Here is a 142,003-nt window from a genome sequence, read left to right as displayed (position 1 = left end):
ATGTCAAGCACAATATTTCCCTCTGAAACGTATTGAAGTATGAAACATAGCATGGCATTAAACTGGAATACTCAAGTTAAGTAAGATTACCCTTCAAATTGTTCCTAAGTACAGTATTTGAGTGCCATACTTAGTTAGGCTACTTTCTAATACTACCTGTCAGTTTCATTCATTCATTCATCTTCTAACCGCTTCATCCTCTTGAGGGTCGCGGGGGGCTGGAGCCTATCCCAGCTGACATCGGGCGAGAGGCAGGGTACACCCTGGACACGTCGCCAGACTATTGCAGGGCTGACACATAGAGACAAACAACCATTAACGCTCACATTCATACCTATGGACAATTTAGAGTTACCAATTAACCTAGTCCCCAATCTGCATGTCTTTGGACTGTGGGAGGAAGCCGGAGTGCCCGGAGAGAACCCACGGTGACACGGGGAGAACATGCAAACTCCACACAGAAGGGCTCCCACGCCCGGGATTGAACTGGCAACCCTCTTGCTGTGAGGCGAGAGTGCTAACCACCACACCACCGTGCCGCCCCTACCTGTCAGTTTGTTTTCCTTAAATATATATTTACATATATGTATATATATATATATATATATATATATATATACAGAAGCACCACCGAGAATTTTCCCTTCCCACCAAAGGCCTTTCAGCTGCCAGCCTGCCAGTCAGTTTCCAGCTATTTACCAGTCAAGTCCCAGCCACTGGGAGTCTCCCCGCCTCCTCCTGTGTCCCAACAGGGTGTATCGAGATTCCACTGTGAACACCTCAGTTAATTTAATTGCAGTGTTACATACATCCTTAGTTGAACCCATATGATGTAATTTCCTAAATTTGCTGATGTAACAGGCACAAACCTCACATACAGATACAATACAGACACAGCTACAAGCTCCAAATTCAGATGCAGAGCTATATACAAACCTCCTGCTCTTTCTATGAAAGATGCTATGAAACTTTAATTATCCCCGCAGGAAAAATGGGACGCTGCAGCAAATGAGAGACAGAACAAAAGAACAGAAGTTCAGCAAACTGGGCGTATTGTCACACTTTGTTACTCTACAGCTTTGTGAGAAATAGGCTCATTGCTGGGCAACTAGGAATGACTCATATTTCTTGCATTAACTACTTGCACATGTAGCTATATACAGAAATGTTGGTGGATATTTTCTTTTACTTTTATTTTAGTATTTTGTTTCTAATTACAGCAAGGTTAAAAGTTCACCAGACAGCAAAAACCGCCACACTATTACATCATTACTGTTGAGTCTTACAAGTCTTGTTATCTTTCAAGAAAAAAAAATCTGCTGGTGTATCTCTGGATCAGTTTTGGAGTTTCGGCCAGAAGTTTTTCAATTACCACTCATAACAATGCCTCGTCAACTGAAACTCTGTCTTGTGGTATTCCCCAGATTCTGTCCTGGGCCCAATTCTGCTTGCGTTGCACATGCTTCCTCTCAGGCACATCAGTAATATTAAAGATATTTTCTGTCAATGCTATGCAGACGATATTCAATTATACATCTACAAAACCGGCTATTCTACAAATTAAGAATAATTTTCTACAGCTTAATGCTGACAAAATGTTAGTAGTTTTTTTCTGCTCCAGATGGCTTTGTTTAAAAGGCAATAGATAGTCTTAGTGTTTTTATGGACCAGCCTGTGACTCTTGACCAGCATCAAAGTTATTTGGTTCACTCCTGGTTCTAGCTGAGGAACATTGCTAAAGTCAAGCCTATTGTGTCCCTAGCTGGGATGGAGATGATAATTCATGCGTTTATTTCCCCGTGACTATTTCAGTTTCATTTTGGGGCCTTTCCAAAGCAGCTCTGTTTTAATTCCAGAAAATGTTAAGAACATTTTAACATGCATTTTGATCCAGATGTTTTTCTTTTATTTAAATATGTATGATTCTCATCTCAGATTTATAAAGAAACAATATCTAAAAAGTTATGTCAAAACTTTCTACCAATATACACTGACTAATTGACAAGTCTGTAAAATATCCAGCACACTCTCAAACAAGGAAACAAATGAAACACATGCAGGGTGAGATTGTATAGAGAGAGCAGAAAAACAAGAAAGGTGTGACAGCTTATTAACTTAACCTGTGAGGTGAACTTCTGCCATGGCAGAAGCAGAAACAAGTCAAACGAGAAGTTGTCAGCCTTGAGGGTGCAACATGACTCCCACAAAAGCTTGTGCAGCTCGATAGCAGGAAGGTGATTAATGTAAAGTTTCCTTTGTTTGAAACGACATCCAGTACGAACATTATGTACTTCCTGTTAGGAGTTTTCTTCTCCACCACACCAAATGAGGCAATGCCTAAGCTGCAGTTAGAAAGCAGGGGAGAAGTGTGAGAGATGAAACTTTAATAAAAGTTTAATGAGACCTGAGGGGGAAACTGGGTCACTGCAGTAGAATATGAGTCAACAAAGAGAACTCACATTCAAGCTTCAGCAGCTTCATTACACTAACAGAAAACTTCAGTTTTTAATTCTCTTATGTAACAATAGACACATTTAACCTGCTGAAAAATATTTCCAAAGAGCAGAGTTATTATTCTTACTATATACACAAAAATGTAGACACAATAAAACATGAAAAAACATAAATACATAAAACACAAGGTGAAACATAACACATGGCAGCAATATGACAACACAATAGCAAAAGGAAAAAAACAAACCAAAAAAAAAATAAAAGTAGGCTAAATTTATTTAAAAACTGAAGGTCATTTTCTCTAGATGTCTTTGTCAGTATTTAAATGACTATTTCCAATGTGAAACAGACTCTAACTACGCAATGAAATATAGTCAATAAAAACTGGTTGCTTTTCACCCAAAAATAGTCCAGTGTTAACCTTGACCTCTAAACATTAGTCTTCTTACGATGCTCCAGGACACCACCGTTGACGTCACCAATGACATCAATGAATCCATGGAGTCTGTGGTGGATCTAATTTGTAAAACAACAGCAGCAACTGCCCCCAAAACTACAGATAAATCATTCCAAAAATAGAATTACCAGAACCATCAAGGCTGCAATTAGTCTGGAAATATGGACACTTATAAAGCAGCAGCCTACAATGTAAGAAGAGGCAAAAAATGAGGAAGTTGAAGGAGCTGACAGGATCGCATTTCACTGGAGTTGTGCCTTGTATAATTTCATTTGACAAATAAATGGTTAATTGATTGATTGTAAAAAAAGGTATCTTGATAATACAGTAAATTATGTATGTATACCTACAAAAAGTAACGCCCAGAGTTTGTACATAACCAGCCAGTAATTCATATGTAGCCCACATAATCAGGAAGGCTATAGTATAAAGGAAGTAGTATAAAGAGTGAAAGTCAGTGTAAGAAGGCATGTTGGGATGGCAGATGGTCAAACAAACACAGAACTTTCCCCCAGGAGACCGGGGTTTGGGATTTTGTGAAACCAAGTGAACTTTAAATTATTATAAGGTAGGTCATCACCATGCTTCTTTTCCTAAACCAACTTGGTCTCACTCCAAAGTCGTCAAAATCCGGCGCTTAGAGAGTGACTTCTGGAGTCAGAAACCAACGAAACCCCTTGATGTTTGTTATGATTTCCCAAAGCTTAGTTAACATTTCTCACCTGTGTGTTGGATGTATGGGCTCCAGCAGATTGACCCGACTGACCGGACGCCATCATCGCAAGCGAAGTGGACAGTACGCTGCGTTCACAATGCTATGTGGAAATCGGACATATCAGCACTTAAAATGTGGCTGTTGAACTGCAAAATCTGGCATAATTTATCGCTCTTATACCGCAATTGGTGCTCAATACTGTCTAAAACAGATTTCTAAATGAAAGTTTGTCACTGGCATCAGTTTTTACACTGCCAGTCACATGAATATGGTGTATATAAGGGTTGAGTCAGAATTTTTTTAGTTCCTACGTTCCCTGAAGGCACTGTCACTCATGATTCCACACCCCTCTCAGTTGATGCCACGCCCCCCACGCCACATCAGGGTCAAAAGTCTGAAACTAAAAAAAAAAGATTTGAAACTGAAAAAAAAAAAGATCTGAAAGTGAAAAAAAGATTTGAAAGTGAAAAAAATAAGATTTGAAACTGTAAAAAATAAGATCTGATTCTGAAAAGATAAAACATGCAACTGAAAAAAATAAGACCTTAAATGTCAAAATATATATGGAAGTGAAAAGTGAAAATAAATTATTCATTCAAAAGAATTACCAAAGTGAATCAAAATTATATTTAACCTGAAAAAAAACGTTTCATACACTCATTTTTATTTTGAATACATTGTTGTATTTTTCAAAATTCAAGATCAACACATGAATTTTCAGTTTCAAATTTTATTTTTTCAAGTACAAAACTTTTGACCCTAATGTAGCTCCATATTAACATAAAATATGCAACGTGATGACCCAGTTCACAGGTGCTAATTTATTAGATGTAACTATAGTATGAGAATACATTGACAGTATACAGCGCCCTCTTTTCTTAGCCCTATGGGCCCGAACGACGCATTGTGCGTCCAAATTCACACCTGTTTTTCTCTATTGATTTTCTCCGCGACTGTGTGTCATAGCGAGAAGCCACGCATATCACGTGAAACAGCGAAATTGTAGCTTTCCGACAAGACCAAGACCACTTGTCGGTAGTCCAATGTTTTCATAGCGAAAAAAAATGATAAAGTTACACTAAAATCATGAATAACAGAGCTTTCATACAGCTTTGCACACACATTACTGTTGGATGGATTTCTCGCGAATGCAGGCTCGCACAGAAATGCCACACATATCACATGAAAGCGCAGGAGCAGAGCTTTCCAGGGATACCACACACATCATTGTACTGTCATCCCATCATGCTATGAATACAGATTGATTGTCTACAAAATAAAAACCTGATGAATTTCTTTACAATCCATTATACAGATCTTATCAGTCACTTCATATAGTGAGGAATATCGTATCTTACCACGTCTTAGGCTTGTATGTGTTTCTCCCTGTCTATCCACATTTGTAGTCCGGCTTTCAAGATGCAAATATCTCCATATTGTCCAGTTGACACTCCATCAAACTTTGTATGACAAGACCAGCCACTTCACCTTTGCGCACCCAGACAACTGCAGCCTAATTATGCATGCATGACAGGGCTGTAGTCACCATATACATTGAGGGGGACATGTGCCCCCCCCCCATGCCCAAAATGCCCCCTCAATATATAACTGAAACTGAAAAACAATAACAAACTTTGTTTACTGCACTGCAAACAGAGTGACATCATTGCACTTGGTTGACTATTTTTGTATTATCTTAGATGTAAATATTGCATGTTTCTTTCAGATAAAACACATTTTTGACTTGTGAATGAGTCAATGGGATTTCTTGCAATAATGAAAAAATACTGGCAATCATTTTCCGCCTGGCACAAACCACATGTTTTGGACAGCTGTGAAGTGACAGAATGTCCCAGCATCATGGTTCTTATATTGCCAGATTCCAGAGAGTCTCCCCTCTTCATATATGGCAGAATATGTCTTCTTCCAACTTGCTATGGTGAGATACATGTAGAAATGTAAGAATTTAGTCACACAGATTTGTTTTTTTCATTGATATAAAAATTAATATAAAATACAGGCACATAGAAGGACATGAAATGAATCATAAAAATGAATCATGAAATCTGGTTAGCCCTGATTGACCTGAAAAAAAAAAAACAAGATATAGCATGTGTATCTATCCTTTATAATGACTGTGATATGAGCTAAAAAGTAAAGGCAGTAAAAATACCCCAAAAACGCCTAGGGCCCATAGGGTTAGATTCTCTACATGAGCAAAAGTTCCCCCATAAAAACCCTTTAACATAATGCTATGCCTGCTGAATAAACCAACATCAAAATATGAGAATTTGGGATTACAATAATATAGATAGATGGCAAACATATCTGAAGAATATGAGAATAAAAAAAAAACCATAGACAGAAAAGGAATAGTAAGTGATAATACTGAATTATCACTGTAAGTGCTCTATCGTAGGCAACTGGCTTCTTCAGTTCTAAATGACTGGTACAGAGTTAGGCTGGGTGAATTATCACCCAGCTCTACATGTTCAGTGAACTGCAGTTATTTATATAGAAGACATATGTGATGCATCAACTGCCAAACTTCATCACAAACCTATGGTGAGAATTGACGACAGTCTGTCCCATGACCTATGATCACTCCTATCCCACAGTCACATGGCTCCACCAACCAACTCTGCCACACACATACGCATACAGTCACCAAAATGTGGCTGATTTAAAATAAAACCACATATGATGGCTGATCTGTGACTCCAGAGCTAAGGTTAACTTAAATGAGGAACAACAAAGGAAAAGAGAAACAAAGGGAGGGGGGTAAGAGGAAAGAAGGGAAAGGGTAGAAGGGTAAAGGAGAAGGCATTGATGACAACAGACAATAAAAAAGGAAGAAGCTAAAAGAGAGGAGGTCATTGAAGGACTTGATGATGGAAAGGCTGGGGCAGAATAGATTAAAGGAATGAAGGGAGGTAGGGAGGGAAAAAGGGAATGCTTATTGATGGTATTTTATAAGATAAAAACATAAGTCAGGCAGCCACAGCATCTCCAAGAAAACCACACTTGTATACGTTTCCTTGATCAGTTTCCAACACAAGCTGAGTTAATGCTGCTACTGCAGGAAGTTTTAACTCACCAGTCCTGTACACTTGACGTCTGTGTTGACCATTACACAGTTATAACACACCAAATTGACATCATAGAACTAGTGGCTGGCAACAAGGGCCGACTGTTGCATTGCCTCATGTTGCCTATGTCTCAGCCAAATCTTGCATTGAATACAGCGCAAAGGCTACAGCCAAGGGCCAACAAACAAGTACGCTCTGTGCCTGCATGAGAGGATATAACTCTCCATATCAGCTGGCAGTAGTCTGTATTCATCATGTAGAAAGGGAAACTGAAAGACCAACAGGTGTTGGGAATAGAATGATTTTATGTGTTTTACTATAAGTTGTGTTTCACTATATAAGTTTTAGATGTGTGAACAATGAGAATACTGAGATAATTTCAGCTGATCTGAATGTGTTTGCTTTGCAGAAGTGGAGAAGTACAGGAGAGGAAGAGACATGACGTCTGAGGAGCACATACTGCAATGCTTAGATAATTAGTTTCATATACGGTAAAAAGAATAGAAAGTGATGAACAGATAGTAAGGTACAGCACGTGTAGGGAGTTGTGTTGTTCTCTTGTCTTTCAAAACAGGAACCACGCCCCCACCGCCAGCGGGAAGGAGTCAGATTAACACGAGGCAGGGGCGTGGTGTGGTGAAGGAGGAAGTGGAACTGCCAATGAGAAGAGGACAACGCCTTGCGTGCACAATGACACTCTGTTACGCTCAAATATACTGGGTCAGGGAAAGGACAGGAGGTCAGACTTCGTGAACTGACACACCTTTGTTGTTCGTCAGGGACGTGAAGTTGAGACCCAGAGCTCTGTAATTTTATTCCTTTACTGCTTAATAAACTACATTAACTGAGACCGAATATCTTCTCCTATTGCTTCATTAAAGAACCCGCAGGACTGAGCTCACACATAGCACATTGGAGAGTAGGATGAGACTCTTAGTCCAACACAGGGCAGACTCAAAACAATAGTTAGCCAATTAGCATGTTAACAACACAACCAGATACTGAAAGAGCAAAGGTTATTAGCATGTGCTAATGACCAGCAACAAAACAATTACAAATTTCTGCTGAAGAACTCAATGGCTAAAAATATGAACTATATATATGAATATGAATTAACTCAACAATTTCAAAAAAGCTGTCAAGGGCAAACAAGTGCAAAGAGTGCAGGACACACCAGAAGAACTAGGGCCACAGACGCTCATTCGGCCAGCCTTTAGCTGTCTGGACCCTTACACTTCTCTGAGCTTAATCTGTCAGTAATATTTGTTAATACAGAGTCACATGATCATTGCCTGGTACAGTAGTGCAGTTGTGTGTGACAAACGTGGATTATGAAATTAAAGCAGGATATGGGTCTGGTAATTGATCTTTGTCTCACTGATATGAGCGAGAAACAATTGTGGCGTGGAAATCAGAAAAATAATCATTTACATTTCTAAAACACAGCAGCTTGGTGTAAAGTTGATCTGTGGTACTGTAAATGGGTTGAAAGCAGATTTAAAACTATTATCTGTAACTGACCTTTTGCCTGCATGATGACATCATCATTACTAACAAACAGGCTGGTATCAGACACACAGAGCTGCTGTATCAGCTGGCTTTCAACCACACTGCGCTGAGCTGTGAATTAAGTATCATGAAAAACACACTTTACTGTGACTGTTCAGGTGCAGTGGGAAAATCAAACAATAGGACCAGTTTGAGCAGTGAAGCGGTGCAAAGGTAAAAGCACTTGAGTCACATTGTTTATTGTCCTCTGTGACCTTCAGCTCACATTAGTCAGTACAGTATGGCTCCTTTGACACAGTCCTCTTCCATCAAACTGTTACACTAAGCGGTGGTTTTAAGTTTTAAAAACCCACTAATGACACCTACGCAGCCACAACCATCCACTGTGTTAGGTTCAGGAACAGGATAATCAACTTTAACATAAAAAGCGTCTTCTGTTTTTTTTTTTTCTTTCAGGCAGCAGGATTTATTCAGGCTACTGCATGAAAAAAAGCCTTGAGGCAGCACAAATTATTTTTCAAGAGAGAGAGAAACAAAGAAATTCATCACAAAGAACAAACGCGTGCTGTGAGCAGAGATATGGAAAGTTACAGTATGTTATAGAGTTCATGTGATACAATAGTCCAGTGGCGGTACATTATTAATGAAACTTTTAATAACTGTGGTTAGCATCATGGATAGATTAGTGAACAGGCGTACTGGTGCAGGACCAGGAGCCTCGGGACCACAACCTCTGTATCAGCAGACTGTAAAAGATTTTTTGTTGGAAAGTTAATAAGGTTGACTACAAAGACACACAAAGCAACCGCAGAGATACAAAAATGAACACAAAAGGTCAAAATCACCACAAAGAGATGTAAAACCACTACAAAGATAAACAAAATCACTACAAAAAGACACAAAAAACACAGAGACATTAAATGATGAAGGGACACGAAATAACAACCACAAAGAGACAATGGACATAAAGAGACACAAAGTGACCACAGATATACAAAAAGAAGACAAAGGATCAAAAATGACTACAATGAGACATAAAACAACCACAGAGAGACACAAATTACCACAGAAACATGAGATGAGAGACATAAAGTGATTGGAAATACACACAAAACTGCAGAGACATAAAACAACCACAAAGAGACACGAAGTGACTACGGAGACACAAAACAACTACAAAGAGACACAAACAACTTCACAGGGACACTAAATGACTACAAAGAGACACAAAACAACCAGTAATAGACATGAACAACCACAAAGTCACACAGAACAACCACACCGAGACACAAAACAACCACAAAGTGAAGCAAATGACCCGTTTTTTAATCAGGCTGTCTTGTAACAAGTAGCACCTTTTTTATTAACAGTATTTCACCAACAGCACATTAAAAAGTTTCCAAACATGTCCCTTCAAGAGTCACATACAGAAGACTTTATCTAAATGCAGCCTGGTGTCAAACTGAACATGTCTTCATATTTAAGTTGTGAATTATCTCCAAAGAGAGTCAGGGACAAGTCCACAAACTTATCAAGGTCAACGTTCACAAAATCCTGTTTCTCATGCCGTGTCACGTGAAGCTGCTGACTTCATTAGTTTACAACCCTCAGCTCTTTTTAAACACTGAATCATCACTCTGTTTCAGGTCTAATTATGATGAATCATAATCACATCAATCTAGTGTGATCACTATCTCTGCCCTCTGTTGCTGTGAATGTCACAGACTGTGGATAAAACCTGGGTGAAACAATGAATCTGTGCCCTCTTTAAACCAGTCTGGTCCCTGACTGAATTATCATTCAAAGTAACTCAAAGGGGACTTTATAGAGACAGCTGTCAGTCCATGTTTAAAATGAAAGTAGAAGAAGAATATTCTATACATAGGAGGTGCAAAGTACAAGCGAGGATGTAGCTTAATAAAGAAAGTGCAATGTAGGCTACAGGTAACTTCAAATTGCTACAAGTAAACAGTGCCACAGTGAGTCTAGAGCCAAATTTGACATGATAGGTAAACTTTACTGTTTTATTACGGCTAGTGGTGTGGGGCCAGGGTGTGAAACACAATACCAAACCAGACAACAACAGTGAGACAACAAAAACAATCATAGCCTGTGATAAGAGCATAAAACACTACAAGACAACAGAAACAATTTTAACATAAGCAGTAGGCTATAAAGAAAATCTGAGGCCATATCAGATGTTGGTTGGTACAGCAGTGTCAGAAAGCTTCTTATGATGCTGTCAAATGAGTGAACTTTTGAAAGTAACAGAGGACTTTTATTCTATGTATATATATATATATAAATTTGATTTTAATTTGATGCTGAAAAGCCTCAAACTGGTGCTTAAAATTCACCAGACTGCAGGAAAGTAGGCTAAGCTGATGTTTGTACATTTTCTGGCAGAGGACCACCTCACCCTCAGTCTCATATCCAAAATTTTTAACTCCTTAAAGTGCTCAGAAAAATAAGAATTTGATTATCTATAATTAACAACTGGCGGGTGGCACGGTGGTGTGGTGGTTAGCCTAATTTGCAATTACGTAAAACATAAATATATAGTTGTTGAAGGTTAATTTTACATCCAGATTGATCAAATGGCTGTAACTGTTTCATCACAATTGTAAATTAATAAAATAACTTTGCAGCTTATATGGAGGTTTATTTCAATAAGGCAATAAAAATAATAATTTAATACATTATATCCTGAGGTTTTCATCATCATCATCGTCATCATCATCAGCAGCAGCAGCAGTTTACGGTATTTTCTATAAAGCATTATCGGCCCATAAAGCTCCAGTGTTCTCGGCTGTATTCTGTAATACGGTCCGTCATCAGCTCGTCTTGCAGCTCTGGTTCAGCAGCACATAGAATTACCGGAATGCGATGATTCACTTAGATCGAAAGTGCAAATGATCCCGCTTGGCTGCCGTAACCCTTAAAAACCCGTTTACCACATTAATATGTACAGTAAGAGCTGCGTTAGCCATCATCCACCCCTCCATCCATCCATCGACCTATCCATCCGCCGTGTTCACACCCCGCCCCGCTTCTCATCAGTGGCGTGATGCCGCGAGGAGGGAGGAGGAGGAGGAGGAGGAGGAGAGGGGGGTTTCCCGGATCCCCCGTGATAAAGACGAAGAAGTGAAAGAAGAAGAAGAGGAGGAAGAGCTTCCCGGAAAGGATGACGTAATCTGGATCCGGACGGAATAAAGTAGAAAAAAGAGGAGAGGGCAACAAACTTCAAAATACAAGGTAGACATGAAAAGAAAAGAAAGAAGAGATTAATAAAAGAAAAAGGTGATATAAAAATAATCATGAGCGTCGAGTGTTATGGTATTGATATTTTGTTTATGTTTCTCCCCCAGATTATTAAAATATGATCAAATAAAATTACTATACCAAATTACTTTTTTTTAGCTTTTTATTTGCATTATATTCACAGCTGCAGTAGCAGTTTACCTGATTTATAACACTATAATAATAATAATAGGCTAGTAATTATTTTTATATATCAATGAATGTTAACCATTTTATACATAAATATTACAGAATGTTAGGTAATTATAATAATAACAATGATAATAATAATAGAGCATTTCGAAATTATTTTATATTTATTTTCAATATTGCATTTGATTAATTTAGAAAAGAATGAATGTATTTTTGATATATTGCAGCATAAGTTTAGCAATTACAGCAACAGAATTAGAACTAATTCTGATTCTCATGTCGATGTTTTGATTTTATATTTTTTCCTAAGGCAGCAGAGGCGTACACAAAAAGCTCCTTTGTCCTCCTCCTCCTCCTCCTCCTCATTTTTTATTCTCAGCAGGAGCAGATTACGTCACCCTCGCCCTTTCCGGGAAATAATGCCTCTCATCCTCCCAGTGGCTTTACCGGGCAACCAGCAGGGGACCGGGAAAAGGCACCGGCAATATAGGAAGCCTCCTCATCCTCCACCTCTTTTTTCAGTAATAACACTTACCATCATCACCACAAGCACTTTTATTTTATCGGAACATTTCAAAGCTGCACTTTCTTCAACAGTATCAGAACAACAAACCCTTTGTCCTTAATCAGGAAAATCTGGGGGTGGAGAAGTAGATTATTAAATAGACCGCTACAGCACCCTGCAAACACTTGCACTACAAAATCAATTCGTTTTTTGAGCTTTTACTGTCTTATATATGTTGAACTTTATCTACAAACATCAGCATTCGTGACTGTTTTTCCCCCATGTGTAAGTGTTGCTTTGACTGTAGGTCATCAACATGATAGTCATTCTATAAAAACAGAGAGGCAAAACTTAACAAATGTGGCATCTACTTGAGTCAACTAACCAAAATGTGACTCTCTCCAGATTAAAAATAGCTCTTCTTTTGTTACTCAACTTTAACTCCATCTACTGTGGGAGTGAAACAGTTTTCTGTGTGTGTTTGGACACAAACTCAACATAAAAGAATAACTTTAATTTCAAGCATCTGAGAGTCATCAACAGAAATTTGCCACAGTACAAACTTCGCCAACAAGAGAGGTGTGTTCTCAAACATATTGATTTAATGATTGACTAGGGACTGTGTTTAACAGCAGCAAAACTATATCAAAACATCGGTTTACAAACTCTCACAAAACTGGTGCAGTATAACGTAAGTTTCATTTATCTAGTCATATGCTCAGCACTTCCCAAACACATGCATTTTGCTAAAAAAAAAAAAAAAAAACCCAACTTACTGTAATCTGAATTTAAAGAGATCATAGACAAGCTTCGCTTTCATTTCCATTTTAAATAGTAAAGTTATGTGAAAAAGCATGTGTTTGGGAAGTGCTGAGCATATGACTGGATAAATGAAACTTTTTCTGCACGAGTTTTGTGAGAGTTTGTAAACTGATGTTTTGAAACAGTTTTGCTGTTGTTTAAGGTGGTCCCCAATCAATCAGTGAATCATTATGTTTGCCGTATGAAAGCATGCAAGAAAAGCCAAGTTTTCTTCAGGAATTTTAAGTTAACACAGCACAACTAATTGATTTACAAATGGTCATTTCATGGTTGAAGTATTCCTTTAATGTAAGATGTGTGTAATACACTTTATATGTAACCCCCTGACATGTAACATGAGCTGAAAAATGTTCTGAGAAAGCAACGTGTTAGCTGATGTAGCTGATTTAAATGCGTAAATAGAAATTTTATTTACATAAATAGGCTGCTGATATTTAATCTGGATATAAATATATCGCTGAAAAGTCTCATGGATAAAAAAGCTGCATCTACTACAGAATATAAGCTTCTCATCTCCAATAAATCATTTATTATTTTTGTATAAAGACTTAAGATGACACTGAATAACATAGTACAGTGTGGTGTACCCAGTTTTCTTTTAAAAAATGAGGTCAGTCATATCGACACAATCCCTGATTTAGATTTTAAATCATATGCGTGCTGTCTCTAATTACCAAAGGAAAGTGGATACATTTGGAAAGAAGTTGAACAAACAAGCACATGCACGCACTGCTTCCAAACTGGGTAGTGAGTCCAAAAAAGGGCATAAAAATTTGGACAACAAAGTTACAGTATCAACTACTGGATTTGATATTGCATCATAAACATTTATTGTTTCTTTTTCTTTTCACTTTCTCTTCCACTGAGTCCAGATTCTCTTTATGAGAAACTCCCTGATATCCTGATTCCTATCCCTCATAGTGAAACTTTCAGCTCCGCTCAACCAACATCTGCGACTGAGACACTCTGCAGACCTGGAAGTGAAATGAAAGGTTGACAGCAGGTGAAAGTGAGAGTTTGGTGGTTAACTGATGTGAAATCTTGTGTGTGGGCATCATGCTGTAGTATCAGTTTGAATTTAATGTGTTTAATTGAGACTAAGGTTCAGAACTGATATGAATCAATACAACATGATTTATTGTGCTAAAGGAAACACAACTTTGAAAGGTCAAAGAACCATTGAGACAACAGCGGATGATGAAATACTCAAATTTCTGTAATTATTAACAGTTAGTTTGTTGTTTGTTTCTTAGAAGCAGCTACAGAAATACGTTATTTTGCTTCCTACAGATTACACATCATTTATTATTTACTAGAAATTAGGCAACATAGACTCGATGTAACTTGAAAACAGTTATAAAAAGAAAATCTATCATCAAAAACGTTCTCATTTAATAGAGAGTTTAATAGATCTTTCTATGCTTACTTTTGGCAATTAAACTCTACTTGTACCAGTTACAGTCTGTGTTTTAGCCACATATTTTCACTTCATTTAACAAAATGACTTCATGTGTGAAATGTGGATGTCACAGTCTTGATCCCGACATAAATCATGTAAAACGACTACAACCATCTGTTTTTTAAACATAGCAAACAAACACAGAAGTTTGGCGGGTGTGACTTGGGCGTGAACACACACAGGGCTCAGTATGAAACCCTTCAAATATAAAAATAGAGAATGTGATATTCAGCCGGCGGGTTAGTGCTCCGATCATGTGGTATTAATAGTCAACGGGGTCAGCAATGACTTCAGGTTGCAGCATCAATCTGTTACCACACTGACCTCCTAAACTTTTCAACGCCTGTCTGGCTGCTGAGAGAGACAGACGGAGTGTGTTTCTGTACATGTTTCATCCTTCGGAATTTTCTTGATTGTCCATCCCTCTAAAAATAAAATACAACTAAGCGTGTCAGCTTTAATTGGACACAGCTTCACACACACTTTAAAAGATGATTCATGGGGTTAGCGGTTGATGCTTAAAATAAATAGGTTTTTCAGCATAAAAAAATATGCTTGTTACACTGAAGTGTTTTAGTAAGTTGGCAACTTATTCTAAGAAGATGGTCAAAACTGGAAACATTTTTGACATTTTTGAGTAGGATGGAATTAAAATAAATAACTTAGAATATCTTTGAAAAATAAGATATGATCACCACAATTTTCGGATAAATATTAAGTTGATTCAACTTAATTAAGCTTTTTAAGGTCAAAGCAATTCATGTTGGTTGTTTTCAAATGATAAGGTTTGTCAGATTATTAAAGATTAATGGGACTGACTCAGTAAGGCCAAAGTTGAAACTACTCATAAAGATGCATACAAATTGTTACCTTAACTTTTTTAAGTTGAACCGGTGGATTCTTTTTTATAGTGCAGACATCATCTTTTAAAAGGTGCCTAGAACTGAAATTTGGATTATGTTTAAATGTAAAAACTCCTGGTTCAAACATAAATAAGTTAGTATCGGGGCTGGCTTAAAATTTTAAGTTGACTGAATTTGAGAGGACAAGTTGAATTATTACAAAATGAATTCAATTTGTCTTCTCAAATTCAGTCAACTTAAAATTTTAAGCCAGCCTGGAAACTAACTTTTATTTTATTTTTACATTTGCACATAATCCAAATTTCAGCTCTAGGCACATTTTAAAAGATGATGTCTGCACTATAAAAAGAATCCACTGGTTCCACTGAATTTGAGAAGACAAGTTTAATTAATTTTGTAATAACTCAACTGGTCTTCTTAAATTCAGTCAACTTAAAATTTTAAGGCAGGCCTGACACTAACTTTTTTAAGTTAAAACAAATAGTTTATTTTTGTGAAATGATAATTATTACAGACAGCCATGTCGCCTGAGGAGCTGGTCATATATCAACATTTCTAACAATGTAATTTTGGACAAAAATCAATTAATTTCAATGGAAACACAACAATCTGTGGATTTACGCACAAAAAGGAGCACATGTGTTGAGTTCAGTCACATTTAGCTTTCCTTTTCTCTTTTACAGCTACTGACAGACAGAATTACTTTGCAGATTAAGATTTTTTAAACATAGCATATGATAAATTTAGAAAATATGGAACTATGCTTTGGTTAAACTATCCAACAATATAAAGTAGTTAAATGTGCTACACCAGCTGTAACTTCAAAATGCTGCTTATGTGTAAAAGCATCAGTAATAATAGATAGATAGATAGATAGATAGATAGATAGATAGATAAATCTAAAATCTAAAATCTATTCCAAAAAATAAACATGACTGACAATGCTTGGCACAGCAGTTGGTTTTCACATGAATCAAAACCAGAACTGAAAACATAAAGTAGCTTTGACTGAAGCTCAGACACACAAAACCTGCACTTCATGGTGTGTATTATATGATTCTATTGCTATCTAGAATTCCAAAGTGTCTTCTTATCTTTTGTATGACGTTAATTCTGAATAACTAGGTTTAAGTATGTACCTTAGGCAACAATAAATCTGAGACTGTTTCTACTTGCTTTTCCAGAGAGCAGGTATTTCATGTTTGCATAACTCAACCTATATCCTCCATGTCCCAGATTTCGTCTTATCTCCAAACCCTCAACCCTTTAACCTCAAGCTGAATTTGTTTAGTCAGCAACAGGTGAACCTGGGTGTTTTTTTCAAAGGTTTCCACTGTAAGGCCTGCTGTATTCCTCAGCAGGGAAACACTGTTTGGTCAATTATTAACTGTTTTATGGCTTTTACTGTTGGTAGGTATGCACCATGACATCCCAGTTACACAAACACACCCGAACACATAGACTGTGAAGGCTTTCTGAGTGGAAAGTCACCATGGTGGTGTTTTCAGCACCCTGTCGAGGCATCCCTGAAAACAATGCATGACCTAGGGTGAATGAACATACACACACACACACATGCACACGCGCGCGTGCGCACACACACACACACACACACACACACACACAAACACTGGTGGGAGAGGTGGACATTTCTAGATCTGTCATGGCAATCATACCACAAAGTCATATTTCCTGTTGTACAGTTAATTTCGGGTAAGGCCGTGAATCCTCATGATACCAACATATACAGAGTGTATTCTGACATTTCACAAATTTCAAAACTCCTTAAGCAATGCTGCTTCTGAGAAAGACTGGATACAGAGAAAGTGAAAGTTTAAATAGACAGAAGAAACTGGAAGTTTCTAAATTACAACAGTCCAAGGCTTTGAGCTGGAAATGGCAGGAAATGAGTGATGAGGAAGGAAGAGAAAGAAAGAGGTGAATACAAAAGAGGAAAGAGCTCTGTATGACCTACATCTACTACTACACTTACTACTTATGATACAACCAGTGGTCTTACTTCATGTTCTCAAAGGTCATTCTCTGCTTAAAATCTGTCTTCAGAGAATCAACACTCCCTCTGTGAGCTGGAAAAGTGTTCATATAAAGTTTATAGGTGCTTCCTTTTACAAAGAATAAAATATAGAAGGGGTGGTCACAGCTTCTGAGCATATTTTAGTTGAACACAATATGTTTGTTGTAATATACTAAGCATATTTGGATGAACTGCAGAGAAGACCATCACAGTGCTGGAATGCTTTGAGAAATGCTGGGATTTTTTTTCCCCCTCAGTGTGAAACCCAACCTGTTCTCTTTCCCAGGTCGTCAAATACCAATGCTTTGTCACGCCCCTGTCTGATAGTGACACACAGGGCACCCGTTGGCGTATCTATGTAACGCACAACTGAAACACATTGTGACACATAGTTAATGTAGTCAAACGCTCATGGTTAGGTTTAGGCAACAAAACTACTGGGTTAGGTTTACCAGAAAGATGTTCTGGATTAAGATAAGTTTGTTACATAATGTTAACATTACATTAATATGTCACATGAGTGACATCAGTGCACGACGACAGTACGTAACCATGACATGATGCTAAAACACTTATTCTTATTTACACACAGGACACAAACTGTGGTCTCCTGGGTGAAAGTCCAGTTTTATTTGACCCATCCACCTCCTGCTGCTCCATGTGGACATTCTCACTCTTTATACTATGTCAGTTGCTCTTAGTGTCAAGTATTGCCACAGGAACCTGGTCTTACTCTGAAGTCCTTGAAATCTGGCGCTTGGGCAGTGACTTGCGGTGTCAGAAACCAATGAAAAAAGGCGTCCTATAATGTCGGCATGATACGCGACTGATTGCAGTTATCATTTAACGGCACCCAACAGTGTAAGGGGGAAACGCGGTGGGACAAGGACAAAAGTTAAGGCAGTAAAAGATAAAGGGGTGGATGGGAGGGGTGGTGGATGGATCCAATAAACTGGGACTTTCACCCAAGAGAGCAGTGTCTGCTTCTGTCTGATTCTGAAGCCAAACCCTGTTCTTTTTTCCTAAACCCAACCATGTGTGTTTGTTGTGTTTGAGATTGTGTGTAAATGTTAAATTTCCTGTGAAAACGGGAGTGTATCTCGAAAGAAGAGGACTTGACCCCGAATCCCAGAACGTCAGCAACCAATGCACCTAGGGTACCCTGCACATCATATATGGACATGGAAAGTCCATGACCAAAACGTCAATATGTGACGAGGTCGGAATGAGAATGTGTTGGCCTCATATGGGTTTACATTGGAGTTCGCTGACAGCTCAGTGCGTCTCATAAAGACGCTAAAGGGTGACTTTGGTGTCGATATCACATGCTGAGGGGTGTCAACAGTAGTTCCTGACACAGTCCAAGCTCTCTGATAAAAAAAAAACTGTCCAAAAACCTAAACAGAGAGGAAGGGAAATGAAAAAATCCATAGGTGAGGAATTATTTCTCCTGCTACCAGCACATCTACTAGTTATTATACTGATTATACCTTAATGTGATTACTAGTGAAGCAACTACTGTGTACCAACTTCTAGTACCACTACTCCGACTGGTAATATGATAATGATATGATAATAATGCCACTATTAACAAAACCACTACTACTCGTGTACACTTACTACCACTATAAAAAGAACTACCACTTCCATTGCCACAAATATAGTTTAAGTATAGAATAAGTTCAATGTATTGAAAATCAAACTCCACTTCTGTAAAACAGACTCTCCTACCATATCTACTAGTAACTGCTAACTGCATTAGCATCTTTCTTAAAGCTACTACCGCTGCCTTTTTCTAATTGTAATGATAATAGTGTATTTTTAGGGTAGAAACCCTCTCTTAGCTCCTCCCAGGAAATCCCCGTCTGCCTCAGTAGGTGAGTAAACAAGATCAACCGATTAAGACCAATTAAGACACAGAGGAGTAGTAGGTTACAGCAAAGCCATTTGACTGCTACAAAATGTTTTCACAAGCAGCTTGTGTTCAGTGAATTCAGCTTTGGAAGAAAACATGTAAAATTATATTGTCTTTACCTACCGACCAGCTGATCCTCAGGATAGTTTCACTTCTAGGGAAGGGTCACTTCATTTTAACAACAACAAACTGATCAATTCGCTTCTCAAAATCAGCTGAAGGAAGGAATACAGCCCATCACACTTCATCTGCCCTGGCTCTCTGTCTAACCTCATAGCTATATACCCTGGCTGATGAGATGTAAGCACAGAATAAATAACCACCGTGTGTCACTCAGCTTGAACAGCGTTATTCACTCGTTAGTGAGGAATGACTGGAATGGAAATCCATGTCAGTGTCAAAACAGGGAGAGGGGACGGAGAGCAAGGGGAGGACGGAGAGGACTTAGTTTATACTCATTTGTAGTGATTTAATGTGCTTTATTCAGCTTTATGAATGTTCTTCATATGATTAGGAACTTAAGTGTGAGGGTGTGGGGGAGAGGAGGAAAGAGAGGAGGAAGAAATACTGAGATAAAGTGAGAGAAAGGGAGAGAAGGGATGAGAAGGAAAGGAAAGACTGACAGAGAGGAGAGAGGGAAGGGACTAAAAGAAGGAAACAATGAGAAAGGAGGAAGACTGGGACAAGGAAAGAATAAGTAACAATGAAGGAGGAGAAAAAATAATTTGGAAAGGGGGATAGGTATGGACATGAGAGGACGACTGAAGAGGGGATGAAATGAAAGAAAAAAATAGGATGAGGGAAAGAGAGAAAGTGGCATGATGAAGGGATGGAGAGAAGTATAGGCAAAAGTTAGAAAAAAGAGTGAGGAAGAAGAGACAGAGGGGATGGGTGTATGGGGAGAAAAAAGAGGTGGGAAAAGGGAAGGAAAGAAAAGAGGAAGAAGGAAAGAGGGATGATAGAAATGAAGTATGAGAGGAAAGAAAAACTACAAAATGGGAAAGGGAGAGAAAGAGGTGAGATAATGATGAAGAGATGGGTAGGAAGAGGAGGTGAGAAAAAAGTGAAAAAAAAAGGAGTTGGGAAAAGGGGGAGGAAATAACGGGAAAGGAAAGGAAAGGAAAGGAAAGGAAAGGAAAGGAAAGGAAGAGAGCAGGAAGAGGAGGAAAAGAAGGAGATGAACAGAGACAAAAGAGAACAGGAAGAAAAGGAGGAAGAAAAGAGAGAGGAGATCAAAGGATAGAAAGAAGTAAAGAGAAGGAAAGAAGGAGGGAAGGAGCATAGGCAAAGAGAAAAAAAGACAAGAGGAAAAGAGGGATGGATGGAAGACGGAGGAAAAAAGAGTATGAAAAGAAAGTAAACACAAACATAATGATGGAGTGATCTACCTAGGAAAGGAGGAAAAGAGAGGAGAGGAAAGAGTGAGGAAGAGGAAAAGACCGGGAGGAGATGGAGGAAGAGAGCACGGAGGGGAGGAGGAGGGGGGGGGGTCTGTCCTGTTATGGCAGAGCAGCTCGGGGTTGCTCGATTGCATCATCGCAGGATAAGCCTTCTATAAATAGGATGACGTCACCCCCCACTGCTCTCCCTCCACCCTCCCCTCCGCGCTCACTAGTAGCATTCCTTATTGCGTCACGAGGCCCCACCCCCGTTTAGTCTGCTTATAAACGGGTGATGCAATGTATCGGCCACAGGCGCAACTCAAAGCAGCGACAGAGAGCGAAACAGAAGGAGTGAAGCTAACTATACGAGATTATATTCTCCGGTTCATCTGACCCCAGTCACTCACAGCTTTTACAGGTAGGTCGGACTCTTGTTTCCGGGGGGGAAGGTTTGTTGGGGAGGACGGACGGTGCTGTCTTCGGTCCGTGTTGGAGCGCTGTTGTCCCGGTCAGTGTAGCGGAGAAGTGCCGCTGCTGTCCCGGGACACTTTACCAGAACTTTTTAACTTGTTTTCATCCGTCAGATTAAATGAAATGTAAAGGATAAAAGCGTTTTGACACAAATTTAAGCAGTGATTTTTGATTTTAAAGTTTATCTTTTTTTTTATTTATAACACTTTGAGAGATTTTACTTCCTCTGCTCGATCTTCGTAATGCATTATAATAACTTAGAAAATATATTTGCAAGATCCAATTAGGGTTTTCTCGGCATGTCCGATTTGTAGATTTTGTGAGTTAAAGTGAAGTATGTTTATGTTATTATTATTTTTACTTTTGAGCTAATGCAAAAGATTTAGAGGTTTAGTTGAATGAAAAACAACTGTATTTATTCTCGGACACATTATAGCCCACATATATAGGACAAAATTGGAGAAATATTATGGCAATAAAATAACTAAATGAAAAATTAAGTAACAACAACAAAAGACAAAACAAACAAACTGTGTATCACTTGCAATGTTATATTCATTTAAAAAAATCAACACAATAACTCTCTAATGACTATGACACACTGTGGAAATATTATATAGTATAACTTTTATTTTATACACTTTATGTGCTTGTATCAATGTGTTTGTTTTGGTTTCACAGAGCTGACATTAACATCATAATCATCATAATCATCTTATCAAGCTGCCAGTCATAACTTGCCATGAGTCACTCTTCTGTTTGGATAACAAACATTCGTACCTGTGAATGACTCTTTTTAATTATTTATGGCGTTTTTCCAAATTATTTGTTGAACTTCAGGTGGCTCTCCACAAAAGCATATTTGACTCAGTGGCCATAAATTGTTCCTCCTCATTCTTTATGTTGCCTTAGATAACATGTAATCTTGGGATTTAAACACATCCTACAGCTTTTGTTTGTCTTTCATAATTGTGCAATGTTTGATATCTGTATCATTATTACTCAGCAAAAAACTTATCTGTGGTTCTTAATAATAAGTTTAAAGTGACTTTTACATGCTATACTACAACAATAACTTATTGTGTGTTTGTTCTACTTAATATTGGGATAAACTGGCTGTGCTGGGTTTGTTACTCCTTTATGTTATCACTTTAATATCTTTATAGGCACTTATCATATTTTGTATTGAGCCTAGAGAAAATTTGATATTATAAATTATATATTTGTTAATTGTAGTATTTGTATTTTTTTATGTGTCTTGAGCAAAGTCTCTGACTCTGACTGACATGATAATAATCAGTTGACTCTTGTGTTCCCAGAATGATGCTGCAGCACTCGGGTCCCTCGCTGGCCGATATCAGCTGCTCCGCCCTGGTGCCCTGCCTCTCCCCGCCGGGCACACTCACCCTGGACGACTTCACCAATTTCACACCCATCGTGAAAGAGGAGCTGCGTCTGGCCATCCAGACCAAGCGGCTCTCAAACGGGCTCAGCGTTGACATGAGCTCCGATGGCGCCAGCTCCAGCTCGGACCGAGCCTCAGAGCACCAGGCAAGTGGATCTGGAGTCAAGAGAGAGGTGAGGCAGAGGGAAAACTACAGCATAGTCATCTGTTGTTTTGACACTGACTGTGTGTTTTACAAACAAGAGATCAAATATTGACGGTCTATATTATCTCTCTGGTTCTCAGTTAACACCTCAGGAGCACGAGAGGAGGAAGAGGAGGAGAGAGAGGAACAAAATTGCTGCTGCCAAGTGCCGCAACAAAAAGAAGGAGAAGACAGAGTCTCTGCAGCAGGTACTTTTCAACTTCTATTCTTAAAGTTTTTTGAGAGGTTTTTTTTCCATAGAAAAACTTATGTACTTATTGACTTATAACTTATTTTACTTATTTTGTTAAGCATTTTTCACACAACAAAAATAACTCTTAAATTGCATCGAAGAAGAAGCTTTGAAAGATATCTGAAGACTATGTCCAATTGGAGTTATGTTGTAAATAAAAACAGTTTTTAACTTTATGTTGTTGCGTCAAGAGTCAGCTCTTAAAATCTTTTTAATGTAAAATCAGCAAACTAAAATTTTGCTCATGTAGAATTTATCTGTTGTTAAAGAAGTTAAGCTTTTTCTACCCTGAGCACTTGGTTGCTCCTGTTCAGAGATGACTCTGTATTTTGCCCATGCTGTGAAGTTTGTGGTGATTTTCAACATTTTTAGACAGTCCAAACCACACAAAAACGTTAACGCTGTAAAAGTACAGCATGAACAATCTCCTCCCTCTCTCTTCTTCAGGAGTCAGAGAAACTAGAGAGTGTCAACGCTGACCTGAAGGCTCAGATCGAGGAGCTGAAACAGCAGAAGCAGCAGCTGGTCTACATGCTCAACCTGCACCGGCCGACTTGCATCGTCCGAGCCCAGAACGGCCAAACCCCTGAGGATGAGAGGAACCTCTTCATCCAACACATCAAGGAGAGCACCTTACAACTCCACAACCTCACCTCCTCCACCTCAGCCACCTCCACTTCCTTGTCCACATCCATCTCCACAATAGCACCTCTAGAAGGCGGACTTTTGACCCTTGATCACATTCACTGTCCCAGTCACCTCTGAGCGACCATGTGTTTATGCCACTTTTCTAAGACTTGCAATGCTTCCATCCTGCTGCCATCGATGTAGCACAGACTGTTCGAGAGGCAGGTGGAGCTGCCACATAGACTTACGACCTGAGAATGACAGTGACATATAATAAACACCATTCGGATGTCTCATGCACCGTCTATAAAGCTGCTATAGAGAGAGAGAGAGTGGCATAAAGTGACCTCAGCACCTCCCACTCCCTGAAACCGTAGCTGCTGATTGGACAGGAAGTGACACACAATGGACAGCACCTTGCCATGCATTATGTATTTCACTTTATTTTTTAAACATTACAACCAGTCAGGGCCAAGGACAGATGCCAAAGCACTAAAAAACAAAACAAAAACTTTTTTTTTTTTAAATTTACTGGTATTGCGAATAGGTGAAAGTCTCATTTAGTGTCCGATTTTTGTACCAAAGTGTGTATTCAGGGTGATTGAGGCACATATTTTAACTGTTTGCCCACAGAGAAAGAAGACGCAGATCAACTGTGTGAGTGTGTTTGAGCTGCAAGCCACAGGCTTTGAAAAAGACATTATTTGTGCTTATTGTATGAAAAATGGTATATTTATTTAGTAACTACTGTATTACATGCCATTGTCGTTTCAACCCTGTCTGCTTATCCTTTACATAACATGAACTACTAAATTTGCTGCTACTACTAACCACTCAGGACCTATGTTGGCTGTAGAAGGGTTTTTTTTGGCTTAATTTTAAAAAAAAGTCAGGTTGTTTGCTATCAGGGTAGCAGTAGCAGTTACAAAAGGGAAATGTATTTTGCAGGCAGGGTTATAATTCTGCACTTAATGGAAACGTGTAGTAAAAAATTACATTATCATCATATATGCAGACGATACTTTACTTTTCTCAACAGTTTGAATTACGCTGACGAGCAAAATTGTCCCCAAAAATGATAATACTGTATAATTTCACAAGTACACTTTATTTATCACTGCGTTCCCTCTTAAAGTAAACAAATCTAGTGTTGCTTTTTACATCTTCTGTGACGATAAAGCTTCGCAAGTACGATTGTTATTTTTCAGTCATGTTTTCTACCTGAAATCTTGTATATTGTATCGACTGCGTATTAACTCTGTGCTACTGTATGTCAACACCGGATGCCTCCTTTGGTCTTGACAGTGCAAAACAAAACAAAAAAGATTGTTATTTTCTAAAAATGTATTTTTTATTAATAAGATTTGGTTTGGAAGTTGTGTTCACTAGATATCATTAGCTAGGTATCAGAAGTGTTGCATCAGCTTTCGGCTGGTCCTTTAACGCGCCTGACTCTGAAGTTATGCAAGATGATGTGATATTATACTGTGTGTTATGAACTTGATCAGTATCCAGGCTTCAACTCACTGCCAAATATTTCCCTCTCTGTGGCCCATTGGCTTTAGAGTGAAATTATCCCTCAAGAGAAATGTGGTTTATTGCACAAACAGAAACTGAGGGAGTGTAATGAATGAGAGTTAAGGGGCTATTTTCTTGTCAATTACTAATCATAGCATCAATCTGCAGTGCCCATCAATAGCCAAACATCTGCGAGCAAGACACTGAAAACCTCTTCTCCCTCAGTCATTGGAGTTCACCTTACAGCTAACACGTCAAAAGGCAACTCTGCTTATCAGTATTTGAATACTTCTCAGTAAGTAAACATTTAACATCATTGTAGCAAAAAAAGAGTTTAAGATCACTTTAAAAGTTTTGTCGCTACTGGGATATATTTTCAGTTCATAACAGAAGAGTAATAATCTATGTATGAACAGCACATTACTGTCATGGTGAGGACTGAAGTTTTACATTTATGTTTGCATGGTAGAAAGTTTATATTGTTAGTATTGTGTGTGTTAACTTAAGAGTCACACAGTTAAAGGGACGCAGGCGTTCATAGTGTGTATGTTGTTTTTGTGGTTGTTCATTGTCCTGTCGCTAGTCATGGCTAGATAGCTAATAAGCACTGAGTTCCATGTGTATGTATTCTATTGTGCCTACTTCTACTGGAGGCCCTGTTTTTCTCTGTAGCTGCTCGACTGTCGGAGCATTATAGCCTAAAAGAATAAACTGTAGGCTGTCAGGTACAACTGCACTGCTACTACCAATGTGTACTTCCATCTTTGTGATCTGTCAACTTTTGTTTTTGATACTTTGTTAATTAAAAATAAGTATTGCAAATGTAACTGTTCATGGTGTCATTTTTTTGGAAAAAGTCTGGTAATACTTTGGTTTTAAAGGATCCTATCCCTTTGATAGCGATCACATCCAGACCCCCATTTCATCATTTCATGAGTGTGTGTGTCCCCCAATGTTGAAAAAAAAATCAATGCCCAAGGTTATATGAATCCATTAAAAATTAATGCACCTTTTTATGGGCCACTCCCCCACCCCCATAGACATAAAAAGTTAATATGCTGTTCTATGGCTCTTGACCAATCTTTCTACAGAATCCATAAGCCATTTCGAAGTTATGTGCCACACCCACTGCTAAACTAAAACTAAACTAAAATAAAAAGTAATAGACAAAAAAACAACAAAAAAAGTTTTGTCTTGAGATGACAGGCTTAAATTATTTCAGGTCAGGACATCAACACTGCAATTTCTTGTACAAACACAAAGGAAAAGATATCAGGAAAACCACAGTGTTTCCTTGAAGTACACAAGAACAGCATTCCAAGATAAGCACAGGGAACTTGCTGTCAGAAAAAAATACCTTTAAATTAGAATTTTGTGCGTCATCCCCTCAGACATGCCTTTTTTCTTCCGCAAGGAGAACACCTTGTAACATAAACATGAGTTCACCTACAAACTTCCTGGCTCAGAGCAACAGCTGAAGAGAGACACGACTGGACATGCCCACTGTTCAGAGAGAGATAAGGAGAGAGTGAGACAGACAGAAAAACAGGGAGGGAGGGAGGGTATGACTTAATGTTTGTTATCTAGGAAATACTGTTCAAATCACAACAAACCCATCGGCCCAGACCACCACTGGGTGCACATTCTGAATATTTAACCACTTTTCAGTTTGTAAAGGGTTAGCTTTTACAAAACTCTACCATATCATTAACCAAATTTGGTAAAAATTTGAATTAAACAGAGATGTGTTTAAAGCAGGCTGTTTGTATGTATACCTGTGAAAAGTAATGCACCACAATTCATATATAACGCACATAATTAGGAAAGCTGCAATCACGTCACCAATGTGCTGACAGGAGTAAAGAAGGAAGTAGTATAAAGACTGAATGTCAGTGTAAGCAGGCAGGTTGGGGTGTTGGATAGGTCAAACAAACACAGGACCTTCCCCTCAGACAAGAGTATGCAACCTGCGGCTCCAGAGCCATGCAGCTCTTTAGCCCTTCTCCAGTGGCTCCCTAGCACTGTTAAGCTATGTTTATAAATTCATTTTATGCTAATATAATCTTGTGTCGCTTAATTTGTGAAGTTTCTATGGTTGTGTATGACGGAGGATTTTGTTTTTGCCACTTGATGTCAGGAGAGGAAAGATCACCTCCAAAGATATCCACAGTCCTCTTTATATCTACACAATGCAGACATCACTAGAGTCCACTGGTTACAATCATACAAATTGCTGTATTGTTATATGGTGCAAAATCTGATAAGGTGTGTGCAAATTTTCCATTTGCCTTCTTTGCCTTGCTCAGGAAGATGCTTCATCTTTTCATGTCTTGGGTCAACATCACTGTAGTCTTTGTCAAAGTTAGACATCATTTGAATCACTCATTGCAGTTGAACAATCATCTCTGACGTGGTTTTGCCACAACTGGCAATTTGCTAATATTTAATGTGAAAATTACGTCACTTCCTGTGTGGCAACTCCGGTTTAAACACACTCTATTGGCACTGTCACGTTGCAAGCTGCTACCCAGGGAAATGTGCCTGAACAGCAACACATAAGCAGTGAGTACATCCACATCAAAGATTCAAGCCTAAACATCTTCCAGAATTCCATCAATCAGATGACAAATATATTTGAACTAAAATAAGTTATAGACTTCAGCATAAACTCCTCACCAACATGCTAGATAGGTGGAGTTCACAAAGCACCGGGTTTCAACAATCACACTTAAGTTGTTGAAAGTCAGTTTAATGGATGTTTTTATGATGTGACACTAATTATGCAATTACATAACCAGCTAATTGGCCTGAAGCGGTACACCCCACCCTTTAAGCTCACCACCATTAAAGAAGCACTGGGAATGACCTGATTTAGGTTTGCCGGTTTCTGCTTAAAAGTATCATCATCATCTCACATGGGTTTCGCTGGAACACAAAGGTGATGGCAGGAAATACCGAAACACGTCAGCGCCATTTGACTTTGTATCCATGTTTCTGTAGTATTTCTATTTAATTCATGGTTGACTCTCCCTGGATAGCAAATCATCCTTAGTTTGTTCTCCAACTTATGAAGTCATTTTGTTTAATGTTGAGTCCTAAGGCTAATTTCTTTTCATTAAAGCATAAAAGAAAAGAACAAAGTTCAACAAGTTCATTTTCATAAGACTACGCTGTGGGTAAGATCAACAACTACCAAGCCACAGTATGAGAACATGGGCGGTGCTCTGTTTGCTGGAGGGAAATGTTTCAACCTGCCTTAATATTGTTTGATACACAAGTGGTATGTTAATTACAACATATCCAGGAATCACATCCCCCCTTCTGCTCTCCTCTGGTTTCTTCCTCTACCTGTTTTGAGACCATCCTTAAAAATGTTGGCTTCGCAAATGTGACATTTGTAGCAGGCCTTTATATTACATTTTAGTATATTCATCAAAAATAATGGTTGTGGTTTTGGCTAAAGCTAACCATTAATGAAGAAACAAGACTACCTGTTATAATATTGTTATCTATACTGATATTTTTTCTTGTAATAGGCTCAACTTACTCTTTACTTTGAGAATATGGAGGAGAAAACACGATTATGAAAAAGTAGATAATATTTCGTCTGGTTATGGCATGCTTTCAGGGGTGAGCAAAGGTTCAGCTGTCTTTTCTGCAGGCTTTAATTAAATAGTTTGATGTCAATGCCGGGAGCTGAAACGTTGGTGGCATGAACAGGATCTGACATGAAGGTGTTTGTAATGTAAATTAGCCTTTTTTTTCCTTCATGATGAGAAATCCTGCTGAAACACAACTCATTAGATCTTTATTCCAAGATTATTTTTATAATAATGGCCCCTTCCCTACTCCCCCCACTAGCATTACCACTTCCAGCAACCTCAGAGCACACCTATCTTTGAACTTGGCCCTCATTTCGATCTGAACAAATCTCAACAAATACATTTAACAACAATAGTAAAAAAGACCAACGATAAGACTTAAAACAGAGGCAACTTATGACGAGGCACCATTAAGTAAAAGCCAAGCAAAAAACATATGACGTAAGGTTTCTTTTAAAAGTGTCTACTAAGATGGAGTCCCTCAGATGCTCAGACAGATTGTTCCATAGACTTGGCTGCAGTAGCTTAACGCTCCCTCTCCATGGATTTTTGTGGAAATTAGTAGGACGACCAGCGTGCCAGCAGTAGAAGATCTGAGGGACCTGCTATAGGTACATATCTAAAAGGCATGTCTGAGAGATAAGCTGGTGCCAGGCCATTCAGAGATTTAAAAACTAATAAGAGAATCTTAAAATCTATCTAAGAAAACGGATAGGCAGCCAATGCCATGACTTTAACATAGGAGTTAAATGTGCTTTCTTTGTGGTCTTTCTGGCTGCTGCATTCTGAACAAGTTGTAGGCGGCCAACAGCTTTTTTTAAGAAGACCAAACAGGAGGACAATACAGTTGTCAGGCTAAAGGTGCTGACACACCAAACCGACATTAAAGAATTAGCGGTGATGAAAGCCAACTGTTGCGTCTACATTGCCTCACGTCACCCTGTGTCAGTTGCATTTGAACACACTACAAAGACTACATCAGACGGCCAAGTAGCACGTATGTTCTGCGCCTGCGTGAAAGGAATTACACAAAAAGGGAAAACGGAAGTCCGAGGAATGCATGAGATAAACAAAGGAGTGTCAGCCGTGGGGTTTCCTATCTGTGCAGCCGAGCACCGCAGCACCTCCACAGACTATTACATCCAGAAGGTCCTGGTGTTTCCTCCGCAGGCTCCACTTCACTCAGCTTCACTCAGCTGCCCGACAAACCTGCTGCTTCTTCCCACTTTAACCTGAATAACAAACTGGGGCTCGGTGCTCTGGTTTGATCCAAACGGAGAGCTGGGGCTAGTTGGGAAGCTAGCAGAGGCTAAGTGGCTGTGCTTCCCTATGGTCATGCTGCCACTATTCAGGTTAAAGTGAGTCAGTGAGTGATCTCTCTCACCGACAAGCTCCGCTGCCGATTCAACATGCTCAATCGTCCGAAAAGCCGCTGACGCCGATGCCGATGCCGATGCCGAAGTGTCGACGGTGTGGAACACACCACAAAAACTAGGCTGACAGACGCTCACCGACGGCCCGACTTTGGTCAACTTGGTGTGTCAGGGCCTTAAGTGGTTATAAAGGCATGGTTTTTCAGTGTCAGCCTGAGAGAGAAACTGTCTAACATTAGCAATATTTCCAAGGTGTTAAAATGACAGTTTCGTGATGTTTCTAATGTATGATTCAAAACTGAGGTCAGATTCCAAAATAACCTCAAGGTTTTTGACCTGGTCCTTGGTATAAGGAGTTAATAACTAAGGGTGTAGAGACTGTTGCAGCCTCATGGCTTCTGCCCTGAATATTAAATCTGTCTTGTCTTCATTTAAGTTTTGTGACATACATTCATGTCATATAAACATTTCACTAACCTATTAGTGGGGCTAAAATCATCAAGGGATACTGAAATGTATAATTGGGTGTCATCAGCGTAGCTATGCAACTCAGTTTTATGCTTTTGGTGATGTTGCCAAGTGGAAGCATATAGAGACTAAAAAGGAGCAGACCTAAAATAGAGCCTTGAAGCAATGCTCAGGGTGTGTCTGTTTTCTTTGAGGAGTAGTCACCCAGGGAAACAAAGAACTCCTGAGAGACAAACACAGTTTTCAAGTCTGCACAGTAGGATTTCATGGTTAATAGAATCAAAGGCTGCACTAAGAGCAAGGGGTAGTAGGACTGAAAGCTTGTTTGAACCAGTGTTAATTCTTAGATCATCCACCAATTTCACCAAAATAGTCTCCGTACTGTAATAGGCACAGAAACCTGACTAAAAAGTCTTGAAAATATTGTTTTTTTAACAACAACAACTTTGACTGCATTGCAATCTTAATATTACTGCAACAATTAGTTAGCTAATGTCATTTTGGACACAGAGTTAAAGAGGGCAACCACCAACTGAACCTAAATCATTTATCATCCACCAGGACAAGAACAGTCAGAAGTACACAACGCAGTCATTCGACAAATGCACAAAAATCCCACAAAAATGCTAGTATAGAAACAAAGAGAGCTTATGAGGTTTTATGTTTGAGCAGCCAGAGAGCTCACTGTGGCTTGTCGCTTTATTGGAGGAATACCTGTTGTTGCTCCCGCCCAATCCACCAGCCTTTTATTTCCAGCTTAGTTTTATTAGTTGCTTGTTTTCATTTGTAGCCAATCATGCTGACTTTTCTTTAGCTATTTTGTCAATGCTAGCAATATCATTCGTGTCACAGTGTAGCTTGGTTAGAGCCCATAGAGGTGAATTTCCTTGGCTCCATGTTGCCATAGCTTTGTTAAGCAGTCTGCACTTTACATTGCATATGTATGTTGCTTAGCAATCATACTGCTAAATGTCACTGAGGCACTACAGTGCGTTTTTTGTCCCTAAAGATGTAGTATATGATATATGTAGTAGGGTTTTTGTTAAAAAACTTTTAGCTGTTTTACAGTCACTGTAAACCACGGCCCCTCTTGGCTTGTTGCTTAGGTATTTCTCTTTGAGATGTAGTTGAGTAGAAATAGAAAGTGGCATGAAAGAAAATACTCAAGTAAAGTGACTTAGAGTACCTTAAATTTGTACTTAAGTACAGTAGCCACTAAAGTAAGTACCCTGGTACATTCCACTATTGATTCTAATTTCTACCAAACAATTTTACACAAACAATGGTCTCATCACAGAACTGCATCATTAAATGTTGTACTTAGTTTAAGTACAGCGTACATGTTTTAAGCTCTTTGTAGAGAAGTACAGTTGGTTCTCATTTAAGTGGAAGCAGAAGTGGAAAGTTTCATCACACTGACATGGTACAGTACGGTTTATTCTCACAGTCACCTCAAGGTCACAGCAAAGGTCACTGCAAGTTGCTCTCTAACCAGGCTTCATTCCAGGAAGTGTTCACAGTTTTCACCACTAACTGTAATTACACTGATTACACACCAGGATGTTTCTAGCTGGTTTTGTCATTGTTTCACTGACTGTGTAGTGAAACCTGAAGTTCTGTGGGCTGTGGTCCTCCAGACCAACGGTTGTTCATCCCACATGGGATATTGGCCAATATGGGGCCAAAGTACACACACACACACACACACACACACACACACACACACACACACACAGGGGAGGAGGGAGGAAAGATGCTTTGTCATTGAGGGAGAAACTGATGCAACTCAGTCACAAGCAGAGGCAAGGTGACTGATGCAACGTTGGTGTCATAATCTTTGACCAGCAACATCCTGTGTGCTGGGGTCAAAGATCACAGCTGAACACACAAGCACATTGATTTGGAAGTAGTAATTACCAGTTCATCATCATCCAAAGTCACCAAGTATAATAAAGTCATTCGACATTCATGTGCATGACACAACAGAAGTGCTCACTCACATACTGACACATTAACAGTACAAGGAACATCGGCGCCTGCTTAAGGAAGTTACACTAAATAGAAAGCACTAAATAAATGATCCGTAGGCATGGTGTATTTTTGCTTACAATTACACAAACTTCTGAGCTGAACAACTATCATGTGATGACAGCAATATTCATCCCTTTATTTAGCACTTTTCAAATCAAAGTGTCTTTAAATATACTAGGAAGTAAAACAGGCAAAGTCACAGATAAATACTGGGAGAAATATAACAAGGAAGGACAACTATTTGATCAAACAAAGGCTATAATAATCTGTAAAACAATTGGAAATAGCATCTGTGAAAGCAACACCTAAGAGGAAGTTAATTTTGCTCAGCATTTTAAGTTGGAACAACTCGAGGAAATACAGCTACATTTTTTAAGACAGTTTTATAGATTTGTTTTTAAGTAAGATTAACTTGTCAGATTTAACAGTGAAGGAAGAACAAATAAGTAAAAACAGGAGCGATAGAAAAACACAACAAAGACAACAAGGACAAGGAAGCAAACCCTATTATGGGTTCCTGGGTACAACAGGCAGTAAAAGGGACTCTGATGGGGGAAAACCGATCATCTGAAGTTTTCACAGTTGGCTGGTGTCTGAGGGTTGGGTTTGCATTTCTGACACCTTCTCATCGACCGTCTCATATTTAAAAGGAACGGTATGAATCTGTGCAATTGGTAAAAAGTTATGCTTTGAGTCAGAGTAGTGTATTTTATTTCAAAGAGGACAGTCATGCAGTATTGGTGAGACACCTTCCAAGCAAATGATAAAATGAATTTGGTCAATAGTCAGTGTGTGAAATCCACAATGTGATGCAACACAGCTCGCCAGCTCCTGTTTTTGCTTTAGTGGTGACACTGTAATAAACTCTGGTGCTGTGAGGCAATTTTTATATTCCTTCACTGGTGCTTCACATTAAATGCCTGTCTCCAGCAAACCACTTGTAAACTTTTATTGTGAAGGAACACCAGGAAATACAGCTTGAGTCACCAAGATAAGAGACCAGTGCTAAGATGATTGTATAATCACTTAAAGGTCTGGAGATGAAAGATAGTAGATTTCTAGGTTTTTGAGACTCCAAAGAGAGAATTTAGAGCAGGCTATCACTTTATGCTTAAAGGTGCAGTGTGCAGGATTTTGGTTGAATATTTATTCATTTTCCATAACTGCTTATCCTGTTGGGGGTCGCGGGGGGGTTGGAGCCAGCTGTCATTGCGCAAGAGGCAGGGTACACCCTGGACAGGTCACCAGACTATCACAGAGCTGACACATAGAAACAGACAACCATTCACACTCACATTCACACCTACAGGCCATTTAAGGTCACCAATTAACCTCTTTGGACTGTGGGAGGAAGCCGGAGTACCCGAAGGAAACCCTCGCTGACACGAGGAGAACATGCAGACTCCCCACAGAGGGGCTCCCCCACCCAGGGTTCGAACCAGGAACCCTCTTGCTATGAGGCAACAATGCTAACCACTGCATCGCCATGCCGCATGCACCACTGTTCCTTAGAATGAGCCATTTGCAGAGTGGCTTGTCATTCACAAAGTCATTCACAAAGTGAGTTTCTACAGTAACCCAGAGAGGACAAACATATGACTGGCACTAGCTTTGTAGTATCACATCGGCCACCATAGTTCTCCTGGCCAACACATTCTCACTCCAACCTCCTGATATATTGACATTTAGTCATGGACTTACCATGTCCAGATATGACGTGCAAGTCACCCTGGGTGTGTTGGTTGTTGACGTTCTGGGATGCTGTGTCAAGCTCTGCCTGTTACATACATTGTCTTCTTCTTCTTTTACACTTGTGTTTTCACAGGAAATTTAGATTAAGTAAGCAGAGTAAGGCACAGTTGGCTTTGCACGTGAGATTCAGTCACTTGCAATCTGCAGCCTCAGCAGCTAGATGCCACTAAATCCTACACACTAGACCTTTGACCTATTAAAAATCCACCCAGCTGCTTAAAGGAGATGCCCTCTGTCTACATGCTGAAACAGTATAAAACCCTGCTAAGCCTCAGAAACTGCCCACATAAAAAAACAATCATGATAAAACTTAAACTTTGGAAAAAATTTACTCTTGAGGAACCTTTTTTTCCAGGAAGGCAGTTTTGATGGATAGTGGATGGTTTATATTCATTGATATGATGTAATGGCATATTTCAACAATGAGGGGATAGAGCCAAAGACACTGACATATTTCCAATGAATGTGTGGGCCACTGCACCCATGACCATTCCAAGGAAGTGGGTCACAGTGTCCAAGGAAGTTAAGTTCTCACATGAGTAATGGTATCTTATTAGGTGGGGAGGGAAATATAGGCATCGAGCTGCTTTAAGAGGAAGAAAAGTATTAAACCAGATGGGAAAAGTGTCATCCAGGGTTCTTAATTTCTGGATTTTTATATGAAATGAGTCTGGGAGAATTTAGGTAGCATCTGATGGAGGGATTTTCTTTCTCATTCCTGTATGTCCAAACCAACATGATCATTGGTGACTGTCTAGTTCTTTTCAGCCTGTCTACAGCTGTGTATCCTTTAGAGTCTGTCACCAAATCTGCTAAAAATTATAGACTATTTATATTTGAACCCCGTTAAAGGGGTTTTTTTTGGGGAGTTTTTCCTTATCCGCTGTGAGGGTCTTAAGGACAGAGGGATGTCGTATGCTGTAAAGCCCTGTGAGGCAAATTGTGATTTGTGATATTGGGCTTTATAAATAAAATTGAATTGAATTGAATTGAATTGAACTAAACCCCAGATTTTGTTGAAATCATTAAAATACCACAGGCATTTGAAACACAGATTGAAAACTCTTTCATTGCTACAAACCAGAACTCCTTGTTCTAGTGTCAGATCGCACTAAGGTGGTTACATGACAGCTGCAATAACCAGACTATTAGGGAGTAAAGTACAATATCAACTGCCAGAGGTTTGAAAGAGAAACTAAAAAATTAAACTTTTACAGTGGTAGTGTGTGTGTGTTGTTTTCCACTTGCCCCCTGGTTCCTCTTATCTGATCGTAGATGAGTTCTGGCAGCAGCATAGCACCACATTCTGAGTCCTATACATGAGTAGTCTCTGTGAGCCCTCTGCCTTTCCTGTCTAGATCTGTTTCTCTATTGCACCTTTTGAAATTTGTTTGAGGTAGAGAGCTTTCTGTTTAATACAAAGTTTACTCTTTCAACCTATTTGTTGAGCTAATTTAATTAAATTTTGGCGCTAATTTCTAAGAAATAAAAAATTGCAAACACACCAAACTTTTCATTCAGAGCTTTTTGAGGGCCCCCCCCTCCCACTAGGGCCCTGGGTAATCAGTCTGTCTTTTCACCCTCTATGACGCCTCTGTGTTCTGAAAAGAGGAAGAAGAAGAAGTGGCTCAGTCCATCATCCCACGGATCGCTTAGCCAATCATCAACAAGCTGTTTGCAGTCGTTACAGCTGCAGACTGTAACGTTTCAAATTTCAGAAAACATTCACGTGCCATGTGGCGTAATTGCGGAGGCTGCAGTGACAGTCATAATCCCGTACAGGTTTCCCACTTGCAGACATTGCCAACTGTGTTTGTTGCAATGCACAATCGAGCTGTAAATTATCTTGCAAAGATTGTACAAACTACAAAGTTAAAATTACAACTCACAGATCTCATATTATTTGTCCTACGTAAACTGACATTGCAGGATTTGTGGATTGTTGTTCATTAGTTCATTTTTTGCAATGATTCCTTAATTCTTTTATGCTCTTACTTCCACATAGTTAAAAAGGCCAGTTTAGGATGACATTTGGCATGAGGAGGATCCATGCTCAAATCTATCAAAAGACCAACATTTGTAAAGATAATGACTTGCATGGAAACAATCAGTAAGGGATTTTTTTACATGTTCAGTCAGTATGTAAGCTATGTAACATCAGACTGGAGAACAAAAACACACATTCAAAAGCATTTGTAACCATTTACTGTAAATGTAATAAAGTAAATATATGATGCATATCACAAAGCTTTCCATGCCTCATAAAAGCCTCTAACTCTTAAATGGAACTTTCCTTAGTATTGAAGTGCTGATGAAATCAGTGATGAAATATATTGGCACTGCTGTGTTACTCTTCCAGAGAAATCATTACAAATCCACCCCACTATTCAGTGGAAGTCTGTATTTGTCTAGAGGGTGGGAGGTGTGTATGTGCTGGTGTGAATTTCGTGTGCATCCCTGTTTTTCTCTGTTTGCTTGTGTGTGTTGCTGTGTAGGGTCATGACACCTGTGACATTTTTTTGGCCCTTAAATGTACTGGAGGGCACACTCAAAAGCAAAAGTGACACTATTATGCACCTATTTTTCAGGGCTGCTCTCTAAGATAAACAAAGGAACAACCAATTACAGCTTGCAGATATCTTTCGATTCTTTCATAAATATCAGTTGATGGAGGAGAAGTGGATCATTTTAGTGCTACATTTTAGGGCTACTCGCTTTGAATCTGTCTTACTGACAATAACACACACTTCATAAACAGGGCCTGAAATAAGACCAGCTCTGAACTTGGGATTTCTGGTAAGCAGGAGGGGAGGGGGGAAGAATGGATACAGCATAGTATTGCAATATTTTGTGTGTCAATATTGTATCAATACAAGGACACCGAGTATTGATCATTCACTATATTCATCATTCATCTTTGCAAAAACACATTTTAATACAACTTTTGGTAGTAGAATAAACTAATTGCTTTTTCAGTTCACTAGATGGTGCAGATATTTTTTTCCTGGTGAGGTCAGCAGAGGTCTCAGTAAGCGGCACCATAACAAGAAATCAGAAACACACAGTCGCCCTTTAAATGAAAAGTCTGGACTTCTTTTGGATTTTTTAACACGGAAGGAAAGAAGGATTTAGATATGACACGTGATTTACAAGCAGTGTCATATGAGAATTAAATACTTCAGGAATACTACGAACATGAGGGCTCACCTCACACTTTACCATCCAGAGATATCATTAGTGGCTGATGGCCAAGCTAATGCTAAACCCGCTCCGCTGAAAAATCAACACTGGACACACTTAGCTTGACAAAACTACCATCCAACTCTGAGAGAGCTAAGAAAATAACACAGTCCATCACCTACTTCATGTACAAAGATCTGCGTGCATACAGCATTGTTGATAGCAAACGCTTTTGTTACATACTAAAAACACGCTGTCGGTATGAGACAACGTTTGCAACGTTGCTGTTCAGTTAGCATTAGCAATTTGCATGTGAAGTGTTTCACTCACTCGCTTAATTTGGCCTCGCAGAGGGTGTTAAATCTGCCAACAATTCAGTTTGTCAGGTGTATGCAGCATTTATGACAGGTTTTATGATGGTGTTGGTCTGTCTGTCTGCTTTGCATCACTTTTTGCTCCAATAAAAATGAATAAAGTCAGATGAACAGACTGAAAACTTTATCCTATAAGGTAAAATTGATTTATTTTCCTATGGGGAAATAATTTGCAGTTGGGAAAAAAGGTAATAAATTGCAATATACTATTTTGCAATACTTAGCACATCGCAGTAATTTTATATCGTGACCTCAGTATCATGATAATATTGTATCGCGAGTCATCTGGCAATTCCCATCCCTAGTAAGCAGGTTATAGTCACCTAGCAACTTCAAACACAGCCTGCCTCCATGCCCTTGACAGTGAGTACAAAGGTAGCACCCAGCACCTGATCTTACCTTTTCCAGGCATTAAAAGACCTGGTATGTGTCCCAGGCCTAAATACTGATAAGCCTCAAAGATTTTCAGATTGCTCCTTGCTTTACTGTTGGTAGCAATATAATTAATTTTGTTTTGAAAAGGGACGACACAGTGCACAGATTTTCCATAGAGCCTTGCCCACTTTCTTTTGGTGCCCATGTTAACCACTTGGGCTGGTCACAAAGGACTTGCCATGACACTGAACTCCCTGGCTGGTTCTTGATCTGCATGGATAGTTTTGGCATCTATTTCTTTTTTGAGTGAATCTTGCAAGAAAACACACAAATAATCTACACACAGAAAAATGTTGGCTCTTCAATGATTCTTTGGTGTGGGTTGAAGTGCTGTCTGCCACACGAAAAACTTTATAAGCCCCTGTTTGGATCTATTTTGACCTTACTCAGACCATCACTGCTGTCTTGACCTTGAATGATGTCATTAAGGCAGATTTAATTAGGGCAGACATCTCTGCCTGGAAACATTAGGAAACAGCTTACTAACCTGCAGTTTGTGCCAGCACAAGCGTTTCACTCTGAATCCCCAGGGTGTGTTGGAAAAGGCTGAATAGTCTTGGCATAAGAGAATTGTGTTCAGCGCATGATCAGCAGGGCCATGGTTGCCAGGTCTAAACCGAAGGGATACTAGCCTCTGCACCAATCCTCTTGGGCTCGTCAAGGCAACAGGCAGGCAACAGGATGCAGGGTTCTGGGCCTCTGGTGGTGGTACCAAACAACCATCAGAACATTGGCGAAGGTTTAAAGGGAAATTTCGGTTTATTTCAACCCGTCTCCTATCGTCCTAAATTTGTTTCAAGTCACTAGTGACATAGAAATAATAGCTAGCATGTTAGCCATTAGCCTAGATACAGCCAGGACGTATAGTAGCGTCAGACCTGTTAAAACGTAATTGAACGGGCATCCTTTCAAGTGCAAAGTTAGTCCACTAAACAAGCTTTTTTCCACAAAGACCACCTCATATTGTTAGCATAAATGTCAGAGAACATATAGAAAACGACATGTAAACGTGTTGTCTTACCTTACAGGTGTGGTGCCATGTTTGTTGTTTACCATTTAGCTAAGGCTGCAACCGGTCCTATTCCTTGCAACAGAGGCATTCCTCTTCTGTGGGCATTGGGGCACAGCATTCACAGGTAACAGTACACCACCAGTCTCCAGAGCTATGCAGCCTTCCAGCAGCCATTCCTCCTCTGTCGTCCTCTACCTGTTGTGCCTCTCTCTCTCTCCACCTCTGTTCTTCAATTTCACGAAGCTCTTCATCAGTGTATTCTGGCTCAAATAAATACAGAACGGAAATTGAAGAATGGAGGAGGAGGAGAGAGAGAGAGAGAGAGGTACAACAGGTCGAGGACGACAGAGGAGGAATGGCTGCTGGAAGGCTTTAGCATGCTAACTATTATTTCTATGTCACTAGTGACTTGAAACAAATTTAGGACGATAGGAGACGGGTTGAAATAAACCGAAATTTCCCTTTAAGCCCTGTACCTCTGCTAGAGCTGCACCCTGGAGAAAGCGCCAACCCAGAGTTTCAGGACCTCAGGGGGGTGCCACTTAGGGTTTGGAGGGCAGCCACCAGAACTCTGGTGGACTGAATTCAGTTTTGGTCGAGCCTTCTTTCTCCGGAGTCTGTATGACCATGGTCAGGGACCCAGTCCAGATCTTAAGCCTTCTGTAGAAGAAAGAAATTATGAAAGTAGGTCCCGAAAATCAGCTTGCTGGCTACTCCATGTATTTCCTTGTACCACAAAATGATCTTCAAGGTTTACACCCATGGAGGGACAGAGTGCCTTTGCTCCAAGGAGTCTCTCATTTCACCAAGAAAGACAGTGGTAACCACACATGCCTTCCTGACAGGTCAGGGGGCACTCTGGGAGGGCAGAATGGCATGGTGTATGGAGACTCTCTTGGGGCATTGAACACATCAGTATCTTGGCATTGAGAGTAGTTGACCTTGCTCTGAAGGCTGTCCCTCCCCCCATTCAGGGCAGGCATGTCTTGGTAAGGACAGACAGTTACTCTAGCCTGGTTCCAGACCATAGACCCCGCCCACTCAACTGAGTAGGCTTGCATCTCTGCTCTGGCATACTTCAATGAATTTGCGATTTATCTCGTCCAAACAATGGACGGCCCAATGAACGCCGGGGGTCTAGCGATTAGCCAATCAGCGCCACGCTGATGTCAAGCTGTACGCCGGTGGGTAACTGGTGAGGATAGCAACAATGGCGACCGCTACAGATCCTACAGACCACATTAACGATGCTATCGAGGTATTTTGTCACTACTCGCGTTAATGGAGGACCAAATTAAGGAAGCTGCTAAACTGGATTTAACGGCGATGCAGCTGGGCGTGCACGACGACGGAGACATTTTAAACGGGCAATGCTCGCTTGTTTTTGGCACCCCCGAGGCATGGATACTAATGACGTCAGATTCTGGGTGAGTTGTTGATCTCTACTGATTGGTTAGGGAAAAAATCAAATTCCCTCCCCCTTGTAAATCGCCTTCAATGGAAGCCATGTCAGACTGAAGGTTCTGGGAGCTTCAGTCTGACAATCAGGCTACAGTTACTCCACTGTGTATCACATAAACCATCAAGGAGGCACCAGGTCCGTGTGTTGCCTCCAAATGGCACAGAAACACTTGTTTTGGGCCTTTCAGCATCTGGCTTTGCTCAGTGCAGTTTATATTCCAGGGACAGGTCACAGAAGCAGTGGCCCTCTTATGGACCCCTGGGTTTAGATGCATGGTCTCAAAAGTGGTTGGAAGGGTTGTTGTACACTTTTTCTCCGTTTCTTCTGATTCCCCAGGTACTCAACAGGATTGTCCTGGGCCATTGCAAGGCACTATTAGTAACTCCCCTGTGACCAAGGAGGCATTGGTTTCCAATGCTCCTTCGCTTGGCTCACAGTCAACTTTGGTCCAGGCCAGTCAGGGTGGACCTTCAGAGGCAGGAAGATCCAGCCACTTGCACCAACAAGCTACTCCTCCACTTTTTTTCAGTCACTGTTGGACTCAGAAAGAGCGACTAGCACTATCAAGGTGTACATTGCAGCTATATCTTTCTTTCATGAGGCAGTGGGGAGGCGTTACAGTAGCGAGTCATCCCTTAGTGTCTTAGTTTATTAAAGGAACATATGCCTCCGGACAGGGAGGGCGGTCAGAGCTCCATCCTGGGATCTCACTTTTGTGCTAAGATCCCTGACTCAAGCTCCTTATGAACATATAGAGCAGTCCAACAAAACACCTTTCTTCTCAGCTTTATGTTTTGACAAGAGAGTGAGTGAGTTGCATATTCTGTCTGTTAGAGATAAATGTCTGAGAGAGGAGGCTGATAACACAGGCTTGTCTCTGGCCAAATGGTAAATCAAGTGGTTGAGATCGGTGCATTTCAACTTGATCTGGCTCTCCTGCAGGTTGCTTACTTTGTGTCCAGTGAGGGCACTGAGGGCTTATTATGCACACACTCAGTCTCTAAAATGCTCTCACTCTGAGGTATTTGTCTATTTCAATCACATTAAATTGGAGCTCCCTGTGTTTAAGCAATGTTTATATTATTGGATTGTTAAATACTATCTCGCAGGAAGAGCCTCCCAGTCCAAGCTGACTTCTAGCATGACACCTGTTATATCGCAGTGCTTCCGCATCCAGTGAGAGCATGGCGTTACTATCGCAGAAGCTAATTCAGTTAAAGGAATAATGGGAAGTCACTGTTAATTCACCAGGGCTAGGAATGAGGGGACCATGCATTCATGAGAAGACATTTCTAATGAATGTTTCTGCAGAAGTTGTTCATACTAAATGGCATTCAACGCAGGTTGTCATTGTGGTTGAATAAAAATATGTAAATATAAATCAACAGTGACACATACCAGGAAGTGTTAACTTTTAACAGCCTCCTTTTCATATCAAAAAGATCACTGCATTTATGTAGTGTGTACAAGCGGACATTTGTTCTAAAAAAAAAAAAAAAAAAAAAAAAAAAAGTTAAGCTTTGCTCAAAAACTACCACATTGTAATGCAACATCAACTGGTAACACACATACACACAAGTGCACATTTAGCTACCATCGAGGACACAGAGGGTTTGTGGGCTTTAGCAACCTGCTGAAATGTTAAATTCTCCGATTATTAAGCTTAGCTAGTTTTCAGCCAATAATGTAACAAGTATGTGCTTTAGAATTTCTTCTGCATAATTTTATTGCTGGTATTGTTTGGAAATAAAATAGCCAAAAAGTAGAATTCTAACAACCTGAAGCAACATGGGCGCACCACCCACAGTACTCTGTGTGAATGCAGCCTAACTAGAGGAAATGATGTAATGTCCACTCCTCACTCTACCTGAGAAAAACGACCAAGAACTGAATCAGGACTTCACCAGAAGTCTGTGAATATTTATGTGTGTGTCGTGTCCTAGTGACAAATGCTGCACATGTGGAGGACAACATGTATCTGTGTGTCTTGGCATATGATGATGGTGGTTGTGGCAGGTGTGTATATGTGAATATGTGTCTTCCCGCGTGTTGCGTCATAACTGTTTTTGTGGACAGTAGAATGGATCATGTATCCATACAGGCTTGCTGCAATATTCCTCAGAACCGCTCTAAGTGACTAACTACTTCCTGCCCCAGCAGCATTCCTGGGTTAGTAGACAACCGGTGTTGTCATGAAGGTGGTGATTTCGAAGCTCATTTTGAAACTGATCTGAGCTCAGTTTCACAGTGACTGCACCGTCAGTCTGGGGCGTTGAATGAGTGAAACCACAAACTAATTCCAAACATTCAGAGTTTGTTTTAACTGGATCTGAGTACAAGGCGGGTGGAGTTGGAGAAACACACATACATGTTTTGTTTTGCTTTTGTTTTTTTATCTTCAGTGTTTTGACAAGCCCTACTAATTTGGTGCTCAATAAGGTGAAAAATAGTCATCATGAAAAGCAGTTTAAAATGCCCTTGGTGAGATGGAAATTAAGCTCTGTCAATCAGCTCTCCTCTTGCCTATTATCTTTTTTTAATGTCTTCCAAGAATTCATAAAAAGGCATTTGAAGAATGATGGTCAGTCCAGTTTTCCAGACGTCTGCATCAGACAAACGGTTCAGTTCAACTGCAGTCAGTTGCGTCAGTATTTTCTAAATCGAGATTAACTTTTCATTCACCTTGGCGTGGAAGAGGAAGGAAAAATGAAAGAGAATGCCTGAGCAGATTACATTTGATGCGAATGCTGTCAAATTAGGGAACTATTACTTCTAGTGAGCTTCCTCCAGCGTAACCAAACCACAGCTCTCTATGCTGATGATGCAGGTGAGATGGTTTATGGATCTGTTCTGACACATCTGTGACTTCAAAATGACCTCAAGAGCATCAGTAAAATGAGGTCATATCCCAGAAGACCTTTTTTTTGGCAACATGCTTGGTGATGTTGGGGAACATGTCCACAGAATAACAGGAAACTTATGACACTTTTTTTTTTTTTCAGTTTTCATACATCATTTACCACAATGCTGACTTTTGTGGAAACATCTCAACTTCCTGTGGGTTATATATATATATATATATATATATATATATATATATATATATTTAAAAAATCCAACATAAAAAAATCAAATGTATACATGAACATTATAATATACATAATTTTTTCTTGAGTGTAATGTGTCATATTTCATTTTTCAGTTTTTTAAAAATAACAATTTCAAACACTAATAACTGCATGAAATTCAATGTTACTCATGACACCAATTATTGTTATAAATAAAAAATCCCTTTAACTGGTGCAGATTTGATGGTTTATTGCATGATGAAAAATTTATTCATGACTTATTTTCCAAAAAGTCATCGAGTCTGCAGATATTAATGTCACTAAGTCATTCACTTATTAAACTCTAAAGTGACAACAGCTCCATCTTACAAACATATGTTTTGCGGCGAGCAGAATCCACATCCACAAGTTTTTATTTTACATTCAAGAACGTTCACAGTTGTCATATAGATGCCACTTACTTTACGTCAGATAAAATTTCATGGAAATGTGTGTACAATGAGACAAAAGGCATCTGGAATATTTCCATTTTCTAAAAAAAAGTTTGGGGGTTTAAATATATTTTCTCCCAGAGAGAAAGACCAAAGACCTTTAATGTGGATTAAATTAAGTATTGGATCAAACAGATACAGTTAAGGGACTTTACACTTACTTTAAACCAATTCTTAAAGGCTCATTGCTGATCTATAAAGCATAACTCTATAAATTATTGTATTAATATAGAACTTATTCACAGTTTGTAGCCCCTTTATTCAGGATTCACTGTCAGGAAGCAGTAGGACTATATGTACCACTTCCTATCAGTGGAAATGAAAATGGTTGGTCGAAACTCTTGAGCACAACTAGCATAACACTGCTGTTTTTCTTTTGGAAATGTACGTATAAAATCAATAAATGATAAACTACACATTTCTATACATTGCTTTATTATCACAGTTAAATAAAGTGGTTTTCTGTAGGGCTTCAGTTGTACATTTTCCCTCTGGGAGGGCTGAAAATCTCATGTGGCATCACCAAACAATTTAGGTTCAATTCATTTTCCAGTACACTTATCAATTATTATTTCAACCTGAATAAATGGTGCTTAATAAGCTATATTTTATCATTCAACACAAGGATAAGTTAACTTTGCCAGTCTCAATTATATAAACTGATTAACAATGTTAATAATTACTTTTTTGTGATGATGTGTGATTTTATTACTTTAACTGAGTCTAACTGAATACACTGTAAATCATTTTACTCTTTTGTAAACCTGTAACTGTATTTACATTATGGACATGAGCTGCTGCATTAAAAAATTTTAACCACCAGAGGGCGCTCCTCACTGTGAACACCCCATACCTGTTGAGTCCCCACTTGAGCGCTGATCACGTTCAACAGCGCTCTCTGGTGGTATACTGGTGCATTACACAATAGCTGGCTTCAGACAAGTTGCACTGGAACATTATTCCTTGGCTCAGGCTGCAAGCTGGATGTGGTGGAGGAGGCAAAGGAGCAGTGCATGATGGGACAGAAGGGCTCATGGGTCCTGAGAGTCTCAGTCAGCAGGCGCTGCTCTTCAGACAGAGAATCCACCTGAGGACGAGTCAACAAGCTGATCTTTACTTCATCACTGGGATTATTGTGAATATTTGATCTCCACCAGTTCAGTTTGTTTTCAAATGCTGTTTTAATGGACTTCTATGTCCTACACAAACCACTCTGAATTAAAGGAGATCATCATTGTTCATAGATGAATGTACACTCCTGCAGTAGTCACAGGTGACAGCAGAAGAACACTAACAAGACACAGTGAGGTGTGATCTAATCCCAGCAGGGAGAAATGATGACCAGGATGAATGCACTCTGTAAATAGCCTACCTCTCTCCTCAGCTTCCTGTTCTTCTGCTCCAGTAGCTCACAGGCCTGGAGGAAAGGAGAGGAGAGGAGAGGAGAGGAGAGGAGAGGAAAAGAAAAGGAAAAGAGATAAACATAAAGAGGCTTAAATTGAAGTTAAAATTAAAGTTAATAATAATAAAGTGAAAGTTAATAATGCATGGCAACAAAAAAGTAGGGAGGTTGGCCTGTCAGGTGTGAAGCCAGTTTTGTGAGGTATTTTGTTATAAAAAAAAAAAAAGATCCAGTATGGTGCACCATATATGTTACACAGCTAGCGTGCTACCAATGTTAGCTAGCTGAACATGCTGTCAAACCTGTCACTTCAAAAAAATAAAACTGTAAAACTTTCATTTTTATGCTAACTTCCTGTGGCACGGTGCATGTGGTCTGTCCACAATCTGCCACAAGAGTTACGTTTTTTCAATGTACTCCAGGCAAAAACCAGAAGTAGGGGTTTCGCCAACACATCAGAGATCGCAGAGGTTCTCACAAGACTGAACGGACTTCTGGTTGACTTACGTACGGACACAGAGCCATGTAAAAATGAGGCGCTATCCTGACCTTAAAGGGGGATTCCTGAATTTTGCACAGTATAATTATGTTACCTGCATTCTTGGAACCCATCTGCTATCAGTCTGATGATGATTTGGCCTCTGTGGGCAACAGCTAACATTTCAAGGGGGTTCTAGCGTAGTCAGCGGATATCCAGGCTGAGACTTTATCTTCCATGTGCCAGTTATTGTTTACCCTCCGATTAGCAACTTGAGATGCTATACACACAGTCATGATGCTCTATAAATAGATATCAAGCTAATAAAAAGCTAAACCGTCAAAACATGCTAGCCGATGGGTTCAGACACTGCATTTTAGCCAATGCTTTCTGCCTCCTTTGCTCTCCACATGGACTGTTGACCTGCATCCAACCAAAGCTCGCTCAAATATGATTGGTCAATAATACTCAGACTACAGATGGAAACCAGAACACTTCGGATACCAAATCTTGTCCCATTGCCTACAGATTCAGCTTTCATATGCAGATATTGATTTATAAAAAATATATTACTAGTAATGGGGGACAGTGAAAAAAATGTATAATGTTGCCTTGGCTCTGCAGAAATTCTTTGTTTGAGGAAATAATCCTTGATAATGCCATCTGTGGGTCATCTCATACTACGGAGTTTAGACTAAGCTCGACCAAAATTTAGACCTTGAAATCAAGATATATATCTTTTAAAAAAAATATATAAAGAAACACCACAAAACATCAGTTTTATTTTTGAGTACTCCAGGTTCATGGACGCGTATTACTAATGAAGCACTACGCTTAACCCTGAGTCTAAGGACTCAAGCAGCCATTTGAAGCAGTGAGGAACAGAAAAAATGGCCTCAGTCTCAAGGTAGGCAACTGGTCCTCCTCTCAAAGGTGGAAGTACAAGAGCATGTACAGACAGACAGACAGACGGACAGACCTCATGCAGAATGTCAGCTCTCTGTATTTGTCTCTTCCGGCTTTTTTGGGCGGCAACTCTGTTCTTCTCCCTCCTCTTCAGCCTCTTGCCTTCATCCTCTGGACCCTGAGACACACACACACACACACATTTACTTAGGTGACATTTGGTGACATTGATTTCCTAGAGACTTACGGTAACCCTAACCTCAACCACCTAACAACAGCTTTTTCCCAACTGAGAACACAACTTTTGCCCCTAGTTCAACAAGCCATCCCCAATAAACTGAATCTAGTGTGTGTCCTTGAAGGTAACTTAGGTCATAGCCACACACACACACATACACACACACTATATATATATATATACATATATATATATATATATATATATATATCTGATAAATATTTTTGAAGTTTTGTTTGCTTTGTTGCAAGAATTCCAATTTAATCTTCATTCGGCTGCAATCAATTAAATCTGAGCCCTCACAGACAATAATTTGTCAACACCTTCCTCTTTCTCTCTCTCTCTCTCTCTCTCACACATACACACACACACACACACACACACACACAAAACAAACTGGATCCTGAGCACTGTGCTGAGAGAGATAACTAAAAGATGCTGGTTTGAACCCTGATGTTTGCTATAGCTTTACAACATCGACCTTTAACCCCCCTGTAGGATAAGTAGCAGGTTGCACCAGATTTAAAAAATGCTTTTCCCTGTCATAAAACATTAAAGACACAATAACACAGCATCAGTGTGATCTTACCTCACATCCTTCACAGAGGTTATTCTTGCTGTTCTTCTGATGAGAATTGCAGGAAGACTCACAGTGTGACATCACAGATTTTTTTTTTTTTTTTTAGAAAGGGTGCATTAAAATAAGAAAAACAGGAGGATATCCTGCACACTCACTCTGCCAGAAAATGAAGTGTTATTTGTGGACTGGGCATCGAGTCCAAGGACGTTTAAAACAAACCACGCAGAAAACAGGCTGTAGTTTCACTTCAGCTTTCTTTTCACTTTTCAATTTCGCTGCCGTTTTAGAAGTAGTGGCGAGGGCTGTTCACATAAGTCATATGACTCGGGGTGCCACAGTTAACTGGAGTACAGTATTTAATGGATTGACCCACATCTTTGATCCATGTTGCAGTGGGTGACATGTTGTGCCATGTCACATACACTGCCATGCTGCTGGAAATACACAGCAGAGCACTGAATGTGTTTTAATCCACAGCTAAAAATAGTCTCACAAAAATGTACTATTTCCTCCTGTTTGTGTCACATCCTCAGTAGGAACCAGTGGGCTGCAGACTGGGTAGACAGGTTGACAAATAGAGGCGGACTAACATGTTTTTTTTTAATGGAATTTGTTGACAAAAAGGAAAACATAGAATAAAGCCAGCTTAATCCTTTACAGAGGGCACAGAACAGATGGAGTGGATTAAAAAAAATGCATTCATTTACAGGTTTTTAGAGTTACCTTTAAATGACAAATATGAACCAACAGGATAGATTTAAATGTTTAAAAACGTAAAGTCTCTGGAAATGTATTTTTATACATTATGAACAGCAACAAAAAAGGAGTCAGTGACCTTTTTAGGACTTTATCCGATTCAGTTTAATCCTAAAAACTACATTTATTTCATTTTTTTTTTCATGAATTCAGGTGATGTGGCAAAATGCTCTGCAAAATCTTCACTTAAAAAAAACTTACAATCAAGACATCTTCTAAACCAGACAAGATTAACGTGGTTTGTGAATGTAAATATGGCAGTTACAACTTATTGTCATACATTGGTGCATGTAATAAGAAAATTTGTTGGTACTCTGTCCAGCAGTATAGTTAAAAAGGGGCCTGCAGCACACCAAAGACAAGCTTTGCGAGTGAAAGGGCAACGAGTATCGTGTTTGCTTCATTAGGCATGTTCACAGTCCAGTCCAGGGACCAATCATGGCCCACAACTTGTCTTTCAAAATATACTTTACATGGCCCACCACCCAATACTTGTCAAACAGGCGAGATCCCTTTGCATTTTTCTTTTCACCTCATGATGTCCGGACTACTGAGTGGTTTTCAGACACACACTAAGTAGGAATTACACAGGTGGAACTAAAGCGTTTTCACAAACAATGGCACACAACAACAGAAATTTCATGGCCACAGCAAAGAAGCAAAAAGTCGACAGCGAGGGCTGCCGAGTGGTGGTGGTGGTGAAAGGTTGAATACTTTTTCACTTGAAGATGAAACAGTTGCATTTATCTCATTTGTGTGTGTGTTTTTAATATGTGATGTGAGAAGCAGCTGGCCCTTAGGTAGTTTCACATTATCAGCTGTCAGTCACTCAAACTATCAAACTAGGCAGCGCTGATCAAATATAAATCAAGATTCTGTTGCTGCGTTGCCTTTTTCATGCTTATTTGCCTATTTCAGAAACATAATTTAGTGCACTGTTTAGCTGTACATTGAGAAAACTTGTGATTAGGCCACCATGTCGGAAACATGTGAGCCGAAACCAAGCAACGCGCAATGGCCAGACCCAATTTCTCATTTTACAGCTAAACAGTACACTAAAATGTGTGTCTGGAAACATCTGAAGCGAGAAACAGGCAATGCAGCAACAGAATTTTGATTCATATTTTATCAGTGCTGCCTGAGTTAACAAGCAGTGACTGACAGCTGCGTTAGAGACTCCTCGGCTCTGATTGGCTGTTTTTGGTAGTAGATTCTAGCAAATGCCATTAGAAGCAGGAGGAAGAGGAGGAGGGAAGTGATTTTTTTTTTACAGGCTGTCTGTCTCATGAGCTTCTTTCAGAATAAAGTGAAAGTTTCAGCAAATATGACAAAAGCTATTTTCATAGACAAATAAACATGTTAAAGGATTTTTCTTTGTTATTATAGTAATGTCTCAGCATAAATATTATGTACATGTCTAAATGTGAGACATGGAACCTTTACTGTGCATGTTGGAGAAAATCTTTCGCTATGTTTAAAATGAATAAACCTCAAGAGTCATTTTTAAATCCTGCTTTCTATTCTTTAAAAAAGGCTGAAAAACAACACACACATAACATCAAAACATCTCTGCTGTTCTGTGGTTATGGTAGCAGGAAGTGTCACTCAGGCTTGCCCTCTCCCACGGGTTTCTTACTGAGGGGCCCATAGCAGCTTGCGGCAGCTGCTTCCTCTACGGCTCTCTTGATTGGCTGCCTGTTCCTCGTGGCTCCGTTCACAGGAGGCAGGAGGGCATCCGATTGGCCGTTGAAACCAAACACTTCTCGGTGGATCTCCAGGGTGGCGTGGCTCGGTTTCATGTTGAGGATCTCACAGAGGCCTTCGGCTTGTTTCTGCAGAGTGTTGATTGACTAAAGAAAAAAAAAACATACACATGTCAATAATGCATCTATATATCCATCTATAAAACTGGTTTGGTGTGTTCAGGTGTGTGTGTTACCTTTATGACCTGGATAGCCTGTTTCACCATGCCAGGAGCTGCTGCTGACAAATTGCTCATGATGCTCTCTGGTGAAACACACAAACAAAAACAGCATAGTTACAGTGGGTCAACTAACTAGCTGTGTCTGGTTTAGTTTGTCTGTCTGCTGTCAACACCTCACTTAAGGTCTTCCTCTCTGCCTCCAAAGTGACTGTCAATACAGTAATAGATTTCCTCTGGGGGGTGCTGACCCCCACTAACACCCACAAGGACTTCCAAAGGCTTTCAAGCATAGACTTATAGAGAAGTAGCTCTCAAACTAAAAATGTCTGTGTGCATGTGTATGACTGATTAGAGGTGACAACCTTGATCAGGGTCTTTGACCACCTCTTGAGGTTTGACTGCGTGCTCATACAGCTTCTGAAAAACAAACACAGATGATGTCAGAAAAGAGGACACAAAACACATCAGCTCTGGATGCTGCTGATGCTTCAACTGTTGTTTTCTCTTGAGGCACTTCCATGTTTTTCACCTTGATCAAATGGACTTCCTATGAAGGATAATTAAGTTAAACCTGTACTGATTTGAGTTTTGCTGCCTTTTACCTTATTATCAACACACAGTATATGTAAAGTTGATCCCAACAGTGATGTCAGTCTGAACAGCAATCTGTGAAATGATGGATAACTGTTTATTACTTCCATTGTATGTTTTTAAGATGAGACTGTGGTCTATTGTCTCTGTAAAGTGCACTTTTCCTCCCACTCAGCTGGGCTTTTTCCTGAAACTGAGCTGTCAGTGTGTTTCAGGTCCCACAACTTCCACGCACTTCTATGACACCTCCTCTTGCGTATCTGGTGTGCTTGTGATTTTCTCCTCCCCTTGCAGGGAGTGGGCTAGCAGTGCAGGTCGCTCCTGAGCCAACTCACCTAGGCTGATGAGCTGGCAAGCCTAGGCTGCCTCAGTCTCTCTCAGCTCTCACATAGTCTCCTGGTTTGTTTGCTTGGTTTTGTCAACTTCTTTTAGCATATAACATCTTCATACCCTATTTTCCACTAACCCTGATACTCACACACACCCCTGATGTTACAGATTGTTCATCTTATTCATTTGTTTTTCTACTGCAACACAGATTGAATTGATTTAAAGGAAGTATTGCATCTCATTTCTCAACGGGGTCCCACACCCACCATGAGTTTACGCTCAGCTTTGAGGGAGTGGACCACATGCGGCAGGATCTGTTTTGGGTATGTACGGCGCCTCCTGGTGGTCTCAACAATGGTGTCATCCAGCAGGCTTTCCAGATCAGCAGCCTCGTCTTCTGCTGAATGTGTGAGAGGAGAAATAAACACATGTAATTTATCAAATAGAGGTTTATTTTAGATAACATGAATTTAGGAAACTCTTGTTCCCAGTTAAGTATGTAATGTAAAATTAGAATTTAAAGTGGCATTAGTAAATCACCTTCAACATCAGGTGCCTCCTCCCAAGGCTGTCCGTTCACCAACACATTGTCTTGAACCGCCGCCTCAAAGTTCTGCACAGATACAAATACTTTCACTACTGAAGACAGCTTTAACAAACAGTACAGCCATCAGCAGTTCACCAGAAACAAAGTGTCCGTAATACAGCTGCAATACATTATAAACTGTATCTTACTTAATGCAAATTTTTCAGGCTGCAACTACGGCATTATTTATCATTGTTAATTAATCTGCTGATAATTAATTTTTAATTAATATTTGGATGATAAAATGTCAGAAAATAGCAAAATCCCTGTTTTATAAAGCTCAAAGTGATGCCATCAAATGTTGTGTTTTGTCTGACCAAGAGTTCAAAACTCAAAAGTACTGGATTTAAGAAATATTTGCAGTTTTGCTTAAGATGTTTGTTTATTATTATTATTATTATTATTATTATTATTTACTGTCCAATATCTGTACACTGTGAAACATCATACAGAAATCTGATGAAAACAACTACTCATATGTCATTAACTTGAAGTAAATTTTCATTTTATTAATTTAAAATGTCGAGTTTTCATTTTTAAAACTGCTCAGCATTTCTTGAAATGGTGAGTTCACAACAGAAACACATAACATTTAACCGTTGTGTGTTTACCCAACGAGCTGGCCAGCCTACATTAAAAAGTAAGGTTTTATTTCATTTAAATAAATAGCAGCCCTCTATACATTTAAGCCGAAATTACCACTTGATCTCAACAAATCTTAAAGTGGTATTAAATAGTGTTTTGTTCATGTGAGTATTAACGTTGTCAGCAAAGCAGATATTAAATAGAACATTTTCGGCTGGGATTTGGTGTGGTATTCTCTAAGTCACAGAGACAATTCTGAGCCCTTGTGCTGACAGAAGTCTTTATGAAACAACGCTCAGCGGTCTGTTTTGTCTTGACAGAGACAGTTTGATACTCCATGAATTGTCTAAATGTAAGGTTGTTAGTAACATTAAGGTGTAAACATTCAGTCAGACTCACCGCCAGCAGCTCCTGCAGTAAAACTCGCTTCGTCTCTTCCGCGACGTCCTCCTGCCCGTGAAGAGCCGTCTTTAAAATGTCTTTGTATTTGTTAATCTGCTCTATGACTTGTTTCTTCGACGTTACTTGAACTCTGTACTCCTGGTTTGTTTCATCACTGGGTACGAGTTCACTCTCTGCGGGCTCCATCTTTACCGCCAACTTTGTTTATATTTTTTTGACGCAAACCGGAAGTGAGTATAACATCCTGGTCCGTCTGCTAATATTTACCCCCCCCGGAACAACACTCCTAGCGTCGCAGGAGAGTTCTGCCTCGCTGCTAAAACTATGTTTACGAAGACAAAATGGATAAATATCGCAGTTTTTCGATATAGTTTGTGCTCTTAGCTCTTATTATTATTATTTTTTTAATGGAGTATGGCTTCGTCGACTGTCACTGTCATATATCAGCCAGTGAGTTTGAAGAGGTGAGCACCAAGTTAACTGTCCAACATTAACATTACATTTAAAAGTATTTGGGCCTCTATAAATCCATCGCAGACTACAAATACATTGAGTATAAGTGTTACAAATATTCATATTTCAAAATTAAAGCTTCTTGTACGCCACAACATTTATAACACCTACTGTTGTCTGTCACAGTATCATTACAGTTATTTGCTTCTTTTTTCTCAACTTAATTCATTAAATATGTAGTTTTTGTTATTTTTATCATTGCTTTGCCACTGTGCAAACATTTTTTTGTCTTTGCAGGATCTGGAGGATGTGATCCAGAGGACCACTCAGGTAAGCTATTAATTCATCTGCACAAGACAACAGAAATTTATCACAAACACCATACTGCAGTGCTGGACTGAGCAATACGGCTGAAATCAACACAGTTATATTTCATGGTTGTTCACTTATGTGCAACAGACTGTGTAACAAGATCTTAATATCCTGATAGTACCATGATGGATATGAAGCCATGCTGACCCATTGATCTATGAAAGAAAAGAAGATGAGCAGTGTGTGTGTGTGTGTGTGTGTGTGTGTGCGCGCGCGCGCACGTGTGATCGCAGGCCGGGGTAAGGACTCTGGTTGCAGTTACAGAAGAAGTCAGGGAGTTTGACAGAGTTCTCCAGCTGCAGGAAAGGTCTGTATGTCTTCACTGTTATGTAATCTGTCCTATAGTGTCTCATAACCTTAAATTATATAGTGTGCTTTATAGGGAAGGGACAAAGGACTGATGCAGTAAAAGCATAAAACCCAGAAAACTATAACTTAAGCAGAAATTCACATTTTGATAATACGGTTGGGAAGTTTTAAAACTATTATATAAAATCAGGGGGAAGAAATGCAAACTACAGATTTGTGCAGATAACATGAGTTTAAAACAGCAAGGACCTCATGACAATATGTCAGACTGGTGCATAGTAAAAAAAGAAAGTCAAGCTAACAGTATCCCGAACAAAAAACATATCCATGTTCAGATCTTTTACGAGAGCAAAACATTAAAGGAAGACAGCGAAAAACACAAAACCTCAGCATGAAAATAAATCACATAAAAGAAACAAGCAACAAACTTAGAACGAGTAGCAAATTACATCAAACAGTGATTTAACAGTCTTTCAGTAACAGGACGTGTGTTCAGTGGTCAAATAGTCTTAAGTCCTGTTTTTATAATTTTCCCTGCTCATTAAATACAACATAATCTAATTATTAAATTAAGGAATAAATGAAAGGGAATACAATATTTCCTCTGCTAAATCTGTGTTTAAGGAAAATTTCACAAACAAAAAGAGGATATTCAGGTATAATGCTGCCCTACAAAGGCTAACTGCAGTTATGCTGTAATAGAGAAAATGGTTTCAAAGTTTTTTGACTGTCCATCCAAACGTATTGTAGGTAGAAAAGTGTAAATGCATTTATTAAATAGGTATTCATAAATAATTTTTAATGCATAAAAACAATGATCAGTGATTTGACCTATGACCCCAACAATGCACTAAAATTTCAGTTACTGCATCCTGCATTTCTATCACCTTTAACAGCTACATAGGTAATGCAAAGGCAAAGAACATAATTACAACTTCAGTGTTTTACCTTTTTTAGTATGAGGAAAACTGTTCTCATTTCTCACCAGCTTCGGTTCGTATTTGTTTCATTTATAGATGTGTGTTTTAAAAGCAGTAACAGAAAGATGTACCTAAATTAAGCTTATTTGACATAATCATCATCATCATCGTTGTCATATCACTGATCTTGCTGTGGTCATTGTCAGGTTATTTTGTTGTTGGCGTCATCCTCATACACACGTTCACCATTAGCTGTAATATGCTCACCGCCATTGTAGTGACTAGCCTATACATTAGCCGCTACTGGTTGCTAATTGGTTGAATTGTTTGGATGTGTACTCAGAGAATTACTCCCAATCTTAACCAGTGCTGTCGACCATCATTCGTTTATTTTCTCTCAATAGTCCAGAATGTCCATATAACTTCCAGTACCTTTAAACACAAACTTCACTTAACAACAGCCATGTAATTTTACTCCGAGCACAAAACTGTTTGCCTCCTTACATCAGCAACACCTGTGCTTACTGGGAGGAGCTTAAATACCATGGCTTGTCTCAGCCTGTGATATAAGCCACCTAGTGGTGTGGTGGGATAATACATTTCACTGGCCCAGTAGGAGCCCAAAACCCCAGGAACCCAAGGCAGAGCACAGTGACTAAATTTACTGCTATTTGCGTTGGGGTTTGGTTGGATTTTGTAGTTGCTACATGTTTTACACCCTATTTTCTCTGGAAGAGAACAAGATTGAACCAGGAAATTTTGTCAGTTCAGTCATAACTCAATTTTGACCAAAATTATAGTTACTCTGGTGTGCATGCAATTGTTTTTCTTGGTTTGTCTAACTCCCTCATAGACACACAAACATTTATACATTGTATACATTTAAACTACAGAAATTCTAAAAGCTAATTGTATATTTTGCATATTAACTCACAATTAACTGTAGTAACTGCACCTATTGGATAAATATAGGCAAAAGTATTTAGTATTACTGAAAGAAAATATTAAAGTACAGTGCCTGAAGCTCCGAACTGTACAATCAGTAAGTGTAGAACTTTTGTAAATGTACTTGCTCACTGAAGTCACAGGTGCACAATGTATAGGATAAAAATGTTTCCATTGTCTCGCAGCGCTGCTCCCAGCTGGATCACACTCTATTTATTATTCAGGGTGTTACTGTCGGATTCTTTTCTCACAGTTATCCAGATCTGGTGGCTCCATGTTTCGGCCTTCATCCACTGCAGGGTGGCGGGGGCCCCGAGCAGCGCAGTGTGAGGCCTCAGGTAATAAAACAGTCTGCGCCTCATCTATCTTTTGATTGTGTTACTCAACAGATTCAGAGAGTAACTGTACCCAGGCTGGTCAGTGGTGTCCCAGCTGGGGAAAACAGGAGGTGAGGGAGTTCAGAGTGTGAGACAGAGGGAGGGAGGGAGGGAGTGTTTCTGAGGCCTCTGGAGGAGATAAAGGTGTATTTGTTGTTTTATTAAGCTATTACTGAAAGTACAAAAATATGTATATTTCTCATAGTAGCTTTGATTTAACATTTTAAAGTATGGGCTTTGATGTTGTTGAAATAGGGAGTTGTTTCTCAAATCTGGTCCTGTTTTGAGTTTTAAGTTTCATCTTCTACATTGAATAATCCAGCAGCAAAACTTGGCAGCCTACATTTAATCATTTCCAATATCTTGATAGTGTGTTGAAGCAGGTCAGCTGAGCCAGGATTAACTCTAGTGTTCTGATTGATGGAGCTACTGACAGGGTACACTTATACAGGCCTACTATAGAAGCACAAAGTAGAGATAAGCTCACAAAAAATCGCCATAATTTTTTATTTTCACTGTGATTTTTACGTCTACATGCAGCCTAAAGTTATTATGTTTTACTGCTGCAAGAAAAAGCTGTTCAGTCTTCACCAGTTCCCAGAATGAAAAGAAAAATGTGGAAAAAATCCAATCAATCTGCTTTAGAGTTTCTAAAAAGTGCCCAAAACAAAACTAATTTATACAAGAGAGAGAAATAAAATGTAATTAAGATGCAAATGGCCTTTTTTAAAAGTAGGTTTAATACATTCACATTTGTTTATTTCTAGAAAATGACTGAAGATAAGTAAGAATTCTTTCTGTCTGTAGCTGCACAGCCATTTTCTATAATACACTTTCCACATAGGACAGACAGCCTGTCACATGTAAGAGGTTAAACAGCTGCTGTAGGATTAAAACACAAAAGAATCTTGTGGTTCTTAATGAAGATTTATATCCCACAGGACCTGGATGCTGCCCTGCTGCAGTTCTACAAACACAAAGAACGCATCGTCGCTATCGGAGAGGTAGACTGCACACAAACTCTCGTTGGACCTTTATACTGAACTCTTCTTACTTATTCCCATTTCTACAACCGGCTTGATACAACATACTTGACACACTGTGATACAATGCATGCTTAGCCCCTTACTGTCACCTTAACCTAATCCTTCTTATCTTGATTCAAGTCTTAACTGTCAAACAGTCCTTCAGAGGAGTGAGGACAGGACAAAATGTCCTCAGTCTCAAGGTCTAACACTCAAATTGTTCCTCACAAGGATACCAGGTCAAGTGCAAACTCACACACATAATACACACCACCATTTCACACACATTGTTGCTTCTGTTGTATTCCAAGCGAAATCTAAGGTTCGTCCTATTTACTGGAGTAGTGAACAACATTTGCATTGCATAAGAATCTTATGGGATGGTAATAATTATTCCAGATGTTGATCAAACTGGAAGGCGTTACCAGGGTAACTGAGTTATGGCCTGTGAAAAACTTAATATAACTTATTAAAGAATGGACTTATTTTTTTTCTTAGGTGTATGACCATGGTATAAGCAGAATAATGTCCTTAGAAGTGTCCGTAATAAGTGACTGTCACCTTACCTAGTACACACACACACACACACACACACACACACACACACACAGCTGCCTTTAATGTGACTTCTACTGAAGTAAAGCAGATTAAACTAGTTAAAACTCTCATGTCAACTCCCACCCTTTCTCATGCACTTACACAATCACACACACACGCACACACACACACACACACACACACACACTTCATCCTGCGATAGTCTCTCATGCTGCCTGTTGAGGAATGTGTGTGTTTGTCAGAGCAGATTTCAGGCATCACAGGGCTAAGTCAACAGTCCCAGAGTCCCGTTTCCATAACTGTTATTTTTATGGATCGTGTTGGCACAGCGAGTCCCCCTCCTTGCTGCACTGAACACATTGTAGTTCATCCACGAGTCTATAACCACTTTTCTACATGTGTTTTTACCTCAGCTGAATTTTTCTTCTCTGCAGCAGAGCGGTCGACATGAGAAACTTAAGTCACAAAAATAAGAGTCTAGGCTTGACAGATTTTGTGACAGATTTGCCTTTTGAAATGGACTTGACTTAAGCGCTGTGAGAACTCACTCACCTGAGACTTGATACTCTGAATGACTTGGTTTGACTTGAGACTTAAAAGCAAAAGTTTGGACTTGTAAAACTTTTAACTTATAATTAAATATTAATAATTAAAAAAAAGACAGTTAAGTGTCTCCGACTGCACTGGACAGGAACGTTTGAGCACTTTGTCATTTAAATAAAACAAGAACAATGATGCGACCCTGACAGTGTTGCTAAGGGCTCTTGGAATATGATAATTAATGTTGTTGTCTACTCGTTTCCAGATTGGCTTAGACTTCACGCCATGGTGTGCTCCCACTCAGGAAGACAGAGACGACCAGATGAAGGTCTTCATTAAACAGCTCAACATTGCCAAGGAGCTGGACCTACCTGTGTGAGCACAGTAGAATAGAGACACTAATATTATACTAAGGAATAGTATGGTCTTTGTGTGTGTAATTGAATATCTGTATTTTCTGTAGTAGGACTTTGATTTATCCGCATGACTCCCTACATGTTTGTACATTTACTTTCTCCAGTATTGGAGAGCAGCAGCACCCAAAGTCATCACCACACTTAGCACACAGAGGAGGTTCAGTCCTGCCTTGCAGCTGTACTGTGGTCTCTGTACAGGCTCAGTCAGCAGGTTGAATATAGACTACAGCTGCATCTTTTCACCTCTATTTTACTGATTGTCCTGCAGCTGAATCAGGAAGGCTGGTTTGACTGCATTTGAACCTGATTTGCATAGAAGCATCTGATAAGAAAAAGTGCTTCCACCACTCAGCAAACTTTGTGCCATGATAATGATTATACAAGCGCTGAGTGATGACAGGTCATGATTGACAGGAAAATCAATGGGTGGAAAAGCAATATAATAACAATATATTCAAAATTCCCCCCCCCCCCCCAAAATAACAAATCACAGGGATTAATAAACGACAGCAGTGACCATGTCCTTTTTTGCTTCCTGTTTCTGCACAGAAACGTCCACTCACGATCAGCTGCTAAGGTCACCATAGCAACCATGAGAGAGCAAGGTGGGTGTCTCGTTTCATTGTGTCTTTTTGTATATTCATATGGCTGCTAAAACAGACATTTGGACATCATGAGTTCCTGATTTTCCGTCAGCTGTCAGTCGAGCTCTGCTTCATAACTTTGCGGGGAAGCCGTGGGTAGCTCTGGAAGGTGTGAAGGCGGGTTTCCTCTTCTCCTTCCCACCTGCTGTCTGCAGGAACCACCAGGTAGGTGTGGATTCACACCTCTCATTGGTTTGATCATTTTGGAAAGAAAGCAGATTAATTGTTTTACAAGCCAAAGAAGTAGGCATTTTGAGCCCTGTGGTCCGTTATTAATGCTGCACTAAGATATATTTTATGATTAACATTTATGGTTACATACAGTACAGGCCAAAAGTTTGGACACACCTTCTCATTCAATGCGTTTTCTTTATTTTCATGACTATTTACATTGTAGATTCTCACTGAAGGCATCAAAACTATGAATGAACACATGTGGAGTTATGTACTTAACAAAAAAAAGGTGAAATAACTGAAAACATGTTTTATATTCTAGTTTCTTCAAAATAGCCACCCTTTGCTCTGATTACTGCTTTGCACACTCTTGGCATTCTCTCCATGAGCTTCAAGAGGTAGTCACCTGAAATGGTTTTCCAACAGTCTTGAAGGAGTTCCCAGAGGTGTTTAGCACTTGTTGGCCCCTTTGCCTTAACTCTGCGGTCCAGCTCACCCCAAACCATCTCGATTGGGTTCAGGTCCGGTGACTGTGGAGGCCAGGTCATCTACCGCAGCACTCCATCACTCTCCTTCTTGGTCAAATAGCCCTTACACAGCCTGGAGGTGTGTTTGGGGTCATTGTCCTGTTGAAAAATAAATGATCGTCCAACTAAACGCAAACCGGATGGGATGGCATGTCGCTGCAGGATGCTGTGGTAGCCATGCTGGTTCAGTGTGCCTTCAATTTTGAATAAATCCCCAACAGTGTCACCAGCAAAACACCCCCACACCATCACACCTCCTCCTCCATGCTTCACAGTGGGAACCAGGCATGTGGAATCCATCCGTTCACCTTTTCTGCGTCTCACAAAGACACGGCAGTTGGAACCAAAGATCTCAAATTTGGACTCATCAGACCAAAGCACAGATTTCCACTGGTCTAATGTCCATTCCTTGTGTTTCTTGGCCCAAACAAATCTCTTCTGCTTGTTGCCTCTCCTTAGCAGTGGTTTCCTAGCAGCTATTTGACCATGAAGGCCTGATTCGCACAGTCTCCTCTTAACAGTTGTTCTAGAGATGGGTCTGCTGCTAGAACTCTGTGTGGCATTCATCTGGTCTCTGATCTGAGCTGCTGTTAACTTGCGATTTCTGAGGCTGGTGACTCGGATGAACTTATCCTCAGAAGCAGAGGTGACTCTTGGTCTTCCTTTCCTGGGTCGGTCCTCATGTGTGCCAGTTTCGTTGTAGCGCTTGATGGTTTTTGCGACTCCACTTGGGGACACATTTAAAGTTTTTGCAATTTTCCGGACTGACTGACCTTCATTTCTTAAAGTAATGATGGCCACTCGTTTTTCTTTAGTTAGCTGATTGGTTCTTGCCATAATATGAATTTTAACAGTTGTCCAATAGGGCTGTCGGCTGTGTATTAACCTGACTTCTGCACAACACAACTGATGGTCCCAACCCCATTGATAAAGCAAGAAATTCCACTAATTAACCCTGATAAGGCACACCTGTGAAGTGGAAACCATTTCAGGTGACTACCTCTTGAAGCTCATGGAGAGAATGCCAAGAGTGTGCAAAGCAGTAATCAGAGCAAAGGGTGGCTATTTTGAAGAAACTAGAATATAAAACATGTTTTCAGTTATTTCACCTTTTTTTGTTAAGTACATAACTCCACATGTGTTCATTCATAGTTTTGATGCCTTCAGTGAGAATCTACAATGTAAATAGTCATGAAAATAAAGAAAATGCATTGAATGAGAAGGTGTGTCCAAACTTTTGGCCTGTACTGTAGTTAGGTTAAGCCTTCAGGGATTATACTGTATGTTAATGCCAAAAATGACTGAAGTTAATATGTGTATATGTAACCAAATATGTGCATACATCATCATCAAAATGATCTTTGGTCTCACACGAATGATCAGCTGCTGCATGTGTGCAATAGAAACATCTCCGTCTGCATTTCTGTTAAATCCATAAAACTTAAAGTGAACTTTGGCTCATCTGCAGTCATATAAAATGTACAGATGCAGTAGAGTATGTTCTCAAAGGAAAAAAAATCACTACCAACTTGTGTGACAGCTTTTAGCCTTGGTCACTAAAGGAAATGGATGATAGTTTCTCTTAAGGTAACAGTCGGATCAGCAGAAGGTCTAAAAGAGGCCTCGAGGTCAGGCTACTTGACCGTTGTTATGAATGCACTCCATCTATCCTCTCCCAGTTGTGGCGGGGGGAGTACAGCTGCCCAGATAAGGGTGCTTAGCCGGCTCTGTTGCCATAGCTCCCAAGGTTAAAGGGAAGGGAGATTGCCCTGTGCCCCACGCACAACAGACAAGAGCCTCTTTTTAGATATGTGCATTTTTTAAGAGACAGTAGAGGTGATTTAGAGCGAGCCAGGTGAGTGTGTTTGTTGTAGAAACTTCACGTAGCCACAGATTGGGACAGATAACTTTATTAGGGAACGTGGAGCAGCTCACAAGGGAACACTGTTTGGGTTAAATACAAGAACTGGGCAAGGACACCCTTAGAATCTGTGGACGGCATACACAGTGTTACACTCTGTGTGTTGAGCTGGGATTCTCCTCGGTCGAGTCTTCATTACATACTGTGTGTGATCCATCAAAGTCTCCCAAGGTCTTCTTCAGCTATTAAAGCATCAGCTCTGAATTCCTTCAACAATTGAGGGTGCTAGTTTTATCACTTGGATGGAGAATGGAAGTAGAAGAGTGATTATTGGAGAAGTATTAGCAATACTAGTAAGTAGTGATGATTAGAGTAGTGATTAAAAGTTTTAAACAGAAGTGTTAGTTGCAGTATAAGCAGTACTATTTGTGGTAGCAGCACTAGTATTTGTACACTACCACGTTTAAACACTTCATACGTATCATATAAGTGTTTCTGAAGTGATGTGGTTGTGATTAGATGTATAAGACCTAACTTTGTCATCAGGAGAAGGAGGAGATGGTGGATGGCGTGACACCAAAGTGAGACAGCTGCCAAGCTCTAGACCACTGTTTGAGACAAACAAATAAAACTGGGTGTCTTTAGCGAGACATCAGTGGCATTTACAGCCATGATTGTGGTGCTAAATCTGGGTATTTTAAGCCAAAACATGAGCATCTCCTAACCATAATCAAGTGATTTTTGTGCCTAAACATAACAACACATTAACTGCAGCATTGTTGAAATGTAATGAAGTGTAAAGTTTCAACATACCGCTACATGTTTGCAGAAACGTACAATGCCAACATTTATTCTGGCTGTTGGGTTGCAGTATTAGTAGCGATAATAATTGCAGTAGCATAGCATATTTTTCTTTGGCAGCATGTTGGCTGTAGTGGAAGATAGAGGGTAAATCTGCAGTACTGACTTCAGCTGCATCAGGTCATTATAATAAGTGACACATTTTAATACTACAGAGAGACAAACTGATCAAGCAGATCCCACTGGAACACATCTGTCTCGAAACTGACTCTCCTGCGCTGGGGCTCGACAAGCATGTAAGTTTAAAATGATCAAAACTTATCATGTTTAAATAAATGTAGAATGTGGAAACAGTTTTATTTTCTTGTCTTTCTGTGTCTCAGGTGAGAAACGAGCCCTGCAACATCACTCTGTCCTGCCAGTACATCGCTGATATCAAAGGTCTGTCACCAGAAACTGTTCAGCTCGTCACTGCGCAAAATGCACACAGACTTTTCCCCAAGGCGCTAATGCATGGACAGGTTTCTGAAAAGCAAAGTTTGAGCTGAAGGTGGCGCCAGAGGCAACTTTAATTAGAAAAGATTCATGCTCTGTTTGGATAGGTTAGCATTGTATCACTATAGGCTGTTGGACTCAGCGGCGTCCTGAGCTTAATGCTAACTTTAGCATGCTAACAATTAGTTTTAGCACTCATTTACAATGTTGCTAATGATAGCATGTTAGCATACCATATTAGCATTTAGCTTAATGTACAGCAGGGCCTGACAGGGATTTAGTCATTAGTTTTTGAGGTATTTCATGAAACAAACTGTTGCACATAATGGACGTTTGACCTGCTAGGGGATCAAAGTAAAACAATAATATTAATAATAATAAGTCATCAGTAATTCATCCTGATTAAGGATGGTTGCTACTCTAATACAGGTTGAGATATTTCACTCTGGACCAGTTTTCTGGACTAACAGACAGACATTAAATCAAGTTTCATACAGGCTGTTTTTTTTTAAAGACAGGTGGAAACAAACACACTTGTCATCAAACATGAGTTATACGAATACTACACCTGATTATATTATTGTATTATGGTGTATTGTGTTAGAAGAAATAAAACACTGGAAGTCAATGTAAGGTCCCATTTATACTTGTTGTATTAGTGTGTGAGGTCTCGTCAGGCTGTATCCGTCTACACCAGGTGTGATTCATCTGAAAGAGAAGAAAAGAGACATTACAGAAAGTTCAAATAGTTTTGTTGTTTAACATTTCTGTGAGATTAATATAACATAAACCACCCTGACCAAAATAATCAGAAATAATTTCATTCTGTTGAGTGAAAACAAAAGTCACCCCGCAGGGCATGGTCAGGCTGACTGCTTATACATTTGGCTTTATGAACTATGCTTCTTCCATAATGAACTCTTTAAGCTGGACTCCAGTAATCTTGGAGCAGACCTTGATAATGCTGTTGAGACTGTTTTTATCTTTCACTGACAGCCCATTGAACCAACATACAAATGAAAATGTTTCTATAAAAGAATGATAAAAGTTACTTAAAATAACTTTAAAAACACAACAAGAGTTGAGCATCATCAGCAAATGGATTCTTTGTTGTCCTCTCTTAACGATTGATTCAGTATTTGCGTCAAATTTAAGCTGATTGTCAAAAAAATGATGGCTTGGGACATGTGACCATTTCAAGTTTAGTAATAAATCTTCCATCTTCCATTATTATTGACTTACACTAAGCTGCATGCAGGAGCTGTTTTAAAACAGCTGAATTCTTAATGTCCTTGTAACGTTCTGGTTCAAGAAAAGGAATTTGTTATAGTCCAGCTCGCCTACAGGGTGAGGGTACTAATGATTTACGTTTTACAGAAACTAACTTTCAAAACTCATTTTTTCTGAACTAATTAAAAAAATACATCATTCTACAAAGAAGCATAAATATCACAGCATGGCTTTGAGTTCTGTCATGAAAAATGCCTGAAATCATGGGTGGATTATGAGACAATGGGCCGCCGGGTACAAATATGCAAAAGGACCCACCACCTCTCCTACACAGAAGCAAGCCACACAGATTTGTGTCTCTTGAAGGTGTATTTGTATCTTGTTGGTCATTTAATGTCTCTTTGTAGTTCCTTTGCATCTGGTTGTGGTTGTTTTGTGTCTCTTTGAAGTACATTTGGGTCTCTTTGAAGTCAAGGTGTGAATCTTTGAGGTCATTTAGTGTCTCTCTAGGGTATATTTGTTGTATTTTGTTTGCTTTGTGTCTCTTTGTTGTTCCTTTGTATCTGTTTGCCAACTTTTTTGCCCTTTGAAGTCATTTTGTTCTTAAAAGGTTGTTGTTTTGTGTCTCTTTGTGGTCATTTCATGTCTCTTTGAGGTCGGTAGGCCTTAATTTGAATTTCCAAATGACCAAGGGGGGCCCTGACACTTTGGCCAATGGGCCTGTGCCAGGTATGCCCATCCAGTAATGTTCAATCACTGGAAATATAGATAATATAAAAATTAAAAAATACCATGATGAACTCAAGACCACCCGCCCTGCAGGTAGGCTATTAATTATGGATTTAATTAAAGTAGCCTAATTGACACACTTTGCGAGGAACCACACACACTGTAGCTTCCTATGCAGACATTAGCTCTACAGGAGTCCGTAAAATCTCCAAACAAGCTTTCTTACAGCTCTCCTCGTAGTGCCTCCTCTCTGGAAGCTTGACGGGCGGCGGTCGCTCGCTGCAGGCCGCACTGCGCTGCGGTCCGGCGGTCAGAGCGGTGAGAAGGACTGGGCTGGTCCGCAGGTGACTCCGGTAATGTCTCCTCTCGGTCCTCTCCCAGGACTGCCGGGGGTTCATCTCCACCTGACACCACGTCTCCCTCCGCAGGTTCAGCTCCAGCAGAGTCCGCTCTGCACACTCGGACATTATGTTTTTAGGGGGCGTTTTTCCTGCTGTAAATTATCCAAAGTGTAGTCAGTTTCTGATGCTGCCGTTTCCATGGCAACGGGAAACTTGAAGAAGCGTGTCTGCGCGTCCCAAAGATCTTTTATGTTTGGAAAGAGGAGTTACTCTGAGGAAAGTTTAAAGTACAGCCTGGAGTTTATTACTGCCTTTGTCTTTTCTTTAAATCATTTGGAGCTTTGACACTGTTAATTTTTATTTCAGCATTTTTGCCATCTTTTGGTTACCGTTTGCTCTTCTTAAAGTTATTGAGAAAGAAAGGTGAAAAAAAGCTATGACTGTTTTTCCTTTTAAAATACAGACTGAATATACCCAAAATCATACTGCAATGTCTCATATGCCATAGATGTTTTAACACAAAATATCTCCTTACAGCCTACTCTTTGAAAACAACATTACTAACTCTGTTGACATAGCCTATCCATTAATGTGGTATCTTTTAGTATAAAAGAAACGTTTTCCTGCAGGAAAGTGGTTGTCATGTGATAATGTGTGTAGTAGCCTATTAATGGCCAATATGGCAGGATTCATCACGCTATTAGAGTAAATTAGTTTTTTCCTCTTGGTACCTGAAAACAGTGACAGAGTGAGACCTCACTTCACACATTCATCTTTTCTAATACCACAGTAACACTGGAGTCAGAGGTTATGTGTTACCTGATCTTCCTGAGAACACCTACATACAACAGAGGGTCAGGTGCAAACAGTAATATTTGTTGTAGCCTCAGTGGAACAGGACTGTACAGATCATTTTGTTTCCTTTCTAACAAATATCTGTCATTTAATGCTATTTAAATATTTATACCAGCCTTTTATTGTGGTCTTTGATGTCCTACTTTGGGCTTTCCATTCAGATGTTAACAGTCATTTATAGAATTTTTCTCAAGAAATCTCAGACTATGAAACACAATGGAAAATTGTGTTCAATTTTAAAATGTCAACATTTAGTGGCATAGAAATTGTGCACCATAAATCAGAGAGTATAGCTTCAAAGAGGAAATTAAATTATATTAGACTTTTTTACCTTTATTGACAGGACAGAGGGTGAAATGGGGAGACAGAGAGAGAGTGGGGACTGACATGCAGCAAAGGGCCGTAAGCCGGATTCAAACCCGCAGCCGCTGCAGCGAGGCAGTGCCTCTGTAAATGGGGCGCTAGCACTATCCACTATGCTACCGACGCCCCTGACTTCCAGTGTTTTAACTTCTTACAGTACCTTGCTGCAGTGATGTAGAAGTGCTTTCCGGGGTGTTAGTACACTGTGACATCACCATGTGGTGTGGCTGTGGGTGAAACAAGTGATTTCAGGTATAAAATGTAAGTGTCTGCTTTATCATGGTTAACTGACCCTGACCTTATACACTGCCAGGCTTGTGAGAGGAGCTCCAGGCTGTCTTCAGGAAGATTATGAGACATTATGAGACAACATTCAACAAGATAGGCAGCAAAATGTAAAGTTGCTCTTTAATGTTAGATTAGACCGTGGCTGCCAGCATTTTAATGTCAAAAATCACCATATTTAAGTCACAGGTTTCACTTTTTTGCTCACATATTGACAAAACAGCAACATTTCTGTATAATAAGCATGCATTTCTTGTGAGATCAGACTTCTACCTGCAGCTTGTACCCGCTGCACTGGAGTGCCACTGGGTCAAACGATGATTAGGATTAGAGCAGATAACAGCCTGAGCACATGGTCAAGCTAATTGGGGTATGAGGACCGAGCAGCGACGTCACAGTCCTTAATGGCAGGGAGCACACGGGCTTAGATTTGTCATTACTTTATGTATTTGCTTCGTTACTTATTTAATTATTTTGCATTTACATTTTAGCGTATAGTTGATCATGTTTTCAAGAATAAAAAGCGTTGAATGCCATGAGCTTAAACTGAGGTGAAACACATATTTAACATGTACAAGCAGGCCTCAAATAGAAAAGGACATATTCATAGAATGTCTATTAACTTTTAAATAATAGTTTAATATTGCTAAATAATAATATTTCAACTCAACTCAAATTTATTTTTAAAGCACATTTAAAAACAACTCATGTTGACCAAAGTGCTATACAAAAGAGACACAACAAACACAGGCACACATCAGGGAGAACCACATCAGCGAGACTCAAATGCTAATGAATAAATGTAGGTTTTGAGCCTGGACATAAATGAGTTAATGGTGGGGGCAGATCTGATTGGGAAGGGGGATGCTGTTCCATAGTTTGGGGGCAGACACAGCAAAGGCACAATCACCCCTGAGCTTATGTCTGGAGCGTGGGACAGCCAGGGGCCCCAGGTCAGCTGACCTGAGAGACCTGGGGGTAGAATAGGGAGTTAGAAGGTCTGATGTAGGATGGAGCTAGGCCATTAAGGGCCTTGTACACAAACAGGAGAACCTTAAAGTCAATTCTGAACTTTACTCGCAGCCAGTTACTAATTATGTTTATTTTCAGTTCTTATTTTTTATTAGTGCAAGACAGTAATATAGGCTAACATTAATATCACAAAGTACGAAGAAGACAATTTAAAAATATAATTAAATTATCAATATTTACCTCTTGTAATATATACACACACACGCAACATATATTGAATTATTTAAATTAGAAAAATCAAAATGGAAAATAATCAAGAAAAAAATAAAACAAAAATAACAAAATAAAATAATATCAGGATTATAATTGGCCTATTTTTTTATGTATTCATTTATTTGTTAGACCCTATTTTATTAATTTATTATTATAATAGGCCAACATGCTGTAATAAGCTGCAAGGCTACAACTTATATTTTACCTTACTAGCTGTTGCATCATAGCATCCCAACTTCCACATGGACACCGGTTACCATTTACTTCTACACCCTGGTAGTAACTTACCAGATACTACAGGCTCGTGCTGCTCTTCTATTGGCTCATCAGCATCGGAAGGCCTCGTGTCAGCGTCGGCTGAACAAAGGATAGAAGGACGTAAAGAGGCAACCAGAGAGACGCACAAGTTGGGTAGGCAGGCAGCATGCTGGTAGAGAGAGACCGGGGAGGAGACAGAATATCCGGATGTTTTAAATAAGTAAACATTTGTCGTGTTAGAGGAGGTTGTTTTACTTTGTATCCAGTCTCAGTGAGGGTCATGTTATAGCATTTGATGTGTTTTAAAGCGTCGTAGCGGTAGTGACAAGTAACCCGAATGAGGAAACCACTCTGTTTCGCGTGTCCTCGCTTCCTGCCTCGCTCCTAGGTGTGAATTCGGCTCAGCAGCGGCGGAAAAGGACAGAAAACATCGCACAGACATCATGGTTGCCGGCGAGCTCGTGCAGGAGCATCTGCGCGCGGACACTGGCGCACCTGACGACATCACGGTCGCCAGGAAGACTCCCGAGCTGGACGGAGCAGCCGAGAGATGCGCGGATCCGGCAGAGGAAGCGGCGCTGACGGGCGGGGCAGGGGACACAGACTCTAATCGGGCGCTGGAGCAGGAGCAGGAGCAGGAGAAGGAGGCGCAGCCGGATGAGAGAGAGGCGATGCTGCCCAACGGAGGAGGCGGAGGAGGAGAGGCGGGGGAGAAGGAAGGGAAGACGCTAGAGACGAGACTGTATTGGCGCCGGTTCGCCGTACTGACAGTCTTCAGCTTGTACTCTCTGGTGAACGCCTTCCAGTGGATCCAGTACAGCATCATCACCAACGTGTTCACCCAGTACTACGGGGTGACTAACGACAAGGTAGACTGGCTCTCCATCGTCTACATGGTCGCCTACGTGCCGCTCATCTTCCCGGCCACATGGCTGCTGGACCGGAAAGGCTTGCGGCTCACGGCCCTGTTGGGAGCCGGCCTCAACTGCGCCGGCGCCTGGCTCAAGTGCGCCAGCGTGAGCCCCGAGCTGTTCGGAGTCACCGTCATCGCGCAGGTCATCTGCTCCGTGGCGCAGGTGTTCATCCTCGGCCTGCCGTCCCGCGTCGCCTCGGTGTGGTTCGGACCCCGGGAGGTTTCCACCGCGTGTGCCACGGCAGTGCTGGGGAACCAGGTCACTTAATAGACATTATTATTATTATATTTTACGATGTGTTTCAAAGACAGACATTGAGTGGGATATATAACATATAATAGAGCAGAGTGGAGGAGATTAGAGACAGATAGAGTGATGGAAGTGTTGGAGGGGAAGTGAAGATAGATGGAGCCACCAGACAATCCTCAAGTTACTCAAGTACAGTTACTCTAGTACAATTTGAGGTACTTGTAGCCTTCTCTGAATATTTCCAGTTTATGTTTTTACTGTGCCATTCTGCACAATGTGTACTTTTACTCTTTACACTTAAAGTCTTTTTTGTTACTAATACTTTTGTGCTTTTACCTAATTAATGACAGTGTATTTACACAGTGGTATTGCTACTTTTATTTAAGAAAATTATCTCAGTACTCCTTCCACCGCTGCCAGCCGAACAGAGTAGAATAGAAAGGAGTCATGGAGGATACAGAGAAAATTTGGAGCCAGTAGAGCAGAAGAGAGTGGGAAATAATAACTGAGTAGCACAAGGATGTTGTTACCAAACCCTCAATTCAAACGTATAATATGATAACACACTGTATAACAACAAGTTTGTAAAGAAATATCTCTTTCTCTGTATGTGTTTCTCTGTTGCTCATCTCTAGTTGGGAACAGCCATAGGTTTCCTGTTGCCTCCAGTTTTGGTTCCCACCACGCCTGACAACATTGAGCTGACGGGTCACAACATCAGCATCATGTTCTACGGCACCGCCACTGTCTCCACGGTCCTCTTCCTCCTAACGGTTATAGGTACACACCACAAACACATGTGTCACACACATGCTGTATTGCATATATTCACTATGCACCGCCATCTGCTCCGGTCGCAGGGGATTTATGGTTCGGTTACCTCCAAGTCATGTGAGGTGACTACAGAAATGCCTCTGTACATCAGAACAGAGGTGTGTGTTTGTGTGTGTTCTTGCCCATCTGAGGACCAGATAAGAATATCCCAGAAGTCTTCCACTGTGGGGACATTTTGCTGCTCCGCAGATCTGTAAATGAGCAGTTCAGGATTAAGACTTGAGTTAAGGATTAAGATTAGAATAGGATTATGTTAAGGCCTATTGCTAAGGGTTACAGTTTTATGTATATCAACAGTGCCTTGTGCTGTAGTGAAGAAAAGGGTGGAGTCAGTGGTTGGTGGAGACAGTAAAACAGTCATGAGACATTGTTTTAAACCCACCCCATTACCCTCAGGCTTTAAGGAAACATGAGACATCATGGCTGTGGTTTCAACCCGCCAGTCACATGCAAAGACATTCTCTAATTAATTCTCTATTTAAATTCATCACAAGGAGTTTCAGTCACTTCATCACTGATCACTGTATTTCACAGTGATAGTGTGACTTTGACTATAATAAAAGTAGACGTCACGTTTAATGGGTGATTCTTTTTAAGCAAATTTTGTGTCCTTTTATTTTCATACTGATCGGTCTCATCAGATAGATGCTTGATCTGCAAAATAAGTTCAGAACTGATGCCGCTGATACCGAACCATACTGTAGGATAGACTTGAAGCTGCTCCTTCAACCGCATACATAAGCATTCAGTGATAACCTATTAATTTGACTGCAAGTACATCAAAATCAGGCTTTAGAGAAAGTGTCCAATGTTTGTGTAAGTGTTGTTATTTTACATTTAAGGCGCCTGGTGGAGTTTCCACATGCTTGAAATCTAAATACACATATAGATGATTGCTGCTTTCTTATATTGTGGTATTTGTATTTATGTGTTAATCTCTCTGATTGACAATTAAGAGGCCCGCCCAAACTGTCTCTCTGTGTTCTACAGTCATAAAGGACCGGCCTCCTCTCCCTCCCAGTCACGCCCAGGCTGTCCTCCCAGACTCTCCTCCTGACGATTACTCCTACAAACAGTCCATCTTGAACCTAATAAAGAATAAAGCATTTGTGCTCTTGCTCATCAGCTACGGTAAGTGTGAAATACCACCAGATAAATGGAAACATTTGAATGTTTTTCCATTCATTTTTTAGAGCACTTTGTGGACTCTTGGATCTAGAGTGTAAGTTTCTGTTACTACAAGCAGTCTCAATTCCTGGAGTACCATCAGCACATGAGAAAACTATAGTTAGAACGTCAAGGACCTGCAGTTATTGAGTCCTGACCTGCTTGAAAGCTCCTGGAAGAGTAATCAATCAACACAATAGATGTAGTAGGCATCACTACTTATACAGGTACCACTGCTGGCCGCCATTTACCTTTACTCCCACTATTACCACTTGCTACTATCAATTGTTTATAGTCTGGAGTTCTTAACCTTATCTGTTAAATTTCAGACCCTTAGAGCCTATTCGAAAACACTGATAACTAAAGGTCCCTGTATAATGAGTTTCAAGACCAGCAGGTCCTTTAAACCAGTAGTTTCCAACTGGTCCAGCTACAGGGTCCAGAATTCTGCTTAGTGATTAGTTCAACGTCCGTACAGTTTAATACATTAGGTGTCATACTTGCAGTTGGCCAAGTTGTTGAGCTAGCTATCCATCAGTTGATCATTTTACAGCAGGAAATTGCACTTTACAGCAGGAAATTGCACTTCAAAGTAAGTGTGCTGAAAATTTACTGTACCTTTAAATGAAGTGTGTTTTTTATAAACTTGGCACGTTCCTGAGTCGCTTGTGGTCCATTCAGAGTGGACCCGTGACCCACTGTTGGGCCGCGGGCCTGCAACCCACCAGTTGGGAACCACTACTTTAAACCAACTGAGGAATCTTTATAGAAATAAAAACTTCTGTGGCTTTCTCTCCACAAACTGAGCATTTCCCCTGGAGGATGACGAGAGCCACTTGCATTTCTTCTGCACTCTCATGTTTCTATCTATCTATCTATCTATCTATCCATCTATCTATCTATAGATATAGATTTTATAGTTGTATGCTAACAAATGAACACTCTAGTAGCATTAATGTATGTGTCCTTGTAAGAAAACCCTCACCTACTAGTAAAGCCCGTGGCTGTTGTTAAGAATTATATCTGAAAACATTAAAACCAAACATGTTCATCAAATTAATTTCTAAGCCTAATGGATAGACTCTTTGTTTCTGTTTGATTGCAGGAATAATGACTGGTTGCTTCTACTCTGTCTCAACACTTCTCAACCAGATGATCATGGCCTGCTACGAGGTAAAAAAAAAAAACAAAAACCCACAAACAGCTGGTAGTCAATGAGGAAATGAAAACAAGCTGTTTAATCTCATGATCCTTCTTGCACTCAAACCTATCTATTTCAGCTGGGTTTTAAGGGAGGGCCCTCTTTACACCTATTATGTTATTTATATCTATGATTGGGGTGCTTAAAAAACAGCTTGTCACAGCTACTCAGTGACAAGTTGATCAATTTCAAAATGGAATTTTGGACTTATGATTCCACACCCCTTCCTTTGGGGAGTGGGTCAAAATGGGGGTAAAAACATCACAGAACAAAACCAAAGACAATTCCTTAAAGGTTGTGACTTGGAGAACAACATATGTTTCACTCACATCCTGATATAGAGATTTTAACCACAGGGTGACAATTTATATTTAATTTGCTGGGTAGGCGTGTTTGCCATGCTCCAGATAGCCCAGAAACTCATTTTGGGGGCAATCTTGTCATAATCGCTTAAGAATTTGGTCATTTACAAAATGGAACCTCAAGGCACCTATTCAAGACCCCTTTCCTTTGGGAGACGGACCAAAAACACATTTCCAGCCCATACCATTATCGATAGGGGGCAAGTCGAACTATCTGTGTCAGTTTTCGCAAATATTCTCTTTGTCCATTTGATAACTTTTCCACCTCAGCTGCACTTAAACCATTTTGCACCATTTAGCTTTTTAATCTGGTCTTCCCATTCATGTTGAAAATGTACATAAAACAGGTGGATGGAAACTGGGTGGTGGATGGAAAAACAGAGAGAAAAGAACAAAGAAACCTCTGATGGCTTTGATAAGACATGAGCTTATTGTCTGAGTTCATTAGCTGTGTTCACGCATGCCTGCTGCCCACCATAACACTGTCAGTGTGCGTGCACGCATTCAGACACACACGCGCAGGAGAAGCAAAACGTTGGAGAGAATGACCAATTCACTCACTCTAAAACACTTCTTTCTTTCTTTCTTTCTTTCTCTCTTTCACACACACACGCACCCTAACTAATGGAGAGGCTGACGCTCATTCAGTTTCTGCTTATCATAGCAATGCACACTATCCCTGTCACACACATGCAGGCACACACATTCACACACAAACCGAGAGATGGTCACCCTTGCATGAACTTATAAAACTCTCTGAGCTGAACTGTCAGATGACAGACCTCTCCCACCAGAAACCCTGTAAATCCCTGACTCCCCCCATTTAAGAGCCCACACCCATACTGTATACATGCACTTATAGAACATGTGACTGATAGTTCATCTGTAAGAGGAACCTTTATGCCTCTGTTCAGATTTGATGAGGTTAAAGGAGCACAAAAGCCTCTTAAGTCAGCTGTGTGTTTCTTCTCAGGCTATACTAACATATCCTATCTATTCTCTCATCGTCTCCTCTCCTTCTCTTATCTTCTCTCATTTTCTCTCCTTGCTTCCTCTCTTTAGAACCAGGAGTTGAATGCTGGGAGAATTGGTTTGACTCTGGTTGTTGCTGGAATGGTCGGCTCCATCCTCTGTGGTCTGTGGCTGGACTACACAAAGACATACAAGTAGGCAACACAAGCACACACTTTCCCCACCTGTTCATTGTAAGCTAACTTCTCACTGAATTTACAAAAACATCATGTTATACGTAGTCATTTTTTTTGTGAATAGTCAGGAAAAAGAGTTAGTGGCTCTAAAAAAAACCAGGCTCAGGTATTACATGGCAGGAAGTATGTTGAAACTCCTTACACTCCTGGCTGAAGGCCACAGATATTCGGAGATAAGGTTTGGCTCACAGTTAGCATTCCAGTTCATCCCAGAAGTTGAGGTCAAGGTCAGGGCTCCTTGCAGGCCAGTGAGGTTCTTCTACACCAGAGTGGCAAAAACATTTCTTTATGTAGCTGGCTTTGTGCACAGGTAGCATTGTCACTATGACAAATGGAAGGGTCCTCCCCAAACTGCTGCCACAAATTTGAAAGCAGGCATTGTCTAGTATATCATTGTTTGCTTTTGCGTTAAGATTTCACTTCATTGGAAGTTGAAAAACTGACCCAGATGGGTGTGTCCACATACATTTTGGCCATTTAGTGTATTGTCAGTTTCATGTGTCCATCGCATGTGTGAAAACAAAACAATTCTTACAGCAGAAAGAGTCGATAAGGTCAAATGAAACCTGAAACAGTCCTGTTGGAGGGAGTTAAGAGACCCCACCCTAACCTGTCTGCATGCAAGGTGTAATGTGTCTCAGTAGTTTTCGTCAGTACATTCAAAGGAATGGGATTTTCCCACTGTACAAAATTAATGTCAGCCCATTTTATTTAAAATCTGATCCACTGTTCATGTGTTTTGGAAACAAGTGGGAGGAAAATGAATCATAGCTTGAGATACAGAGGATGATCACGGAGGGAGAAGATGTTATCTCAGAGTCTGACGTGTTTGTGTTTTACAGGATGACGACTCTGATCGTGTACATCTTGTCGTTTCTGGGCATGATAGTCTTCACTTTCACTCTGAACCTCGACAACATCCAACTGGTCTTCTTCACTGCTGGAGCTCTGGGGTACGTCTGGCCACTCACACACAAGTTACAGATACTGTTTACAGAATGCATTGCATTTGTTTTTTGTAAATACTACCTATTTATATTGTATATCTATAGGATGCAATATATTTAAAATTAGAAACATGTGAATCGAAATGCCAAATGCAGGTCTGTACTTGTCAAAGTACACGCAGAGGATTTAATGATGAAACAGCACAGAAAAGTGATCATGGTAATGCCGCAGTTCATATTGCAATTATAGTATTTGGCAGTTGAACCACCTTAAGTTCAGTGCAATCCTGACACAGGACATCGTAGCATGTTTAAATAGCTCCTGTATGTTTCCAGGCTGCACAGTGTCATATTATCCCAGAGGTTTGACCTTACACATGACCTCATAAGCTATCTCCAGGTATGCCAGAGGGCTCATAAACACCAAGGCACTGTCTGCATAACTTGTTCCTTCACACTTTATGTCCATTAACAGCACCGACACTCAGTACGAGTTTATCCTCATATGAGGACATCACATTTTGGGTATACTGGACCTTCTACTTCATTCTGCTTAACTTAGACCTGTTGTCCTCGTTCATGGACACTTTTTGTGCCATCTAGTGGTAGTAAGAGCACAATACACTAATTCATGTTAAAACAAGATGGCCGCCATCTCTGCCAAGTCAGTCTGCAGCCGATCCTGACACAAAAGTGGACAAGGTCCAAAACCAGATCACATTTTATGGCTGATACTTGTTATTTATGATTAATAATGTTTGTAGTTTGATATGGCAACAGATTTGACCAATTTTAGCAACAGTAACAAGTTCAGACACTGTTTATATGCAAGTACTCGTTTGAGGACATTTATACTTTATTATCGTTGACGATGTTTAGTTCTTTATACTTATCAGGTCTTACTGATCACAAAAAGATTGGAGAAATTAAAAATGCATACCAAACAAAAGTGAATGATTGATCATATAGCTGCTGAAGCCAAAGACACAAGATCATCTGCTGCTGCTTTCCCCAGCCTGACGCTGGGCTTCAAACTGGCGACTTAAACTCTGACCTTTAGGCTGCATCACTTTCTGGTTTTACACTCAGAACTACTGCTTTCAACACAAACAGTGAAGACGCAGTTTGAGTTCTGCCTCTTTATGTCGCTGTTGTAGGTTTAAACACACCTGGTGTGGGTGTGCAGCAGGCACTGCGTGGATGTTTACATATAAATAAACTTCAAAAAATAGAGGGCACATTTACAAAACGACACATTCCAAACGTTTATGGCACTTAAACGATTTGTTCAGCAAGATAATTTTTACAAAGGCTATGAACAAACTACACCACAGTTGCATGATTTAACGTCGCCACCACAACAAAGGTGTTAAAGCCACTCATTAGGAACCACCTATTTTAAGACACATAAATGCTTCACGACGTATTTTATGTCGTAGAACAAAATGTGACAGTCTTTTAAGCTGTGCATTCAAAAAACTGGAGCACTCTATCGAGCGTCCAGGATGTACAAGCCATCATTTGTGGACTTTTCAATCTGAATATAATCACTTAGAACAACACACGTGCATTTAAGGTGGTAATTGTTTTGAGCAGGGCTGTGTGTGACTGTAGACTGCGGCAGCATGGATTATACTTAGGACCTCTTTAGTTTGATCTATTTTGGATTTTTGGGAGATTTATTGACATCCTTAGAGGCTGTGATGTCATATTTAAGCATGATAGACAGATTATGTGACTTTATTTAGTTTCTAAACTCTGTTCCTGTTACTGATGTCTATGTTTCAGATTCTTCATGACGGGTTACCTGCCTCTGGGCTTTGAGTTTGGAGTGGAGATCACCTACCCAGAGTCTGAAGGAACATCATCAGGACTCCTGAATGCTTTTGCTCAGGTATCACAAAGTTCTTAAGTGTCCTCAAAGTGTTACATGTTATACTTTTACATTCATTAATCATACGTTTGTTCCTCTCTGTGTGTGTGTGTGTGTGTGTGTGTGTGTGTGTGTGTGTGGTGTGTTTGCAGATATTTGGGATCATTTTCACTCTGATTCAGGGCAAACTGACCACAGACTTCACTCCACTGACTGGAAATCTCTTCCTCTGCGCCTGGATCTTCCTGGGAATTCTGCTCACTGGTAGGCTGTGTGTGTGAATATGTGTGTGTGTTTATTTGTGTATGTCAAACCAAATATTTGAAAAAAATGTAATGTTTTCATGTTTCAGCCTTAATTAAGTCAGAACTGAAACGACACAATGTCAACATTGGAGCTGACAGCAACCACCTGCAAGCAGTAAGTACATAAACACACACACAAAAACACCTCTGCCTTCTTGTACCCAAACACACACAAAGCAGATCACGGTCTTTGGCCACATTGCATTATAACTGCGGAATGTTTTTCTGAATATTCCTCATTGTCAGATAAATTTCATTAGTCTTCAAGCAGCTTTAGAGGCATATGCTAAATCATTAGCACCTTTTAAACCCCTTCCGAAAACATTGCTTTATGGGAAAGCGTTAATGAATCTTTAATATGTTTAATAGGTTTTGTCATCCCTCTCTTTTATTTATTTTCACATACTTTGTGCTACTGCCTGTCTATCATCCCCTCTTTCATCAGCGTCCCTGTCAAGTGCCCTTTAGAGAGAACAGCATTTAGTCTGAGTGTCTTTGTGCAGTATTTTCCCTCCTACGGGCATCCAATGGGGTGACCTTATGACGAGACAGATTCTTGAACCTCTCTCTGCTTTTCCTGAACAGAGTGTCCCTTGTCAGTTCGGACATCTAGTCTCTTTTGTGTTTCTGTCCTGGCATACAACATTTCGTCTACACAAACAAAGCTATAAAGTCCTCTTTCTTCTTGAATCTCACTGTACCACCAGCTGATTATCTGTAATAATACCTGAGGGTGCCCAGCAAAGCAGTCTTCAGACAAGCCAGGTCATTAAATCTGTTTCGATTTCTGGACTCTTCAGTCTTGGTGTCCTCACCGTCCTGCTGATTCACCACTGAAGTGCACTTCAGACGAGGCAATTCATCAAGCCCATCCTCTCCTTCCTCTTTGTCCTTAGCTCAGAGGTTTCACACAGAGATCACACAGTCATGTTTGAGGTTTATGAGATTAATCACAAGACAGAAAATGAATGTCTCACATATGTTTTTTCCTTGTAAAAATCAACTGAAAGAAAATGAAAAAGGGAAATCACAGTTTTGCCACATTGTGAAGGACCACCATGTCAATTTAATTGTCATTTGGTGCCATCTGGTGGTGGCATATAGACAGACACTAGTAGGTACTGGAATAAATTTACTAAAAGCAACCTAAGACTGCAACTACTTTCACCAGGATCAATTCATTTTTCCTATAACTCCATAACTGCAAAATAGAAACTGTAACTGTAAACCTGCAATTATTTATGTGAAAGAGCTGCCTGTTGATTTTTTTCTGAAACAAGAAATCAACTTACGAATAGATTCAGACCAGCTGGATAAATATATAGCCAGTAAGTGAAGGTTCAGACGATAACATGACTTGTTACACCTCCTAACCCTACACCTTGCTGATAACAAAAAGCATGTGTGGTAGATTAAAATGAAGAATGATTCTGTGTCAGCTTTATTTAGAAACTGAAACCTCAAGAGAGATTTCTTGAACATGGTCTGTCATTGGGTAACACCAATGACAACCCTGCTGTCTAAGCAGGCTCGTATTTCATTAATCAGCACCCTTTTAGCCTCATCAAAGTAAATGTTACCACATTATGATGTCTGACTAATTCATCCGTGGCTCTTGTATACCGCAACAAATGTTTGCGGACAGAGATGCACCAATTGCAATTTTCTTGGCCAATTCCAATTTCCAGTTTTTTAAAAGTCTGCCCTACTTATTCCGATTTTGCCCGATTTCGATTTTCTTTTTTTTTATAAGAAGTATAATTAACAGCAAACACAGACATGTTTTATCACTTTTTTATTTCAACATATACAGATAAACAGAGGCAACAGATTTCTGATTACAGTCGAGTGTTTAACCGAGCTAACCCCACATCCCATTTCCCCCCAACCCTACCCACACCCCTTTCCCTTCCACCAACCAACATGAGTAATACCCACACAGACAGAGCATCCTTACTTACACAGATTCCACATTAAAATTGTGTTTGGACGTGCATCATTGACTCTTGCTGATGATAGTTGCAGGTAAGACATGTCCAAAAAGCTCTGAAGCCAGTGAATAATTGAGATATCCTGAGGGGGTTTCCAACACTGGACTAAAATCTTCTTAGCTGCAGTCAGGCCGGCATACACAAAAATGTTTGTGTATGCTGGCCTGACTGCAGCTTTTTCCTAAATGGAAAATTTGATTGCATGTCAATAATAAAATATTGGCTAAATAACTTTAACATTTTCTCCCAAACTGCTCCAGGTTACAGGACCTACTTTCTCTCTCAATCAAATTCAAAAAAGTGCTCCAGGTTACTGGAGAGAGTTTTTGTTTAAATAATATCCAACTTAAAATGAATTGCAGTATATCCCACTTTATCTAACTTGGTTGACTTGTTTTGTGATTCCTCTGAGTAGCAAGCATGGGGATGAATTACAGCTTTTTTCCTGAAGGTCTGAAAAAGTTGCAAAATATGTAGCTACATTGTAGAAATAATGTTGCTAAAGAGGTGTGTGACAAAGCGTATTTGACATAGTGGAAATGAAATTGAGTTGCTGTGATGAAGTTGGTCAATATTAGTGCGGCTAAGCATGCGAGGTGAACCACTGTGTGTTGCATGCATGTAAATTTTGATCTGCAATATCTGAGACTGACCATCCAGTTAACGGTCATGGTCAGTCATGCTGAATATCAGTTGATTGTTGTCACCAGCCGATCAGTCGGCACATCTCTACTTGAGCAACTGTTTTGCTGATCACTTCCCTCCCTTTTTCTTTCTCCTAGCTTCCTACTGAGTGTCCTGGGGACTTTCCTTCAGAAAAGAAAAGCAACGGATTCAAGCTCGAGCCCTCCCTCAGCTTCTCCCGTGAAACCTCACTGTGACCCTGCCAAGTCACTGCATCGCAGGACAGCTAAAAAGGTCTCCCTGCTGCCCTGGGATACTTGCTGGCACAGCTCTCTATGTGAACCACCTAAAGGTGCACTTGATTTTTTGTTGCCAAGCTCCTAGATAATTGGAAAGACGGAGGCTCTGGATGTGATGCCAAGTCTAGTCAAGCACAGCCACAATCTACAGTGGATTCAAGACAGGCGGGTGACCAACAAGTCACAGAGGGGCAGCAGGTCACCCCCAAAGCTGTTTGACCTTGTTAAAGCTCCCCTGCAGTAACATCCAGGTCCATCCACTTGCATAGAAGATTACCTCCAATTTACAGAACTTGTGGAGATGTTGTGGATTGGTTAAAAAAAAAGTATGCAAGCAATGTCATGCAGAAAAAGCTCCAGTGCACTTTATTACTACTGCCCTCATTGTGGGTGAAGCATGACGCTCCCAGTTTGGTTACTGTATGTAAATCCAGTTTTACTGGAAAACAGGCTGGTAAAACACGCTTCCGATTCCTAGATCACCGTCAAAGGTTTGCTGTAGTTGAAACAAAATACTCCTGTGATCTTGAACAATCACGACAGCAAGTGAAGTTTTCGGAGTCTCCAGGTGTCTGTGTGGCAGAACCAGAGAGCCAATCTGTTTGGTTTTGTACTGCGGCCACAGCACTGGGCCAACGTCTCCTGAGTTTACTTGAAATATCCTTTCATGCTCTGAACTGAAGTTGGAAAACTCACTGTAAATGTTGTTCATATTGCTCCATTTGATTCCTTCACTACATACGGCAGTAGTAGCTACAAAAGAGGAACACATCTGAAATCTGGTTTGAAGTTGCTTTGGTTGAGGATAGTCGTCATCAATCCTGTTTATTTTTCTGCAGTTTTGCATGTATATAAGACAGGCCAAGAAGCAGCTGCAAATAGTTTTGTGTGGTTTGTTTTAGTCTGCATAATAATGGGCTGACTTACAGTCATACCATTAATGACAAACAAATGGTATGACTTTAAGTCCCAGGAGGTCTAGGCAGTTACTGGAATCTTCGCAGGTTTTTATTAGCAGCTTTTCTTTGTGACACAGGTTTATGTATGAATGTTGTCCTGCATAGGTGGAGATAAATTATTCCGTTGTGACTGAATGCGCTTATCTGGTACAAGAAAAAAAAAAATAGTACACTAGGGATGGCAAGTCATTCCATTCATGACAAATGACTGATGCAAAAGAGAAAAAAGTTCAGAGGACTTGTGCTTTGCTTTCAGATTCCAGGGGTGCATCCCTCAGTGTTTTCTCTTGTTTCCTTCCCTTAAGTCACCACCACAAAGGGACAAAGGGAGCAGACGGACGGGGAAGACAAGTACAGGCAATTTAGAAGTGTCCATTTGCTTTGAAGGTGAAAACTGACACTAAGAATAAAAACACTGTGCTTTTAAAGAAGATTATGACATCAGAGAAATCACTGAGAAATCTGCTGTAGTAAAACAGATGTATGTATTCTATACAGAAGCTTGTACAGTGGCTTGTACAATGGCTTCCCTGACAACTCAACAGTGCTGCAGTGTTACCTACACAAACCACAGTGGACCAAACAGAATGTGAATATGTTCTGTGCACAAAAAGAAACACATGCACAACGTCAAGTTTTTATACTCTAAAGCATGATTTCAGATGTGTTTTTAATGTTGACGTGTCCATTGTTACTCTCTGTGCATCACAGCTGACAGACAGATGGACAGCGCCATCTTGTGGGGCTCTTACAGTAGTGACAAAGTAAACAGTGGACAGGAGAAGCACAAAATAGTTCAATTCTTTTTTTTAAAGGTAGGGTCTGGAGGATTTTCCAGTTGCTGTTTGTAAACACACATTCAAATTTGGCCCCTCCTATAAGGCTCAACTCTCCCGGGTGTACGGAGCCCAGAGGTATGGAAGAAGGCTTCACAGAAGAGGTTCAGGCAAGGCTTGCGCTGGTGCACGCTCGGACACGCACAGCACCTGCGCTCTCTCATTGGCTGGGGAAATCTCCGCCCAGAAGCGGTCCGAACTCACAAAAACATCAAAATACAGTTAAAGGGCAGGAGCTGTGCAAACAGAGTCACCATCACACGAGTAGAAGCCCATCGGTGATGATTAAGCAGGATTTCATTTGTATATGTCTATATTGTGTTTTGTTTGAAAATCCTCCAGATCCTACCTTTAACAGAAAAAAATGCTAATTTATTTTCGATCCATATGTTCGTTTTATTTCTGTTTTATTAAAGAACTCTATTTTTTGTAGCTTTTCATTTATAACTTAAAGTATACTTTTTTTTACATAAGTGTAAATTCAAGTTGCCAACTCTTACCTTGTCAAAATAGATGCAAAATGTGCATTTAGCTGTCACCTAGCTTACCTCCACTTTTGTGTCCAAAGTCTTAACCCCATCTACACTGGATGTATTTATTTGACAGTCATCTGACATCTGACAAGCATTTTTTTGTACACTTAAAGTCAAAATTTTAACACAAATGTATTTGTGATAGTTTTATTTGATCTTCTATTCATTTGGCAGACATTTTATTTTAGGGTATTTACATAGTTGTCACTCCTCCCTTTGTATCTCACAAGGCCTGTCTGATAATACTGATCTGTGTTGACTATATTGGCAGAGGGTAGTTTATACCCTATACCTTTCTTAATATACATTTATCATGGTCACATGTTTCCCCAAATGTTTTCTCATTTTTTTTTATTTTTTTTTGGGGGGGGGGGTATTTATTTGGTTCGAATTTTTCAAACCTTTGAAAATAGTTCGTGTGTAAAGCTTTTCATATGTTTGATGCATTCTTTAACTTTCTGGTTCTTAGCAAATGAAGAGCTAACATTTCTTTGTCTTTCTTGAATTTTTTTTTACAACAGGAACTTTTATAGAGCACTTATATTATTTATTTGTTTTGTCAAGCTAGGCTACTTATTAATCTCTGAAAAAATTATTAAAGGGTTAATAACGTATAGTTCTCTGGTCTGAAAATACTGAGTTCAACCTGTTTGATACAACCAGTGAAACATTTCATTGCACATTTCCATATTTTAAAAAATTGCATTCAGTAATGTGTCCTCAGTCTTGTGTTTATTCAAACATATTTAACATTGTCGCTCTGATTTCAACATTTCTTTATATGACCAAAATTGATTTTACAAGTGAAAGGAAAGGATATTATGTGTTGTGATAGTGTTACTGCTGCTGAGACAATTTCTGTATTAAAACCATTGAGTTGCAATGCTTTCTCCTCCAGTGGCTCTACTGTATCCATGATTTTGGGGTTTGAAGGGGGTTTTGAATTCTGGTACGAATCCATTTCTGAGTGGCAGGATGTTTTTATGCTCGTAATCCACTGTTACCTGATGCATATCAACCTTATGGCAGATGTCAAACTAATATCCGGACAGCTAAAGTGGTACTTAACAGAAAAGGTTTGCGTTAGTCTATGTTTTTCTCATTGTCAACAAATCCTGTCAAAAGACCAAACACTGCAGTGTGTTAGTCTGTCTTTCTACACTTCCTGATCTGGTTTGGGGCACTCAGCCCCAAGCACTTTGGTTTCCGCTGAGGTTTTAAGTTAAAAAGTAAACAAAGCTTAGTGATTTCTTAAAACAGCTGGGCGCTGCAGTTTTTTCACATTTCTCAACCAGGAGTAAACAATGGTTTTGTTGGGAAATATTTGCGGAAGCGTGATAATTCATATTTGGTGCTCTAGTTGGTATTTGGGGCAGCAGGACATCTGTACATCTGGGTCAAAATAAACTACATTGTGTGTGTTCATGTTAAAGAAGGAGCATTTCACCCAGTGCAACAGTGTGATTCATTAATGTGTTTTTAATAGTTTTTGGACAGCAGTGAAGCTCTCTGGCACAGAGGAAGAATAAATATCAAGCTTTGGTACACACACAATACTTGTCAGGACATACAATCACTGTTGGTTTGGTCTTATCATGGGATTTGAGGACAATAAGTAAGATGGAGAATATCGTCAGCCTCATTTAATCCGGATACTGATTTAAAACCACACTGGACACTCCGTGCAGATTGTTGCACTAATTGTATCCCATTATTTAAGAATGTAAATGTTTAATTTAATTTATCTGTGAAGCTGCTGATGGATTTTAAGTAATTTTCTCAGTAATTCATTAAGAATCTTGTCTGCTGTCATAAGTACTGGAATCACATTATATGCAGATGATATTAACCTGTACATTAAAGTTTGAATCAAAAGACACTGATCAAAATCACACCATTAAAAGCATTCTACTCCAATGTCTTCGAGCATCTTTATGGCTGTTTTCTCACACACTGGAAACACAGATTTCCTCTTGAACTACACCCAGCAACAGTTGATTACTTTATCCAGTTGCTAAAAATATCACAGAATCTACAAATTTGGAAACAGCTGAGGGATTACCTGCTTCTCCATAGGTAGAGACAAATCTTCAATGGCTTCATCTTATAAAAACATTTAAATCTTTCAGATATTGTCAGCAAATTGCCCACACTGTTTTGTGCACCAAAAGCAAAAGTTTTACAAACTTATATTTTAGAGATACAAGCTTTTCACCTGAGAATGATATGGTACCAACACACTGTTGATGTCATAGAATCAACTATAGGCTTGTCTGTAGAAAAAAAAATAACCCCAGGGTTCTAAAATCTTATTTGTGATATAATTTATTCAATAACTAACGGACTAAAGTACATCAGATTAAGGAAGTAAAACTAAATTATGTTCACAGTGCCTCTTTTGGCTCATTTTTAGGTGCAAGCGATTGCATAATGATTGAATACTCCGCCTACAACTTCCTCATAAACTTTGTGATGTAAACTTCCCCAAAATACACTTTGCGGGGAGAAATACATTAGTTTGCCCTTTTAAGACTTACATTAGTTTGCCCTCTTAAGACTTAGGCATACACTTACAGAAATAATCTTCCATGTATGTATAGTCTGGATAATTTTGACAGGCTTGAGGTGACTGGTGCTATTTCACACATATTTTTTCAACTTGGACACCACAGAGAGGAAGTTCCATCATCGCCTGTGATACAGCTTTGTACTAGACACAAATAGCCTTTACAGATCATCCCGTTTTCAAACAACAGGCAGAGAATGGCTCGACTGGGATTAATCCTCATTTTTATGCTTCAGTTTGAAGGTAATTGCTCTGATTTTCTTTTGTTGTTTAAGCATTATCTTTTTTTTTTGTAAAATGTAAATTTTCATTATTATCATTACAGCCTGGAAAAATCAAACCAGCACAGGAAACAAAAACATCTTTGGGTTCTTTGTTCTCAACATTAAGGAGATGAATTCTGTCAATAACATACCTAAGATTAAAAAAAGGGGGGGGGGGGGTGAGATCAAATAATATATGTTATAGTGGTTGATATGCAGTACATCTGTAGCAGGAGGGGTTTACTTCCGCCTCTGCACTGTAACAATTACAACACTCTCCAGCCTGTTGTTTAATAGTCATTGGCCTTTGACTGGACAGTGCAGCTTAAAATATAGACCAACATGACTTATTTCCTCCTTCGGTCCTTTCAATAGACAGTAAAAGTATTGTGAAATAACAGTCTGAACAAGTCAAATGTCTGACCATATGTTTCCACATCTCTCTTCAATGGTGATCATTTGATAAACAATCTTCATGGTTTTCCCTCAAAAAGTAAACAAATAAAATCCAGTGTCTCATGGAAGGGCTCTAGTGAACAAAAAATGTGTTTCCATCTCCTGATCTGTCCTTATGCTGTGATGCTGTGCCCCAACGTACCAGTTTATGTGCAGTCTATGTCTAAACCAAAAGGGACAGTCCCATCTAGTGGCTGTAAGGGAGGATTGTAATATTTTCCCAACTGGCTACATGTTAATGCATTGTTGACAAGAAAAAAATAAAATGAAGGCAATAAGTTATTTTGGAAGCACCTCTAACAAAGAGCTCAGCAGAAAGAATTGAAAACAAGTGAAGAAATAAAGTGAGGTGCGAAAGAAGAACTGTGGAGGAGCGTTAATACGAGAAGAAAGTCAAAGTCTCAAAACTTTTTATACATACTTTTAAAGGACAACATATAGTACAATGCAGATAGCTTCAAGGGCACAAAATCCAAAAGCCCATCTGACTGAAGTTTTTAAATTGTGTATATGCATTTAACTCATACTTAATGTTTATATAAAAAAGATAACATCAGATGAATTGGTCCAAAATCCTCAATAAAAACAGAGGCATTTGTTTAAAGGTCCAATGTCTAAATGGGGCCATCAATGTTTATGCATCGGCAACCAATTAGCAGCCACTTCGCATTGTTAAGACACAGAGTTGTTGTTTTTTTAACGTGAAACTGCTGTAATTAGTGTTCTTACCCGTTAAACTGCCAGGTCTGTTTGTTTTTTGAGAGGAAGAGACCTCTGTGGATGATTCTTAAGTTATCAGAGAAAAAAGGTTAGCACAAATTAGCATACGCTTTAGCTAGCGTGCTGTATCGAACATGTAACTCTTATTTGTTACATGAGACAGCTTTATTATAGTGTTTTTACTGGGTTACTTTTGGGAAGTATGTGGATAATTTGGCTCATGGCAAAAATCTAGTGAATGTCTGAATCAGAAATAAAGTCAGCACATATTAAAGAGGCAACAGATAGGATTCGGGGTTTTTTTTAGCTTGGCAACGAGCGTGGCAATGACCGAATTGACCGTGGGGAGCAGAGATTATCTATAAAATGTAGGCTGTAAAGCCACCGGTAAACCTCTATGTATATGTAGAATGAGAAGGTGTGTGGACACTATACTAAATAAATGAGTAAAGAGACCGAGCAACAATTATCAGATTTATCTGAAGAAAAAACTAATAGTAATGCAAATAATTATATCAGAATGTACAGTATCAGTACAAACAACAGTACACACAGTAGAATTATACCAATATGCACATGTAAACAGTTCCGATTCTAGAATAAACGTTACTGTGTGGAAACGATGCGGCCGGTTGGAGCTCAGATTGAACATGAAACAAAGCAGTGTTCACTTAGCTGGGCGTAACTTAGCTGGGCGATGTCCGTTGATAGCTGCCTCCGTGAGAAGAGAACAGAAGGAAGGGAGGGGGGTATCACTGTCCGAGGGCTGCTGTAGAATGGCAACGAGGATGTCAGCCGACCAACACTCGCTACCCAGTCCCTGGTTGTGGCAATTTGCGATGCTGGCCAGCTAGGAATTAACTAGCAGCCAGTACAGTAGGGAACTGCCCATTGGTCCGACAGCCTATTGGTCCGATAGCCCACTGGTTCGACCATATTAAACCTATTGTTCCGAAGTCTGTTCCGAAATCATCATGATGCCCTGTGGTTAAGGTCTGGTTAGGTTTAGGCACAAAAACCACTTGGTTAGGGTCAGGAAAAGATCATGGTGTGGGTTAAAATGAAAAAGAAAGTGGCAAACACATAAGCCGTGAGCCTGCTCTGCCTCAAGCCTTTCCCAGCTGACCCAGAGCCGGTCGTGGCGCACCATACTTACCCGCTGCGAGCTGTTCAGCACTGCGGACAGTCGGACTAATGGGATGTCAAACCAATGGGCTGTCGGATCAATGACTTGGACCCATACAGTACAGTCCTCTCTTGTCTAGCTAACATTTAGCCGTGTTACTTACTGATCCATTAAAAAGAAAGCTAGCTGGACATCGGTGTTGAAGCCTCTTTGGTCATGGAGCTCCCTCCATCTCTTGAACGCCTGACTGAGGTTTACTCTTGTTTTTCCTCTTCTTTTATCCCTCTCCTCTTTGCCTCCTCAGACAGAGGAGCTCGTTTTCTTTTGCTAGGCCGTTTTTCACTTGTCTCCAAACTTTGTCTGTCTGCCATTGTGCTTGTGACTCTTTAAAGATTATTTTTGGGTTTTTTTTGCCTTTAATGAACAGGACAGAGTGAAATGGGGTGAGAGAGAGAGTGGGGGTTGACACGCAGCAGAGGGTTGCAAGCTGGAGTCGAAACTGCGACCGCTGCAGCAAGGCATCGCCTCTGTACATGGGGCACCAGCACTATCCACTACGCTACCGACGCCCCCGTACTTGTAACTCAACTATCTCATGCCCAACTCCTCATAAGGACCAGTTCCAGTCCCTGATTGGCTGACCGACCAATTTCGCAATACATGCATTTCCTGCCGTAAAGCAGATTTTTTCCGCGAGATTTCGGCACTGGTGGCAGAGCTTATTGCACAGCCACTAAGTAACCTATGTAAATACTGATAGTCTGATCTTACTGTGCAACCCACATTATTTTTATAATGATATATTTAGGAAAAGATGCTATTTGTTGCCTCTTTAAGTTATTAAAGAAGGTGGAGCACAGATGAGCAGTTGCAGGACAAGCTGACTTCCTGTGACATGCCCAGCAGTGGGACAAACACCAATTTGTAACATGAAACTGCTTTAATCAGTGTTTTTACTGGTTTTAGTCACCTGGTCCGTTTGTTTAGGAAAGGAAGAAACCTCTGCAGGTAATGCAGCTCCTGCCAAAAACCTCCTGAAACAATGAAACGGAAGGAATTTTGGTAGAAGTTTCAGCTGGTTGTAGTCTGCAATCCCCACCAATTGACGCCGATGCCACTAAATCCCCCTAAATCGTACACACTGGACCAACTGAACAGTTGTCTTAGCTTAGTATAGTCTGGAAACAACTAAAAATAGACAGACTGACCAAATAAATCAAACCCTTTTCCAATATTTTCTGCTTACAAAAATGTATAATTGTCACTAACACAAAGTGTTCCTGTCTTTCCAACAGGCATCAGTGGAACAATCATCTTTCACTACTACAGACCTGGACATGATGCCACTCTGCCCTGTGCCACTATATCATCCACTGAGACAACATGCTCCTCTGTTACATGGTTATATAACAAAAATGTATCTCAGACTTCCACTGAGGTTGAGAATGGAAATGTTATGAAGAGCTCAGCTCGAGCTGCCAGACTGAGTGTGGACACTGGCTGCTCTTTGGTCATTAACAAGGTCACTGCTGAGGATGTTGGTTTCTACACCTGTCAGCAGGGGAGGAGCACTTCTCAGGATGTAGATTTATTTTTAAGTGTTCTCTCAAGTGAGTCTCATTTTAATTATACTCTGATTATCAGAGGAGTATTATGTTTTAAGGACAAAATTTGTGCCAAGCTGAGCCTTATTTCAGCTGTAGGGGAGACTGGGGTAAGATGAGCCACTTTTCATATTCAGGATCACTACATCAAGGCTATTATAGTTTTGTTGCTAACTAATATATGTGCATATATTTCAGGATGTTGTGCATCTCTACAAACAAACAGAATGAGTGTAAACATAACTGTTTTGATAATATAGCATGTCCAAAAAAAAGTGGTCTCGTGGCACAACTTACCCCGTGTCTGGGGTAAGTTGAGCCATCTCCCTCCTTCCCTCCCCCTGCCCTCCTTTCTACCCCCCTTCCCCCCACCTCACCTTCTCTCCTCCCCCTCTCTCCCTCCCTCCCTCCCTGGGTTAAGATATTCCAGTTATACGTACATGTCTGTACTGAATTAAATAAGACGCTTCTTCAAATCCATGTGTATTTTTATTTATAATACACAATTCAACAGGTACAAATCTTTTTTTTAAATTATTAATGCATATAGCAACTTTAAAACATTTTAACATAGGCCTGAGAATGCCTTAAAGTACGCTTAGCAAGAGAACCTTAACAGCTGTGTTTTTGGAAAGAAAACACTGAACTAAATCCATAAACGTGAATCCTAGTTTGGTGTCCTTGCTAACAGGAGGGCCTCCTTCATCCTCTCTAAACTCCTCCCTCCATCTTACTCTCATTCCATCCACCACCCTCCCTCCTTCCATCCATATCCCACCTGCCCCTTTACTGCTGGGACTCTGAGGTTTGGGGAGTTTTGCGATTGGGTCGCTTCTTGGGAAGAATACCTCGTCTTTCTCCTTGAAAGTAAAGCTTGGTTTACCATATCCAGCTTTGCCTCTTCTCAGAAACTTACAACTCAACTTAACCCTGTTCAAATTGTTCAACTTACACCCTAGCTACCATGTTGATTTTATTAGCCCCCACAGCTAAAATGGTGCACTTTCATGCTAGCTGTACTACCTCATTTTGTAGTTAATAGATACCACAATTGATGTATAAAACAAATTAAAAAATTATCTATTCTGGTCTAAACACAATCCCCATGAAACTTATGACAGACTAAATTCACTTTCATGAGTGAAAAATGCTTTGTTGGACATAAATGTCTAACCACTTAACCCATGTGGTTCTTACCTTCACAGACTCCATAAAATGATGCCTTCCTCCTAAATATTTGGTCACATGCTCAATTTTATTTACGGTTTCCTAGCAACAAGGGGTGGCTCAACTTACCCCAGTCTCCCCTACTCCAGTTTTTGTCCACTACACCTCTACCTGCGAGGCATCTCCCAAACCCAGCAAGGTGTCTGTCAGTGGGATGTGTCAGTTTCTTGATTAAGGTGGACAGTGATGAGTTAAATGTTTCTTTCTTTGTTCTTAATAAGATGGGATGGTTATTTTCCTTTTCCTTACACCCTCAGTTCATAAGCACACATTGGAACTGAATCCCTCACTGGTTTTGGACAATGTTTAACACTAGGGACCTTCTCAGTGAGATAACATAGGCGAAGTGGATGAGGCTCAAGAAAAGTCTATTTGATTGATCATTGCGCAGTAATTCATAAGAAAAGTACTGACTTTCGCTGACTTTCTCGTAAAAGTAAAACTTTTTTTACGCTGAGTTAACAGTTTACACTTGTTCTCTCTCAGTCTCTCCATCTCCACCAGACGCTGATCCAAAGAGGGACGGTGAAGTCACATTACAGTGCTCTCTGTCGAGATACAGTGACCTCGGTCCTTGTCCACAGAACAGCGTCCGCTGGGTGGATGAAACAGGAGCTGTGCTGAGTGGTGAAGGTGTCGGGTACAAGTTCCTCAGACAGACAGAATGTGTCTCTGCTCTGACTGTGAAGCGTCAGAGTGGCAACAACAGGAAATACACCTGCCAGTTTGTTGATAACAACAAAGTCGAGATAGAGGCTGACTACACACCTGACTTCACAGGTGGGTCAACAGATAGTCAGACACAAACATCTAATGAGGGTGAGATAACCTGCAGCTCGCTGGGCACAAATCTTTGCAGATAAAATATGATGACAGGAAAATGAGTATGGTTGTTTAGTTCTGCAGGAAATTAAATATTACATGTATTTACTAACCTGTTTGTTTTTCTAACCCATGTTCAACAGAATCCACAGGCTGGTCTCCTCTGAGCTACGTCATGTTGGCTCTGCGTATTGCAGGACTGATCCTGATGATCGTAATCACCATTCATGTCATCAGAATCAAATGTGAGGAAATTCAGGTTGTCATTTGCTGGAATTAGTTAAAATTAATCTCATTTTAATGCTACTTTTTATTTTGTCCTCCAGGGAACAAAAAACCACTTGATGACGACGACAGTGTGAGTTGAAATAAATGTTCCTTCTGTGACCACAGAGGCTGCAGTCTCTCTGCTTCGTTCTCTTGAAACAGTTTTTCACAATCTCCTGTGTTGTGTTGTATTTCACAGGAAAACAATGATGGCGACGTCCAGTATGAAAATGATGGAGCACGTCCTGCTGCTGCTAGACTGCACTGATCAGCAACTTCCACACCAACTTCAGATCATCACAAAGTCACATAGCATCAGTCATTTTACACTTGTGATCAAAGCTTTGACTCAAAATGACTGTTCTATATTTAGTGAATCACTGAAGGTTAAAATCATCAGGTGGACTCAACGTCTGCTGGATGTGTGGATACAGATGGAAATATTTTCTTTGCTATATAAGGTGTAAATATGTCAGAGGTGTTTTTCTGCTTCAAAGAAGACAAATAAATGGTCAAACTGAGCTTTAAATGATTGCACTGCAGTCGTCCTCCATTTGTTTCCTGTTGAACAGAGCACTTTCTTTTTTCATTAGTTGCTGTTGATTTTTTTCTCATCCAAATTTGTTGATAGTCTGATGTCATTCTTGTCAACCATCAGTATTTATGTTCAGCCTGAGTGTGTTGTGACTGTACTTTGTACTGTATACAGTACCTTTGTGTCCCCACTGGCCAGTTCCTTCAAAGGACACTGCTACAAAAATGACTGTGTAGCTATTTAGCTAACACATTAGCAAAGTTTCAGAGGACATAATTTATTCCCTCATGACAGAAACATACTGTATATAACTTGATCTGAGATCCCTCTGTGCATTTAATTTCTGTGTACCAAACTGGCTGCTGGAGAGTTTAACTTGAAGAGGAAATCTTGCTACAGTGTCAAAACATATAAAAAGCCTGCATGAAGTGTGCATGTAGAGACAAATTCAACCACAGGGGGCGCACTGCAGCAGTAACAGGTGGGACGTCTCAATAGGTGACTGTGTCTTGTTGCTGGAGGTGATCATGACCAGGATAATAAAATGTCTAAAATCAGAGGATGAAGCTGAAGAAGGTAAATTTGCACCTATCAGGACTAGATCTGAACATATTCTGAATGTAAAGTACTGTAGTTTATTAACTTCAACAAATGTCTTAACTGTATTTTAATCCTTAGCTCCATCCTCAGATTCTAGTAGTGTGTTTTCTGTCTATTAATATATCACAATGGCTCTTGAAACACCATTGAAATTCTTCAAAAGTGACTTAAAGGCCTGGAAACCTATTTTCTCAATCAGCTTCTTACTGTGACGGATTGGATCATTCATGAACTCTCTACTTTCTGTTAAAGCTCCAAGAGTTTCAGTTGTTTCAAGAAGCAGTGGTGACGACAGCTATCTGTTGCATCACCTCATGTAGCCATGTCTCAGGCTTGTGAAGCCTCATATCATCTTTAGCTGAACTCGACTGTTGTTTTTGTCCCCCATCTCTTACACTGGAAACACATTAGGAACGGACCACTTCACTGCCAGGTCGGACCAGAGGACTGATTACAATGACCAAATACGTTTTTAGTGTACAGGTGCGCATGTTAGCTTTGTTGTGAGACTTAAAAAAAAAGTCAGCCTGCCTTCAACAATGATTATTCTTACCTCAAAAATAATCTTAAAATGAAATGAAAACTTGACAAAATCTCTGAAAAAAAAAAAAATGTTTTTCACAGCTAGCTATGAGCTGTTCATCCATTTACATTGTGTGTCGCATTACACACATCTGTCAACACCTCCTTCAAAACTTGTGCAATACACTGTACTTCATCATGTCATTTTCTTCCAGTGTGAATACTCTACAAACCCAAAATATGATTAAGTTTAATATGACACAATGAATGGCTCACAGAGTCAGCATGATGACATCAGCAGAACAGTCAGTTGCACAGTCATGGCAAGTCACTGAGGGTAAACTAAACTGTAGACACGTAAATCATAAACCATTCAGTCCCAGGTACTCAAAGGTAGATCCAGTGTTGATAATTATATCTATAGTAAAGTTTAAAGATGTAAAAAATAGGAAACCTTAAAGAGTATATGTCAATCAGGCCTTGTCAGGAAACACAAACTGGTGACATGATGATCTTCTTTAGAGCAGTGCTGGCAGTGTAGCTCTGGGGATCACAATGTCTGTCTGTCTGTCGGTCAGTCGGTCAGTCGGTCTGTCTCTCAAATAACTGCTTTGGTCCTGACTGAAATATATCAGCAATTACTTGACTGACTGAGATTAAATTTTGTACAGACATGTATGTTCCCCAGAGAATAAATCCTAATGATGCTGGCAATACTTTTTGACTGACTTTTTCTCTAACCATCCATCCATCCATCCATCCAGCAGCCAGCAGGCTGAGCAAAATATTCCAGACATCCGTCTCCCTTGCGATGCTTACTAGCTCTTTCTGGGGGACCCCGAGGTGTTCCCAGGCCAGATGAGATACATAATCCCTCCAGGGCATTCTGGGTTTGGCCCAGGGCTTCCTACCAGTGGGACATACCTCTTACAGGAGGCATCCAGGAGACATCAGGATCAGATGCCCGAACCACCTCAACTGGCACCATTCGATGCACAGGGGCAGTACCTCTACTCCGAGTTCCCTGTAGATCTCTGAGCTCCTCACTCTATCTCTATGGCTGAGCCCAGCCACGCCACGGAGGATACTCAGCTGTTTGTATCAGTGACTTTTTCTCTCGTGCTACAAATATGTTGACACTTTTGATTTTCACTGAAAAATACCTCAACAACTGTTTGATGGATTATTGTGACATGTGGTACAGACATTCATGGTTCCCAGGGGATGGACCCTCGTGACTTTGGTGATCCTCTGACTTTTTGTCTAGTACCACAAGCAGTTTGATAAAGTTGGCTTTTTAAAGTTTAACAAGTGTTAAATTGAATATTATGACATTTGGTGCAGATATTCATGGTGCCTAGAGGATGAATCCATCTGACTTTGATGCTCCTCTCACTTGTCCACTAGCACCACCCTGAGGTTTACAAGTGTAGTTTTGACTGACACGTCTCACCTGTTGAACAGATTGTCATGAACTGTGTCTTGTTACTGTGTATTTGGTTTCTTGCCAAATATGCCACTTCCTCTTTTGATGACACCACTGAAATGACAGAATTGAAATGAGGGTGGGTGTTATTTGATGTTATTTTGGGGTCCCTGTCAGCAAATAATGTAATCAGTAATATCAATATCAGTTCCCAGCATCTTTACATTTGGGGATAAAAGGTTTTCACCTGAGCACATGTACAACCTGTGTGACACAAACATTTTAATAGAAACTGCTACATGTGTATTTTGAGGAAACCTCTGTTTAGTCAAGTCACTTCAAATGCACCTTCTGCTTAAGATGAATCAAAGCAAGTAAGTCGAATGCTCTTTAAATTGCATTTATTTGTAATCTTTAATCTGAAACAGCTGCAGTTTGTGAAACAGATGTTTCTAATAATTGATACTTTTGTGTGCAGTCTGTTAAGAGGGCACGCAGAAATGATGTAACTAACTGTTTGGAAGTAACGACAGGCTGGGTGGTGGGTGATGCTGTTTCTCAATCATTTTTGTCTCAGTAAGGCAACCACAAAGAGGAAACAGCACCATCTTATACAGTCTGAAATGTGTGAAATGTCTCACACGGCGTCCGTCTGCTGAGAGAGAATGGACACAAAGTTAATCCTCATTTTTGTGCTTCAGTTTCAAGGTAAACCTCTGATTTTTAAACAAATTTTAATTACAATTTTAAAATAAATGTTAAGTTTTTATAAGTGGTTGATGAAGGTTAGTGTGAGAATTGCTACCAGGAACAAGACTCTATTTTCCTGCTTTAGAGGTCACTCTGATGAGCTTTGACTTTTCTGGCCTGTGAAAATAAAAGCCAATGATTGTGTGAGCCAAGAACAAGACAGAAATGATGAGTTAGTTACTTTTAGGAAGATTCTTAAATGTATATTGACTGTAGTAAATGTCACGGAGAGAGAAGTTAACAAAAGTAATGATCTAATAGTCTGTCTCTGTTCTCACTGTGGTTTCTTTAAACTAGTCTCATATTTACATGGTAAATTGATGACGATCGTACATACAGTGCACAGAGAGAAAAACCATCAGAGCTCAACAGTGTGTATTTCCCAAAGTGCCCATGATTCACTGATTACAGTAAAACTTCTGTATTTGTCACCCTGGACTCTATCTCCTGATGTTTGTGTCTAAGTGACTAACGGAAGAACAAGTTGTGAAATTGGTCCGGTATTAAACGAGAGCGCTGCATCTTCAAGAAATAGCACACAGCCAATGTGCGTCCACTAAAAGTGCTTGTTTTTGTTTTTGCAGCTGACAGGCTCAGATTGTTATTAGAAGTGTCTGACAGCATTATGGAAATGATCCCTACAGAGAAATACAGCGTTTAGTCTTGACCTTTGGCTTGATCCCGTCTGTGTGTTATTGTGTCTGAGTCTCGCTCAAGGAGAAGTCTCGTTCTGAGATCTCATGAGTTGAGTTGTTGCAGGCAGGATGATTTTATGTGTAATGTGTCATTTCTCACAGAGCACTTGTTCTTTTCTTTACAGCAGGCATCAGTGGAACAGCCACCTATCTCTACTACAGAGCTGGAGATGATGCCACTCTGCCCTGTGCCACTGCATCACCCTCTGACACAACATGCTCCACCTTTATATGGCTTAACATCAGAAATCACTTTCCGTTATCTGCTGAGGTCTTGAATGGAAATGTTGTGAAGAGCTCAGCCCGAGCTGCCAGGCTGAGTGTGGACACTGGCTGCTCTTTGGTCATTAACAACGTCACTGCTGAGGATGTTGGTCACTACACCTGTCGGCAGGGGAGGAGCATTGATCATGATGCATTTGTGTATTTAAATGTTCTGACAAGTGAGTCTCATTTTAATGAAAAACCACTGACATTATCAAAAGGGAGTTCTTATTTTGGCATGTTATTTGGGGGCAAATGTTGCAATATACCAGGCTCAGCCTCAGTTCAGCTATACACCATGTTTTTGTCAAATACTCCTCTACCTGTAAATCCCAGCAAGGTATCTGTCAGTTTCCTGATTAAGGTGGACAATGATGAGTTTACACATTTATTTATATCTGTGTTCTTATTAAGAGAGGGTGATTAATAATGTGGTCCTTTCCCAAACTGATCCCTCCCTCAAGCCCTCAGCAGTCAAAGACACTCCACATTAAGGGTTAACAACAGCCGTCAGTCATCCAGGCAGTTTGGGGACAACCCTTTGATTTAGGAAAGATGTTAACAGCCATCAAGACGATGTCCCTAAGCTCACTTTTCACATGTCACTGAATGCCTCACTGGTTTGGGACGACCATTAACATGAGGGACCCTGTCAGTGAGCACACATAGGTGGAGTGGTTGGGGCTCAAGAAAAGAGAGGAGCCATTCAGACTGGCTACTGATTGTTGATTGCAGTGATTCATGGACAAAGTAATCTTCCCCCAGTTAACACTGATTGACATATTTGCTGATGAATATTCTTCACAAGTTTCCTTTCTTCATTTTGTTTACTCATTTGTTGAAACATTAATGAAAGGCTGTGACTCCACCTTCATATTTTAACTCAGTGAAGCAATGATGACAATAATGGAAAGAAATGTGTCAGGGTCTGGTAGTAAAGTTGTTCACTTTGTGGAAGATGTCAAACTTTTTTTTATGCTGAGTTAACAGTTTACACTTGTTCTCTCTCAGTCTCTCCATCTCCACCAGACGCTGATCCAAAGAGGGACGGTGAAGTCACATTACAGTGCTCTCTGTCGAGATACAGAAGCCTCGGTCCTTGTCCACAGAACAGCGTCCGCTGGTTGGATGAAACAGGAGCTGTGCTGAGTGGTGAAGGTGTCGGGTACAAGTTCCTCAGACAGACAGAATGTGTCTCTGCTCTGACTGTGAAGCGTCAGAGTGGCAACAACAGGAAATACACCTGCCAGTTTGTTGATAACAACAAAGTCGAGATAGAGGCTGACTACACACCTGACTTCACAGGTGGGTCAACAGATAGTCAGACACAAACATCTAATGAGGGTGAGATAACCTGCAGCTCACTGGGCACAAAGCTTTGCAGATAAAATATCACAAAAGGAAAATGAGTATGGTTATTTGGTTCTGCAGGAAATTAAATATTGCATGTATTTACTAACCTGTTTGTTTTTCTAACCCATGTTCAACAGAATCCACAGGCTGGTCTCCTCTGAGCTACGTCATGTTGTCTCTGCGTATTGCAGGACTGATCCTGATGATCGTAATCACCATTCATGTCATCAGAATCAAATGTGAGGAAATTCAGGTTATCATTTGCTGGAATTAGTTAAAATTAATCTCATTTTAATGCTACTTTTTATTTTGTCCTCCAGGGAACACAAAACCACTTGATGATGACGACAGTGTGAGTTGAAATAAATGTTCCTTCTGTGACCACAGAGGCTGCAGTCTCTCTGCTTCGTTCTCTTGAAACAGTTTTTCACAATCTCCTGTGTTGTGTTGTATTTCACAGGAAAACAATGATGGCGACGTCCAGTATGAAAATGATGGAGCACGTCCTGCTGCTGCTAGACTGCACTGATCCACAACTTCCACACCAACTTCAGATCATCACAAAGTCACATAGCATCAGTCATTTTACACTTGTGATCAAAGCTTTGACTCAAAATGATTGTTCTATATTTAGTGAATCACTGAAGGTTAAAATCATCAGGTGGACTCAACGTCTGCTGGATGTGTGGATACAGATGGAAATATTTTCTTTGCTATATAAGGTGTAAATATGTCAGAGGTGTTTTCTGCTTCAAAGAAGACAAATAAATGGTCAAACTGAGCTTTAAATGATTGTACTGCAGTCGTCCTCCATTTGTTTCCTGTTGAACAGAGCACTTTCTTTTATTATTAGTTACTGTTGATTTTTTTCTCATCCAAGTTTGTTGATAGTCTGATGTCATTCCTATCATCCATCAGTATTTATGTTCAGCCTGAGTGTGTCTGAATATTCTTATCCATTTCACTGACCACAGCAGCTCTGTGTCCCCACTTGCTAGTTACTCCAAAGCACACTGCTACTAAAATGACTGTGTAGCTATCTAGCTAACACATTTTCAAAGTTTGTCACCAATATTCCTTCTATCCAGCAAACACGTTAGCTGTGGTTAATGGTGATGATGAATCTTTTCATACTCTATATCCTGAGGACGTAATTTATTCCCTCATGACAGAAACACACTGTATAAAATTTGATCTGAGATCCCTCAGTGCATTTCATTTCTGTGTAATAAAAGCTGTAGTCAATCTGTAACATCTGATCAAAACCAAATTCACTGCTGGAGAGTTTAACTTGAAGAGGAAAACTTGCTACAGTGTCATGCATATAAAAAACCTGTGTGAAGTGTGCATGTAGAGACAAATTCAACCACAGGGGGCGCACTGCAACAGTGACAGGTGGGACGTCACAAGAGGTGACTGTGTCTTGTTGCTGGTGATCATGACTGAGGTGATAAAATGTCTAAAAACAGAAGATGAAGCTGAAGAAGGTAAATTTGCACCTATAAGGACTAGATCTGAACATATTCTGAATGTAAAGTACTGTAGTTTATTAACTTCAACAAATCTCTTTAACTGTATTGATTTTAATCCTTAGCTCATCCTTAGATTCTAGCAGTGTGTTTTCTATCTATTAATATATCACAATGGCTCTTCAAACATCATTGAGCTCTTCAAATGTGGCTTAAAGGCCTGAAAACCTATTTTCTATCTAGACCTATCTTCTTACTGTGACGGATGGGATCATTCATGAACTCTCTACTTTCTGTTAAAGCTCCAAGAGTTTCAGTTGTTTCACATAAAGGCCCAGACACACCAAAGTGACACCAAAGAAGCAGTGGTGACGACAGCTATCTGTTGCATCACCTCATGTTGCCTTGTCTCAGGCCAAAAAGTTGCACTTGAACACACCACAAATATTAACAGGCACATAATAACGCTAATACAAATAACTCTCCATACCAGCAGATGGCAGCAGTCTGTATTCACCATACAAGAGGGGAAACCAGGAGACAGGATAGATTCAACAAGTTAAATGACTGATTTTACAGCTGAAGTTAAGTAAATGGACAGGTTCACAATTGTTCAAGTGTAATTTAATACAATATTTACATGCCCATATGTACATAGAAACAGGTTTTGGTCATTGTCAACAAAATACTGTCCTTTTCCTGGTAAAATCTACATGATGAAGTTAAACTGACACGAATATGATGCTCTATAGCAGTCTGAGACAAATAAAGTGGGTATCCTTCAAAGTTACAGTGATGTTAGTACAAAGTTACCTCTTTGTGTTTCAGTATTACAGTGTTTAGCTGAGCAATGTGTGTTTAAACTGTAATAAAAGGTGACATACAGCTGTCAATATGAGTGACTTTTTTACAGTACAATCTGAAGATACAACATCTGCTTGTTGTTGGCACAGAAAACAGTTTGACAGATATTCCTTACATCACTTAAGGTGTAAAAAGAGCGAGCAATTTATCCTAAATATAGAACATTCATTTTAAGTCAAAGCTTTGATCACAAGTGTAAAATGACTGATGCTATGTGACTTTGTGATGATCTGAAGTTGGTGTGGAAGTTGCTGATCAGTGCAGTCTAGCAGCAGCAGGACATGCTCCATCATTTTCATACTGGACGTCGCCATCATTGTTTTCCTGTGAAATACAACACAACACAGGAGACTGTGAAAAACTGTTTCAAGAGAACGAAGCAGAGAGACTGCAGCCTCTGTGGTCACAGAAGGAACATTTATTTCAACTCACACTGTCGTCGTCATCAAGTGGTTTTTTGTTCCCTGGAGGACACAATAAAAAGTAGCATTAAAATGAGATTAATTTTAACTAATTCCAGCAAATGACAACCTGAATTTCCTCACATTTGATTCTGATGACATGAATGGTGATTACGATCATCAGGATCAGTCCTGCAATACGCAGAGACAACATGACGTAGCTCAGAGGAGACCAGCCTGTGGATTCTGTTGAACATGGGTTAGAAAAACAACCACATTAGTAAATACATGCAATATTTAACTTTGTGCAGAACTAAATAACCATACTCATTTTCCTGTCATGATATTTTATCTGCAAAGCTTTGTACCCAGTGAGCTGCAGGTTATCTCACCCTCATGAGATGTTTGTGTCTGACTATCTGTTGACCCACCTGTGAAGTCAGGTGTGTAGTCAGCCTCTATCTCTACTTTGTTGTTATCAACAAACTGGCAGGTGTATTTCCTGTTGTTGCCACTCTGACGCTTCACAGTCAGAGCAGAGACACATTCTGTCTGTCTGAGGAACTTGTACCCAACACCTTCACCACTCAGCACAGCTCCTGTCTCATTCACCCAGCGGACGCTGTTCTGTCGACAAGGACCGAGGCTTCTGTATCTCGACAGAGAGCACTCTAATGTGACTTCACCGTCCCTCTTTGGATCAGCGTCTGGTGGAGATGGAGAGACTGAGAGAAAACAAGTGTAAACTGTTAACTCAGCGTAAAAAAATATTTGACATCTTGGAGAAAGTCAACAACTTTACTACCAGACCCTGACAAGTTTCTATCCATTTTGTGTCATCATTGCTTCACTGAGTTAAAATATGAAGGTGGAGTCACAACCTTTCATTGATGTTTCAACAAATGAGTAAATAAAATGAAGAAAGGAAACTTGTGAAGAATATTCATCAGCAAATCCATATGTCAATCGATGTTAAGTGGGGGAAGATTCCTTTGTCCATGAATCACTGTGAGTACTGGACAAATATATAGTAAAGCTGGAACTGAGGCTGAGCTTGGAGTATTGCAACATTTGCCCCATAAAAACATGCCAAAATAAGAACTACTTCCTGATAACATCAGTGTTTTTTTAATTAAAATGAGACTCACTTGTCAGAACATTTAAATACACGTTTGCATCATGATCAATGCTCCTCCCCTGCCGACAGGTGTAGTGACCAACATCCTCAGCAGTGACGTTGTTAATGACCAAAGAGCAGCCAGTGTCCACACCCAGCCTGGCAGCTCGAGCTGAGCTCTTCACAACATTTCCATTCTGAACCTCAGTGAAAGTCTGATATTGATTGCAGTTGTAAACCCATATAAAGGTGGAGCATGTTGTGTCAGAGGGTGATGCAGTGGCACAGGGCAGAGTGGCATCATCTCCAGCTCTGTAGTAGAGATAGGTGGTTGTTCCACTGATGCCTGCTGTAAAGAAAAGAACAAGTGCTCTGTGAGAAATGACACATTACACATAAAATCATCCTGCCTGCAACAACTCAACTCATGAGAGCTCAGAACGAGACTTCTCCTTGAGCGAGACTCAGACGCAATAACACACAGACGGGATCAAGCCAAAGGTCAAGACTAAACGCTGTATTTCTCTATAGGGATCATTTCCATAATGCTGTCAGACACTTCTAATAACAATCTGAGCCTGTCAGCTGCAAAAACAAAAACAAGCACTTTTAGTGGACGCACATTGGCTGTGTGCTATTTCTTGAAGATGCAGCGCTCTCGTTTAATACCGGACCGATTTCACAACTTGTTCTTCAATTAGTCACTTAGACACAAACATCAGGAGATAGAGTCCAGGGTGACAAATACAGAAGTTTTACTGTAATCGGTGAATCATGGGCACTTTGGGAAATACACACTGTTGAGCTCTGATGGTTTTTCTCTCTGTGCACTGTATGTATGAACATCATCAACTTACTATGTAAATATGTGACTAGTTTAAAGAAACCACAGAGAGAACAGAGACAGACTATTAGGTCATTACTTTTGTTAACTTCTCTCTCTGTGACATTTACTACAGTCGATATACATTTAAGAATCTTCCTAAAAGTAACTAACTCATCATTTCTGTCTTGTTCTTGGCTCACACAACCGTTGGCTTTTATTTTCACAGGCCAGAAAAGTCAAAGCTCATCAGAGTGGCCTCGAAAGCAGGAAAATAGAGTCTTGTTCCTGGTAGCAATTCTCACACTAACCTTCATCAACCACTTATAAAAATGTAATTGATTAACATTTAAATAAAACAACAGAGGTTTACCTTGAAACTGAAGCACAAAAATGAGGATTAATCTGTCCATTCTCTCTCAGCAGATGGATGCTGTGTGAGACGTTTCCTCTGCTACAGATGTGTATATGATGGTGATGTTTCCTCTTTGTGGTTGCCTTAATAAGGAAAAATTGCTTAAGAAACAGTATTACCCACCACCCAGCCTGTCGTTACTTACAACCAGTTAGTTACATCATTACTATGTGCCTTCTTATTGGACGGCACATGACAGCTTTAATTAATAGAAACTTGTGTCAGTTACTTGACGAAACAGAGGTTTCCTCAAAATACACATATAGCAGTTTCTATTAAGATGTTTGTGTCACACAGTTTGTACATGTGCTCAGGTGAAAACCTTTCATCCCCAAATGTTAAGATGCTGGAAACTGATATTAATATTACTGATTACATTATTCACACAAACAAAGCTTATCCATCAAACAATTGTTGAGGTATTTTTCACTGAAAATGTCGACATATTTGTGGCAATAGAGAAAAAGTCATGGATACAAGCGGCAGAGTTTTCTCCGAGGGGTGGCTGGGCTCATCCTTAGAGGTAGGGTGAGGAGCTCAGAGATCTACAGGGAGCTCGGAGTAGAGGTGCTGCCCCTGTGCAATGAATGGTGCCAGTTGAGGTGGTTCGGGCATCTGATCCTGATGTCTCCTGGACGCCTCCCGTTAGAGGTGATCCGGGTAAGTCCAATTGGTAGGAGACCCTGGGGTAGACCTAGAATATGCTGGAGGACTTATATATCTCATCTGGCCTGGGAATGCCTTGGGGTCGCTGGTTGGTGTTGCTGGGGAATACTTTTTGTCCAACCTGCTGCTCCTGTGACCCAGTCCCAGATAAGCAGATGAAAACAGATGGATGGATGGATGGATGGATGGTAAGAGCAAAAGTCAGAGTATTGCCAGCATCATTAGGATTTATCGTCTGGGGAACATGGATGTCTGTACAAAATTTAATCTCAGTCAGTCAAGTAATTGTTGATATATTTCAGTCAGGACCAAAGCAGTTATTTGACAGACAGACGGACAGACCGACAGACAGACAGACAGACATTGTGATCCCCAGAGCTACACTGCCAGCACTGCTCTAAAGAAGATCATCATGTCACCAGTTTGTGTTTCCTGACAAGGCCTGATTGACATATATTCTTTAAGGTCTCTTTTTATTTTACATCTTTTAACTTTAGTATAGATGTAATTATCAACACTGGATCTACTTTTGAGTACCTGGGATTGAATGGTTTATGATTTACGTGTCTACAGTGTAGTTTACCCTCAGTGACTTGCCATGACTGTGCAACTGACTGTTCTGCTGATGTCATCATGCTGACTCTGTGAGCCATTGTTTGCGTGACACTAAACTTAATCATATTTTGGGTTTGCAGAGCATTCACACTTCCAGACTTCCCTCTTCCCAGTGACACTTACCAGCTCCTCCTGTAGGACCCCGAGGTGTTCCCAGGCTTGATGAGACAATCCCTCCAGGGTATTCTGGGTCTGCCCCAGGGCTTCCTACCAATGAGACTTACCTCTAACGGGAGGCATCCAGGAGGCATCCTGGTCAGGTGCCCGAACCACCTCAACTGGCACCATTCGATGCACAGGTGCAGCACCTCTACTCTGAGCTCCCTGTAGATCTCTGAGCACCAAGTCTCGCTCACCAGACCTTTCTCAAGAAAAGAAAGGTCTGGCTGGGCCGACTCTCACTTTAAGATTGGAGAAAAAAACGCCCTGGCTGCTTGTATTTCTTTCAACCAATCACAATCGTTCTGGGCGGTGCCGCAGCAACGGTGTGCTTGCAAAAATATTGCCGGGGGAAACAGGTTTTGGTGTAACACACCCACAAAAATATCGCCTACAGGCTGCAAACCATGGCAGAAAAATGGCTACATCCCCGCAAGATCAAACACCGCAAAAGTTAGTAAAGGACACGTTGAAAACAGTTGAAAACTGCTACACAACTGGAGGTGGTAGGGCGGGACTTCAGCGGGTGGCTCCTTCCGCCCAATAAGAGGCTGATCTATGCAGCGAACTTCCGCCCACTCAGACTACTGAGCGCCTCACCCTGTCTCTAAGGCTGAGTCCAGCCACGCCATGGAGGATACTCAGCTGTTACATATGTCGGCACTTTTGATTTTCTGAAAAATATCGCGCAATTTATTTGATGGATTATTATGACATTTGGCACAGACATTCATGGTTCCCAGGGGATGGACCCTCGTGAGTTTGGTGATCCTCTGACTTTTTGTCTAGTACCACAAGCAGGTTGATAAGGTTGGCTTTATAAAGTTTGACAAGTGTTAAATTTAATATTATGACATTTGGTGCAGATATTCATGGTTCCCAGAGGATGAATCCATCTGACTTTGATGCTCCTCTCACTTGTCCACTAGCACCACCCTGAGGTTTACAAGTGTAGTTCTGACTGACATGTCTCACCTGTTGAACAGATTGTTATGAACTGTGTTACACACATTCATGTTCCTCTGAGGATAGATTGTTGATGATTTCAAACTAATGACATTCCCATCAACCTCAGCTGTAGATACATGTTTCCCACTGAGCATAAGATGACATGCTAACATGCTAAACTAAGATGTGTTAGCCTTTAGCTCAAAGCACTACTTTCTCACAGAGCTGCCAGCATGACTTCACACTGTCAGTCTTGTTACTGTGTATTTGGTTTCTTGCCAAATATGCCACTTCCTCTTTTGATGACACCACTGAAATGACAGAATGGAAATGAGGGCGGGTGTTATTTGATGTTATTTTGGGGTCCCTGTCAGCAAATAATGTAATCAGTAATATCAATATCAGTTCCCAGCATCTTTATATTTGGGGATTAAAGGTTTTCACCTGAGCACATGTACAACCTGTGTGACACAAACATATTAATAGAAACTGCTATATGTGTATTTTGAGGAAACCTCTGTTTAGTCAAGTCACTTCAAATGCACCTTCTGCTTAAGATGAATCAAAGCAAGGAAGTCGAATGCTCTTTAAATGGAATTTATTTGTAATCTTTAATCTGAAACAGCTGCAGTTTGTGAAACAGATGTTTCTAATAATTGATACTTTTGTGTGCAGTCTGTTAAGAGGGCACGTAGAAATGATGTAACTAACTGTTTGGAACTAACAACAGGCTGGGTGGTGGGTGATGCTGTTTCTCAATCACTTTTTTTCTCAGTAAGGCAACCACAAAGAGGAAACAGCACCATCTTATACAGTCTGAAATGTGTGAAACGTCTCACACAGCGTCCGTCTGCTGAGAGAGAATGGACACGAAATTAATCCTCATTTTTGTGCTTCAGTTTCAAGGTAAACCTCTGCTTTTTTTTTCATTCAAACTTTAATAACAATTTTAAAATAAATGTTAAGTTTTTATAACTGGTTGATAAAGGTTAGTGTGAGAACTGCTACCAGGAACAAGACTCTGTTTTCCTGCTTTAGAGGCCACTCTGATGAGCTTTGACTTTTCTGGCCTGTAAAAATAAAAGCCAACGGTTGTGTGAGCCAAGAACAAGACAGAAATGGTGCTTTTCTTGTTATACATGTAACAGTAGAGCTCAACAGTGTGTATTTCCCAAAGTGCCCATGATTCACTGATTACAGTAAAACTTCTGTATTTGTCACCCTGGACTCTATCTCCTGATGTTTGTGTCTAAGTGACTAATGGAAGAACAAGTTTTGAAATTGGTCCGGTATTAAACGAGAGCGCTGCATCTTCAAGAAATAGCACACAGCCAATGTGCGTCCACTAAAAGTGCTTGTTTTTGTTTTTGCAGCTGACAGGCTCAGATTGTTATTAGATGTGTCTGACAGCATTATGGAAATGATCCCTACAGAGAAATACAGCGTTTAGTCTTGACCTTTGGCTTGATCCCGTCTGTGTGTTATTGCGTCTGAGTCTCGCTCAAGGAGAAGTCTCGTTCTGAGCTCTCATGAGTTGAGTTGTTGCAGGCAGGATGATTTTATGTGTAATGTGTCATTTCTCACAGAGCACTTGTTCTTTTCTTTACAGCAGGCATCAGTGGAACAACCACCGATCTCTACTACAGAGCTGGAGATGATGCCACTCTGCCCTGTGCCATTGCATCACCCTCTGACACAACATGCTCCACCTTTACATGGCTTAACATCAGAAATCAATTTCCGTTATCTGCTGAGGTTGAGAATGGAAAAGTTGTGAAGAGCTCAGCCCGAGCTGCCAGGCTGAGTGTGGACACTGACTGCTCTTTGGTCATTAACAACGTCACTGCTGAGGATGTTGGTTTCTACACCTGTCGGTACCTGAAGACCAATGAACACGATGTATCTGTATTTTTAAATGTTCTGACAAGTGAGTCTCATTTTAGTGAAAAGCTACTGATCTTATCAAAAGGAAGTTCTTATTTTGGCACATTTTTAGGGCCAAAATGTTGCATTGTACCAGATTAGCCTTGAATGGACAGCCATGAATTATGTGTGCAACTTCTGGCGTTTAACCGAAACCGGTGATTTCCAATAGGAACACTTTGTTTCCAGTACTCTACTCTTCTTTTCGAGAGCAATTGGGAAATAAAACGTGGAACACACCACCTGTTACAGCTCAAACGGGATTATGTGACCATACCTCTGCCATCTCAAAGCATTGTTTTTTGTTTTCCTTTTATTTTCTAATGTAGGTTGAGAATGAAGTCAGACAGGTAAAGACAGGGATATCACGTACTGATGTTGAGTGATGGACCTGTCAGTCTAGGTGTTATTCTCCTCTGCAAATTTTGATTTAATACTTTTTCACTATGTCTCGTGAAACCGTTGTGGTTTCATTTCTCATATCAATGGTAGGCTACCTCTGGCAACAGGGACAATCCCTTTGTGCTCTGGTTAAATGTTCAACACACAATTGCTGAAGACATGTTAACATTAGTTAGATATTTGTTAAAAAATAAAGCAGTATTTGCTAAACTGAAGGCAAATTACTTTCAAAAAGAACCATTGTGGCAGTTAGCCATCAAGAGTAGCCACTGGTGCCAACCACAGACAGTCTAACTAGCTTACTGCTACTTCCGCTATCTCACTGGAAGTTGCGCCCATAATCATTTCTACAGTAGTGCCCTCAGGAATAAGGTAGATAACCGAGAACTGTCACCTTATCGTGGTGGAGGAGTTTGAGTGCCCTAATGACCCTAGGAGCTGTGCTGTCGGGGGCATTTCGCCCCTGGTAGGGTTTCCCATGGCAGATTGGTTTTGGGCGAAGGGTCAGACGAAGAACGGTTCAGAAGACCCTTCATGATGGAATATAACAAAAGTTGGTGTACCCGGCCCGGAGGGTTACCGGGGCCCCGCCCTGGAGCCAGGCCTGGGGCTGGGGCCCGTGGGCGAGCGCCTGGTGCCCGGGCTGCTGCCCCTGCGACCCGGACCTGGATAAGCGGAGGACGACGAGACGAGACGAGACGAGACGAGACGAGACGAGACGAGACACCATGTTTTTGTCCAGTACTCCTCTACCTGTAAATCCCAGCAAGGTGTCTGTCAGTGGGATGTGTCAGTTTCCTGATTAAGGTGGACAGTGATGAGTTTACACGTTTATTTATATCTGTAAGGGAGGGTGATTAACAATGTGGCCCTTTCCCAAACTGATCCCTCTCTCAAACCCTCAGCAGTCAAAGACACTCCACATTAAGGGTTAACAACAGCCGTCACTCATCCAGGCAGTTTGGGGACAACCCTTTGATTTAGGAAAGATGTTAACGAGTGAACAACAGCCATCAAGACGATGTCCCTAAGCTCACTTTTCACATGTCACTGAATGCCTCACTGGTTTGGGACGACCATTAACATTAGGGACCCTGTCAGTGAGCACACATAGGTGGAGTGGTTGGGGCTCAAGAAAAGAGAGGAGCCATTCAGACTGATGAATATTCTTTACAAGTTTCCTTTCTTCATTTTATTTACTCATTTGTTGAAACATTAATGAAAGGCTGTGACTCCACCTTCATATTTTAACTGAAGCAATGATGACAATAATGGAAAGAAATGTGTCAGGGTCTGGTAGTAAAGTTGTTCACTTTGTGGAAGATAACGAACTTTTTTTTTCTTTTTTTTTTATGCTGAGTTAACAGTTTACACTTGTTCTCTCTCAGTCTCTCCATCTCCACCAGACGCTGATCCAAAGAGGGACGGTGAAGTCACATTACAGTGCTCTCTGTCGAGATACAGCGACCACGATCCTTGTCCACAGAACAGCGTCCGCTGGGTGAATGAGACAGGAGCTGTGCTGCTTGGTGAAGGTGTTGGGTACAAGTTCCTCAGACAGACAGAATGTGTCTCTGCTCTGACTGTGAAGCGTCAGAGTGGCAACAACAGGAAATACACCTGCCAGTTTGTTGATAACAACAAAGTAGAGATAGAGGTTGACTACACACCTGACTTCACAGGTAGGATAACAAAAAATCAGATAGAAAACTGACTACGAACTTAACCTGGTTATTTACAGTTAAACCCTGTTAATCACTTGTAACCAAGTAATGATCCTTTAGATGCTATGTTTTAAGAGGGTCGCATATTTTCAAACAAGTGAATTAAATATTTTGTCCCAGATGTAATTTCTTTGTCTAATGGATATTCTCTAACCACAGATCCCACTTCTTTTAATCAGACCTACATCATCATCGGTGCAGTGGTCGGGACGGTGGTAGTGCTGGTCGTCATCGCTGCTGCTCTCATCAAATACAAGAGGAGAGCTAAAGTGACAGAGGGTCAGTAAAACAGAGCAAGCACAGTACAACAGTTACAATTTAATATTTTACATGATACCTGATATGATATATGAGCAACTATGCACCCTGGTTGGACCTTGTGATCGAAGAATTATAATACGGTGTTATACTGAGCCCAGTAACAAAAAAAATGTTTTAAATAACAGTACATTGTATTTCTTCTCTGGTGTTCTGTCTAAAATATGGGTCGAATAGTTTGTTACATGATACTGATTGTCGTTCCATTTAATTATGTGGGATTCAAATAATGTTTTTATTGAAATAAATAGGTGCATAGTTCAAGTAAACCATTTTTATTTATATCAGGATACTGCAGAGTGCATTATTGTGCTCACACCATGACACTGCTAGCTTTGGAATTATAATGCAGTGCAGTGGGCCCAGTCCAGGCTGTTGTGACACCTTATAGCTTGTAATGTTACAAAGCTCCAACAGTTTAAAATTCACCCATTACAATTATCTCCAAAAAAATGTCCAGTGTTCTGTAAAATTTTATTGTGTGTTTGAAATCTGCCCAGGAAAGGGGAACACATGTCTGCTGGGGGCCCTTGTGTGTTTGTGTTACGGTGTTGGATGTGTTGAATGTAAATAATGATGATACATATTTAAAATCTAATCTTTACCTTTTGTTCCAGATGTTCACAAACCAACCCAACACCCTGTGAGTATACATAGCTTCATATTTGTGTTGTTTTTTTGTTTTGTTTTTAAAAAAAAATAAATGTAGCCTAGTCCAGCAACATTTACTGTACATCCTTACTTGTTTCATGATGCAGGAACACTCATCTATTTAGATATCATCAGTCAGTAAAGCAGACCTATACATTTCATTTGAGTGAAATATTTGCATATTCATATTAGATGGCCATGAGAATGATCAACACAATCTCAGGCCTCATTTACACCACAAGCGATGCATTCACGTAGCGCTCGCGAATGGTCACTGTTTACACGCGTTTTTATTTCGCCGAGCATGTTAACAAGTTAGAGCATTCACACTGCATCCATTTTACACGCTGCTTGAGTTGCGCTGCTTTCACGAGCAAGCTTGAAAATAGAAGAGACGCAGATTTTTTGCGCAAGTCCTGAGCAAATGGTCCCAGTATTCAACAAAAAACCGACATCTACGGTGGCCGAGAGCGGTCAAAACGCACGCAAAGTCATGTTTGCGTGCGTTGTTGTGTTGTTTGCCACAGCAGACAACATTACCTACCCATTTGTAGTGCTAAATATTAATTCTCCAAGTGCTGGAATAATCATTGGCGTGCAAACCTGCCCAACCTGGGCTTTGGGTCCAAACTCATTTCTTCTTCTTTGAGGTTTATTGGAGATTTACAAACAGGGTACGCTACCGCCACCGACTGTTCAGGTGTGGTTTGTATTTTGATGGGACAGCAGTGGCCGCTGCGCAACGCGTCTGTTCGGTTTTGGTGTGAATACAAGTGTGCTGCGCTACGCTTGTGGACCGATTCGCGAACACATCGTTTGCCGTGTAAATGAGGCCTCACTCCCAACTCATCAAATACCAACGTTGGGTCAGTGGCCCTACAAGTCAAAATATGAGATGCTAGGTACCCCTCCTGCGTCAGTTTTGGGCGCCCAGGGACAATGTGTCAATTTATGCTCATTACATGCATTGTATTTTTTCAAAATAAATTTCTGTATTCCCAGGAAATGTACAGTCTCTGCATGTTACATGCATACAGTCTATTTCAAAGTAAACTACAGTGAAGGTAAAAAAAAAAGAAGTGTTTTTTAGGTTTACTTCATTAAGTCTAGACAACAAAACTACATGCTAAGATAGATGATCACACAGAAAGCATTTTAGCAGCTGGAGGCAGCTTTTTGTAAATGTTTTAAATGAGAAGCTTTTTGTTTGCAGTTTTTGTGTTGCGACATAACTCGCACTTCTGCACTCTAGGCGCCTAGCATTTTTGCCAGAGAACTCTGAACTTCTCGAGTTGAAAAAATTTAAACTCAGAGTGGAAAAGTGCCCCACATCATCTTAGCCTTTTTCCCATTGTCCAATGGGATGATTTGAGAGGCAGGCCATCTGTTGGTATCTGTTTACAGTTGGTAAACAATGAAGGAGAAACTGGTGGTAGCGGTTTTTGGATACCCAGAGCTGTATGGCCCAATGATAAACTGCCCCTGTGTCATCTTAAAATATGCCTGAAAACAGCCATCATCAAGGAGAAGCTCCTGGACCAACTGGTGGTACTCCCCATGACATGTCCCTCTATTTTTGGTTCTCATGTACCCACACAGATCTGTTTCCCTGTGCCCAACAAACTACTTCCTGACAGCCTCTCACCCTCAACCAGAGCTACAGCTACAACTAGCGACTAATAATGAAATAAATAAAATGAATAAATCCAATTCAGTAGATTGATTTCACAGAAAGGTTAGGATAAGGAGGTGATGGCGTGGTTGCCTGGCAACAATAAAAAGCCACAGCAAGCTATTTTTTACCAGTAGCATTCAATTACGATAAATAAATAAATAAATAAATAAATAAATAAATAAATAAAAGTACCCTGCAAAACGCTTTCTGTGTTGCCTAAGGCAACAGAAGCAAGTAGTTAGGTTGAGAAAAAAACGTTTGTGCCTATAAAATAACGTAAACTAATACTAACATGCACTGACAAGTTCAGATGAATTCCATTAAACCCAGTTAAGTGTGTGTAAAATTAAAAAATTGCACATTACAATGATGAATATCTGTGCTCACTGCTGCCGCAGGTGGCCACAAGCTGTATTGCAGAATTACCAATCGAAAAGGTCTATTGGTCTAAACTGTAAAAGCAAGATTAGGTTCTACTTATGTGCCTTTCATATAAGGCTGAGAAACACTACCACACATGATAGATATACAGGCAAATAGTGTGTGTACTTTATGTTTGTACCTTATTAACCACTGTGTCGTTCTCACTTAGGGTGAGCCAGAGAGCAGTCTGACATATGTCACTGTTAACCATGCTAACCAACGGGCCTCTCCACACAAAAAGGTGAGTGACTTTATCCCTTTGTGTTTATTCAGCTGTTGTTTTCTACTTCTATAATGACGTAATGTTAAGTTTGCTTTGCGGCACATCTACAAAACGTATTTTGTTGAAGAACTATACCTCCAAAAGTTTGTCCATATACTTTCAGCAGTGAAGGGATCTCTTTATCTCCAAGTTCCTGACAACTTTCTTTTTCATATACTTTCCTGATCAGTGAAAACAAACTAGTTACCAGAAGCTACACAGCTCACCACAAGGCCACTGTAGGTTTTTAATTCTGAACATCTGGTTTGTGTCATGCAGGTCAAAACGGAGGAAGTGATGTATTCTACAGTCAAATACTGAAGACGGAAGCAGAGGATGATTCCAGCAGCCTCTACAGCCATGTCAGCAAACCAAAATACATCAGAGGAAGTGAGACTTCTCATGACGTTGTATAATTAGAACCACACATTGAGTTGTTGTTTTAACTTTGTGCAGGATTTGCTTTGCTTAGCATTAAGCCAGACGTTCTATTAAAATACACACTGTTGGACTTGGTGTTCTATTGACTAGTTTAGGATTTTAAAAGGCAAAACCCATTAACCAGAATCGGCAGCATGGTTGTGCCTTAACACAAGTGTCATTATAAGATCTGATTGCCATAGACTGCATCTTTATAAGCAGGCAAATATGATTTTTTTGGACAAAAGAAGAAGGTGCCGAGCATTACAGTCCATAATGTGTTTCAGTTTTCTCCCAACGTTTCTCTTAAGTTTGGATGTTGGGTTTTGCAACTCAAAATAATGACAAGTGAAAGTGAAAAGTCAAACATGTTCTTGCTGAAATAGAAATGTTATTGCACTGTTTATGTGAATATTTTGTAAATTTAGAATTGTTAAGGAATTTTATTATGTAATAATTTTTGTGTCATATTGCATTAGCACTGCTATGATGTCCAGTAAAAAGATTCAGATGGATATTGTCTGTATTGTGTGTGTTTAGCTTGTCTGCAGTTTCTTCATGTGTCTTCTTTAAAATTTCAAGCCTGGACTCATCACAGTGTTTCAACTTATCTGAATCTTGCTCTCACATTAAAACCTATCAACACTGCATCATTTCAAAGAGTAATACCTGCTCTGTGACATGTTTTGGGTGCAAATCATATTTTCTAGAATATTCACAGGTGTTTAGAGTAATTTACAAGATGGCTACATGGTTTTTAGTCTTCTGTATACAAATCAACTCATCAAGAACTGAACTTTATGGTACTACCATATCCTGCTATTAAATGGAGAAACCTCTGTCCCTCCGTCCGTCTGTCATTATCCGTTTTCCTCCTCACTGCTTTGACCTATTTCTCTGATTTTCTGATTTCTCTGAACTTGCACATAGGCTTTCATCTTGGTGCCGCCAGCCACAATGCCGTTTTTGCATTTTTCCCACATTTCTACTGTTTATATTCGCGTTTTTTTCCACTACCCATTCATACTGTGAGCACCATTAGCAGCGCGAGCTGCGCATGCGCGGAGACCACTTGGAAAACACCTGGGACCACAGTTTATGGCTGGCACATGCAATTTCAAGCACCAACACTTGCTGAAGACTAAGGTAATTATTTTACTGAACGAACACGCGTCTGTGTCTGTGTATGCGAGCCAGCCATTACGTATTTCCACTTTACTGACATTAGCCTACAAACATTACAAACTAAACATTGCACTGTTTCTTTCATTCTTTCTCCGTTTTGCGTGTGTATGTGTGTACCTGTGTGCCCGCGCATGGCCCTGCGCATGTGCGTGCCACCGTGCCGTCAGCCAAAACTATGCTCCATGTATTTTGCCATAAAGCATGTTTCTAAATACAGTGTGCATTGTTTGTCTTACATTAATATTTATTACCCAGTGGATTTACAGTGTCCTGATTTTGCATCTCCTCTAATATACTGTTTTTGATTTCTTATTCCTCTATACATAACACATCCCCAGGTATGGACTAGTATCTACATAATAATAAGCAATCCATTGCCTTCACTGTCAAACATTGATTTATTTTTGGCCAAAGTTACGTGAATATCTTTGGCAACGCAACTGAGAAAAGGGACTGTGTTGAATTTCCTTGCTGGTGCGTTTGAGCTCGTCAGACCAAAGCACACTCTTCCACTTTGTGTCAGTCCATCTCAGATGAGCTCAGGCCCAGAGTGGTCGGTGTTGTTTGTGGATGTTGTTTATATATGGCTTTCACTTTGCATGACAGAGTCTTGACTTGCATTTGATGCAGTGACAATCTGTGTTTGCCGACAATGGTTTTCCACAGTTTTCTCGAGCCCATTTAGTAGTATCCTTTATACGATTACATCGGTTTTTAATGCAGTACAGTTTGAGGGGTCAAAGGTCATGGGAATTCAGTGTTTGTTTTTTGGTCTTGCCCCTTGCATGCAGAAATTTCTTTGGATTCTTAAATGTTTTAATAATATTATGGATTGTAGATGACGAAATCCCTAAACTCCTTGCAGTTGTGCGTTGAGGAGTCCTCATTCATTCATTGGACTGTGGGAGAAAGCTGGAGTACCTGGAGAAAACCCACGCTGACATGGGGAGAACATGCAAACTCCACACAGAAGGGCTCCCCCACCTTAGGTTCGAACCAAGAACTGTCTTGCTTTGAGGCAACAAACCTAACTACTGCATCACCGTCCCACCCACGCTAAGAAGTGTATGTTCCTAAACTGTTGGACTATTTGCCCACACAGGTTTCCACAAAGTGGTGAACCTCGCTCCCTCCTTTCTTGTGAATGACTGAGCCTTTCGAGGATGCTCCTTTCATACCCAGTCATGACACTGTCATCTGTTACCAGTTCCAGTTACCAGTCTGTTTATCCCTGGAATGTTCCAAACAGGTGATTTTGAGCATTCACAACTTTCCCAGTCTTTTGTTGCTCATGTCCCAACTTTTCTGGAGCATGTTGCAGACATCAAATTTAGAACAAGAGGTTTTTTTACAGGAAAAAAAAGGTTATCAGTTTGAACATCAAATATCTTGTCTCTGTACTGTAGTCAATTGAATATAGGTAAAAAAGGATTTTGCAAATCGTTGCATTCAGTTTTTATTTATGTTCTATACAGCATCCCAGCTTTTTTGGAATTGGGTTGTAGCTTCAGCATGCTTTATCAGTAATGACAAACTTTATAAACAGGGTGTAGCTGCTGACGCAATGATCGGATACTACAGAATGCCTTTGTAATCAAGCGCAGACATAAAAACTGAGTGAACAATTTTTTAACAGATTTTTACAAAGACAGGTTTTGGTGTGCATTATTTATTCATTTTTTGTTAATTATATCATTGATATCGAATATATTCAGTGCTGTTGCACCACATGGAATATAGCAGTGTACATATTAGACTCTACTCTCTTGAATATAACTGAATTGCAGTCATGACAGGCCAAGCAGCATTTCCAAGCCCTGCTGCTCACATACAGGAAGAAGCACGCAGTTTATGGGGTTTAGGGTTGAGAGAGAAACCCACACATGGAGTCAGATCCAGGTCATCCTCTGAAACTCCAGGAGGAGGGGTGAAACGAAAGTGCTGCAAGAGGGTGGTGAAGAAGATGAAGAGCTCCATCCTGGCCAGACTCTCGCCGAGACAAACCCTGCGACCTGAAAGAGAGAACGAAGGAAGAGCTTCAGGTCATCTGCCAGTAAAATAATAATAAACAGGAAGTGATATCTCATCTCACAAACCTGCAGAAAAAGGCAAGAAGGTTTCTCGCTTGACAAACTTCCCATCTTTGTCCAGGAAGTGCGGGGGATAAAAACGGTGTGGGTTCTCCCACTCACTCTCATCATACAGGACAGATGCCAAGAGAGGATACACCGTAGTTGCCTGTAGACAGAGACTTTTAAAAGTTTTCTCTCAACAAGTCAGTTTGGGTCCTTTATACCCAGTGTGTTATTCAGTCTGACCTTTTTAATGAAGTGACCCTGGAAGATGACATCTTGGCTGGTTCTGCGAGCCACTGTGGGGACAATGTTGGCCAGTCTCTGTGTCTCATGGATGACAGCATCGGTGAAGGGCAGGTTCCTCCTGTCTTTGACCCGCACCTGACCACTTCCTATCACCCTGCTCAGCTCCTCCTGGACCTGGTCTGGGAGCAAAGGGCAGTAAGGAGTAAATTATCAGATAAACCTTTGATAATTTCATGATCATCCAAAGTCAGAGTTTACCTCTCTCTACGGGACTTCTGGGACTACTTTTACTGTCATTATACACATATGATTATTGTCACATACATACACTGCCATATATTAACATATACTTTCAACATATTGTACCACAAAAGACACAATTATTATTAGAATATTATTACATAAGTTAATGTTGTTGTAAGCTGCTGTCACTACCATCTGTCCTGCATCTTTCTCTGTCTCTCTCTCTGTCTCTCTTTCTGTCTCATTTTGTCATATGGAATACTGTGAATTTATCATGTTGATCTGTTCTGTACGACATCTATTGCACGTCTGTCCGTCCGTCCTGGAAGAGGGATCCCTCCTCAGTTGCTCTTCCTGAGGTTCCTACCATTTTTTCCCTGTTAAAGGGATTTTTTGGGGAGTTTGTCCTTATCCGCTGCAAGGGTCCAAAGGACAGAGGGATGTCGTATGCTTAATTGTGACTTTTGATATTGGGCTTTATAAATAAAACTGAAAAATTCAACATAAATAATGTCTTACCCTGTATTTGTGGATACTTGGCCATAAGCAGAAGTGCCCATCTGAGAGTAGTCGCTGTCGTTTCTGTGCCAGCAGCAAACAGCTGTATTACTGTCGCCATAAGATTTTGATTGTTGAAGTGGCTGTTTATAATCCCAGATTCCTGCAGGTAAAATGTATCAGTACAGTTATTAAGATAAAACACTGACATATTACCTACATGCCATTTCAGCTGCAGGTATAAGGACAGGCCTTTTAAATGAGTTCATTTAAAAGCAATCGCAATGAGGCCTTTAAAAAAAAGCTGTCTGATAATTAAATTTTAAACACTGTGTGCACTACAAAGTCCAAGAGGGACTCAAACATAGAACAAATCATTAAAGAATTAATTTACATATTTTGTTGTAAGAAACCATGATATCAGTGTAATAAATGACGCATTTCCCTACCTCCAGAATTTGCATTCGGGCCAGAAAGGCGTCCGAAAAGCCTCTGCACATCTGTGGACTGAGGATCTCTTTCAAACGACTAAATAGCTCTAAGTTAATTTTTTTAGTGAAGGCGGTGATCTGTTGGATTTCCCTTCTGTTACTGGCCCATTTGAAGATCCACGGGAACAGGTTGTACATCTTGTAAAAAAAAAAAATAAAAAAATAAATCAATCAGTAACTTCACAAAACTTCAACTTTAACTTCACAATAATAGTGAATGACACAGGCTACCTGTATCGATGGGGAGCCCAAAAGTTGAATTCTTTTGTTTGTTCGAGCTACCATGGATGTAAACATTGGGTCATCGTATTCAAATCTGCTGCCATAAACAATGGAGCAGATGATATTAGAGACTGCACAGTTTATCGATGGGGTCGTATCGATAGCTTCTCCTGAAACAAGGGAAAACAAAACAAATCAAAAGTACAGCAGATTTTCTCTTTTTGTTTTGTTTTTTAATTCAGCATCCGTGAGACTGAATAAAAACGAGATATTTACCTTTAAATTTCTTAAACACTTCAATGAGGTAGCCAGTTTCCTCGATGATTTTGTCCTCACATGCACTCTTGCCCATCCCAAAGTCTCTGAGGTTAGTTAAGGCAAAGCGCCTCATCTCTTTCCACAATTCACCGTTTGACTGTATGACCCCTGAGATTTAACATATTTTTAAATTAACTGGGAATGAGTGAAGAAAAGAAACCTTCGCTCAGAGTGAAACAGAACACTGAGATTATTTGCTAAACTTTCTTTTTTCCTTTCTTACCGTGGCCACGGTAAGTTTCAAGCTGTATTAACGATTGATCTCTTTCACCAAACTCATCAGCGTAGTCCACAAGTGCCTCCTTCACTGTTTTGTATCCTGCCAGGACCACCACTTTCTTTGGTCCCAAATAGATGGTGAACACTGATCCATAGTTCTTGGAAAGCTAAAAACAGCAGCATGATGTCATGACTTTTTAGTTTTATAAAACAAACACAAAAGAAGGCAGACAATCTGAAAAATGACAGCAACACTGCAGCACACACAATAAATGAGTCTGAAAGAAAATGTTAGTGCTGTCATTGTAAGCGTAGTAAAACCAGTTTCATTAAGAATATTCCAACATGCTCCTGATTGGTATTGCTTGAACGGAAAGCATTCCTTTTGACGTCAGTGCAACAAACACATCTTAGCCTATGACTTGACAGAAACTTTCTTCCACTTTTTTTATTCTCTTCATTTCTTACCTTCAGAAGTGCATTGTAGAGTCTCTTGAGGTCCAGTTGCAACAGATTACCAAGCAGCGGAAGAGGTTTTGGTCCTGGAGGTTCCTTCCTGTCCTCTTTGGAGCTGAAGCTAGAGGAGGAAAAGAAATAGACAAGGAGCAGGAGCACCAGAGCCCCAGACAAGGAGACAGAGCTGGAAGACTGGAAAAATACATCTAATATCTCCATGACTTAAACAATGTATCCTTTAGTTGCTATAGGCCTACTGCACTGTCAGCATCACTTTCCATCCAGAGTCTTTAGCTTTGTGAGTGTTTGTGGCTCCAAGTGGAGAATATGTACAGCCCAAGGGGAGGGGACACCCTCAAAACCTCCCACAAATTACTGTTTGGTATTTACAGATCAGTGTTATTTATTATACAGCAGTTACTGATTTACAGTAGTTTTATATCATGTTTTGCATAACATCTAATTATTATATGTGTGTGTGGTTCTAATGTTTAACCGTTGATAATGTTTTGCCTCTTTATGTTGCAGTAAGGGACCTCTGGTAGATCTGTAACACAGGAGTTAATACCAGCAAGTGTTAGAAAACTCATCCACAGTTTTTACATTTGAGCATGTATTCTGTTCACATGGACAATTCAAAGGATGAAATAATCTTCCAGAAAGCACTCTGCTCAGATTTTAAATGTGGTATTTAATGGATGCAGTTGTTGCACGGCTCGGACAGGGCTTGTCGGAGTCTCTGTTACTTGTTTTTCATGGCAGATCCTGGAGCTAAGGAATCTAACAACAGTTTAAGGAGGCAAACTATTGATGGAGAGGGGGTCATCCAAAAAAGAAGTCTGTGTGTGTTATGAAAGGGAATCATTAAACGGAGGCACAGACATAGGTTTGGCATAAAAAATGGACAAATGATTGATTTAGAGTCATGGTTCATGTATAAGCTGTTCACCCTTAATGTGTTTCAGTTTGATTATCGACGCTAGGATTTTCTATTTTGAGTTTGCAGGTTCTCTCTGTGCTTGTGTTCCAATGCTCATCTCCTAGTTGTGTGTTTTTACAACTACGGGCACCTCACAGTTGCATGGCTCCACAAACAAACCAGTCACGTTGCTGTTACAGTGTACACCCCTTTCTGTTCAGACTCATATGTAGCCACGATAATTGACAATGCTTTAAATATGGATGCATCTGCAAAGGAGCACCATATTTAAAAACATGGCTGCTTCACACACATCTTTTCTTTTTTTTAAAGATATTTTTAGGGCATTTTTGCCTTTAATTGATAGGGTAGTGAAGTGTGAAAGGGGGAGAGAAAGAGGGAGAGACATGCAGCACTAAGCCACCGACGCCCCTTCACACACATCTTTAACCCAGCAACACCCAGGATTAGTGTCACAAATTCAGTATCCAATCAAATGTCACCCCTTCTGTCCCTGAGCTACGACATTGAGTAATGGCAGAAAAGTGTTTTTGCAGGACATTATCATGTCACAATGATCTGACCTTTGACCTTTCTGATATAAAATGTCATTGCTTCATCATTTCATTCTATTGGACATTTGTGTGACATTTTGTGATAATTAGCGTATGAATTCCTCAGTTATGGACTAATACATGTTTTCGTGAGGTCACAGTGACCTTTGACTTTGACCACCAGAATCCGTTTCATCCTTGAATCCAAGTGGAAGTTTGTGCCAAATTTGAAGAAATGCCTTCAAGGTGCTTTTGAGATATCATCTTGACAAGACTGAGACTGATGGACGGATGGATAGAAGGATGGACAACCCAAGAATATGATGCCTCTGACCGTGGCTGTCGCTGAGCGTGGATACATGACTAGAGACCAGATGGACTTGTCAAAAAGGGAGTCTAAAAGAGAGTCTGACAATAAACAATGTAAAACATGCACCAATATCAGCAAAGCATTTCAGAGTTGGAGAAAATGTTGCTAATAGTTGTGCCTTCTGCTAAATGGAGCTGTAGAGTCTTTCAATAATAAACGTTACATTTAATGTCTCTGAGGGGTGAAAAGGGAGAACTTTTCAGATGCATGTTCACCAATTCATCCGGTTTCTTTGAGTGCAATGACCCATTTATTTTCAATTGTGCTCAACTACACAAATAGAACATATGTTAATCTCCACAGTTTCTGAGTCAACCACAGGTTAGTGTCCATTCAATAGTTCTGTGTCCAAGTTTCCAGCCATCAGTTCCAGTTTCCACGCAACAAACTCTTCATGCTGTTAACACGGTCAAAAACCGGTTTGCTTACCCTGTCACACACCTACTGCTCATCACCTGCGCCTTGCCTATATTACCTGCATTTTCCTGCACTAGTGCGCCACCCTGTGTACAAACAACAAAACTGCATGTATTTACACAAAGTCACCATTATTTGTGTATTTTTTTTATTGTAAACCCTTGTAGATAATAAACTTTACTGGATCAAATGTATAACTTACCCCAGTGATTCAAATACATTAAGGGCAAAGGTCATCATGGGTTTTATAGAGGGTTTAAGCTTTGTTATCTGTCACCTTTCATCCAGCATTATCTCTGATGCTCCTATCTTCAAAAAAAAACAACAAGTAAATAAGTTGTATGTATTCTGAAATTAAAACTGTCTCCATCTACTTTACTAAAGACATTTTTACACACACTTTTGAAAAGTTTGTCAAGGAAAGGTTACTCATGGCTTGTCCTGTCAGTTAGTGAGCTCTTCAGTGAGCTCTTCATCTTCTTCACCAGCCTCCAGCAGTCACCTTTCACGCAGGGCTAAAACACCAAACTTCAAACCAAATTGGGGTTTTAATATCAGAAAATTTAGATCCAAACCAGAGCTGAAAAAACATCAGATATTGAACCAAACTATAGCTGTAAATTTGATTAAATCTGACCAGATCAATACTAAAACATCAGTAACTGTTAGATTTTGAATCTTAATTATTCACAACAAAGCTTTTATCCAAGAAATTGTAGGTTATAACTGAGTTGATCTTAAAACACATCTCACAAAATAACTCTGGGTGCATGGAATATCCATGCAAATAATGTCATATTTGGAATATTAGTGGAATATTAGTGTTCATGTAAACATAATCAGTGTTGAGCATCATCACTTGCAGCGGCAGAGGAAACCACGCAAGTTTAATTTCAAGGAAAGAATCCCTACATTTAGTGTTGCATCTGTGCTTTTTGTCAGGTGTTTCTGTTGGTTTCATCAAACTGTGACCTTCAGCACACAGTCCAGTCAGTTAGCAGTCGAGTGTGAAATAGTTGGACACATCAAAGTCTGTGGCTATAGTATGATGGGTCAGGATGACAGGAAGTTTTCTGCACCAAATAATGGACTTCAGTTATCTCAGGGTCTTGTTCATAAGTGAGGTTCAGCTGGAGCTTCTGTCTGACACATGGCTCAGTGTGACATTTTAAACTTTATTGTGGATGTTTACTGTGTAGATATTGAGGATTATTCAAACAATACAAAATATTACATCAGCAGTCTGCACCACAAGTAACAAAATAGCTTTTTCAAAGCTTTTGCTCTGTCCATTGCTGAGACACAAGCCTTCCTGATTTGCTTTTGTATAACACTGTGCTCTACAAATCAGTATGAAACCTGAAATTAAAGCAGCAGTTTAACATACATATTCTTGATTTCATCAGTGGTATTGAACATATTCACCATGTTAAATCGCATTGACCTCAACACTTGTTCACTCAAAGTCAAAAGTGTTTATAATTGTTCTAAAAGGCTACTTTTGAAAAGCCCGCCATCGTAGTGTTGACATGATACCTTAAAGGAGAAGTCTGGTATTTTGCACTTTGAGCCCCATTTCTGGATTGTTTATGATGAAATAGAGTGACTAAGACCAAAATAGTGACGATTGCTCATTTTTGGAGAATTTGGCTTTCCCCTGCCTGGCTTCACAGTGCTGCCTATGGCCATGTGTGAACCTGTCCTAAAACCACCCTAAACGTTCGTTTTCAAAGCCATGAAACTCACCAAGTGTTCAGTGGTGTCCGTTGATGTTCTGACATAAAAATTGTAGCAAACTGTGGTTTCCGTGATGATTTATTTGACATTTTGTCTAATCCATTGATTTTCTATAGAAGCCTCATTGTCCGTTGGTAGTAATCCGCCACCGGAAACGGAAAGGGGGTTCCTTATGACAAGGTTGTAGGCATTGTAGTCTTTTAGCTCAGTGAAAGTGCCGGCTCGACAGTGTTGTGCGTGCTCCTGGAAGAAGAACGAAAAAGTTTTGTTCAGTTTAAACAACTGCACAATGGACTACTCGCTTGTAAACAACCTTCGCAGTACAATGCCTTTGAACACAACGCCAACCTTCTTCTTCTGCTTCTTCTCTGTGTCCCATTACATTGCAATGGTTTCCTGCCAGTTGGCGACACCCACGTAAAGGAGCATTATCGCCACCAAGTGGGCTGGAGTGTATAACGCTTCAGGGTCAAACGAACAATCAAGTGGAAGTTTACACACGGGTGTTAGGCAGCTGAAAAAATAGTTCCACAATTGAGAGGAATAGCAAAAACACGGATGGAAACCACAGTTTGCTACAATTTTTATGTCAGAACATCAACGAACACCACTGACCACTCGGTGAGTTTCATGGCTTTGAAAACGAACGTTTAGGGTGGTGTTAGGACAGGTTCACACATGGCAATAAGCCAGGCAGGGAAAAGCCAAATTCTCTGAAAATGAGCAATCGTCACTATTTTGGTCTTAGCCACTCTATTTCATCATAAATCAAAAAACAGCTGTGACTCTTCTGTACCTGCCAACATTAGACTGTGAAAAAAGGGAGATTTTCTGGGTTATTATCAAATGGCCTGCCCCCATATAACCCTACACTACAGATGAACATAATAAATACAAGGATGTAAAAGTAAAATGACTTTTTATCAGTATTAAATCTGTAGTTAACAGTAAGAAGGAGGAAATTATGAAATTATGGATTCTCTGGTGCATCAGTAAAGTATGTAGTGTATGTGCATCCGAAGGGTCCGTGTTACATCTGGTGTATGAAATGTTTGTATCGTCATGCTGCATTTTCATAAACACACTCAGGCATCTTCTCACCATCACCACGATAGACTAGCTTACAATTACAAAGTGGAATAGCAATGCGGTATTAATTCATCTCAGAAATTAACGCTCTGCCGAGACAGAGAGAGATCTGCTCCAGACTAGGGTGCCAGGTAATGATACAAATAATCGATAACTGTAGCATCTCAGTATTAAGTTTAACAACTAAGTCAAGCCTTTTAAAAGCTTGGTGTTGGATGTAAGCCGCGGCTGCTAATTAGCTTGTGCTAACACTCTGAAGATGGTCCTCAAGTGCTGTGTCTAACCTGTGTCGAGTGGTCGCATCAGACCCTCCGCGCAGTCCTGTTGTTTTCCTCTGTAAATGCTGTCCACACTGCAACATGTTTTACCCTCTCGACTGCATGCTGTTGTTGTTCCCTGTGTTTACTGGCAGCTCGCAAGCCAAGTTTAAAGGTACATGTACTGCCGCCTACTGTGTCAGACAGGGTGTGTAGATGCTGCCCTTGTTAAATCAATGAAAGCAGTCTGGCTTTGCATTATCAGTGCTATTTATCAGCTATTATGTTCATTATGGTAATAATGTACAATTATAAAAATGTCCCATTATTGGCCGATAATTTATCGGCCTGATATATATATCATGCATCCCTAGGCTCTGCCCACTATTTGAGAATTTACAGACATACAGCACATAGTTTATGACGTGTAGGGTAGCGGGTCAAGCTCCCAGGTGGATTAAGACCCAGTTCATCTTCTGAAACTCCAGGAGGAGGAGTGAAACGAAAGTGCTGCAGGAGGGTGACGAAGAGGATGAAGAGCTCCATCCTGGCCAGACTCTCTCCGGGACAAACTCTGCGACCTGCAGGAGAGACCGAAGGAAGAGCTTCAGGTCAACTGCCAGTAAACTAATGATAAACAGGAAGTGATATCTCATGTCACAAACCTGCAGAAAAAGGCAAGAAGGCTTCTCGCTTGACAAACTTCCCATCTTTGTCCAGGAAGTGAGCGGGATAAAAGCTGTGTGGGTTCTCCCACTCACTCTCATCATATAGGACAGATGCCAAGAGAGGATACACCGTGGTCCCCTGTGGGTAACAGAGAAATGATAGGTGATAATATTCCATACCTGCCAACATTGTGAAAAGAGGGAGATTTTCTGGGGTATCTACAAATGGCCCACCATCAACGCCCCCGCCCCCAAATAACCCTACACCACAGATGAGTGGAAATACGAGGATGCAAAAGTAAGGGGAAAAAAACGAACAAACAAAAGTAGATAAAAACGTTTAAACTAGGCTACATGTGTACAACACAACAATTTGTAGGGAGAGAGAAAGAGAGCGTGTGAGAGATCATGAAGCTCAATGTCACTATTTACTTCTCTGGTTTATCAGTGGAGTGTGTGCACTAAGGCCCTGATCACACAAAAAGCATTTTGCAGGTTGCAAAACACGAGGCGCGCCGCTCTGCCTTTTTTCTTTAATTGAATGCCATTAGTGAAAAAAAAAGCTTGCTGCACCTTTTTAATGTTGCCAGGCAACCACGGACTCAGCTCCGTATTCTAACCTTCCCATGTAATCAATCTACCGTCTAGTTATTTGACAGTAATTAATATCTCATTCCTAAAATGTTCTGGCAGAGGGTTGAGGGTGAGAGGCTGTCAGCAAATAGTTTTTTTGGGCACAGGGAAACAAAGATCTGTGTGGGTGCATGAGACCCTAATAAAGAGGCTGGGTCATGGGGAGTACCACCAGCTGGTCCAGGAGCTTCGCCTTGATAATGGCTGTTTCCAGGCATATTTTAGGAGAACGTGGGGGCGGTATGACAACCTGCTGGCTATCGTCAGGCCGTATAGCTCTGGGTATCAAGCAACCACTACCACCAGTTTTTCCTCTGTTGTTTACCAACTATAAACTTGTTGTTGTGACTGTTAAGGGTTAAAAAATCAGACATAAGTATTCAGAGAGTGTAAAGGGTTAAAATGTGTTACAGGATTTTTTTAAAAAATGACATAAGTTAAATGTGTTTAAAAAGTTATTGGGACTAAAGCACAGTTCATATGAGGCTATGGCACAGTTCATGGCCAAAATAATAAGTTCAATGTGTTTAAAAACAGACACCCCTTTAAATCATTATTTATTGTGTCTACAATAGTAATGTACTGCATTTTCATTATACTTTACTTCTTTACTGTGTTGGTGTAATACCTAAACAGGTCACTAGATGGTGCAGTCGAGCTGAACGCAAGCCTAAGTTTTGTGCATCTTTGTTTATACATACAGGTGGGTTAATATTCCTCAGTGGCACAAACATGTGCCCCAGTATAAGGGATAAGAGTGTTGTGAAGATTCGGCAATAATGCGCAGTGTGTAGAGTTGAGTGGTTTTGCGGTAACTTGTTGAAATAGAGATATTTACACGATCATGCTAGGCTAGCAGCCCTGTTGCTAATGGGTAAGGTAATGTACACAGCACAAAGAAATGCTAATGAGACACGCACAAGGGGTTTGTTTTGTTACTAATGTAAAGACACATAAAGTGCAACATAATTAACTAATAATAACTATTTTCCTGTAGGTGTGTGTTGCTGACTTTAAAGGACCCTTAAGTCATATTGTATATTTTGTTAAGTATTTCCTATGTTAAGGATGCATAATAATTCCTGCAGCCGGGCTGAACGCAAGCTAAAGATTTGAACCTCTTTGTTTATACATACAGAAATACAGGCATCATGTTTGCTACTGGCCTAGGTTCCCCTAGGCCTGAGGCCAGCAACATGACCACTACAGAAAATCCACCGCCTCTCAAATCATCTCTTTGGACAATGGAAAAAAAAAGATGATGAAAAAGGAGCTGACACGGGGCGTTTTTCCGCTCTGAGTTCAAGTTTTTTCAAGTCGAATTCAGAGCACTTTGGCAAAAACACCAGGCGCCTAGAGCACAGAAATGTTAAGCGCGTCGCAATGCAAAAACGAAGTGCAAAGATGTGTCATTCTCATTCAAATCTATTACAAAAAGCTGCCTCCAGCTGCTAAAATGGTTTCTGTGTGATCAGGGCCTAACACTGACAAACAGAGAGACAGGTGATTGAAGAGAAGTATAGAGGACATGTTATGTGTTTTGTTCAATTGCACCTTCTTAATGAAATAACCCTGAAAGGTTACATCTTTGGTAGCTTTGTGAGGAAGTCCCATGGGTGCAATGTTGGCCAGTCTCTGTATCTCATGGATGACAGCGTTGGTGAAGTGCAGGTTCTTCCTGTCTTCGACCTGCACTTGACGACTTCCTATCACCCCGCTCAGCTCCTCCTGGACCTGGTCTGGAAGAAGAAAAGCTTTTGCTTGTCTGAAGACAATTTTCTCACATAGTGCAGCTTGGACTGTAGCTTGTTTTTCTGTAAAAGTTGTGGATATCTTTAACTCCTTACCTTGTATTTTTGGATACTTGGCCATGAGCATAAGTGCCCATCTCACTGTAGTTGCTGTTGTGTCAGTGCCACCGCCAAACAGATTCAGAACTGTTACCATGAGGTTTTCATTGTGGAACTGACTGTTGGTAATCCCAGATTCCTGCAGGTAAATCAGATCATTTATTCAAACAAATCTTATTCTTAAATTAGATCTTTTTCAATTCATACAATTGTTTTGTTTGAACCCTTTCATGCATAGTGGTCACTACAGGGGACAGTTATTTAAAAGCCACTTTCTTGTATATGCATATGTTTTGATGCTATAGTTGCATTGAAGCCACTACCCTAGACCCTAGTGCATCTTCCCATACCCTGCCACCCACTGGCCAGGTTTTGTAAGAGCAACACAAATCTCTGAAAACCAAGATGGCTGACAGAACGCAAGAAATCAGGAATTTATCGCCAGTCCTGCTATAATATACCCTTGCAGGTAAATAAAATCTGTGAAGATCAAGTAGCATCTAAGAAGCAATACGGTTGTTAAAACTTCTAAATATTGATTTTATGTTGGGAAGAAATTACAATGAATCATCGGTCCACTAAACTGGACATCATGCAGCACTGGCTATATTTTCACTACAATTACTACCATTACTGCAGCCTTGTACTTCATCTGCAGTGACTTTTTGGGCTGTAAATAAATTAATTTCTGTTATCAGAATGTTACTTGCATTTTTTTTTGACAAAAACAAAATTTGGACAAGATTTTGTTATTTTAGTAGAAAACGTTAATTGAAAAAAAAAATACACATAGTTTAACAGAGGGGGAGGTGTGTGGGGGGCTGAGGAGTCAAAAGCAACACTTTTGCACATGCATTGAATAGTATGAGAGTATGTTAAAATGTGTGAGCACTCTAGTTTAACAGCTTTAATATATAGATAGATAGATAGATAGATAGATTTCATAGTTTCACATAGCACATTAATTTTTCTCATTGGTTTGTACTTTTTCAGTTGAAAACTTAAACATGTGTCGTCCACCTGAATGGACATGTAAAAAACTCCTTGAAAAATGCATGTGCAAAAAATTGAACGTTTTGTTTTTCATGACTAAAGGGGAATAAAAACACTTCATGACTGAAGTAGTCATAATTCATGCGTGAAATTTGATCTTAAAATATAAAAAAAAATAAAGTTGGCCATTAGTCGAAAACCAGTGCTCGACTTTGGATTTCCATTGCCAATAAATTAAAGGGGAAAAAAGCAAAGTATTTTTACTTTATACTTATTTTTTGCTTGAATCGTTAGAACTTACTCAGCGCATCTGCCAGAGCAAATGAAGCACAAGCAAACAGATTCTGGTCCCAGGCAAATATGTAATGGCAACTGCCAAAAAAATCTTTTTAATGATTCACTTAACTAAGAGACAAGGAGAAAACAAGGGATGTCTCTTTGATCGTCTATACTGTGTTTTAACGCAGCTGAATTTACAATATTATACATTACTATATAATGACAAAAATTCTGTCTGTGTGTCTGTTCCACGTTTTCCTCCTCACTGACTTGGTCAATCCTTGTGAAATTTGGCACAGTGGTAGAGGGTCATGGGAGGATGCGAATGAAGCAATATTACATCAATTGGCCAAAGGGGGGCGCTATAGCAACCGATTGAAATTGCAAACTTTGAATGGGCATATCTCATGCCCCGTATGTCGTAGAGACATGAAACTTTGCACACAGATGCCTCTCCTCATGAGGAACAAATTTGCCTCAATAACCCATAACTTCTGGTATATATATTTTCCGCCATTTTGAATTTTTTGAAAAACACTTAAAATCGATCTCTTCCTAGGAAGTTTGACCGATCTGCATGAAACTCGGTGAACATAATGACCACACATAATCTGAGGGGACCCCTCCATTATTGACCCCATCAAACAAAATGGGGGCGCTAGAGAGCTAATTTCTTATCTAGGACTAACCGCCATATCGATTTTTACTAAACTTGGTAGATATGTAGAACAGGACGCCTCAAGGTGACTGGAGAAATTTAACTCTAATTGGCAACTGGGTGGCGTTATAACAACAGAGAAATGCTTAAAAATGGCTAAAATGCGACCGATCGCGGTGGCTCCCCCTGTGGCCCAATGTTATTTTTGTTTTTCTAATTTTTGGTATGACTAAGTCATGGTATGGTATGCTGCTGCAACAAGGGCTAGCTGCACCTTTCCCATGTGAACTACCAGTGCGCCCCACTTTTAAGTCAGTACAACATATAAACACTTTAACTATCTGCCTTTCAACGTGCTACCTCAACTACTAATGTACAGTTTTAGCCCACTAACTATCCCACTATTGGCAATGTTACTACTGTACTTTCAATAAAGCAATCATACTATCAAATTCACAAACACTCTGTCTGAATACATTGCTCTTCTTAATGGGTTCAGTTGACTATTTAATCTGCAAATTCCTATGACCTGTATCCCAAACACACACCATGTGAAACTGTGTGTGAGCAACTGTGCACTCAATGGGTATGGACTAGTACATAGATATTATTGTTATTACTGTAATGTCTGTGTTGTCAGACAGTATGGAATTTGATTGAAGCTCACATATGTGTGACACGACGGGGAAGGAGTGGAGTGATGGCTGAGAAGCTAGCCAAGCTCATCTGGGTTTCAGGTAAGGCCCGCATTTTTTCTTGTGATGACAAATAAGGTATTTAGTGTATATTCATGCTTGTAAACTGTTATAACTTTTACTTACAGATGTGGTTGCTGAAGAATGCGACACACTTGAATGCTGTGTATATTCAGTGCAACATTAACACAGATTCCCACTATCCCTCAGCTTCATAAACTAAAATATCAATTCTGATAGATATGTTTTCCAACCTTTAGATTTTGCTTTCGGACCAGAAAGGCATCCACCAAGCCTCTGCACATCTGTGGATTGAGGGTCTTTTTCAAACTACTGAATATTTCTAAGTTCTGTTTTCTGTTAAATACATTCATTTGGTGGAATTCCTTCCTGTTAGCAATCCATTTGAAGAACCACGGGAACACATTGTACACCTGTTAAAGGAGATATTTGTATTATTATTATAATACAAATTATATTATTATTATTATTAGTATTATAGTATATATTATTATAATATTACAGCAGAAATATTATATATATAATATTATTTAATAATATTAAATATCATATATATAATATTATATATTATTATTATTATTATTATTATTATCACATTTAACACAGATTTTATTAGGCCAGAGAAACAATTTCTTCATTTCAAAGGCAAAAGCCTTTGTGTAATTTATTTTATATTTCAGTCACAACGCTGAAGGTAGAGGTTTCACAAAAATATGATACCTGTATTGAAGGGGAGCCTGCGAGTTTAACCCGTGTGCTCATGCATTCCAACATGTATGTAAACTGTGGATCGTCATATTCAAATCTGTTGCCATAGACCATGGAGCATATAATATTGGAGACTGCATAATGTATTGGTTGGGTCATATCGAGAGCTTCTCCTTCAACATGGGAAAAAAGAAAATGGAAATTATTAGTTTATATTTTACAGAAAACTTTGCTCACACATTGATTATGTTATAATAAGACATTTACCTTTGAATTTCTTAAGCACTTCAATGAGTCGGTGACACTCCTCAATGATTTTGTCCTCACACACCTTCTTGCCCATCCCAAAGTCTTTCAGGTTCATCATAACAAAGCGCCTCATCTCTTTCCATATTTCACCATTGGACCATGTAATACCTGAGATGAAATGGTTCAACAAAATATGTTAAATACACAGCTGAGGGTTGAAGGCTGAACAGAATAAGAAAAGGGGAAAATATCTTTCCTTACCATATCCTTGGCTAAATTCAATCATAATTTGCATTGGATCTCTGTCTCCAAACTCTTCAGCAAAGTTAACAAGTGCCTCTTTCACCGTCTTGTATCCTGCCAGGACCACCACTTTCTTTGGTCCCATATAGACAGTGAACAATGAACCATATTTCTTTGAGAGCTAACAAAAGCAGAAGACTGTAATTACATTTTCATTTCATACACACACAGGAGAAAGTAGTGTAGTGTTGCTGGACCACACTGGAATGACGCTCTGCCACCGTTTTTCTCCAAGTGAGGAAATAGAATATTGACATTTCATGCTTTGTCTGTGATTTTGGCGTCAACAAACCTGAGATTTTCACTTGGGAGGCCACAGTTCACTTCCAGTAGAGCCAAACCATGATGTTTTTTGTAAACCGAACTGTTGGGCTGGCCTTGGTCAGTTCCAAGATAGCAAACCCGGCTTTATTTTTTTCCCCTGTAACTATGTCTCTCTACAGGCAAGTGGCTTGTCACTTTCACCCCCTTTTGGCAAGGTGAAGCCATTTTTGTTAAATGTAGTTCACTTCTAAGTGTCAAAGTCTTTTCATTCATTTATTTGTCGCTGGATTCAGTCATTTCTGGGCTTAGTGCCATGCTGGGCTGCCTCATTCGAGTGGTCAGGGACTAGGAACAAACAGGCACCAGCAGGTCCAAGCATGAGGACAAGAGCATGACCTCAATGGGCTCTAGTTTTGCAGACTGGGCGAGGCGGGGGCGCAGCGCACCTGCGCTTCGCCAACTGGGTGTGGCCAGGCGGATTTTGTAAGTTTGGCACACCGTGCGTGCTGGCGCAGCTACTCGTCTTTCCCACCTCTGTCCCTCCTACCTGCGCAAGTCGGAAAGATGGAGGAGAGAAGCCGTGGAGTGGGTTTTACACAGCCCATTCACATCACACCAATCAAATGAGCCCCACTCTTCGCCCTTAAATGTGCCGCGTGATGGCGTAATGAGAGTTTACTCAATTCGCCATGGCAGAAGAGAGCAGCAGCGTCAGACAGCCAAACTTCTCCCAGGAGGAAACTGATGTTTTGGTCCGGGAGGTCCAACCTCGCAGTGTCCGAATATACGGAACTGCGAGCAGACCTCCACGGGCTGATGATGCAAAGGTAGCCTGGGAGGAGGTCACCACAATTGTAAATCAATGTTGCGCGCTCTCTCTTTTTCTCTCGCAGTCTCACTCTGTTTCTTTTCTTTTGACTTTTCTAAGATGACAGATGCTGAATATATACTCCCTATCTGATGCTGTGGCTGTTTGTGGTTGGCTGAGAGGGATGTGAACTCATTAGTTTGCAGCTGTGTTAATCAAATCAAGTTGGGTTTCCATTACGTGTGCCAAACGTGCCAAACGGTGCCAATCCCCTTTGATCTGACATCAGATGTGACGGGACAGTCAGTATAGAGATACATTTATGTGCTGATTGCAGATAGTTGCATTGAATAGTGGTTTTGTGGCTATTTATTGCATCGTTAATGTGCCTGATATTCTGGAAACGTGCCTGTGAGGTTTTGGTGACGTGCGCACTGTCCGCCGGTCAGCCAAACTTCGGCTTACACTGGCTGCACTCTGCCTGTGCTGACAGTAGACCTGGTTTCAGCTGGCGAGCTTTTAGCGCACCTTCGGCGAAGCCTTTTGGCACAAAATTGTCACTGCGCCAAGCTGGATCTGTCGACACCTCCCCCTGCTGCGCCGCCACACCCATCTCAGCGCACCTCGGTCTGCCAAACTACCAAACTGAGCACGCCTCGGGTTGCGCTGCTCGAAACTAGCTCTGCGCGGGGTTCGCCACCCTGTGCCACCCTGCGCCGCGCCGGGAAACTAGAGCTCATTATCTCAGCAGTACCATGAGTGGCATGAGCCTCAAGAAAGTTTTGAGCGGATTCAGACCTCGGCTGGAAGCGTCCAGACATGTGACAGCTCGAAGAGCCACAGCCAGCATCAGTTCGGAGTCAGGAGGCAAAATGCAGAAGAGAAACACTGCTCTCAGTAGACCACACAGACAAAATCTGAATCAATCATCACTCGTGCAACATCTGTATATACCAACTGTGCAAAGTCTACCCTTGATACATGTAATAAAGTGAATTTAGCCATTCAGCCTGTTCATTATATTTTGCTTTTAATTTTTACCATTTACAATCATCCCTCAGGTGCAATATAAGTGTATGGTAAACATTCACCAGCCAGTTTACTTATTATACTGCTCTGTGTTTTTACTGTTTACTTATTATGTTGTTGGTTTTTTTACTGATTCTTCTTGTTTGCACTATCCCCTTTTTCTGCTGTAATGATGCACATTTCCCTGCTGTGGGACTAATGATTATCTAAACCCCGAGAAAAGAACATCATGGTTTGGCTTAAAATAAGGAAAGTTCTTACTAACATAATGTCACATGTGACATAATTCATGTGACATATGTTACTAGTGTAGCATGCTACACATATAAGCACACTATGCTGTCATAAAAATAACTCTACTGACTTTTGGTGTCACACAGGAAAGCGAAAGTGAGCCCCCTGGTGAAAGTCAAGTGTTTGTTTAGTCCCTCCTGCCCACCCTATACGGACTTTCATGCCCTTTACAATACAGTAGTTTTCACTACTAAACCATGCGCGTAGCCAAAATTTAAGCATTACTGAAAAAAAGATGAGAGAGCTGCTTACCACCATCTCACCTTCATTAAAGTGTTGTGGGGTGTCTTTAAGTCAAACTGCAGCAGGTTGCCGAGTAGGGGAAGTGCTTTTGGTCCCGGTGGTTCCATCCTGTCTTGCTGAAACCTGAAGCTGGAGGTGGAGATGAAATAGATGAGGAGCAAGACCACAAGAGACCCCAACAGAGAGACAGAGCTGGTGGACTGGAGAAACAGATCTAAAATCTCCATGACTTCAAAAAAAAAAAAGTATTCCAAAGTTGCTACTACACTGACAAAATAAGTTTCCTTCCAGAGCCTTTAGCTTTGTGACTGTTTGGGTACAGACACCTTGTGTTTTTCAAGTGGTGAACTGGCACAGCCTAAAAGGAGGGGAAAAAAGTCAGAATGACCCAGTAGGTCAGTGTATCTACAATTTGTCAGTTACAGATTAACAGTAGAACTGGCAGGCTTTTCAGGTCAGCAACAGCGAAATGGAGCTATAAAACTAAAGAAAGTGACTGAATATCCCAATAATAGAGAAAATGTGTCCTTACCAGTCTACTGAAAAAATAAGTTTCCGTCCTGCTGCCGTTGGTTCTGTGAGTGTTTGGCTAAGGAGAGCTCCCTTTGTAGCATGTACATACCATCCAACCTCAGATGTATCCTTTGCTCAGAAGTTTTAAACCCTTGTTAATGATAAACTTGTGATACCTCACAGTTCAGTTCAGCTTTATTAGTCACTTTTTTTCTTTCTTTTTTTTATTAAACACAAAACAACAAAATACAGGGACAAGACACAAACAAGTCTAAAGATATACAACACATAGCACACAGTTTACAAAACCAAGGCATTAAAACAACAAAACATACAGCTTCACAAAAACACACAAAAAACAGAAACCACCATCAATAGGACAAACAACAGCCTAAAGACTTAATGATCAAAGAGAGAACAAAGATAAATTGGCTTCCTGTTGTAGTTTTTAAGGAGATTCGATTTCAAGGGGGAAAATAATAATAATAAATAAATAAATAGCAAAAAAGATAAACAGACAAAATAAACAAAAATAAACAAAGGCCTTCCTTCACCACAATTTCTGTTGTTAAGACCAGCCTTCACACCAAATTTCCCACCCACGTTAAAAAATCACACACTGTTCTTTGTTTCTATTAATATCTTTTTCTATAGTCCACTGAAATTTCAAAAACATTATGAAACGCTCAATTTTTAACTGTTTTTTTTGTGGCTTTAAATATAAGGCTTTTCCCATCATAGTGGTGATATTATTCAAGTCTTTTCCTTCTATTTCATCCCTTAAATCACCAAACATAATAGTTAGACAGCAGCTGTAGAAGCTTGGGCTATAAACAGAAATCCATTGACCTACTCTAATCCAAAAAAGTGCAACTTCCTTACAATACCAAAATAAATGAAGATCTGACTCCTCTTCCTCTTCACAAAATCTGCATAAGTCACATTGTTGGATGCCCCATTTTTTGAGTCTTTTTTTGCTGGGCTGATAATAATAAATGATTTTTAACTGTATAATTCTAATAGAGATATCAAAAGTGGTTGTATAAATGTTTGTAAAAACTTTTTTCCATGGAATACATAAATCAAAGAGATCCTCCCATTTTGAACATACAGCAACCGGTGCCACTGCAATTTTTTTTTTTTGTACATACAGAAATGATATATTTTTTTATTTATCTTCCTCTTATTTACCCATGTTCTATCCTTGATAGCAGGGCAACATACTAGTTGTTTTGAGCTTAATGATAATTTCCTCTTCCAAGTCTGTGGAATAGCTGCCCAAAGTTGGTTATATGTCAAGGAGTCACAAACATTACCGTATATAGCTGTCAATTCATTGTAAGACATAATTTCACCTTTACTAATTGAAAGGTCATTTACAAATAATAAACCCACTGTAAACATTGATTCAGTAAAAAAAAGGACATATTGTTAATCATAATATTACTGTTGTACCATAACAACTGACTTCGAATTTCATGAGATAATTCTGGTTGATGGTAATGGTGTTGAAGCCAACTAACTATAACTTCCTCCAAGAAACCTGATAGATAAGGAAAAGCTTTTCTCTTCAACAGAGCAAATTGAGAGGCAGTTAACTGAAAGTAAGGATGAAGTTGTTTATGAAAAAGAGGATGAAAGGTTGTTAATAGCTTTGCTGAAAACCATTGGGGATTTGAGTTAAATTTGGGCACAAGGGATGCCTTCAATGCAAAGTTAAGTGCTCTGAGGCTCAATAGATTAAGCCCACCATGGCTGTAATTGTTATATAGGTAACCACGCTTTATTTTGTCTGGCTTGCCGCTCCATAAAAAAACAAAAACCATTCTTTCATATTTTTTAAAAAGATCCTCCTTTGGTGATGGTAATGCCATAAAGATGTAAACAAACTGAGGGATCACTAAAGAATTTAACACTATTATTTTCCCATAAACAGTCAGACTAGCCATTCTCCAGGTTTTTAATAATCTGTCACTTTTAAGAAGCTTTCTTTCAAAGTTTTCTTTTGTTACATGTTCCATATTTCTAGGCACATGTATCTCTAGGACATCTATAGGACCATCAGACCATTTAACTGGTAGGTCACAACAAAACTCAAAGTTGGAGCCTCTTAAGGACCCTATACGCAGTACTGTACATTTTTCATAATTAGGCTTCAAACCAGAAATACTAGAAAAATCATTTAACTCATCAACTAGTGCATTAAAAGTTGTTATATTTGGTTGTATTTGGAAATTTACATCATCCGCATACATTGAAACTTTTGATTCTAAAGTAAATATTCTCAAATCTTCAATTTTACTATTTGCTCTCACTTTTTGGGCTAAAATTTCTATAGCTAAAATAAATAAGTGCGCCGAAATCGGACAACCCTGTTTCAGTCCTCTGTGTAACTTAATTGTTTCTGAAAAAAATCCGTTATTTAGGACTTTACAGTTAGGATTACTATAAATGACTTTAATCCAGTTAATCCAAGAGGGTCCAAAATTAAAATATTCTAAACATTTATAAATGAAATCCAAACGTACTTTATCAAAAGCTTTCTCAAAATCGACAGAAAAGATCAAGGCAGGAATGTTTTTCTGGTCATAATATTCAATTACTTCAATTACTTGTCTAATATTATCGGTAATAAATCTACCTTGCAGGAATCCACATTGATCTGGGTGTATGATATTTGGTAATACTCTTTTTAGTCTATTTGCAAGGCATTTGGCCAATATCTTTGCATCATTACATTGCAAAGTTATTGGCCTCCAATTCTGCAATATAGTTGGATCCTTGTACTGTCCATTTGGATCGTGTTTTAACAACAAGGAAATTAACCCTTGATGTTTTTCGTGCTGTATGACCAGTTGAAAGTATTAAGCAGAGGTATTTTAATGGATTCATAAAAAGTTTGATAAAAATCTACATGGATGCCATCAGCTCCTGGACTTTTTCCCTTTTCAAAAGAGCTTATGGCTTCCTGTAACTGATTTAATGTTAATTAAGTCACATTATTTAACATAATTATTAATTATTAATAATAATTATTAATTATTTCTGATAGCCAATTTAACCCCAACATATTTGGTGCCTCCATGTGAAGCCTAAGGTGTTGACCCCAACATATTTGGTGCCACCATGTGAGGTAAATATATGTTAATTCCCAACAGAAGTATTTGTGTTGTTCCATCAAAATTTCTTTTGGTTCCTCAATTATTTTATTTCCTATTATGAGCTTCATTATATTTTTCTTGACCGTGTTTTTATGCTGCATATTTAAATACTTGATCTCTCTCCTTTTTCAACCCATTCTATTCTATTACCCAGGTAAGTTATATTAGCTTTCTCTGCATATAGTCGTTCTAGCTCCTTTGTCTTGTGCTCCAGATTGACCTTTAGTTGGCCTACTTCTAACTCATATTATTATCAATTTGTTGTGTTAATGCTTCTATTTCAGCTATCAATGCTTTTCCTTCTTCAATTGATTTTTCTAGAACTGAACTGTATACAGTGACCCCTTAGCGTGCATTTAAAAGCATCCCCTATAACCAAAGGGTCAGCAGTGCCATTATTTATTTGGAAAAAAATCATTTATAAATCCATTTGTTTTTTCTATAAAATCCTTATCTTTCAGCAACTGCTGATTCAGCTTCCAATATCCAGGTCCTCTGTGAAATGTTGTTGTACAGACAGTCAAGGATATAAAATGGTGATCAGACTTAAATCTCTCTTTAATTTCAACTTTCTTAATTAATGGTACCAAAGAAAAAAAGGTTAAAAAATAATCTATTCTGCTTGCCTGATTTTTGGAAGTGAGATAAGGGCAAAGCATAGGCAACAATAATATCATTTCGAGAAAGATTGACGGAAAATAAGCGATGAAGGAAAAACTCAGCAACAAAACAAAAAACATCTAAAGAAAAACACGTACTAAAAATCATAACACAAGGTTCTAATGACAAATATAGCCTAAATACGAAAATAGTTACAAAGATAAACGATCAGAAAAAGAAAAAAAATCCACACATTGACGAGTTGGGCAGCATCTAATAGTATCCAAAGCTTCTTTAACATAAAAAAGAAAAAAAACCAGTCCAAAAAGTCATATCCACCTTATTTTTCACGGAAACACGGAGGCAAAACAGAATGCAGCCAGCTTCCATTTTTTTGTGCCACACTTCGGGTCCAGCACTCTTGCCACTGTGTAAATGGGAATCCCCTTGTCGTTTACCTTGCTGAGTTTAGCTATATATATGTATATATCACATTTTTCACGTCACTATATCACCATTTAGACTAATCTGATGTTTGTAAAGTCTATAAACACAATGACTGAACAAACATTAGTATTTTCTCTGTGTGTAATTAATAACATGGTTATCGTAGATTAGCTGGGGTAACCGTTAGCTGTTAGCTGTTAGCCGTTAGCCGTGTCTGTAATAACTCACTAAACTCACAAAGTGGCCCATGAAAAAAATATTTTCTCCAGCGGATGTCTTAGTTACAACATGATTGAGCGAATTGGAGTAGTTTCATGTCGTATCCGACAACGGGAGGCTTTTAACAGATGACGATCCTGATGTTAGCTTTGCTGCTAGTGTTAACGTTAGCTGTCCCTGTCAGCTGCAGCCACTGATGCTTTCTAGACATCGTGATTTCCCAAAACTGAATAAATACCACACATAGCAACACAAAACTGCTTTGCTAGCTCAATCATGTTGTAACGGCTGGATGGTTGATGCGTACATGCTGATTCAGGTGCTATCAGAGCCGATCCGCGCATCACTATGGCTTAATGATCAACTCAGTCAATTAAAACAACCCGTCCTGTGTTAGGAGTGTATGTCGCTGACAGAAAGAAAGAAAGAAAGAAAAGGGAAAAAAAAGATAGAAAAGCGGCGTACACCTCACATATTTATTTCTTACAGTTGCGCACACATGTGCCTGGCATGCAGAAGCACCGTCTGTGTGTCTGTGTGTCGAGGGTGCGAGCCGCAGCTTCAGCTGCTCACGTAGAGAGGCTGTGTAGCCCGGTGTGTTTTTTCGCTGATTCGGTTCTGCAGGTTCTCTGCTGGTACACTGGAGACGGGGATCAAGCAGTTTGTCTCACTCGGGATAGATTGTGCTTTTTTGGTTCATAGTTTATAATTGACGTGCGATTTATTCGCGTTTAGAGGGAATAAATTTCCGTTATAACGGAAACGTGGGCACAGTTATTTAATGTTATACAAAATACACAGACTAACTAACTAACTAACTAACTGATTGACTAACATAAACAACTGAAAATTGAAAAAAAATTAGCTTGCACCGTTAGCTGCGGTAAGGGAAAGCATGAGGGAAAGCGGCTGACCGGAAGTCACACACAAAAACAACGGAAGTTGATCACTATTTACTTCCGTGTTTGAAAATAAGGTGGATAAAGTCCAGCGGGCTAAAGCCTATTTAGTTCATTATTCTCACGTAATGATGTTGATCGGTGCGCATGACGTTTAACGTGTTTTAGTAAGCCAGGGGGTCATCTTTGGATCCACAAACAGTTTATTATTCACAGAGTCTGTCAGCAACCAGCTTCACTTTACTCCCCTTTTTTTTTTCCTGGTGATACAGTGGCAGAAGTACTTTGTGCCTCTCCATCACCACTTTTGGATAGGCCTACTGTTCAGAGATACCAAAAGGCTCACCTCTTAGCTTTGGACCCAGGTATTTTATCTGCTGGCGATGTTCAAACCTGTTAAACTTATGCTGATCGGCCTTGGTGAGCTTGTTGTGGGGGCGGCCGCTTCTTCTCCAAAAGTTCTTTTTTTCCCCATCCGATGCACCCGGATGAAGGTTATTTCCTCTGCCTCTTCTTTCTTCAGCTCGAGCTGCTTTTGGAAAAAGGTCCGCACCTGCTCTTCCACGTTTTCATTCAGAGTTTCAGCTACGCCGGTGATAATTAACTTATCACTCATCGATCTGACCTGTAGATCCATTACAGTCTCAATCAGTGATTCATTTTCCTTTTTGAGCAGTAAAATTTCTTGCTCCATGCGCTGATATCCACCTCGCAGCTTCTCATTATCACTTTTTACAGCACAGATTGTGTCCTTCAACTCCTTTATCTCCGCTTGCAGTGTGTCCAAAATATCCAGCTTGTTAAGCTTATCCAACAGGCACATCTTTTCTTCAATCAGTACAATGAGACTATATTCCATGTCTGTAAGTTCAGGCCTTTGAAGTAACTCACTGCTAGATAGCCGTTTTGTTTTCCGAATGACTCGGCAATCCTCGCTTGCATGAATTGACTCCATGGCAATCACCTCCGCAGGTGTATCCCATCCCAAGCCGCAGGCAGGAGCACTGGCGTCTGTCTCGGCGTTGGGGGAGCTCATATTGCAGGCCGGCAGGTGTAGAAATGAGCCAACAAAGGAATCAATGCTGTAATCGGCCGAAATTGGCTCCAGAGTGCTTGATTTTACACAAAATAATAACGGTCTAGCAGCCTATTCTTCTCTTTAATCCACGGGCTTAAAGATTTGTCATTTTCATGTTATTGGGTTTTGTTTGTCAAATTGTTTTCAGCACTGCTCCACGCACCTCCTCCTACCTCTGCGCCATCTTTTTTCTGTCTTTATTAGTCACTTAGTAGCACTGGGTACATACATGTGAAATCTTTAGTCTGCGAAGCGCCACCAAAATAAAAAAAAATAAAAAACGACAGCACCTTAAAACCAAGTCTAGAAGCAATCACTACTACCTAAAACCAATCGATAATCTATAAAAACAGGACTAGGACATCACTCTAGTAAGGTGCATAATGCTGTGTTATTGCACTGTAATAAAGTGCATAGTGGCATGTTATTGCACAGCTACCCTTTCCTGTCATTTAAA

The 142,003-nt window shown here is 40.0% G+C and overlaps 11 protein-coding genes across 14 annotated transcripts; 6 read left to right on the top strand and 5 right to left on the bottom strand.

Moving 5' to 3' along the window:
• The first annotated feature begins 20,916 nt into the window (after positions 1–20,916).
• atf3 (activating transcription factor 3) lies at positions 20,917–25,943 on the top strand. The gene is made up of 4 exons (XM_033649453.2): positions 20,917–21,076; positions 22,449–22,707; positions 22,820–22,927; positions 23,419–25,943. The coding sequence occupies exons 2-4, from the start codon at positions 22,450–22,452 to the stop codon at positions 23,734–23,736; spliced, it is 684 nt and encodes a 227-aa protein (XP_033505344.1). The 5' UTR covers positions 20,917–21,076; position 22,449; the 3' UTR covers positions 23,737–25,943.
• An 18,170-nt stretch (positions 25,944–44,113) lies between these two features.
• batf3 (basic leucine zipper transcription factor, ATF-like 3) lies at positions 44,114–48,394 on the bottom strand. Its single transcript, XM_033647798.2, has 4 exons — positions 47,978–48,394; positions 47,224–47,328; positions 45,737–45,781; positions 44,114–45,451 (listed from the first exon to the last, which is right to left on the bottom strand). The coding sequence occupies exons 1-4, from the start codon at positions 48,047–48,049 to the stop codon at positions 45,299–45,301; spliced, it is 375 nt and encodes a 124-aa protein (XP_033503689.1). The 5' UTR covers positions 48,050–48,394; the 3' UTR covers positions 44,114–45,298.
• Positions 48,395–50,091: 1,697 nt separating this feature from the next.
• Positions 50,092–53,354, bottom strand: nsl1 (NSL1 component of MIS12 kinetochore complex). 2 transcript variants are annotated; one of them, XM_033649176.2, is made up of 6 exons: positions 53,140–53,354; positions 52,110–52,182; positions 51,836–51,969; positions 51,011–51,065; positions 50,664–50,731; positions 50,092–50,574 (listed from the first exon to the last, which is right to left on the bottom strand). In XM_033649176.2, exons 1-6 carry the CDS (start codon positions 53,326–53,328, stop codon positions 50,326–50,328), a joined length of 768 nt encoding a protein of 255 aa, XP_033505067.1. In that variant the 5' UTR covers positions 53,329–53,354; the 3' UTR covers positions 50,092–50,325. The 2 variants fall into 2 exon arrangements, with proteins under 2 accessions (XP_033505067.1, XP_033505068.1); XM_033649177.2 differs by having other exon boundaries at positions 51,836–51,966.
• Positions 53,355–53,421: 67 nt separating this feature from the next.
• On the top strand, positions 53,422–64,187 carry tatdn3 (TatD DNase domain containing 3). Its single transcript, XM_033647829.2, has 10 exons — positions 53,422–53,606; positions 53,893–53,925; positions 54,201–54,274; positions 56,395–56,479; positions 57,460–57,522; positions 58,907–59,016; positions 59,607–59,662; positions 59,754–59,866; positions 63,280–63,360; positions 63,448–64,187. Exons 1-10 carry the CDS (start codon positions 53,550–53,552, stop codon positions 63,610–63,612), a joined length of 837 nt encoding a protein of 278 aa, XP_033503720.1. The 5' UTR covers positions 53,422–53,549; the 3' UTR covers positions 63,613–64,187.
• On the bottom strand, positions 62,297–68,937 carry spata45 (spermatogenesis associated 45). The gene is made up of 3 exons (XM_033647830.2): positions 68,896–68,937; positions 65,745–66,011; positions 62,297–64,267 (listed from the first exon to the last, which is right to left on the bottom strand). Exons 2-3 carry the CDS (start codon positions 65,983–65,985, stop codon positions 64,248–64,250), a joined length of 261 nt encoding a protein of 86 aa, XP_033503721.1. The 5' UTR covers positions 65,986–66,011; positions 68,896–68,937; the 3' UTR covers positions 62,297–64,247.
• On the top strand, positions 68,901–85,086 carry flvcr1 (FLVCR choline and heme transporter 1). The gene is made up of 10 exons (XM_033647820.2): positions 68,901–70,037; positions 70,664–70,808; positions 71,853–71,993; positions 73,135–73,202; positions 74,655–74,758; positions 75,643–75,753; positions 77,536–77,641; positions 77,773–77,884; positions 77,973–78,040; positions 80,699–85,086. The coding sequence occupies exons 1-10, from the start codon at positions 69,309–69,311 to the stop codon at positions 80,795–80,797; spliced, it is 1,683 nt and encodes a 560-aa protein (XP_033503711.1). The 5' UTR covers positions 68,901–69,308; the 3' UTR covers positions 80,798–85,086.
• Positions 85,087–85,788: 702 nt separating this feature from the next.
• Positions 85,789–92,738, top strand: LOC117271025 (uncharacterized). The gene is made up of 6 exons (XM_033649099.2): positions 85,789–85,976; positions 89,594–89,908; positions 91,616–91,909; positions 92,095–92,196; positions 92,278–92,309; positions 92,418–92,738. Exons 1-6 carry the CDS (start codon positions 85,931–85,933, stop codon positions 92,484–92,486), a joined length of 858 nt encoding a protein of 285 aa, XP_033504990.1. The 5' UTR covers positions 85,789–85,930; the 3' UTR covers positions 92,487–92,738.
• A 3,148-nt stretch (positions 92,739–95,886) lies between these two features.
• Positions 95,887–99,160, top strand: LOC117271233 (uncharacterized). Its single transcript, XM_078174030.1, has 6 exons — positions 95,887–96,009; positions 96,872–97,189; positions 98,022–98,315; positions 98,501–98,602; positions 98,684–98,715; positions 98,824–99,160. The coding sequence occupies exons 1-6, from the start codon at positions 95,967–95,969 to the stop codon at positions 98,890–98,892; spliced, it is 858 nt and encodes a 285-aa protein (XP_078030156.1). The 5' UTR covers positions 95,887–95,966; the 3' UTR covers positions 98,893–99,160.
• A 1,318-nt stretch (positions 99,161–100,478) lies between these two features.
• On the bottom strand, positions 100,479–103,536 carry LOC144466597 (uncharacterized). The gene is made up of 6 exons (XM_078174146.1): positions 103,411–103,536; positions 102,242–102,563; positions 101,529–101,875; positions 101,242–101,343; positions 101,129–101,160; positions 100,479–101,020 (listed from the first exon to the last, which is right to left on the bottom strand). Exons 1-6 carry the CDS (start codon positions 103,448–103,450, stop codon positions 100,952–100,954), a joined length of 912 nt encoding a protein of 303 aa, XP_078030272.1. The 5' UTR covers positions 103,451–103,536; the 3' UTR covers positions 100,479–100,951.
• A 3,088-nt stretch (positions 103,537–106,624) lies between these two features.
• Positions 106,625–114,286, top strand: LOC117270464 (uncharacterized). The gene is made up of 7 exons (XM_078174029.1): positions 106,625–106,746; positions 107,450–107,767; positions 109,554–109,847; positions 110,049–110,168; positions 110,825–110,850; positions 113,126–113,197; positions 113,498–114,286. The coding sequence occupies exons 1-7, from the start codon at positions 106,704–106,706 to the stop codon at positions 113,537–113,539; spliced, it is 915 nt and encodes a 304-aa protein (XP_078030155.1). The 5' UTR covers positions 106,625–106,703; the 3' UTR covers positions 113,540–114,286.
• A 2,008-nt stretch (positions 114,287–116,294) lies between these two features.
• On the bottom strand, positions 116,295–135,288 carry LOC117270463 (cytochrome P450 2K4-like). Of its 3 annotated transcripts, XM_033648092.2 has the most exons (14): positions 134,650–134,992; positions 131,950–132,112; positions 131,707–131,856; positions 131,452–131,612; positions 130,965–131,144; positions 119,604–119,783; positions 119,140–119,302; positions 118,875–119,024; positions 118,608–118,768; positions 118,335–118,514; positions 117,907–118,048; positions 117,142–117,323; positions 116,920–117,061; positions 116,295–116,835 (listed from the first exon to the last, which is right to left on the bottom strand). In XM_033648092.2, exons 1-14 carry the CDS (start codon positions 134,854–134,856, stop codon positions 116,648–116,650), a joined length of 2,349 nt encoding a protein of 782 aa, XP_033503983.2. In that variant the 5' UTR covers positions 134,857–134,992; the 3' UTR covers positions 116,295–116,647. The 3 variants fall into 3 exon arrangements, with proteins under 3 accessions (XP_033503983.2, XP_078030154.1, XP_078030153.1); XM_078174028.1 differs by lacking the exons at positions 116,295–116,835; positions 116,920–117,061; positions 117,142–117,323; ... (4 more) ...; positions 119,140–119,302; positions 119,604–119,783 and adding exons at positions 123,007–125,515; positions 125,600–125,741; positions 127,790–127,974; positions 128,083–128,224; positions 135,162–135,288 and having other exon boundaries at positions 134,650–134,758; XM_078174027.1 differs by lacking the exons at positions 116,295–116,835; positions 116,920–117,061; positions 117,142–117,323; ... (4 more) ...; positions 119,140–119,302; positions 119,604–119,783 and adding exons at positions 123,007–125,515; positions 125,600–125,741; positions 127,790–127,974; positions 128,083–128,224 and having other exon boundaries at positions 134,650–134,991.
• Positions 135,289–142,003: the final 6,715 nt, after the last annotated feature.

Source organism: Epinephelus lanceolatus, chromosome 13 (assembly GCF_041903045.1).
Source record: "Epinephelus lanceolatus isolate andai-2023 chromosome 13, ASM4190304v1, whole genome shotgun sequence".
NCBI lineage: Eukaryota > Metazoa > Chordata > Actinopteri > Perciformes > Serranidae > Epinephelus > Epinephelus lanceolatus.
This window is presented reverse-complemented; position numbering and strand designations above follow the sequence as displayed.

Coding starts and splice junctions, on each gene's coding strand:
- atf3 (XM_033649453.2), top strand. CDS start 22,450: ATGATGCTGCAGCACTCGGGTCCCTCGCTGGCCGATATCAGCTGCTCC. Junction 22,708..22,819: donor GATCTGGAGTCAAGAGAGAG/GTGAGGCAGAGG, acceptor TCTGGTTCTCAG/TTAACACCTCAGGAGCACGA. Junction 22,928..23,418: donor AGACAGAGTCTCTGCAGCAG/GTACTTTTCAAC, acceptor TCTCTTCTTCAG/GAGTCAGAGAAACTAGAGAG.
- batf3 (XM_033647798.2), bottom strand. CDS start 48,049: ATGTCACACTGTGAGTCTTCCTGCAATTCTCATCAGAAGAACAGCAAG. Junction 45,782..47,223: donor GAGCTGACATTCTGCATGAG/GTCTGTCCGTCT, acceptor CCTTTCCTCCAG/GCCTGTGAGCTACTGGAGCA. Junction 45,452..45,736: donor ACAGGAAGCTGAGGAGAGAG/GTAGGCTATTTA, acceptor ACTCGTCCTCAG/GTGGATTCTCTGTCTGAAGA.
- nsl1 (XM_033649176.2), bottom strand. CDS start 53,328: ATGGAGCCCGCAGAGAGTGAACTCGTACCCAGTGATGAAACAAACCAG. Junction 51,970..52,109: donor GGAGGCACCTGATGTTGAAG/GTGATTTACTAA, acceptor TCACACATTCAG/CAGAAGACGAGGCTGCTGAT. Junction 51,066..51,835: donor AAGCTGAGCGTAAACTCATG/GTGGGTGTGGGA, acceptor TTTGTTTTTCAG/AAGCTGTATGAGCACGCAGT.
- tatdn3 (XM_033647829.2), top strand. CDS start 53,550: ATGGAGTATGGCTTCGTCGACTGTCACTGTCATATATCAGCCAGTGAG. Junction 59,867..63,279: donor CTGTCTGCAGGAACCACCAG/GTAGGTGTGGAT, acceptor TTAATACTACAG/AGAGACAAACTGATCAAGCA. Junction 63,361..63,447: donor CGCTGGGGCTCGACAAGCAT/GTAAGTTTAAAA, acceptor TCTGTGTCTCAG/GTGAGAAACGAGCCCTGCAA.
- spata45 (XM_033647830.2), bottom strand. CDS start 65,985: ATGTCCGAGTGTGCAGAGCGGACTCTGCTGGAGCTGAACCTGCGGAGG. Junction 64,268..65,744: donor GAGGCACTACGAGGAGAGCT/GTAAGAAAGCTT, acceptor CTTCTCTTTCAG/ATGAATCACACCTGGTGTAG.
- flvcr1 (XM_033647820.2), top strand. CDS start 69,309: ATGGTTGCCGGCGAGCTCGTGCAGGAGCATCTGCGCGCGGACACTGGC. Junction 70,809..71,852: donor CTTCCTCCTAACGGTTATAG/GTACACACCACA, acceptor TGTGTTCTACAG/TCATAAAGGACCGGCCTCCT. Junction 78,041..80,698: donor ACAGCAACCACCTGCAAGCA/GTAAGTACATAA, acceptor TCTTTCTCCTAG/CTTCCTACTGAGTGTCCTGG.
- LOC117271025 (XM_033649099.2), top strand. CDS start 85,931: ATGGCTCGACTGGGATTAATCCTCATTTTTATGCTTCAGTTTGAAG. Junction 91,910..92,094: donor CTACACACCTGACTTCACAG/GTGGGTCAACAG, acceptor CATGTTCAACAG/AATCCACAGGCTGGTCTCCT. Junction 92,310..92,417: donor CACTTGATGACGACGACAGT/GTGAGTTGAAAT, acceptor TGTATTTCACAG/GAAAACAATGATGGCGACGT.
- LOC117271233 (XM_078174030.1), top strand. CDS start 95,967: ATGGACACAAAGTTAATCCTCATTTTTGTGCTTCAGTTTCAAG. Junction 97,190..98,021: donor GTATTTAAATGTTCTGACAA/GTGAGTCTCATT, acceptor GTTCTCTCTCAG/TCTCTCCATCTCCACCAGAC. Junction 98,716..98,823: donor CACTTGATGATGACGACAGT/GTGAGTTGAAAT, acceptor TGTATTTCACAG/GAAAACAATGATGGCGACGT.
- LOC144466597 (XM_078174146.1), bottom strand. CDS start 103,450: ATGGACAGATTAATCCTCATTTTTGTGCTTCAGTTTCAAG. Junction 101,876..102,241: donor TTAAATGTTCTGACAAGTGA/GTCTCATTTTAA, acceptor ACTTTCTCCAAG/ATGTCAAATATTTTTTTACG. Junction 101,344..101,528: donor CTACACACCTGACTTCACAG/GTGGGTCAACAG, acceptor CATGTTCAACAG/AATCCACAGGCTGGTCTCCT.
- LOC117270464 (XM_078174029.1), top strand. CDS start 106,704: ATGGACACGAAATTAATCCTCATTTTTGTGCTTCAGTTTCAAG. Junction 109,848..110,048: donor CTACACACCTGACTTCACAG/GTAGGATAACAA, acceptor CTCTAACCACAG/ATCCCACTTCTTTTAATCAG. Junction 113,198..113,497: donor GGGCCTCTCCACACAAAAAG/GTGAGTGACTTT, acceptor TGTGTCATGCAG/GTCAAAACGGAGGAAGTGAT.
- LOC117270463 (XM_033648092.2), bottom strand. CDS start 134,856: ATGGAGATTTTAGATCTGTTTCTCCAGTCCACCAGCTCTGTCTCTCTG. Junction 132,113..134,649: donor CCCACAACACTTTAATGAAG/GTGAGATGGTGG, acceptor TGCTTTTGTTAG/CTCTCAAAGAAATATGGTTC. Junction 131,145..131,451: donor CAGGCTCCCCTTCAATACAG/GTATCATATTTT, acceptor CTCCTTTAACAG/GTGTACAATGTGTTCCCGTG.